Source organism: Mustela putorius, unplaced genomic scaffold (assembly GCF_011764305.1).
Source record: "Mustela putorius furo isolate JIRA1106 unplaced genomic scaffold, ASM1176430v1.1 tig00001149_pilon_pilon_pilon, whole genome shotgun sequence".
Lineage (NCBI taxonomy): Eukaryota > Metazoa > Chordata > Mammalia > Carnivora > Mustelidae > Mustela > Mustela putorius.
Window position 1 is genome coordinate 98,638 of NW_025421595.1, and position 121,896 is coordinate 220,533.

The 121,896-nt window shown below is 40.2% G+C and overlaps 1 protein-coding gene and 2 pseudogenes across 11 annotated transcripts; 1 reads left to right on the top strand and 2 right to left on the bottom strand.

The window, feature by feature from the left end:
• The first annotated feature begins 12,189 nt into the window (after positions 1–12,189).
• Positions 12,190–14,647, top strand: LOC123394013 (annotated as a pseudogene).
• Positions 14,648–61,204: 46,557 nt separating this feature from the next.
• On the bottom strand, positions 61,205–121,450 carry LOC123394019 (lysine-specific demethylase 5D). Of its 11 annotated transcripts, none has more exons than XM_045087449.1 (26): positions 120,920–121,449; positions 119,535–119,612; positions 118,426–118,548; positions 118,002–118,172; positions 116,992–117,126; positions 104,131–104,254; positions 103,840–104,003; positions 92,677–92,835; positions 92,173–92,292; positions 91,899–92,057; positions 74,397–74,578; positions 74,138–74,300; positions 70,314–70,433; positions 69,996–70,190; positions 69,541–69,722; positions 69,333–69,457; positions 69,061–69,208; positions 65,648–65,744; positions 64,815–65,173; positions 64,245–64,383; positions 63,635–63,814; positions 63,363–63,500; positions 62,585–63,184; positions 62,245–62,314; positions 61,906–62,105; positions 61,205–61,817 (listed from the first exon to the last, which is right to left on the bottom strand). In XM_045087449.1, the coding sequence occupies exons 1-26, from the start codon at positions 121,067–121,069 to the stop codon at positions 61,482–61,484; spliced, it is 4,617 nt and encodes a 1,538-aa protein (XP_044943384.1). In that variant the 5' UTR covers positions 121,070–121,449; the 3' UTR covers positions 61,205–61,481. The 11 variants fall into 11 exon arrangements, with proteins under 11 accessions (XP_044943384.1, XP_044943374.1, XP_044943373.1 ...); XM_045087439.1 differs by having other exon boundaries at positions 116,992–117,144; XM_045087438.1 differs by having other exon boundaries at positions 62,245–62,317; positions 116,992–117,144.
• On the bottom strand, positions 67,694–68,624 carry LOC123394020 (annotated as a pseudogene).
• Positions 121,451–121,896: the final 446 nt, after the last annotated feature.

Here is a 121,896-nt window from a genome sequence, read left to right on the forward strand (position 1 = left end):
AATAACAATGATTGATTGTGGATATTGAACCACACTTGAATCCCTGGAATACCCTGTTCATGGGGACTGATTTTTTTTAACGTATTGTAACGATGCAATGTGCTAATATTTTGTTGACACTTTTGCATCTATGTTCATCTGCTACATTGTTCTATAGATCTCTTTTCTTTTTTTAGTGTGTCTGCTTTTATTATCAAGATAACGGTGCCCTTGTCAAGATAACGGTGCCCTTGTGAATGAATTTGGAAGTTTTTCTTACTTTTCTTTTTTGGAATACTTCCAGAAAATTAGGCATTAAGTTTTTATGTATTTCATAGAATTTACCTGTTAAACCATCTGGTCCTAGACCTTTGCTCTTTGGGAATTTTTTGATTACCAATTCAATTTTATTAGTAGTAATCTATCTGTCCAACTTCTCTGTTTTTTCCTGATACATTTTGGGATGTTGTGTGTTTTTTGGAATTCATTTATTTCTAGGTTGTCCAAGTTATTGTCACATAATTATTCATAATATCCTCTTAGAATTCTTTCTATTCCTATGGTGTATGCTAATCTCATATTTTATTTCTGACTTCACTTACTTGAGTGCTCCTTTTTGTTCTTAATGAGTCTGGCTCAAGACTTATCATTCTGCTTATCTTTCAAGAAACCAGATCTTTGTTATGTTGATCATCTTTATTTTTTCTTTATTCTATTTCATTTGTTTCTGCTCTAATCCTTATAATTTTCTTCATTCTACTAACTTTGGTCTTTGTGGGTTTTTTTTTTCCCCAAGCTCATTTAGTGTAGGATTACATTTGTTTATTAAAGACTTCTCTTGTTTCTTGAAGTAAGTCTAAATCACTATAAACTTCCTTCTTAAAACTGGTTTAGCTATTTCTCAAAAGTTTTAGACATTTATGTTTTCCTTTTTCTTCCCCGTGTATTTTTTTTATTTTTAATTTCATTCTTCATTTCTGCATTGACCGACTGGCTGTTAAGTAGCACGTCATTTATCCTCCATGTATTTGTACATTTGTGCTTTATTCTTGTAATTGATTTCCAGTTTCATACTGTTGTATTTGGAAAAGATGTTTGGTATGATTTCAGTCTTCTTCATATTACTGAGACTTGTTTTGTGCCCTAACATGTCATCTATCCTGGAGAATGCTCCATGTGTACTGGAAAAGAATGTATACTCTGCTGTTTTGGAATAATATTTCTATTAGGTCAACATGGTCTAGTGTGTATTCAAAGCCATGGTTTTCCTGTTACTTTTCTGACCTAATGGTCTACCTATTGATGTGACTGGAGGGTTAAAGTAGACTAGTTTTATTGTTTTATTATCAATTTCTCCTTTATATCTGTCAATATTTGCTTTATGTATTTGCGTGCTCCCTTGTTGGGTGCATAGATATTTACAATTATTATATCTCATTGTTTGATTGACTCTTCTATCATTACATAATGCCATTCTTTGTTTCTTTTTGGTTTCTCTCTCATTACCTCTCTTTCTTAAAATTTTATTTATTTATTTGACAAAGAAAGAGACAGCAAGAGATGGAGCACAAGCAGGGGGAGTGGGAGAGAGAGAGAAGCAGGCTTCCTGGCTCAGTCTGAAGACCCTGGGATCATGACCCTAGCCAAGACAGATGCTTAATGCTGAGCCACCCAGGCGCCCCCCCCCCCTCTCTCTCTTTTTTTTAATGTCTATTTTATCTGATACCAGTATTGCTATCCTGGCATTTTTTGCTTCCATTTGCAGGTAAATGTTTTTCCACCCTTCACTTTTTTTTTCTTATTTTTTTTTAAAGATTTAATTTATTTATTTGACAGAGATCACAAGTAGGCAGAGAGGCAGGCAGAGAGAGAGAGAGAGAGAGAGAGAGAGGGAAGCAGGCTTCCCGCGGAGCAGAGAGCCCGACGCGGGGCTCAATCCCAGGACCCTGAGACCAAGACCCAAGCCGATGGCAGCAGCCCAAACCACTGAGCCACCCAGGTGTCCCAGCACCCTTCACTTTTAATCTGCATGTGACATTAGGTTTGAAGTAAATCTCTTGTAGGCAGCATATAGATGAGTCTTATTGCTTTTTTCTTCCCATTCAGTCACCTAGTGTCTTTTGATGGGAGTATTTATTTATTTACATTTTCTGTAATCACTGATAGATACATATTTATTGTCATTTTATTACTTGTTTTCTAGTTGTTTTGTAGCTCTTCTCAGTTCCATTCTTCTCTTCCTTTCTTCCATTGTGGTTCGGTGGTGCTCTCTAGTCTTACATTTGGATTCCTTTCTCTTTATGTTAGTGTACAAAAACCTATTATAGGTTTTTTATTTGTGGTTACCTTTAGGTTCGTATATAACATCTTAGGGGTATAGTAGTCTGTATTAAGTTGATGGCTGCTTGAATTTGAACACATTCCAAAAGCAATAAATTTTTATCCTCACTAACACATGTATGACATCTTACTTTACATCTTTATATTTTCTGTATCCCTTGACTTTTTTTGTAAATATAATTGTTTTACCTTTATATACTGGCTTTAATATGTGATTAATCTACTATCTTCACTATATGTTTTCTTCTACCTGTGAAATTTTTTTCTTTCATTATTTTCTTACTTCTGGTTATGGCCTTTTCCACTTTCTTCTGGCCTGTGAAGTTTCTGCTGAAAAATCAGCTCATGTCCTGAGAGCTTTTCTTTATACATAACTGTTTTCTTTGCTGCTCAAAAAGTTTTCCTTATTCTTGCTTTTTGCCATTTTAATTGCTGTGTTCCTTGGTGTGGACCTCTTTGGTTTCATCTTGTTAGGGGTTCTCTTCTTTCTAGACCTCGATGTCCATTTCCTTCACCAAATTAAGGAAGTATTCAGCTATTATTTCTTCAGGTAAGTTTTCTGTCCTCTTTTCTCTCTCTTACCCTCCTGGAATCCCTCTATAAAATTATTCTATACTTGGGGATATCATTAGGTTCCCTTACTGTCATTTTTTTAACATTTTTCCCCTTTCAGCTCAATTTGTTTCTTCTATTAACCTGATCCACTGTTCTTCACCATCTAATATACTGTGAATTCCTTCTACTTTCTCAATTATTGTATTTTTGAATTCATGTTCTTTTTTGTATTTTCTGTCTCTTTGTTGAAATTCATACTGACTCCATCTCCTCTTTCCTAAGGTCTGGTGAATATTTTCGTGACCATTACCTTAATTTTTAAAATCAGGCATACTGCTTATCTGCTTTTTGTATTCTTCTTTGTGAGTTTTTCTTTTTCACTTGGTACATATTCCCTTGACTTCTCATTTTATGGGTCTCTGTATATTTGTTTCTATGTATTAGGTAGGTCAGCTAACTTCCTGAAAATAATGGCCTTGGGTAGAAGTCCTTGGTACCATGTGCCCTTCTCTTTTCTGGGCCATGATTACCTTCATTCCAGTCTTCTACACATCTGCTCTGCCTGGTATGGGTACAAGTTGCCAGAGTTTTTTCCCTACACTGGTGAGAAGCCTATCTTCAGCAGCTATAGGCTCATTGTTGGGTAGGGACAGCACTCAGAGTGGCTATCTGCATTTAGTTTCTCTGACAGATTTAGGTGTACCAAAGGGCAGAGTTTCCTTCCTGCCCAGCTAGTTAAGCAGCCCATCCAGAGTGTGGAGTTATCTCTTCCCCTCCACATGACAGGAGTCACTTTGGAGCGGCACCCATTCCAGCCTAGGAGCCAGCCAGGTGGTGCAGGGTGGGTGGGCTTTGGCGTGATGCCTACCAGGGGTGGAAGTTTGGTTGGGCTGAGCATGCAGAGGATCACCTGGGTGGAGTAGCAAGGTAGATGTAGGGTTAGGGCTGAGTTTTGCAAGCATGCATCTGCCTAGTCTGTTGGAGGGAAAACAAAATGGCATCTGCCAGCACATTTGTTCTTGGAGAAATCTGCGGATTCCTGATCCTCCCAGCACACATTCAGTAAAGATTAATCAGTAAATCTTCTTTATGTGCACCTGACACACTTTTAGGCTGCTGCTTCTGTGCTGTGTCTTGGTCTGGATTATTTATTTTATGGTGGCTTTTTAAGGGCAAGGAATTGGTTTCCTACTTCCCTCAGTTCACCTGGAGTTAAGAGTGCTGATTAAGCCGTACTATTTTTCAAAATAGGGTTAAGCCGTACTATTTTTCAAAAACAGATATCACGGCGTCTTGTCTTCCCAGTGAGCTGTGCTATGGTTCTGCTCTTCTTAGTTTCCTTGCTTGTGGTGTCCCTGTTTATGGTTGTTAGTCTTTGTGTTCTCTTAGTGCCTCTACCCCTCTTACCTTTTCAATATCGCCTCCTCTGTATGATTAGCCATAAAGGGTCTGTTCCGCCAATCTTTGGATCATTTCCAGAGTTGTGCAATGTAGCTCTTATCCACATGTATCTGTGAAATGCAACAAGTTCAGGATCCTTCCACTCCATCATCTTTCCTAAACACAGAATATTTCATTTCATCTTAAGCACAAAAAAATTGAGATAAAAATATTTTTCCGGGCGCCTGGGTGGCTCAGTTGGTTAAGCAACTGCCTTCGGCTTGGGTCACGGTCCTGGAGTCACCGGATCGAGTCCCGCATCGGGCTCCCAGCTCCATGGGGAGTCTGCTTCTCCCTCTGACTTTCTCGCCTCTCATGCTCTCTCTCACTGTCTCTCTCTCAAATAAATAAATAAAATCTTTAAAAAAAAATATTTTTCCCAACCCTCTTTTTATACTAAGGAAAATTATTTCACCTGGCTAGTCAGAAGTAAGAACCAGCTTCAAACTGTGAAGTTATTTTCTTCAGCAGCTTTCAAGTCAAGTTTTTTTCAATTTCCTGTCTAGATTTCTGAGTTATTTTACTTGATACTTACGTCTTTATTGACTAACAACACTATATATACTTAAGCCAAGGTCCAACATGCAACATCTATAGACAAGGAACTTAATTCTCTGCCATCCTTCAAAACTTTACAATGACTGCAATATATCTGTTATTCCTGTGGAGCATTTTAAACCTACATTTTAAGAGGTGTTGATCCCACATGCAACTATCGCCAATAGTTACAGCAGTGTTATCAACAATAGCCAAAATATGGAAAGCCCAAGTATAAATATGTGTGTGTTTGTGTGTGTGTATGTGTATATATGTAATGTATGTATATCTGTTTTGTGTATATACACATACATATTTATATATGTGAAATATATGTGCATTATATATTATATATACTGCATACGTGTATACATTAGCATGTATACATACATTATACATTTACATCACATATGTGTCATATATGTGCGTCACACATACACACACACACAAACGTGCTGGCAGATAACATTTTCCCCCCCACCAGAATAGATAGATGCGTGCTTGCAAAACCCAGGCCTAACACTGAATACATATATAATTATATACATATATCATACATAAAACATACATGTGTAATTATATACATATATTATACATAAAACAGGCATACATATATAAACATACCTATTCTATATGTGCAATACATACAATGCCTGCATATACATGTAAATATACGTATTATATATATACGTACATATATAATGTGTACATATAGTGCATGTACACATGTGTTCATATATACATATGCATACAAGACATACACATCTTTGTGCATATACATACACATACATGTGACACATATACATATGTGTATATATTTATATATAATATAATTAATATATATATTAATTAATTATATTATATATCATAATTAATATAAGTATACATTATATATTATAAATATAATATATAATTATATTGTATTATTAATTATATTATATATTATAATAATTAATTATTAATCATATATTATATTATTAATTATAGTACATATTATAATTAATATAAATATGAATTATATATTACAAATATAATATATATCAGTTATGTTATATATTAACATAATTGATATATTATATAATAATATATTACTTATAAATATATATTAATTATATATAATTAATTATATAATATATATTAATATGTTATATTAATATATATTAATATACTAATATATATACTAATACAATATATTGTGCCTGTTTTGTGTGTGTGTGCATTAATATATATTATATTAATATGCATATTAATGATGAAAAATTAAATATTATAATATATTAGTAATGAAAAATAAAAACTTGAGGGGTGCCTAGGTGGTTCAGTGGGTTAAGCATCTGTCTTTGCCTCAAGTCATGATCTCAGGGTCCTGGGATTGAGTCCGGCATTAGGCTCTCTGCTCATCAGCCTGCTTCCTCTTCTCTCTCTGCCTGCCTCTCTGCCTACTTGTGATCTCTCTCTCTGCCAAATAAATAAATAAAAGCTTTTTAAAAAAAAATCCTATATTTTCTTAAAATAAATAAAATAAAATCTTGCCACTTGCAATGACATGGATGGGGCTAGAGGGTCTAATGCTGAGTGAAATAAGTCAGGAAAGACAAATACCATACGATTTCACTCATAGTGGAATTTTAAAAAACAAAAACAAATGAACAAAGGAAAAAAGGAGAGAGAGAGAGACAAACCAAGAAAGCAGACTGTTAACTCTACAGAACAAACGGATGGTTACCAGAGGGGAGCTGGGTTGGAGAGGAGTTAAACAGGTGATGGGGATTAAGAAGGGCACATGTGAGGAGCACATGGTGCTGTATAAATTGTTGATCACTAAAATCTACTCCTGAAACTAATATTATACTAATTGAATAACTAATTAATTGTTAACTAATTGGAATTTAAATAAAAACTTAACATAAAAATACACAAATAAATAGTTTTGATCCCTCCCTTCAATGTATTATCTCAGTATCTTTTATCTCTCTTTATTTTTTGACTTCCCACTTAACTACTTTATTGGTTAGGGCTGTATTAATTAGCCTATTACATTTGTTTTAATCATCATTATTTGTAGAAACTACATGATATACTTTTAAAGTAAAATAAGCTAGCTACATATTATTGGGATTATATTATTTAGAGCTTTTTTTAATTATGAAGAATTTTAAGAAAATAAATATTGGTCCTATTGTGTCAAGTATCACTAGTGACTCTCTGGTGCAACATGTGGCCTTAATCCATTGTTTTGGATGATTAACAATACACAAATATTTTTTTAGTTAATATTTTACTAGAATTTTGAAAATATAATAAGCTGGAGAATATAAGAATCACAGAAAAAATGTCTGCTGTGTTTAAAAGTTGATTTATCAGGGATGCCTGGGTGGCTCAGATGATTAAGCATCTGCCTTCCACTCAGGTCATGATCCCAGGGTTTTGGGATCCAGCCCCACATCTGATTCCTTGCTCAACAGGGAGCTTGCTTCTCCACTGCCTGCCATTCCCCTTGCTTGTGTTGCTCTTTCTCCCTCTGTGTGTGTTTGTGTGTGTGTGTGCATGTGTGTCAAATAAATACATAAAATATTTTTTAAAAAATAAAGTAAAAGTTGACTTACTATCTTGTAAATAGCCTATTCTTCCACTTTTCATTTCATTTTATTTTTTTAAGTTAATATTTTTGGGACTTCTTGTTCTGAGCTGCTTTCATGATTTTCTCTTCTGAAATTTGCAAGCTTCAGTGTTACATGTCATGATGTTGACCTATTTTTATTGATTGAGGGGAGGGTTCTTTGTGCCTTCTGGACTTAAATGCCTGTTTCCCTCCCCAGATTAGGAAAGTTCTCAGCTATAATTTGTTCAAATCAACTTTCTTCTCCTCTCCCTCTCTTCATCTTTTGGTACCCCAGATACCAAGTACCCTAATATTATTTCACTTTGTGGTATTGCTGAGCTCTCCAATTCTCCCCTCATGACCGTAGTTGTTTTCCTCTTTTTCTCAGCTTCCTTATTCCCCATCATTTTGTCTTCTATGTCACTAACTCTCTCTTCTGCCTCATTTATCCGAGCAGTTAGATCCCCAGTTTTTTTTATTGCATCTTTTATTGTAATGGCATTTTAAGTTTTAACCTGATTAGATTTTGGTTCTTTTATTTCTATAGGAAACTGATTCTTCAGTGTCTTCTATGTTTTTTTTCAAGCCCAAGTAGTGTCTTCATAATTGTTGCTTTGAATTCTAGTTCCAGCATCTTATATTCATAATTCCATGGCAGAGAGTACTCCTTCTGGCTCTTTCTTTTGGGTTGAATTTCTCCATCTTCTTATTATGTCCAGAAAAGAACCGAAGAAACAGAAAATACAAAAATAGCAACAACCATCAGGGTGGGGGGGGAGAGGAGGAGAAGGAGGAGACAAAATAAGGGAAAAAAAGTAAAAAAGGACAAAACACTAAACTAGATCCTGAGTGCATTTTGTCCTGTTTGTTGAAAGGAACTAAGAAAATAGTTAAGAAAGTAAAACATACACATATATAATTTTATTTTTGTATATATATATACAAAAAATAAAATTAAAATAAAACCAAAAATAAAATAAAACCAAAATTTAAAATTATGCATATATAACATAGATTTAAAAATAAAAATTAAAAAAACAAGAAAAGAATTGATAAAATAGGGGCACCTGGGTGGCTCAGTGGGTTAAAGCCTCTGCTTTCGGCTCAGGTCATGATCCCAGGGTTGTGGGATCCAGCACTGCATCGGGCTCTCCACTCGGCGGGGACCATGCTTCCCAACCACCTCTCTCTGCCTGCCTCTCTTCCTACTTGTGATCTCTCTCTCTGTCAAATAAATAAGTAAAATCTTAAAAAAAATTTTAAAAAGGAATTGATAAAAATATAGTGAGAAAAAATAAAACAAAGACTAAAGAATAATAAAAGGCCACAAATGCCATATACTGTTTTCCCCAGGAGCTGAAGTTGAGTATGATCAGTATACTTGGTGATAGCTGAATGTTCCTGGTGGTCTTCTAAGGGAGGGGCCTGTTGTGCTGTCCTTAACCTGATGAAATTGTCCTTACAGTCTGTTGTCCTTACCCTGACAAAACTGCACTTGCCTTGCATTCATACAGAATGAAAATGGCAGTGCCTCAATCTCTATCCAGAAAATGAATGTCCATGCCTCTACTCTTCAGTGAGCCCTCACAGAAAAGCGGTCAATCACTCTTGTGTCCCTGGTTTCCACCCAAATTCTGTGTTCACCCAGCCTGTGACAGCAATTTTATCTCAGATACAGAACCCATTTTTGAGTTTTCAAACTATGGACTCCTGTGGTGTGGACCAATGCACTTCCTCCTAGGGGAGGGAGAATTCCCATCAAAATCAACAAAAGCAGGTTAAGACCAAGACATACCACTTATTTCTATTTCATTTAGTCTCTTGCTATGGTTTTGTCTTTTTTTTTTCATTTGGAATATATTCCTCTGTTATTTTTTTCCCACTCTCTGTGTCTGTTTCTGTGAATAAGGAAAGTCAGCTACCTCTCCTGCTCTTGAAAATAGTGACCTTATGAGAAAACCTCCTGTAGGACCCTGCCTTATGATCTTCCCTGTCCACCAGAATCTGGTTGTACCCCCTGTGTGGGCTGCTTCCCCTCTTGTTATGAATGGGGTGAATTGGCTGTGGGTGTACTGCTGGTTGAAGCTGGCCTTGGGTATAGCCATACCCAGCTCTGTCCACAGAAACTTGTCATGTCAGAAGAGGGTGATATAAAGTATTCAGTGTGCTAAATGGGAAAAATCTGCAGCCCAGGGTATTCTGTTAGCAAGGCCATCATTCAAAGTAGGAGGAAAAGATAAAGCGGTTTCTCAGAAAAACAAAAGCTAAAAGAGTTCACTACCACTAAACCAGTCCTGCAAGAAACATTACAGGGGACCATTTGAGGGAAAAGGAGAGACCATATGTGACAGTAAAAAAGATAGGAAAATACAAAAACAGTAAAAATGAATGTTTCTGTAAAATATTACACTAATTATTACTCACTAAATAAAAGAATTTAAACTATAATAACAGATACCTTAACTGTGAAGAGGGAAAATAATGGACTCAAACTTAAACAAGTAATAACTTAATATGGGCTGGCATAGACAGAAGAGGTTATATACAAACCCAATGTATCAAAACCCACTAATGGGGCACCTAGGTGGCTCAATCAGTTAAGCATCTGCCTTCAGCTCAGGTCATGATCTCAGGGTTCTGGGACTAAGCCCCATATCAGGCTTCCTGCCCAGTGGGGAGCCTCCTTAACCCTCTCTCCCTCTATGCCTCCCCCCTCCATTCACTCTCTTTCTTTCTCTCTCAAAAGTAAAGACATAAAATCTTAAAAAAAAATTTTTTTTAATCACTAAAAATATGCAATGAATAAAGAGAAGGACATTTGAATATATCACTAAAGAAGATCACAACACATGAGTAAAAGACAAGAATAGATCAGAATATTTTCAAACAAAACAACCACAAAACAAGTAATAAAATGGCAGTAAATACATATCTATCAGTAATTTCTTTGAATGGAAATGGACTAAACACTCCAATCAAAAGACATGGGGTGTCAGAATGAATTTTTTTTAAAGACCCATCTGTATGTTGCCTGCAAGAAACTCATTATAGACCTACGGAGACCTGTAGATTGCAAGTGAGGTGTTAAACAAGCATCTGTCATGCAAATAGATGTCAAAGGAAAGTTGAGTAGCAATATTTATATCGAACATACTAGACTTTGAAAAATAATGACTGTAACAAGAGACAAAGAAGGAAGCAACATAATCATAATGGGCACAATCCAACAAGAAGATATACCAATTGTAGATGTTTATGAACCCAACATGGGAGAAGCCAAATACATGAAACACTTAATAGTAAATATAAAGAAACTAATCTATAGTAACAGAATAAGAGTTGTTCATCTAAGCAGAAAATTAACAAGGAAACAATGGTTTTGAATGACACAGTGGACCAGATGTACTTAATAGATTATTCAGAATATTTCATCCTAAAACAGCAGAAGACACATTCTCAAGTACACATGGGACAGTCTCCAGAACACACCACATAAAACAAACCTCAATAAATTCAGAAAGACCAATTCAGCAGCAGACCAATGAAACCAGGAGCTTGTTCTTTCAAAAAAATTAGTAATATTGATAAGCCTCTGACTAGATATTTTTTAAAAAGGGGGGGGAGGTAAGGACTCAAATAAATAAAATCACAAAAGAAGGTAGAAAAAAACACCACCACGAAAATACAAATACACACACACACACACACACACACATATGTATGAGAATATCATGAAAAACTCTATGACAACAAATTGGACAACCTGGAAGAAATGGCCAAATTCCTAGAAACATAAAAATTACCAAAACTGAAACAGGAAGAAATAGAAAATTTTAACAGACGTGCGGTCCGGAGACGCGGTGCCCAGAGCCGGACCCCCGCGCCCGCTCGGGCCGCCAAGTCTCCGTGGTGAAAGGGGGCCAGGGCTGGGCCGTGGGGCCGAGGGCAGAGGCAGGGGGCGCGGGGACCCCGGCTCCCTCCTCCCGAGGTCTAGGAGACGCACAGGCGCGGGGGGCGCCCGGCCGCTCCCCCGGATCGGAGGATGATGCGCTCGGTGTCCCGGAACTGGCCTCAGTTTCTCGGGACCGACAGGCTCGGCCACTGCTGGGATGCCCAACCGGAAGCGGCGGCCGAACCAACCGGAGGGGGCGGGGGATCCGCGGGACCTGTGCGCCCTGCCCTCGCCCGCGGCCCCTCGGCTCCCCTGGCACGGCCCCTCGGCACCTCGATCCCACTCCGGGACCCCGGGCTTTGGGGACCCAACCTTCTCTTGGGGAAGCTGGGTCGCGTCCCCTATTCTGAAGGCATCCTGAGTCCTCGGCGACCCCAGTCCTCTACCTCACCCGCGGGGGACTCTTCATTCTCCCGGGGAGCTAGAGCCTCCGGTCCTCCACCTCTCGGCCTCTCGCTTTCTCCTTGCTCTGCTGCGGGACTTAAGTCCTAGAAATGGACTGGGGCCGTGCAGGGGGACCGGCGTGGAGCGGAGGGATACCTTCGTCGCATCCCCTCCCCTGGGGTGACCCCCGCGGGACTTCCTCCAGCCTGGATCTCCCAAACTGGGGGCGGGGGCGGGGAAGGGGTGATTCGCTGAAACCCCTAGGAGACCCTGATCCGGGAACATTCTGTCCCTTTTGGGAGGGTCGATTCTCCGTTTCCAAAAGCCACCTCAGCACCTGGGAATGACCCAGTCTTCCCCAAACCGCATACACAGGGAAACCCTGGGACCCCATGGGAAAATGTCGCTCCAGGGTACTCCACATTCACTTGCCCTGGGTGCCTGTACCTTCAACCAGTCAATCCTGAGGGCCAGCCCCGGCTTCTCCAGAGTCCCTGTGACGTACATTGCAGTCTCTTTCTTCCGTTCGCCCTGGTCCTGCAGCTCCTCCCCTGGGGATCCCGGCCGTCTCCGTCTTGGCCTGGCTGGGTGAGGCCACACTACTATCCTGCCTCTTCCTCAGTAGCCCTCAGCCCTTGTGTCTCGGCAAGAGAGACCCCGGCGGGAGGCCTGGACACCTCCAGACTGTGCGCTGAGGAACAGAGGGTCCTCGGGAGCCCTCACTCCCCGCTGCCTGTGCCCAGGATCTGCCAGCACTCCTGCAAAAGGCTTTAATTTCTTCTTTGAAATACGTGTGGTAGGGGCTATCTGGGCAAGGAGCGTCCCTGCAAAATAAAATCCGAATGTGTCCCCTTCCCCTTCCCAAAGAGATGGGGGACCTTCTCTCTCCAAGAGGAATATTAAGACAGTGGGGCCCAGATGGAGTTGCGGTGGCAAGAGGGCGTCGGTCATGCCAGAAGCCGCCTGCCTCCTTCTCAGGCCTTCATCAGCCATGTGGGCCTTATTGCATTGGGTCAGATGAATGAGGTGGAAGGGAAAAGGACAGGCTTCTTCAGGTCCCACGTAAGAGACTCTCCCCAGTGTCCCCGCAGGTTATTGAGCTCCGCGGTTGTAGAGCAAGTCCTGTAACTGCCCCTCCCGATGGTTCTCCCCGCCCAAGGTTCACCCCAAAGTTTCACCCCAATGGTTCACCAGGTTTGGAGAGGGAAATGAAAGCAAACAGGGTGGCTTGCTGAGGTTGGGGAACAAGCAGAAATCTCCACCAGAGGTCGTCCTTAGAGACTCACAGCATTCCCCAGACTGCACACCCATTGGGAGTGAGACTCTGGAGATAGTGCCCTGACTTCTTGTCATCCTTATCGAGGAGAAAAAGAAACCACGGTTTGGAGACAGTAAGGGGAACCCATTCAGAGTCATTTCGCTTGTATGTGGCAGAGTCAAGATTTCAACCCAGACAGTCTGACTCTGCAGGGCTTGCCTGGGTCGCCTGGTCCTGGCAGAGAGGCAGTGCAGGCAGGGAGAGAAAGCAGGCCCCTCCTCTAACCACAGGGGGTGCCTGGTGACTTGAGTATGTGCCTCCCTGCAGCTCCGAACAAGTCACAGGGGACTCATCCTTTCCTCTCTCCTCCGTGCCACCTTCCATACCCACCGCGCCCTCCCCTCAGCCCTCCAGGAAGAAAACTGTCTACAAGAGCGTGTACCTGTCCCTGGCCCTCCTCGTGGCCTTAACAGTATTCCAGCGCAGTCTGACCCTCCACTGCAAGAGCGCCCGCGGCCCACCCGGGAGCCACAGAAGGCCCAGAACCTCAGCACACACCTGGTGAACCCCAACGGCTTCTGGAAGAACCCCAACCAAGGATGTGTCTGCCCCCACCCCCATGGCCCCGCGAGGGCCCCACACTTGGGATGTGAGCACCACTAACTGCTCAGCCAACGTCAACCTGACCCACCAGCCCTGGTTCCAGGGCCTGGAGCCCCATTTCCGACAATTTCTGGCCTACCTACACTGCCGCTACATCCCCATGCTGGTGAACTACCCGGAGAAGTGCCGCGGCGCCGTCTGCCTGCAGGTGGTGGTCAAGTCGGTCATCACGCAGCAGGACCGCCGCGAGGCTATCGCCAGACCTGGGGCCGGGAGCAGGAGCCGGGGAGCCGCGGCGCTGTGCGCACCCTCTTCCTGCTGGGCACCGCCTCCAAGCAGGAGGAGCGCGCCCACTACCAGCAGCTGCTGGCCTACCAGGACCGGCCGTAAGGCGAAATCCTGCAGTGGGACTTCCTAGACGGCTTCCTCAACCTGACCCTCAAGGAGTTACACTTCCTCAAGTGGTTTGACATTTACTGCCCCCATGTCCAGTTCATCTTCAAGGGCGACGACGACGTCTTCGTCAACTCTGCCAGCATGCTGGAGTTCCTGGCCGACCCGGAGCCGCAGGAGGACCTGTTCGTGTGCGACCGACGTCCTGCAGTACGCCCGGCTCATCCGCAAGAAGGACAAGTACTACATCCCGGGGCTTCTGTACAGCAAGGCCAGGTACCCACTATACGCGAGCGGCGGCGGCTTCCTCATGGCCCGAGGCCTGGCCCGGCGGCTGCACGGCGCCGGCGACACGCTGGAGCTGTACCCCATCGACGACGACGTCTTCTTCCGCATGTGTCTTGTGCTGAGCGTGCAGCCTAGGGCGCATGAGGGCTTCAAGACGTTCGGCATCTCCCGGAACTGCAACGGCCGCATGAACAAGGAGCCCTGCTTCTTCCGCTCCATGCTTGAGGTGCACAAGCTGCTGCTAGCCGAGCTGCTGGCCATGTGCGGGCGGGTGAACGGCAACCTAACCTGCGCGGGTAAACTGCAGGTGCTCTGACAGCTGCCAGACCGCCCCCCCCCCACCCCGCCCCGCAGGGGCCGGGCCAAGCGTTCTTGAGCGCCACCACCCCCCTCCTCCTGCCCCCCTCCCCTTGGCGGCCTGGGGCTGGAGCTGCAATGCCCGGGACAGAGATCGTGGTTCCCTGCCCCTCAACCCCGCAGGAAGGTGGGGGTGGGTGAGCGTGGGGCTTTGTGGCCTCCTGGGCGTGATGGGGCACATGAGCCAGAAGGGGTCCTCGGTGCGTGGACCCAGAAAGTAGTTCTTCCCTGCCTGCGCAAGGCATCTTGGGAGCAAGGCCGGTGGCCTCCGGTAGCCCACCTAACCTGGGTTCCCTCCTGGGCTCCCTGTGACCTGGAGGGAGGCCCTAGTGGCCTCTGAAGGAACCCCCGTGCTCAGGTACCCTCCTCCTGGATGGGAGGAGGGCGGCCCTCTTGTCTTCACAGAGGAGATTCTCCACCTCCCGTGAAACGCCTCAGTGTCCCCCACGGCAGTCTACCCCACGGGCCCAGGCAGCCGTTTCAGGAGAAGCTCAACACTATGCAGGCTCGCAGGCCCCTCCTCTGCCGCCCATGCCCCTGGGCCTCCAGAATATGGAAGCTCTTGAGGCCCTCGGCACCCCTCTCCCCCGCCCCCAGACCTGCCTGCAGTTGCTGCTCCTCTCTGTTTGCAGGTGGCTTCGCTCCCGGCTGTGTCCTGTGACGCTCCATCCACCTCGTCTGGAAGCGCAGCTGACCGCCCTACCTCAGCAGTGCTCAGAACCTTCAGACGGGCTGCAGCACACCCACCCCAGGGCCAGACTACTCCAACGTCTGCAGGCGCCGTGCTGCCCAGCCCGCCCGCGGAGGACGCGCGGTGCCCCCCAAGGCCTGGCTCCCCAGCCAGAAACCAGCTGGTTTGCACCTGGAGATGGGCATTCCTCTATTCCTGTGAAGTCTTATTTATGACGAATTTGGAGGGAGAGAGTGCCAGGCCTCAGGAGATGGTGTTCCTCCTCTCCCTTCCCTCTTTCCAGCAAGCCACTCACTCCCCATCCATGCCTGTTACAGCCCCCCTCCGGAACCCTGTCCTCCCTGCCTGCCTACTTCTCCAGGGCCTGAGCAGACAAACGTGGGCCCCTGTGAAGGGATGGAGTGAACCCTCAGGCGTCCTTGGGCCTGGGCGCAGAAGGACGCCCCCTCACATCAATGGGGAGGCACCTGGGAAAAGATTGAGGGATCAACTCTATTTTCCCAATAAAAGGGGGCTGGTTTTAAACAGAGAAAAGAAAGAAAGAAGGAGGGAAGGAAGGAAGCAGGAGGGAGGGAGGGAAAGAAAGGGAGCGAGAGAAAGAAAGAAAGAAAGAAGAAAGAACGAAAAGGAGAAAGGGAGAGAGAGACAGACAGAGAGAAAGAGAGAAAGAAAGAAACAAAAAGAGAAAAGAAAGAAAGAAAAGGAGAGAGACAGAGAAAGAAAGAAAGAAAAAAGAAAAAAGGGAGAGAGGAAGGAAGGAAGGAAAAGAAAGAAAAAAAGGGAGGAAGGGAAGGGGGAGGGAAGGGGAAGGGAAAAAAGAAAGAGAAAAAAAGAAAAGAGAAAGTAAGGAAGGGAGGAGAAGAAAATATTGTAAACAGCAAAGAAATTGAGTCACAAATCAATCTATCAAAATCCTAGAGGAGAACATAGGCAGTAGCCTCTTCAAAGTAGGCCACAGAAACTTCTTTCAAGACATGTCTCCAAAGGCAAAGGAAACAAAAGTGAAAATGAACTTTGGGGACTTCATCAAGATCAAAAGCTTCTGCAGAAAAGGAAACCGTCAACAAAACAACGAGGCAACGGAAGGAATGGGAGAAGATATTCACAAATGACACTACCAAGTGCTGATATCCAAGATCTATAAAGAACTCCTCAGACTCAACACACACACAAAAAGGTAATCACAACAAAACTCACAATAAATAAAATCCGGGCCACGTGGCTTCACAGGTGAATTTTACTAAACGTTTAAAGAAGAGTTAGTACTTATTCTTCTCAAAATATTCCAAAAAATAAAATAGAAACCAAAACTTCCAAATTCATTCTATGTGGCCATTAGTAGGCTGATATCCAAACCAGAGAGACACCACTAAAAAAGCAAAGTACCGGCCAACATTCCTGATGAAGAGGGACACAAAAATTCTAAACAAAATACTATCAAATAAAATCCATTAAATTAAACAATACATTAAAAAAAATTCATGACCATTTGGGATTTATGTATGTATGTATGTATTTAGATATTTATTGGGTTGCAAGAGTGGTTCAATATTCCCAAACCAATCAATGTTGATACTTCACATCGATGAGAAAGAACTGTGTGATCATTTTAGTAGACACACAAAAATCATTTGACAAAGAACATCTATTCATCATTAAAAGTCTCCAACAAAGTAGATTTAGAGGTAAGATACCACAAGAGATTGAAGCAGTGATCTAAAACCTTCCAAAAACAAGAGCCCAGGACGTCATGGATTCCCTGAGGAATTCTGCCAAACTTTCAAAGAAGAAATAACACCAATTCTTCTAAGCTGTTTCAAAAAATTGAAGAGAAGAAAAACTTCCAGACTCTTTTTATGAAGCCACATTACCCTGATCCCCAGACCAGGCAAAGAACCTACAAAAAAAGGTTAGACCAATATCCCTGACGAATATGGATTCTCAACAGGATCCTAGCTAATAGCATCCAACAGCACATTAAAATGATTATCCAGGGACGCCTGGGTGGCTCAGTGGGTTAAGCCTCTGCCTTCGGCTCAGGTCATGATCTCAGGGTCCTGGGATCGAGTCCCGCATCGGGCTCTCTGCTCAGCAGGGAGCCTGCTTCCTCCTCTCTCTCTGCCTGCCTCCCTGCCTACTTGTGATCTCTCTCTGTCAAATGAATAAATAAATCTTTAAAAAAAAAATAAAAATAAAAATAAAAAAATAAAATGATTATCCACCATGACCAGGTGTAATTCATCCTTGGGTTGCAAGGATGGTTCAACATTTGCAAATCAATCAATGTGATAGAACAAATTGATAAGAGAAGTGAGAAGAACCACATGGTCCTCTCAATTGATGCAGAAAAAGCACTGGACAAAATCCAGCATCTGTTCCTAATTAAAATGTTTTAAAGTATAAGGATTGAGGGAACATTCCTCACCTTTCATCTAATCTATCTATGAAAAACGTGCAGCATATATCATCCTCAATGGGAAAAAGCTGACAGCCTTCCCTTTGAGAATAGGAACACAACAAGGATGCCCACTCTCACCACACTTGTTCCACATAGCATTAGAAGTCCTAGCAACTGCAGTCAGACAACAAAGAGAAATAAAAGGTATTCAAATTGTCAATGAAGTCAAACTCTCTCTCTTTGCAGATGACATAATTCTTTATATGGACCCATATAAAAACCCCAAAGACTCCACTACCAAACTACTAGAATTCATACAAAAATTCAGTAATGTGGCAGGATACAAAGCCAATATACAGAAATCAATTGCTTTCCTATACAATAACAATGAAAATACGAAAAGGGAAATTAGGGAATCGATTCCATTTACTATAGCTCCAAGAACCATAACATACCTGGGAATATACCTAACCAACGAGATAAAGGATCTGTACCCGAGGAACTACAGAACACTCATGAAAGAAACTGAAGAAGACACAAAGCATGAAAAACCATTCCATGCTCATGGATTGGAAGAATAAACATTGTTAAAATGTCTATACTGCATAGAGCAATCTATACCTTCAATGCCATTCCAATCAAAATTCCACCAGCATTTTCCCAAGAGCTGGAGCAAACAATCACAAAATTTGTGTGCAATCAGAAGAAACCCAGAATTGCTAAGGAAATTTTGAAAAGAAAAAACTGGGGCCATCATGTTGCCTGATTTCAAGCTTCACTACAAAGTAGTGATCACCAAGACAGCATGGTACTGGCATAAAGACAGACATGTGGACCAGTGGAACAGAAGAGAGAGCCCAGATGTGGACCCTCAACTCTATGGACAAATAATCTTCGACAAAGCACGAAAAAATAGCCAGTTGAAAAAGACAGTCTCTTCAATAAATGGTGCTGGGAAAATTGGACAGTATATGCAGAGGAATGAAACTTGACCACTCTCTTACACCATACACAAAGATAAACTCGAAATGGATAAAATACCTCAACATGAGGCAGGAACCCATCAGAATTATAGAGGAGAACATAGGCAGTAACCTCTTCGATATCAGCTGCAGCAACTTCTTTCAAGATATGTCTCCAAAGGCAAAGGAAACAAAAGCGAAAATGAGCTTTTGGGATGTCTAGATCAAAATCTTTTGCACAGCAAAGCAAACAGCCGATGGGGCACCTGGGTGGCTCAGTGGGTTAAGCCGCTGCCTTCAGCTCAGGTCATGATCTCAGGGTCCTGGGATCGAGTCCCACATTGGGCTCTCTGCTCAGCAGGGAGCCTGCTTCCTCCTCTCTCTCTCTGCCTGCCTCTCTGCCTACTCTGGATCTCTCTCTTTCAAATAAATAAATAAAAAAAAAAAAAAAAAAAAAACAGCCGACAAAACAAAGAGGCAACCCACAGAATGGGAGAAGATATTAGCAAATCACATTACAGGCAAAAGGCTGATATCCAGGATCTATAAAGAATTCCTCAAACTCAACACACATGAAAGAGATAATCATGCCAAAAAATGGGCAAAAGATGTGAACAGACACTTCTACATTGAAGACATACAAATGGCTAACAGACTCATAAAAAAATGTTCATCATCACTAGCCATCGAAGAGATTCAAATTAAAACCACATTGAGATACCACCTGACTCCAGTTAGAATGGCCAAAATTAGCAAGACAGGAAACACCCTGTGTTGGAGAGGATGTGGGGAAAGGGAAACCCTCTTACACTGTTGGTGGAAGTGCAAGTCAGTACAGCCACTTTCGGAAAATGTGAAGATTTCTTGAGAAATTAAAAATAGAGCTTCCCTATGACCCTGCTATTGCACTCCTGGGTATTACCCCATCTATACAGATGTCCTGAAAAGAAGGACCATCTGTACCCTAATTTTTATAGCAGCAATGGCCACAGTCGCCAAACTGTGGAAAGAAACAAGATGCCCTTCAAGGGACGAATGGATAAGGAAATTGTACTCCATATACACTATGGAGTATTATTCCTCCATCAGAAAGGATGAATACCCAACTTTTGTAGCAACATGGATGGGACTGGAAGAGATTATGCTGAGTGAAATCAGTCAAGCAGAGAGAGTCAATTATCATATGGTTTCACTTATTTGTGGAGCATAACAAAAAGCATGGAGGACATGGGGAGTTGGAGAGAAGGGGGTTGGGGTAAATTGGAAGGGGAAGTGAATCATGAGAGACTATGGACTCTGAAAAACAATCTGAGGGGTTTGAAGTGGCTGGGGTGGTGGGAGGTTGGGGTGCCAGGTGGTGGGTATTATAGAGAGCACGATTGCATGGAGCACTGGGTGTGGTGAAAAAATAATAAATACTGTTTTTCTGAAAATAAATAAATTAATTTATTTTTTTAAATGTTTAAAAAAATCAATGTAACACACAAAGTTAATAGAATAAATGAAAGACCCATTCAAGTTCATTTGTATGTACATGTACATTAAAAAAAAAAAAAAGCCTTTCGCAAATCCAACAGCTTACATGGTAAAATACTCAAACTGGGAATAAAGGGGCAGTTCCTCAACCTGATAAAAGGTATTAATGGAAATGGCACATCTATCCCATAGTTAATAGTAAAAGTTCTTTTCTCCCAAGATCATGAGACGAGAATGATGCCCATTTTCATCACTGTTCTTTAACATGCTAGAAGTTCTAGCAAGGGTAATAGTGGCAGAGAAAGAATAAAAGGCTTTGAGATTGGGGGGAAGGAGATTAAAAGGTCATTGCTCTTTTTTTAAGATTTTATTTTGCAGAGAGAAGACCATAAGCAGGGGAGCAGCAGGCTGAGAGAATAAAACCAAACTCCCCATGGAAGTTTGGAAAGAACTTCCACATCAGGCAGGAAGCCTGATTTGGGGCTCCAGTCAAGTACCCTGGAATCATGACCTGAGCCGAAGTCAAATGCTTAACCAACTAAGCTACCCACAATTCCCTAAAAAACCATCTTTATTTATGAATTATCTGACCTTATATGTTGAAAGTCATAAGCACTTCACATGTAGAGAATTGAGATAATATATGAGCTAATAAACGATTTTAGCAAGGTTACAAAACGTGCAAATATCTTTTGTATTGGTATGCATTAGCAATAAATCTGAAAATAATATTAAAAATTTTATTTTTCATTTATAACAGCATCAAAAAATAAAATTGGAAAGAAATTCAAAGTTATTGAAGACTTGGGCTCCAAAAACTATAAAACAGTGAAAGAAATTTATAATGATCCAGATATGCAGGAAAAAGGAACCCTCACACTGTTGGTGGGAATGCAAACTGGTATGGCTGTTCTGGAAAACTATGGATTTCTTCAAGACATTAAAAATAGAATTATCCTGTGAGCCAGCAATTGCACTATTAGGTATTTACCCAAAGGATATAAAAATACTGATTTGAAGGGATACATGGACTGTGATGTTTATAACAGCATTATCAACAACAGCCAGACTTTGGGAACAACCAAGATGTCCAACAGCTGATCAATGGATAAAGAAGATGTGGTGTATGTGTATACATATTCTATATATCTAATATTAGCTATAAAAAATGAAATGTTGCCATTTATAATGATGTGGATGGAGCTAGAGTATGTTATACTCAGAAAAATAAGTGTCAGAGAAAGCCAAATACTGTATGAACTGACTTACATGGAATTTAAGGAACAGAGCAAATGGACATAGGGAGAAAAGAAAAAATAGGCAAACCAAGAAATAGAGTCCTAATTCGAGAGAACACACTGATGGTCATCACAAGGGAGGTGGTGGGGGATTAGTTAAACACATTATGGGCATTAAGAAGGCACTTGTGATGAGTTCTAGGTGTTACATGGAAGTGTTGAGATCACTAAATCCAATAACAAACCAATATTGCATTGGTTTGTATTGGTATGTGAAGAAGCTAGAATTTAAGTAAGAATTGGGAAAAGTAAAATGATCCAAATAAATGGAAATGTATCCTGTGTCCATAGGTTGAAAGATAAAATATTTATCAAATACTCCCCAAAGGGATCTACTGATTTGGTGCAATCGTATGAGAATGCCAGCTAGCTTTTTGAGAAAATTTCCAAGTTGATTTAAAAATTCATGTATAGGGACACCTGGGTGGCTCAGTCAGTTAAATGTCTGCCTTTAGCTCAGGTCATGATCCCAGAGTCCTGGGATCCCCTCATCCGGTTCCCTGCTTTTCTCTCTTCCTCTACCCCTCCCCTTAGCTTGCTCTCTCTCTCTCTTTGTCTCCACTTGCTCTCTATCTCAAATAAATAAACCTTAAAAAAAGAAATAAAATAATTCCTTTATTTCTTCCTCAAAAAAAGTCTTGCATATTCAGTTCATATCTAGTTCTGAAGGTCCACCACCCCAGGGACCCAGGTTTCTTTTGTAAAGTTGCTCTACCATCATATTGGTGATACTATTTATATCTTATTCCAGCAAATGGGAAGTGAAACTGGAGAAGGTAAAGAAATTTCCCCAGCTTAGGGAAATAATCATAAAGTTTCGTATACTGGCTTGGCTAACATTTAGTTGGTCCAAACTTTGTCATCTATCTGTACCCAGGTTCAGGACAGAGTGGGCTATATTTGATCTTTATTCTGAGTGAATAGTGCTTACCCAAAAACTGGGGATTCTATTTCTTAGGGAGATGAGGGCATTAAAACTAAGAGCCAACAGTTTTTTTTTTTAATAGTCTGTTCCTTTATTTAAGCAACTGTCCATGAACAGTTGTAGAATATTTTCGGAATAGAATACTCTCATTACTAAGAAATAAACCTCAAAGTCTTAGGGAATTACTGCAGCTAGCTCAAAACTCAGTATTTCTGGATATTGGTGGTTTTTCTTCTGTCCAATATGGATCAAACCCTCATTTCCAGTGAGGTATTACTGAAACATAAATTATTCTCTAAGCCAACCAATATATATCACGTGGAGTGAGGCTATAAAATTGCATTAAAACTCCAGTATTGGAAAGAGAAGAATTAGTAATACATGACATGGGCCCATAGCAATGATAAAGTGCTGGGGAGTAATTGTGAAAGTGCCCTGTCCTATCCTTTTAGCCCATCCAGCAGGCCCTGATTGTGACTTCTGGGAGGCATTCCCCACTTCTTTTATTATTTCTACCTCCTATCTCTCTCTCTGAAAAAAATTCTTTCTTGCTTATTATCTTCTGTGAGAAAAATTGAAGGGGCCATTAGAAAATATACCCTTCTTAGGACGCCTGGGTGGCTCAGTTGGTTAAGCAGCTGCCTTCGACTCAGGTCATGATTCCAGTGTCCTGGGATCGAGTCCCGCATCGGGCTCCTTTCTCGTCGAGGAACCTGCTTCTCCCTCTGCCTCTACCTGCCATTCTGTCTGCCTGTGCTTGCTCTCTCGCCCTCTCTCTCTCTCTGATAAATAAATAAAATCTTAAAAAAAAAAAAAGCTTTAAGAAAATATACCCTTCTTATGAATAGTATGGCTTTTGTAGTCTAGTACATGCAGAGTGCAGAACTGAGATCCAGGGATCCTATAAAAGGTCAGACTAGTCTAAATCTTAAAAAAATGGGCTTATGGTTTCTTTTGCATTAAAAATTTACTCACACTTGGGGTACCTGGGTGGTTCAGTGGGTTAAGCCTCTGCCTTTGGCTCAGGTCATGATCTTTGGGGTCTGGGATCGAGCCCTGCATTGGGCTCTCTGCTCAGTGAGGAGCCTGCTTCCCCATCTCTATCTGCCTGCTGCTCTGCCTACTTCTAATCTCTCTGTCAAATAAATAAATAAATAAATCTAATAAAAAAACTCACTCAGACCCTTAGTGTTCTGACTTTTAAAGGTTGAGAAAATCCTATTTTGGAAATAAACACATTATTGATTTTCAATTAAAATGCTGAGATTATTCAACAACACTCTTTAAAAAAATTCTTTATGCTGTGTTTAAGCAGATGGTGCTGGAACAGTGTGTACCTACATGAAAAAGAATGAAGCTGAGTCCTTACCATGCATCATACCCAAAAATTAGCTTAAAATTGTACACAGATATAAACCAATGAAAACATACCTGCAAATATTTATGACATTAAATTATGTAATGGTTTCTTAGGTATGACAACAAAAGTACAACCAAACAAATTACATCAACATTAAATTAAAATCTGTGTTGCTTTAAAGAAATAAAGTCTAGTTTGCTTATCAGAAATAAAAAAACACGTAAGAAAATATTTGCAAAATATTGATCTAATGAGGAATTTGTATCCAGAACATATTTTAAAAACTGTTACAACTCAACCCCCAAAAGAACCATATTTAAATACAGGTAAAAAATTTGAATAGGCATATCTCCAAAGAAGATACACAGATGGCTAGCTGACATGCAAAGCTGTTCAACATGTAGTCTTAGGAAAATGCAAATCAAAACCATACTGAGCTACAACTTCACATTTACTATATTATAGTTAAAATAATTATAAAAAATCTCACATATTTTAAAATACAGGTGTTAGGGAGGTTGTGAAGAATGTAGAATCCTGCTATATTACTTAGTGGTATGTAAAATGGTGCGGCTGCTGTAGGAACCATTTTTTCTGCAGTTTCTTTTCTTTTCTTTTTCTTTTTTTTTTTTTAAGATTTTATTTATTTATTTGAGAGAGAGGAGGTGAGAGAGAGCTTGAGCGAGGAGAAGGTCAGAGGGAGAAGCAGACTCCCCGTGGAGCGGGGAGCCCAGTGCGGGACTCGATTTCGGAACTCTGGGATCATGACTGAGCCGAAAGCAGTCGTCGAACCAACTGAACCACCCAGGCGTCCGTTTTTGCAGTTTCTTAAAAAGCTAACTGTGGAGGGACGCCTGGATGGCTCAGTGGGTTAAGACGCTGTCTTCGGCTCAGTCATGATGCCAGGATCCTGGGATTGAGTCCCCATCGGGCTCTCTGCTCAGCAGGGAGCCTGCCTCTCTCTCTGCCTCTGCCTGCCTCTCTACCTGCTTGTGTGCTTTCTCTCTCTCTCTTTCTGGGAAATAAATAAATAAATTCTTAAAAAAAAAAATCTAACTGTGGAATTATCATATGATCCAACAATCTCTTCCTTGCTCTGTACCTATACCCAAGGAAACTGAAAACATGTCCACAGAACATTTTTACACAAGTGTTCTTAACACCATTATTTATAATTACCAAAAAGTGGCAAAAACTAACAAAATGTGGTATATTGCATCCACTGGAATATTAGTCCTAAAAAATAATGAACTATTGTCATATACTATGGCAATCATGACAATCAAAACACATATACTGAGTGAAAGGAGCCAGTTACAACAAAGCACACATTATATGACTTCTTTGTGTTATATGCAGAATAGACACGTCCATAGAGATAGTGGAATAGTTGTTTCCAGGGATTCTGGGGTTGGAGAAATAGGAGGACAACTGCTAGAGGATGATAAAATGTTTTGTAATTAGATGGTGGTAAGACAAATACAAATAACATTTTCATAACCTTGTGAATATACTAAAACCACATTCATATGCTCGAAAATTTTATCTTCTTTATTATGTGAATTATATTGCAATTTAAAATATAAGTGATCTGTGGTGTGTGTGGGTGGCTCAGTCAGTTGAATGGCCAGTTCTTGATCTCAGTTCTTGATCTCATACCTTATCTCAGGATTGTGAGTTTAAGACTGCACTGGGCTCAATGCCTGGCATAGAACTTAATTTTTAATATAATATATATATATATATACGTATATATACATATATATATATATGTGCCTGGGTGGCTCAGTGGGTTAAGCCTCTGTCTTCAGCTCAGGTCATGATCTCAGGGTCCTGGAATCGAGCCCCGCATAAGGCTCTCTGCTCAGCAGGGAGCCTGCTTCCCCCTCTCTCTGCCTGCTTCTCTGCCTACTTGTGATCTCTCTCTCTCTCTGTCAAATAAATAAATAAAATCTTTTAAAAAGTTCAAAAATATAAAATAAAAAAATATAAATGTGTGTATACTTATATGCACATATATATGCACAGATACAGGTATATGTGTGCATATGTATAAATGAAGTATATGTACATGTATATATAAATGAAAATCTGAACTGACCTATGGTAAGTGAAAGAATTAAGTTAGTGATTAAAAATCTTTCCACAGAAATATCCATCAGTCCAAACTCACTGATTAATTCTATCAAATACTGAGAGAAAAAAAATGAGAAAATTTCAGAAAACAGAAAGGAAGATAGACTTAACTACTAATTCTGTGAAACCCATATTACTTTGATATACACACTTAGTTTACCTTGGTATTAGGTCTTCTTGGAGTGATGAAACATTCTAAAACTGAATTATAGTCATACCTGTTTTAAAATTTACTAGTAATTAAGTTACATAGTGTATAAATGATACTTCATACCATATATTTAACACATTTATAATTAAATTATATTTGACATACAATATTACATTAGTTTTAGGAGAACAACATGGTGACTTCACAAATATATACATTATGCTATACTCACCACACATACCATATGTCTCAACTCAGCACTTAAAAAATCCCATTTATTATATTCTTCCTGCTATACCTTTGATTGTCACTTATTCATCCATATCTGAAAGCCTGTACTTTCCACTTCACCTCACAGATTTTGCACAAACCCACTATGCCCCCCCTTCTGTCAACCATCAGTTCTATGTAGTTCTTTTTCTAAATTTTGTCTTAATTTGTTTGTTCTTCAAGGTTTCCCATATTAGTGACATTACATGGCATTTCTCTTTCTCTGTCCAATCTATTTCACTTAGCATAACACCTTGTAGGTCCATATTATCACAAATAACAAGACTTCATTCCTCTGTATAGCTGAAGTATTCCATGGTGGACCAAGGGAACTCAGTGACTCCATCAAAAGTAATAACATTGATGTCCCAGGAGCCCCAGAACAAGAGAGAAAAGGGGGCAGAAAGTTTATTTGAAGTAATAATAGCTGAAAACTTCCCTAATCTTGGGAAAGAAACAGACATCCAGAATTCAGAAGACACAGAGAAATCACATCAACAAAAGCAGGACAACAAAAATACATTTTTTTTAAAAAATTTAATTAATTATTAATTTCAGAGAGAGAGAAAGAGTGAGCATGGGCAGAGGGAGAGTGACAAGCAGGCTCCCTGCTGAGCAAGGAGGCCGATTCAGGGCTTGATCATAGGACCCTCGGATCATGACTTGAGCCGAAGGCAGACCCTAACTGACTTAATGTGTTTTAAACACATTAAAACAATGTGTTTGTTTTAATTCCTAACACATTGTATTTAAATTTGCCAAAGACAGAGATTAAAAAAATGTTAAAAGAAGCAAGATAAAAGAAGTCTTTAACGTATACGAGAAGACCCATAGGCTAGCTAGAGATTTCTTAACGGAAAGTTTGCAAGCCAGAAGACAGTTGTTTGAAAACTGAAATATTCAAAGTGCAGAATGGGAAAAATCTCAGCCAAGAATACTATATCCAGTAAAGCTATCATTTAGAATAGAAGGAGAGATAAAAAGAGTTTTTCAGACAAACAAAAACAAAAGAAGTTTGTGACCAATAAACCAGCCTTGCAAGAAATATTAAAGGGGACTCTTTGGAGAGATCAAACACAAGAAAGAATCAGAGAAAATCTACAGAAACAACCACAAATAATTGATAAAATAGGAATAAATGGATATCTATCAATAAAGAAGGGCACTGTATGATCATAAAGCAGACAATCCAAAAAGAAGATCTAACAATTGTATTTATGTCCCCAACATGCAAGCACCCAAATACAGACACACACACACACACACACACACACACACACACACACACACATTTATATGTACACACACACAAACATAAAGGAACTATTTGATAACAATACAGTAAGAGCAGATGACATTAACACCTTACCTACTTTAATGCACAGATAATTTAATTGGAAAATAAACAAGGAAACAATGACCTTGAATGACACACCAGACTAGATGGACTTAACACATATATTCAGAACATTCCATCCCAAACAGCAAATACACATTGTTTTCAAGTGCACATGGGTTATTTTCCTGAGTAGACCACATATTATTAGGTCAAAAAATAAATGATTTACAACCTAAAAAATGTAATAGATTAATGAAACCAGGAGCTGGTTCCTTGGAAAAATTAATCTAGCCAGATTTATTTAAAAAAAAAATTAATCTAGCCAGATTTATTAAAAAAAAAAGGAAGGACAAGAATAAATAAAATTACAAAGGAAAAAGGACAAATAATTCCATAGAAATATGATTATAATAGAATACTATGAAAAATTATATTCTGAAAGGTTGGATAACTTGGAAGAAATGTGTGCATACTTATAACTATATAAACTTCCAAAACTGAAAGAGGAAGAAATAGAAAATTTGAATAGACTGAAAACCAGCAAAGAAATTGAATTAGTAATCAAAAAACTCCAAACAAAAAAAGTCCAAAACCTCATGGCTTCACAAGTGAATTCTACAAAATATTTAAAGAAGAGTTAATACCTATTCTTTTCAAACTATTCCAAAAAATGGGAAAGGAAAGAAAAGTTCTGAATTCATTCTATATAGCCAAGATTACTCTGATATCAAAGACTCCACCAAAGAAGAGAGCCATAGGTCAATATCTTTGACAGACATGGTTGCAAAAACTATTAGTAAAATACTAGCAAACTGAATCCTAAATAATTTAAAAAATCATTCATTATGTTCAACAGGATTTATTATTGGATTGAAAGATGGTTCAGTATTTTCAAATCAATCCATGTGATACACCACATTAACAAGAGAGAGGGTAAGAACCACATGATTATTTCAATAGATGCAGAAAAAGCATTTGACAAAGTAAAGCATCCAGTTGTAATAAAAACCTTCAACAGAGTAGGTCTATTTAGAGGGAATATTTCTCAATATCTATGAAAAAGCTTCAGAGAATATCCTCAATGGGGAAACACAGTTTTTCCTCTCTGATCAGTAACAAGACAAAGATTTCTGCTCTCACCAGTGTTATTCAACAAATTAGTCAAAATTCCAGTTACAGCCATCAGAAAACAAAAAGAAATATAAAGCATCCAAAATGGTAAGGAAGAAGTAAAACATTCAATATTTGCAGATGACATGATACTATATGTAAAATACTCTACCATTGCTACAACTAAGTAATTCAGGAACACTGGAGGATTAAAAAATCAACTTACAGGAATCTGTTGCATTTCTCTAAAACAATAATGAATCCCCAGAAAGCGAAATTAAGTAATCAATCCCATGTACAATTGCACCAAAAACAGTATGATACCTGAGAATAAACCTAACCAAAGAGGTGAAATACCTGGACTCTGAAAACTAAAAGACACTAATGGAAGACATTGATGATGACACAGAAGAATGGAAAGACATTCCATGCTCATGGAATAGAAGAAGAAATATTGTTTAAAAATACCAAAAATTTTGTTAAATATTGTTAAAAAAAATACCCAAAGCCATCTACATATTTAATGTTATCCTTATCAAAATACCAATGGCATTTTTCAGAGAGCTAGAGCAAATAATCCAAAAATTCGTACAAAACTACAAAACACCCCCAAATAACAAAAGCAACTTAAAAAGGAAAGCAGAGGTACCTGGGTGGCTCAGTGGGTTAAGTTTCTGCCTTCAGCTCAGGTCATGATCTCAGGGTCCTGGGATCGAGCCTCATGTTGGACTCGCTGCTCAGTGGAGAGTCTGCTTCCTCCTTTTCCTCTGCCTTCCACTCTGCCTATTTGTGCACTCCCTCTCTCTCCGACAAATAAATAAATAAAATCCTAAAAAAAGAAAAGGAAAAGCAAAGCTGCAGGCAGCACAATTTCAGACTTCATTTATATTACACAAAGCTGTATTGATCAACACTGTATATTATTGGTACAAAATAGACACAGAGATCAATGGAAGAGAATAGAAAACACAGAAATGAACCCAAAGCAGCATGTTTAATTCATCCTCAACAAAGCTAGAAAGAATGTCCAATGGGAGAAAAGACAGCGTCTTCAACAAATTGTGTTGGGAAAAACTAATATGGCAACGTACACAAAAAAATTCCTCATATCAAGACTGGGAGGGAGACCATTTTCTTACAAAACAACCAGGGTTACGGGGGGACAAAAATGTGCTTTGGTGATGAATTGTAAACCTGGTGATTCACAGACCTAGATGTTTATAAAAAATAAAAAATTAAAATTATATATATCAACATAGATGAAAATAAATAAATATGATACCAGAAAGCATAAAAATTGCAGAGGACATCACATGCAGTACTTCTTTGACATTAGGTCATAGCAATTTCTTTCTAGATATGTCTCCTGAGACAAGGAATGAACTATTAGGACATCATCAAGAAGGAAGTGAAGGAAACACAGTTTATAGTGAAGGAAACAATCAGCAAGTCAAAAACCCAACCTACTGAGTATATGCAAATGACATATGTGAAAAAGGGTTAGTATGCAAAAATATATAAAGAGCTTATATAATGCGACACCTGAACATGAATAACTCAGTTAAGAAATGAGAAGACATGGGGCGCCTCGGTGGCTCAGTGGGTTAAGTCTCTGCCTTTGGCTCAGGTCATGATCCCAGGGTCCTGGGATCGAGCCTCACATCGGGCTCTCTGCTCAGCAGGGAGCCTGCTTCCTCCTCTCTCTCTCTGCCTGCCTCTCTGCCTATTTGTGATCTTTGTCAAATAAATTAATAAAATCTTTAAAAAAAATAAAAAGAAAATTTTTTTTCTTTTAAAAAAAAGAAAAAAGGAGAAGACATGAACACACATTTTCCCAAAAGACGGCATTCAGATGGCGATCAGACACATGAAAAGATGCTCAACATTGTTCATCATCAGGGAAATGAAAATTAAACTACCATGAGATATCACCTTGCCCTTGTCAAATGGCTAAAATCAACAACTCAAGGAATGACAGGTCTTGGTGAGGATGCGGAGAAAGGGCAATGCTCTTACACGGTGGGAATGCAAATTGGCCCACCCACCATGGAAAATGGTATTGGAGTTCCTGAAACAGTTAAAAATAGAATTACCATGTGATCCAGCAATCATACTGCTAGATATTTACCCTAAGAAAACAAAAATACTAATTCAAAGGGATACATGTACCCTGATGTTTATAGCAGCATTATCAATTATAGCCAAATTATGGAGGGAGCCCAAGTGTCCATCAAGTGATGAATGGATAAATAATGAGTGGTATATTAGATACAGGGGAATATGAGTCTGCTGTAAAAACAATGATGAATGAAGTCTTGCCATTTTCAAGATGGATGGATCTGAATGGTATTTTGCTAAGTGAGATAGGTTAGAGAAACACAAATGCCATATGATTTCACTCCTATATGGGATATAGAGAAACCAAGAAACACTGTTAACTCTAGAGAAAAAACTGATGATAGTTACCAGAGGGGAGCTGGATGGGTGGATAAGTGCAATATGCAGTGAGGATTAAGGGCTGCTGTAATGAGCACTGGTTGTGTATGGAAGTGTTGAAGTACAACATTTCTTGAAACTAACTGGAATTCAAATATTTAAAAAAAAAAAAACTTAACTGAATTCTTCAGTGGGATTTAGTACATTCACAATTTTGTACCAGTGCTGCTATCTAATTCCAAATATCTTCCTTACCCACAAGGAGAACAAGTATCGACTGTGTTATCACCCACTTTTTAACCCTATTTACCTTCTTTACATAATTTACATAGTTTACCTTCTAGAACAATTGATTTGACTTTTGTATCCATGCTTTATCTAGTTGGATATGTCACATAAGTGGGGTAATATAGAAGTGGGTTTTGTGTCTGACTTCTGTGTTATCTAAATTGAGATATAGTTGACACATTACACTATATTATTTTGGGTATACAACACAATGGTTCAATGTTTGTTCACATTGTGAAGTGATCACCAAGAAATCTAATTAACATCCATCACCATGGTTACAAGCTTAGTTTTTCTGATGATGGAAACTTTTAAGATCTACTCTCAGCAACTTCCAAATATGCAACACAGACTTTTGTGTATACTGCATACTGATAGGTGGCGGCATGTTACATTGCAAAGATTTGTTTATTTTATAACAGCAAATTTGTATCTTGTGACTACTTTCACCCATTTGTCTCACTGCCTACAGCACTGCCTCTGGCAACTACCAATGTTTTCAGCACCTGTGAGTTTGGTTTCTTTGTTTGTTAGATTTAACATGTAAGTGAGATCTTAGAGTCATCTGTATGCACTCTCTGGAAACACATCTAGAGATCATCTTTCCTTTTAAAAATCAGCTTCTTTTTTTCCCTTTCTTTCTTTCTTTCTTTTTGTTTTTTGTTGTTGTTGTTGTTGGTGGTGGTGGTGGTGGTTGTTTTGTTTTTGTTTTTGTTTTTGTTTTTTGCTATTGAGTGTACATGTTTTTCTTCTTTTTTTTTTAATTTTTTTATTTTTTATAAAAATATATTTTTATCCCCAGGGGTACAGGTCTATGAATCACCAGGTTTACACACGTCACAGAACTCACCAAAGCACATACCCTCCCCAAGGTCCATAATCCCACCCCCTTCTCCCAAACCCCCTCCCCCCAGTAACCCTCAGTTTGCTTTGTGAGATTAAGAGTCACTTACGGTTTTTCTCGCTCCCAATCCCATCTGGTTTCATTAATTCTTCTCCTACCCACTTAAGCCCCCATGTTGCATCACCACTTCCTCATATCAGGGAGATCATATGATAGTTGTCTTTCTCTGCTTGACTTATTTCACTAAGCATGATACGCTCTAGTTCCATCCATGTTGTCGCAAATGGCAAGATTTCATTTCTTTTGATGGCTGCATAGTATTCCATTGTGTATATATACCACACCTTCTTGATCCATTCATCTGTTGATGGACATCTAGGTTCTTTCCATAGTTTGGCTATGGTGGACATTGCTGCTATAAAACATTCGTGTGCACGTGCCCCTTTGGATCACTACGTTTGTATCTTTAGGGTAAATACCCAGTAGTGCAATTGCTGGGTCATAGGGCAGTTCTATTTTCAACATTTTGAGGAACCTCCATGCTGTTTTCCAGAGTGGCTGCACCAGCCTGCATTCCCACCAACAGTGTAGGAGGGTTCCCCTTTCTCCCCGTCCTCGCCAGCATCTGTCATTTCCTGACTTGCTGATTTTAGCCATTCTGACTGGTGTGAGGTGATATCTCATTGTGGTTTTGATTTGTATTTCCCTGATGCCGAGTGATATGGAGCACTTTTTCATGTGTCTGTTGGCCACCTGGATGTCTTCTTTGCAGAAATGTCTGTTCATGTCCTCTGCCCATTTCTTGATTGGATTATTTGTTCTTTGGGTGTTGAGTTTGCTAAGTTCTTTATAGATTCTGGACACTAGTCCTTTATCTGATAGGTCATTTGCAAATATCTTCTCCCATTCTGTCAGTTGTCTTTTGATTTTGTTAACTGTATCCTTTGCTGTGCAAAAGCTTTTGATCTTGATGAAATCCCAATAGTTCATTTTTGCCCTTGCTTCCCTTGCCTTTGGCATTGTTCCTAGGAAGATGTTGCTGCGGCTGAGGTCGAAGAGGTTGCTGCCTGTGTTCTCCTCAAGGATTTGGATGGATTCCTTTCACACATTGAGGTCCTTCATCCATTTTGAGTCTATTTTTGTGTGTGGTGTAAGGAAATGGTCCAAATTCATTTTTCTGCATGTGGCTGTCCAATTTTCCCAGCACCATTTATTGAAGAGGCTGTCTTTTTTCCATTGGACATTCTTTCCTACTTTGTTGAAGATTAGTTGACTGTAGAGTTGAGGGTCTATTTCTGGGCACTCTATTCTGTTCCATTGATCTATGTGTCTGTATTTGTGCCAGTACCATGCTGTCTTGATGATGACAGCTTTGTAATAGAGCTTGAAGTCCGGAATTGTGATGCCACCAACATTGGCTTTCTTTTTCAATATCCCTTTGGCTATTCGAGGTCTTTTCTGGTTCCATATAAATTTTAGAATTATTTGTTCCATTTCATTGAAAAAGATGGATGGTACTTTGATAGGAATTGCATTAAATGTGTAGATTGCTTTAGGTAGCATAGACATTTTCACAATATTTATTCTTCCAATCCAGGAGCATGGAACATTTTTCCATTTCTTTGTGTCTTCCTCGATTTCTTTCATGAGTACTTTATAGTTTTCTGAGTATAGATTCTGCGCCTCTTTGGTTAGGCTTATTCCTAGGTATCTTGTGGTTTTGGGTGCAATTGTAAATGGGATTGACTCCTTAATTTCTCTTTCTTCTGTCTTGCTGTTGGTGTAGAGAAATGCAACTGATTTCTGTGCATTGATTTTATATCCTGACACTTTACTGAATTCCTGTATAAGTTCTAGCAGTTTTGGAGTGGAGTCTTTTGGGTTTTCCACATATAGTATCATATCATCTGCGAAGAGTGATAATTTGACTTCTTCTTTGCCAATTTGGATGCCTTTAATTTCCTTTTGTTGTCTGATTGCTGAGGCTAGGACCTCTAGTACTATGTTTAATAGCAGTGGTGATAATGGACATCCCTGCCGTGTTCCTGACCTTAGCAGAAAAGCTTTCAGTTTTTCTCCATTGAGAATGATATTTGTGGTGGGTTTTTCATAGATGGCTTTGATGATATTGAAGTATGTGCCCTCTATCCCTGAACTTTGAAGAGTTTTGATCAGGAAGGGATGCTGTACTTTGTCAGATGCTTTTTCAGCATCTATTGAGATTATCATATGGTTCTTGTTCTTTCTTTTATTGATGTGTTGTATCACATTGACTGATTTGCGGATGTTGAACCAACCTTGCAGCCCTGGAATAAATCCCACTTGGTTGTGGTGAATAATCCTTTTAATGTACTGTTGAATCCTATTGGCTAGTATTTTGTTGAGTATTTTCGCATCTGTGTTCATCAAGGATATTGGTCTACAGCTCTCTTTTTTGATGGGATCCTTGTCTGGTTTTGGGATCAAGGTGATGCTGGCCTCATAAAATGAGTTTGGAAGTTTTCCTTCCATTTCTATTTTTTGGAACAGTTTCAGGAGAATAGGAATTAGTTCTTCTTTAAATGTTTGGTAGAATTCCCCCAGGAAGCCATCTGGCCCTGGGCTTTTGTTTGTTTGGAGATTTTTAATGACTGTTTCAATCTCCTTACTGGTTATGGGTCTGTTCAGGCTTTCTATTTCTTCCTGGTTCAGTTGTTGTAGTTTATATGTTTCTAGGAATGCATCCATTTCTTCCAGATTGTCAAATTTATTGGCGTAGAGTTGCTCATAGTATGTTCTTATAATAGTTTTTGTATTTCTTTGGTGTTAGTTGTGATCTCTCCTCTTTCATTCATGATTTTATTTATTTGGGTCCTTTCTCTTTTCTTTTTGATAAGTCAGGCCAGGGGTTTATCAATTTTATTAATTCTTTCAAAGAACCAGCTCCTAGTTTCGTTGATTTGTTCTATTGTTTTTTTTTGTTGTTGTTGTTGTTTCTATTTCATTGATTTCTGCTCTGATCTTTATGATTTCTCTTCTCCTGCTGGGCTTAGGGTTTCTTTTCTTGTTCTTTCTCCAGCTCCTTTAGGTGTAGGGTTAGGTTGTGTACCTGAGACCTTTCTTGTTTCTTGAGAAAGGCTTGTACCGCTATATATTTTCCTCTCAGGACTGCCTTTGTTGTGTCCCACAGATTTTGAACCGTTGTATTTTCATTATCATTTGTTTCCATGATTTTTTTCAATTCTTCTTTAATTTCCCGGTTGACCCATTCATTCTTTAGAAGGATGCTGTTTAGTCTCCATGTATTTGGGTTCTTTCCAAACTTCCTTTTGTGGTTGAGTTCTAGCTTTAGAGCATTGTGGTCTGAAAATATGCAGGGAATGATCCCAATCTTTTGATACCGGTTGAGTCCTGATTTAGGACCGAGGATGTGATCTATTCTGGAGAATCTTCCATGTGCACTAGAGAAGAATGTGTATTCTGTTGCTTTGGGATGAAATGTTCTGAATATATCTGTGATGTCCATCTGGTCCAGTGTGTCATTTAAGGCCTTTATTTCCTTGCTGATCTTTTGCTTGGATGATCTGTCCACTTCAGTAAGGGGAGTGTTAAAGTCCCCTACTATTATTGTATTATTGTTGATGTGTTTCTTTGATTTTGTTATTAATTGGTTTATATACTTGGCTGCTCCCATGTTGGGGGCATAGATATTTAAAATTGTTAAATCTTCTTGTTGGACAGACCCTTTGAGTATGATATAGTGTCCTTCCTCATCTCTTATTATAGTCTTGGCTTAAAATCTAATTGATCTGATATAAGGATTGTCACTCTTGCTTTCTTCTGATGTCCATTAGCATGGTAAATTCTTTTCCACCCCCTCACTTTAAATCTGGAGGTGTCTTCGGGCTTAAAATGAGTTTCTTGGAGGCAACATATAGATGGGTTTTGTTTTTTTATCCATTCTGATACCCTGTCTCTTTTGATAGGGGCATTTAGCCCATTAACATTCATGGTAACTATTGAGAGACATGAATTTAGTGCCATTGTATTGCCTGTAAGGTGACTGTTACTGTATATGGTCTCTGTTCTTTTCTGATATACCACTTGTAGGCTCTCTCTTTGCTTAGAGGACCCCTTTCAATATTTCCTGTAGAGCTGGTTTGGTGTTTGCAAATTCTTTCAGTTTTTGTTTGTCCTGGAAGCTTTTAATCTCTCCTTCTATTTTCAATGATAGCCTAGCTGGATATAGTATTCTTGGCTGCATGTTTTTCTCGTTTAGTGCTCTGAAAATATCATGCCAGCTCTTTCTGGCCTGCCAGGTCTCTGTGGATAAGTCAGCTGCCAATCTAATATTTTTAACATTGTATGTTACAGACTTCTTTTCTCAGGCTGCTTTCAGGATTTTCTCTTTGTCACTGAGACTTGTAAAATTTTACTATTAGGTGACGGGGTGTGGGCCTATTCTTATTGATTTTGAGGGGTGTTCTCTGAACCTCCTCAATTTTGATGCTTGTTCCCTTTGCCATATTGGGGAAATTCTCCCCAATAATTCTCTCCAGTATACCTTCTGCTCCCCTCTCTCTTTCTTCTTCTTCTGGAATCCCAATTATTCTAATGTTGTTTCGTCTTATGGTGTCACTTATCTCTCAAATTCTCCCCTCATGGTCCAGTAGCTGTTTGTCCCTCTTTTGCTCAGCTTCTTTAGTCTCTGTCATTTGGTCTTCTATATCACTAATTCTTTCTTCTGCCTCATTTATCCTAGCAGTGAGAGCCTCCATTTTTTATTGCACCTCATTAATAGCTTTTTTGTGTTCAACTTGGTTAGATTTTAGTTCTTTTATTTCTCCAGAAAGGGCTTTTATATCTCTCGAGAGGGTTTCTCTAATATCTTTCATGCCTTTTTCGAGCCCGGCTAGAACCTTGAGAATTGTCATTCTGAACTCTAGATCTGACATATTACCAATGTCTGTATTGATTAGGTCCCTAGCCTTCAGTACTGCCTCTTGTTCTTTTTTTTGTGTTGAATTTTTCCGTCTTGTCATTTTGTCCAGATAAGAGTATATGAAGGAGCAAGTAAAATACTAAAAGGTGGCAACAACCCCAGGAAAATATGCTTTAACCAAATTAGAAGAGATCCCAAATCTTGAGGGGGGAGAAAGGGGATAAAAAGAGGTTCAAAAAGAAAGAAAATGAAAAGAAAAGAATTTAAAAAAAGGAAAACAAATAAGAAAAATATAAAAAAGAAAAAATATATATATTAGATAAACTAGTTAAAAAAAACGTTAAAAAAAGAAAAAGGTAAAAGTTAAAAAAAACAAATTTAACCAGAAGACGAGAAAAAAAAAAAAAAAACAAAAAATGAAAAAGAAAAAATTTAAATTAAATGCAAGACAAAAAAAAAAAATCACAGGGAAAAAGCCATGAGTTCCGTGCTTTGCTTTCTCCTCCTCTGGAATTCTGCTGCTCTCCTTGGTATTGAAACCGCACTCCTTGGTAGGTGAACTTGGTCTCGGCTGGATTTCTTGTTGATCTTCTGGGGGAGGGGCCTGTTGTAGTGATTCTCAAGTGTCTTCACGGGCTGAGTAATCCGCTCGGGTTTGCTTTCAGGAGCTTTTGTTCCCTGAGCAAACTCCCGTAGAGTTCCGGAGGACGGGAATACAAATGGCGGCCTCCTGGTCTCTGCCCAGAGGATCCGAGAGCCCAGGGCCCAACTCCTCAGTGCGCCCTCAGAGAACAGCGCCCAGTAACTCCCGTCTCCCTGACCTCCAGCCGCGCTCCGAGCTCACTGAGCCTGCGACCGGTTTTAGGTAACACCGAGCTGTGAGCTTACTGTCGGCTCTGTCTCTGTAGCCGGCTTTCCCGTTCCAATACCTGCAAGCTCTGTGACACTCAGACACCCCCGATCCTTCAGTGACCCTGAGGGACCTGAGGCCACGCTGACCCCGTGTGGACTTCGCCCCGGTTTAGCCTCTGGAGCGATGTCCCTCAGCGGAACAGACTTTTAAAAGTCCTGATTTTGTGCGCCATTGCTCTGCCACTTGCTGGGAGCCGGGCCCCCTCCCCCGGGGTCTATCTTCCCGTCGCTTTGGATTCACTTCTCTGCCGGTCCTACCTTTCAGAAAGTGGTTGTTTTTCTGTTTCCAGAATTGCTGTTCTTCTTCTCTTCGATCTGCCGATGGATTTGCAGGTGTTTGCAATCTTTAGATAAGCTATCTAGCTGATCTCCGGCTAGCTGAAGTAGTCTCAGCCTGCTACTTCTCCGCCATCTTGACTCCTCCGTGTTTTTCTTTATTTTGGATATTAACCTTTTATCATATAAATAGGATTTGAAAAATATTTTCTTTCATTTCATAGATTACCTTTTTAGTTTGTTCATGGTTTCTTTTGCTATGCAGAAACTTTTTAGTTTGATTGTATTCTTTTTTGCTTATTTTTGCATTTGTTGCTTTGGGTTTGTGTCAGATACTGTAACTGGAGCTGTAGGAGCACCAGCTGCAGGCACTGCAGGAGGGCTTCTTGCTCAGGGCCCTGACCCTTGTGATGGCCACTCAGACTCCTTCCTACCCCAGGTGCTTGGGTTGAGCTGCCTTTCACCCATCCTGCTCAGGCAAGATCTCCCACCCCTGGGCCTCCTTACATGGCATCCCTAGCCTCCGGTCCCACAGTGAAGGCTTGACCCATCTATCACCAGGCATGGAGCCTGTGCAACTGTTGTGGGAGGGGTCTTCACAGGTAAAGCCTGGTCTGGGCCAGACCCAGCTGTCCCCCAGGGACCCTGCTATGGGCCGACCTGGGTGAGCTAATGCTGCATGAGGGGATCCAAGCCTCATTCTTGCAGGGGCCAACCTCGTGTCCTGAGAGCCCCCTTTGGCTGCCTAAGTACTGTGTCTTCTGTCTGTGGCTGCAGCAGCTGGAGCACATAGGCTTCCCCACAGAGCAGGCTGTAGTGGCACTGGCAGCCACAGGCTGAGTGGAGGGAGCCATGTTGCAGCTGGTTGAGGGGGAGGTGGGGCACTGAGGCCTTGGTGACTCAGGAGAAGGGTGGCCCCACTCACCCTAAGGTCCCAGTCCATGCAGATCTTTGGGTGACAAGAAGCTTGACTTTTGGTGGGTAATTGGAGCCCAGCCCTGTCTATTGAGAGTTGCAATGTGGTGCAGTGTGCTCTTCCAGCACCCCACCCTGGTACTGTTTAGAATACAAACCAGTTCATTTTTCAAAAAACAACAAACATCCAGTGCCATGACTCAGATCAAGGAGAATAAAGCCTATGTTTCTGGGGAACCTGGGTGGCCCAGTTGATTAAGAATCTGCCTTTAGCTTGGGTCATGATCCCAGGATCCTGGCATTGAGTCGCAGGATTGAACCTGCATTGCACTCCCTGCTCAGGGAAAAGCCCTGCTTCTCCCTCCGAGCCTCCCCTGTCTCGTGCTCTCTCTCTCTCTCAAGTAATACATAAATAAAAATAAAGCCTATGTTTTCTTATAGTGTATGATTTCGGGTCTTACATATCAAGTCTCTAATCCATTTTGAGTTAATTTTTGTGTGTGATGTAAGATAATGGTTTCCCTAACACTATTTATTGAGAGACTGTCTTTGTACCATAGCATTTGCTTACCTCCTTTGTCATAAATTATTTGTTCATACATGTATAGATTATTCTGGGCTCTCTGTTCAAAAAATATCATATCATATCTCTCATATCAAAAAATGGGCAGAAGATATGAACAGACACTTCTCCAATGAAGACATACAAATGGCTATCGGACACATGAAAAAATGTTCATCATCACTAGCCCTCAGGGATATTCAAATTAAAACCACATTGAGGGGTGCCTGGGTGGCTCAGTGGGTTAAAGCCTCTGCTTTCAGCTCAGGCCATGATCCCAGGGTCCTGGGATCGAGCCCCACATCGGTCTCTCTGCTGAGTGGGGAGCCTGCTTCCTCCTCTCTCTGTCTACCTCTCTGCCTACTTGTGATCTCTGTCTGTCAAATAAATAAATAAATCTTTAAAAAAAAACAAATAAAACCACATTGAGATACCACCTTACTCCAGTTAGAATGACCAAAATTAGCAAGACAGGAAACACCGTGTGTTGGAGAGGATGTGGAGAAAGGGGAACCCTCTTACACTGTAGGTGGAAGTGCAAGTCAGTACAGCCACTTTCGGAAAATGTGAAGATTTCTTAAGAAATTAAAAATAGAGCTTCCCTATGACCCTGCATTTGCTCAAATGGGTACAGATGCAGTAAAAGAAGGGCCATCTGCACTCCAATGTTCATCACAGCAATGGCTACGGTCTCCAAACTGTGGAGAGAACCAAGATGCCCTTCAACGGACGAATGGATAAGGAAGATGTGGTCCAGATACATGATGGAGTATTATGCCTGCATCAGAAAGGATGAATACCCAACTTTTGTATCAACATGGATGGGACTGGAAGAGATTATGCTGAGTGAAATCAGTCAAGCAGAGAGAGTCAATTATCATAGGGTTTCACTTATTTGTGGAGCATAACAAATAGCATGGAGGACAAGGGGAGATGGAGAGGAGAAGGGAGTTGAGGGAAATTGGAACGGGAGGTGAACCATGAGAGACTATGGACTCAGAGAAACAAACTGAGGGTTTTGAAGGGGCGGGGTGGGAGATTGGGGGAGCCAGGTCCTGGGTATTATGGAGGGCACGTATTGCATGGAGCACTGGGTGTGGTGCAAAAACAATGAATACTGTTATGCTGAAAAGAAAATAAAAAGTTAAAAAAAAAAAAAAAAGGTCTCCAAAGGCAAAGGAAACAAAAGTGAAAATGAACTTTTGGACTTCATCAAGATCAAAAGCTTTTGCACAGCAAAGGAAACAGTCAACAAAAGAAAGAGGCAACCCACGGAATGGGAGAAGATATTTGCAAATGACAGTACAGACAAAAGGTTGATATCCAAGATCTACAAAGAACTTCTCAAACTCAACACTCAAACAAGTCAAAACTTGAACAGACACTTCTCCAAAGAAGACATCCAGGTGGCCAAGAGACACAAGAAAAAGTGTTCACATCACTCGGCATCAGGGAAATACAAATCAAAACCACAATGAGATACCACCTCACATCAGGTAGAATGGCTAAAATTAACAAGTCAGGAAATGGGGAAGGTGTTTCCAAGGATGTGAAGAGAGGGGAACCTTCCTACACTGTTGGTGGCAATGCAAGCTGGTACAGCCACTGTAAAAACAAAATTTTTTAAGAATTTTATATCCAGTAAAATTATAGTTTAAAAATGGAGCAATAATTAAGACATTTACTAATAAAAGACATTTAGTATACTTCCCCATAACAAATGTAAAGGGAGGGCTGCATACTGAAATAAAACCAAGAGAGAAATTTGAATCCATGTGATGAAATAACACAGTGAAAGGTAAGTACATAGGTAAATATGTAAATCTTTATTACAGTATTTTCATATCCTTAGTGATGTAAAAGCTATGGCACCAATAACAATGGTGCTACACAAACAATCACAGATATTTTGGAATAACTTACTCTTTAGGGCTCTCACCATCAGGTTGGGAGCCAGTACTTACTTATAAACAAACTGTTATACTCCAGCAGGGCACCTGCAGAGACCATACAGAGAGATAGCTAGGTAGCAGAGAGAGAAAAGCCCTAAGCTTCTAGAACTCCTAGGTGAGTTTCCATGCAAGTACTCACAAGGAACAACATGACTTCACTGATATCAGAAGCATTCAGATAAGGCCATAGGTATCAGGAACCCCACTAGGAAGCCTTTAAAAATTGTACTGTGCAGCTACTGCTAGTGTAGCTCCCAGCAATCCCACTGCTACAGCCAGTGTATAACCCTGTATATGACTCTTGCCTGCCACCTCCAGTCTCTTCATGCCAGTGAGGGGTTCCCCCAGTTTTATCTTCTTTCAGATCTGGTCTGTCTGCCTTGCTATAGTACCACTACTAGCCTATTCCTACCATACTTCAGTACTCCTCAGTCTGCTTCCCTCTAGCTGCTTTGGTTGTAAATATGGCAGGAAGGTAGCCAAAGAAACACATGGGCAATGATGCACATGTCAGACAATAGACTTCCACCACCCACTTCCCTAGAATCCTGGAGGTCTCTTAACCCAGTACTCGAAACTGACTTGCAAAGTTCAACTCCCCAACTTTAAGCAGATTCTGTGAGATCTGGCCAAGAATCCAAATGCTTGAACTCAGGACACTTGTACCCCTCTCCAGTCATGTTGTACAACTCAGGCCAAGCCCTGAAACCCTCTCTTGTTCTTCCCTACTTTCCTTACAAATTTGAGTTGTCATCATCCAAATAGCATCTGCAGGCTTTGCTGTCAACCACTTCCATGGAGGCACCATACCTAAACCCTACTTGATGGGGTTTTCTATTCATAGATAGAAAAAGGAGAGCTTCTGATAAATAGCTTCTGCTGAAATCCAAACCTTGCTACCCCATTCAAAGATGGTTGAACTTGTGCTGTACTAGAACATGAGATCATGTCTCTGTGCTGGCAGTTACCCAAGGAATCACAGGAATACAAAAGGTGGTATTGTTCAGCTGCTTTCTCTTTCAGTCACATACAAATCTCATAAGGACAGAACTGTGGGCTGGAATGTATTCATTTCTTTCATTTTTCCTTTTTTGGTGTGAAGTGCATAACTTAATGATCATCTATTTTCGTCTCAGGAAGAACAGTGGCAAATATGCCAATGAGGTCTCTTTGCCTCTTTCCCTTGTAACTTGACTATGCATTCAGATGCAGATGGGAAACAGGTGAAAAGTTGCACTTGTTACGAAAGCAGTTTTCTGTGGCTTGAAAGGAATGTCATTCTTTCAGGAAATGAAATCATGCAGGAGAGAAAGACTACATTGTGGAAGTTGGGATGAACTGCCCCTTAATTGGATAGTTGAGGTCTCTGTTTCATTGCTAAATCTGGTATCCAAGAATATCCCTGGGACTAGGAAATTTTTTATTCTAACCTACTTGAAATTGTACAGTATGGTCAGGTTCCAAAGATGAAAGTCTAGAATCATGCTGTATATGTGTATTGCACTGGGCAGAGACAAGCAACCATGGTACCAAGGGGAGGGGGAACAAATGTTTGGGTTTGTCTGCATATTGTTGGGCTAAGGTAGCTATAAAAAAAAAAGATGGTTGGCTGGTGGTTGGTGATTGTCAACATTAGCATATAATACACATCTTAACAGACAAATTCCCTTCCATGTAATAAAGAGACATAACTTAAGATTTGAAAATCAGGAAAAATAGTAGTAGGGTGATTGTCTGGTCAGGTGCCTGAAGTAAATGTGCATATAGGACTTGGGCTGCATGCCTTCCAACTCAAATTCCAATTGTGCAGGTGCTCAGACCACAAAACTAACCAACCATTCAGCCAGCCATATCTCTGGTGGCAGGCCTAAGCACCATTCCTTCTATATTGGTTCTACTGCCTTCTGTTGTCAGTGGGGCAAGACCACAAGCAGACTAAGACGTAGTCTTTACCCTGGGGAAAGAACAGAGAATCCATTCCTTCATCCATCCCAAGCCTATCCAAGACCACTCCAACTTTACTTCCAAGAGTTCATAATATCTTCCAAACTCAGTACATTTTATCCCATTCTTTTTCTTTCTTTCCTGTCCAGCTGCAATCTAGGCTCTCACTGGGTGATATCTACCATCAGCCTAGTTAACCTGCTGCCCTTCCTCAAAATCTTCCTCAAAACCCTCCTTCAAAAGCTTTCCTTTACCATCAACACCCATCCATCCCTACCACCACCTTGGTAGGGTGCATTCAGATGCATTTCTCTGCTGGAGAAAGAAAATAGCTTCTGAGGGAAATGCTCTGGTAAACACTCCAACTAACTCCCAAGACAGGGATAGTCATGATTTGACCTTACAGAGAATATGAAGGCAACAAATATTTCCTGATGCCTTTTCAAATTCAGTTCTTGCTGACCTATTATGGGAAGAATAAATATCTTCTGGGATATGTACTTTTTTGGTTTTGTTTTGTCTTTCTCTGCAGGGGAAGCTTATACTTACTGAAAGTACCTTGCTCCTTCCCAAAATTCCCAGTTTCTAGCATGCCTGGGGACTGGGTTCATCTAATTTCCTGGGAACTTGAGTGCACCCAAAGTTTATATGATAGGAATCTAGAGCAAGGGGTAATTATTGTTGGGGATCAGCCCTGTAATGGAGTTCAAAGTCAGTTACTCAGAAAGAACCCCAACTTTGTGGAGATAAAAACTACACTGAGCTGAGTTGGGGGTAGCAGCTGCTTAATGTGGCATTAATAGCATAATCACTCTTTTGAATGGCCAGCTACTCGTGTGCAGGAATATGCAAACGACTAAAGAGGCTCAGACACCTCAGGAGGCACTGGAAATGAGAAATGAAGTGAGAAAGTTTTAGGAGACAAAATCTTAAACACATATAACTTCTATGTCTTCCAATCCTATTTAATTTTTGAGATGAGAAGATACAGGTGACACTACACGTTCAAAGTTGTAAGTCCACAAGTATGCCTTTGGCAGCCTGAAGAACCAATAAGGCCCAACCATGTTACACACAGCTCAAGGCAACTTTGTTCTTAAGGTCTCTAGGTCACTGGATTCTGCAAGAGTCTACTTCATAGCAACACAAATTGTGAAGTCTTTGACAACCTCCCTAGCCTGACCCTTCAGCCAACATCCAACGCTAGGCTAGCTCCTTTCAAAATGACCAGGCCAGAACACCACACTGACCCAAAGGAACTCCCTTCCCCAATATTCCAGAGTGACAGCCTGTCTTCTTCCTACCTTTCTCCCCTCTCACCAGGGGCATGCAGATGGCATGCAATAAGCCAGAACTGTGGAACCCTGTTACCTGTTCCAGTAAGGACAGTCACCTGCCATTCTTGATTTCACGTGCTCTCCTGTCCCATACTCAAAAGCCCTGTTGGACATGCTTCAGAAATGCTCAAAGCCTATAGCTAGAGGCCTCAGGGCTTCAGGCACAAACCCATTAGAACCCTCTCCAATCTAGGCCCCAGTCCTAACCTTGCCTATATCTCTTTCCAGACCTCTACTTAACACATTCCACTAGACATCATTGTGCCTAAAGGAGAGCTGACCAGTGCTGATGCTGTTCCTAGCATCCTTCAGGCTACCTACCTTACCAAACCCTGCTGTTAGACTTCTCTAGACAGGGGGAAAAGAAGTGAACTGATAGAGGTTATGATGAAGATAACTCCCTGTTGAAGGATGTTTGTGCTTGGAATGCATTGAGACATACACTTAAATGTGGCTTTCTGCATGTGTTTTAGGGAGTTGACAATTTTGACTTGTTGGGGACCTTGGTGGGGAACTTGGTGAGTGGGGTTGGAGAGGAGGAGATAAAGCATGATGCTCCCTGTGAAACAAACTGTTGACCTGCTCCTTTTATCTCATTACCACTGCTTCTAAATCTCCTTGGCTTTGGGAAGGCAAGCACAAGGCACTGCTAAAGTTGACAGCTAAAGGTCAAACTCATACCTGAGCCTTCTTTTTCTACCCCAATTTGACCACCCACACGGAGCAGCTAGTGCACCCACAGGGCGTCAACCTTTGTCTGATGCTCCTCTTCAGAATTCCTAGTGATTAAAAAAATGCTATCACAACTTTGAAAGTCTGCTGGTGCAAAAATGATTGCTCCTGATAGCCCCTGATGAGGAGTGCAGCTCCCAAGGCAGGAGACTGCTACTCAGTCATAAAACTCTTTTAATCTGCTTCAGGGGCACAGGTCTGTGAATCACCAGGCTTACACACTTCACAGCACTCACCATAGCACATACCCTCCCCAATGTCCATAACTCACCCACCCCATCCCTCCCCAATCCCCCAGCAACCCTCAGTTTGTTTTCTGAGATTAAGAGTCTCTTATGGTTTGTCTCCCTCCTAGTCCCACCTTGTTCCATTTTTCCCTTCCCCACTCCCAAACCCCCTGCCCTGCCTCTCAAATTCCTCATATCAGAGAGACCATATGATAATTGCTTTCTCTGACTGACTTATTTCAGTCAGCATAATACTCTCTAGTTCCATCCATGGCATTGCAAATGGCAAGATTTCATTTCTTTCGAAGGCTGCATAGTATTCCATTGTATACATTATATGTTAATAAAAATAATTAATTTTTTAAAAAAGAAACTGAAACCCAAGGACAACCAAGGACAGCCACTACCTCTCCCAGGTAATCCAACCCCCCTACTATAGCTAAATAATTATCTTGCTTTGCTTCTGCCTCTTCTCTATTAAGTATTTTCCATAGCTCATGTTGGTGCAGCCCTCCTAACTGTTTCCAGTTTGGCATTGCCCAGTTTGGATTGATTTTTGCTCCAATATGATTTATAAATTGTTGTGGCTTTTTTTTTTTAACTCATTTAATCTTCTCATTGCTGTCTAGTCATTGCAGTAAAAGAGCCACCATCCAGAAGGGGAAGATGGCAAAAGAACTCCCAGGAGATATGGGGGTGAAGAGATAGGTATCTAGGTGATGTCAAAATCATTAGAGGGAATGGTGGTATGAGGTCTTAGGCAAAGCCTCTCCCTTATCAACATCCAAGAGATAGTGGGTGAAGTCCAACATGTATGTTAGAGGATGCACAAGCATAGGTGACTTTATGTAAAGAAGCAAACATTTAAATGTTAAAAGCCAGCAACTTTGGCTTTAAAAAAATTAAAATAAAATAAAATCCAAACAAACAAAAAACCCAAATGCCTAGCAACTTGAGTTTGGCAAGTAGTCAAATTTGAACTAAGTGATTTCAGTGTGCAGTGAAAAATAAACAACGCAAGGACAAAGAGAGTTAATATTGACTCATCAATTTTAAAGTGATCTGGGCAGTGGAGGAAACAGAGCTTGACTTGTGATGGTGCAATCAGAAAAACATGGCAATGGTCAAAGCCATTATGGAGTTAACACTGTCAGATGGTTGTACTGGACAGGGATTTAGGGGCTAGTAAAGTAAAAAGTTAAGAGCATTAAGGAAGCAGTTAACACACAACATCATTTATTGAGTGATGGGGGATCTTATGAGAAAGACACTCCCAGCATGAAAATTAAGGCAGAAAACACCATCAATATTCTGAGTTATGTGAGAGAACGCTATACAAACCACACTTAGAAACATTGTTCAGCAACTTTATAGATATTCTCTGGGTCAGAAGGCATTAAAGGGTAGTAGCTTCTATTTCATCACCCAGAACATGAAGAGTGAGAAGCTTCTAAGTATTTGCAAATCAGGAAAATCTAAATGACTAAATTCTGCTTATTTGGAATATTTAAAATATAATTGTATGTCGCAGCCGGCAGGACAAATCGACTAGGAAAACATAAGGGTAAGAGGCTGGTGAAAAGAAATTAAGAGACAAAGAGATGGGGGCAGGAGGGACACTGAGAAGAATGTCCAACAGTGCTTATTTTATTCTACATCTCACAATCATTTATAAAGCAGACCACAGTAGAAGGAGTAATAGATCAGTACCTCATCAGATGACTGCAAGTTTCTTTTAACAAGTTTACTTTAACTACAAGCAAACCTTGTGATGCCAGGTAGTCTCGGCTAATGCCATTAGCAAGACAATCAACCAGGGAGTGGGTTATGGGAGATACAGGAACAAGGACCAACTGAGAATTCATGACCCTAACCACATCGTTCCCTTCTGTAGGGAGAGGATGTGGGAAGTCATGTAGGCGAGTGCACGACACATAGCACAGACCCTTTCTCAGTGCTCTCAACTTTCCCGTCCTTAACCTTGTCAAGGTGTCCAGACTTTGAAGGAGACACAAGTCAGAGCTTGGTTTGATCCTTGACTTCAACCATGCCATAGCCTCCAACAATTGTATGTATAAAAATTGTACTCAGTGCCAGCAGCTCTTGAGCTATACAATGGAGAAATAAACTAGAGGTCAAAACACAAAAGCCATCTTTGCCTCATTTATGTCAGTGTGATCTTGGAAGTGATGGAGGAAACATAGAATGGTTAAGGTTTAGATGGAAACCATGAATAGAGTGTTCAGTTTATGAGAACAAACAAAGCACAGTCTCCAGGGTTATGATAGATTAAAAACAAAAACAAACAACAACAACAAAAAAAAAAAAAAAGAAAAACAGGGTAACATGAAAGGGCTGGTAATGGCCAGAGGATGGAGAATTGAAGTTGTGATTTTACTATGTGTATAAGTAGAAGGAGAAAGAGGCAGAGAGTTTAATCCATAATAAAAAGGAATTTTTAGGGGAAGGAAAAAACTGTTCAAGAACCAACTGTCAAGGACAAGAAAAACATGTATTGAAACTAGTTAACCATTTAAAAAGCCTTAGGAGAAGCAGTACCCAATTAATAATTAAGGGGAAACGGTGATGAGAAAGTTTAAAGGAAAAAACAAAAAAGCCCCAAGGGGAAGGCTTGAGATGATGGAGTAGGGCAAATCTAAGCTTGTCTGCTCCCTCAGCACAGATAAATTAATATCAAATAATTCTGAATATCAAGAAATTGATCAAAGGTCTTTGAGAAAAAAGCTGCACACCTAAATTCAGAAAAAATGACACATGGAAGGAAGGAGCTGCAGAGAGTTGATTTGGGGCCATTAAGTTCTATAAGTGCTGTGGAGGGGAGGGAGCCCTGATCATGAAGAAAAGATCAAAAGACAGAGGGGGAGAGAGAGAGAATGTATAGGTGATTGCACAAGAAAACTACTCCCCAAAACCACTAACTGGGGGGAAAAAAAGTAAAGGGTTTAAATAACACCAGGTTTTTATAAACAGTGCAGCACAGAGTCTGAGCATTTGGAGTTCAGGGCAGTCACCAGTGTGGTGCCAGGCAGTAGTCTGTTGGGGAAGGAGGGCAGTGCTCCAGGAGAGGGCAGTCTGAGGAACCCATGGGGTGCATGGAGAGAAGTGCTTCCCCTGCCTGGAATGTATTCAATAGAGGTGACATGGCCTCTCCAGGATAAAAGACCTGCAGATGTCATTGAGCAGCCTTGTTTACCAGCATAGGAATAAAGATACGGGCTGAAGGCAGCAACCCCTGGTGCCAACTATGTGTTGCAATTTATTATAAACTCTGAACTTCTGTGAGGTAGCAAGATTCTTTTCTGGGACATGCACTAGCCAGAGCGCAATGAGATAGTCCCGCAGGGAATCAAATGGATCTGTGTTGTGGGAGTCTGTGAAGAAATAAAGGCTTTCAAACCCAGCTGTGCCTGAGATAAAATACAGGAGTACTACACAGACTGGATAGGTAGTTAGCTCAGACAAAACCAGGGTAAAGGTGGGGAAGTTAAGAGAAGCCAGGCACACAGGAATGGCACCTGTATGCTCATCTGTGAAGGCTTCCTGAAGAGTGATGTGCACAAGATACCCATTCTGGAATTGAGAAATATGAATAAACCCATTTTCACCCCTTCCACTCCCACCAGCACTGATCCACCTCAGTGAGTTCAATAGCACCATTAAGTTGATATCTGATTTGACTATACCAACCCCCACCCCCTGTGCTGTGCAGGCACATCACCACTAGCACAAGTCAACCTGAGCAGCAGTACAACAGTCCCCTTCCCAAGAACAGCACAGACCCCTCAAATGCACCTAGTCTACTGATCATAAAATGCTACAGAGCTTCAGCTCTAGGGGAAACAAGATCAGGTTATTTTACTTTTGTTTGTTCATTTTTCTCTTTTCCTTTGGATACAGAAAGAGCCACTATTTTATTTATTTAAATTTTAAAATTATTTTTAAGTTTGTATCTTTTTTTTTCTTTTCTATAATGCTTCTTTTAACAGGCAGAAAACACATACCTGGGATCCAGCTTCATTTTTAGACTGACTGACTGATTGATTATTTGATTTGAACTTTTTTTTTCTAGGATCATTCAAGTCAAAATTTTTCTTTTGTTTTGTTTTTTATTATGTTATATTAGTCATCATATAGCACATCATTCGTTTTTGATGCAGTGTTCAAGATTGTTTGCATATAACACCCAGTGCTCACGCAATATGTGCCCCTCATTAATACCCACCACCAGGCTAATCCATCCTCCCACCCACCTCCCCTCTGAAACCCTCAGTTTGTTTCTCAGAGTCCATAGTCTCTCATCATCCAGTTTCCCCCAATTCACTTTTCCTTTCTTTCTCCTAATGTCTTCCACACTATTCCTTATGTGCCACAAGTAAGTGAAACCATATGATAATTTCCTTTCTCTACTATTATCCTGAAGATACAGATGTAGTGAAAAGAAGGGCTAAATGCATCCTAATGTTCATAGCAGCAATGTCCACAATCATTAAAGTGTAGAAAGAGCCCAGATGCTCTTCAACAAATGAATGGTTTTGGAAGATTTGGTCTATATATACAAAGAAATATTATGCCTCCATCAGAAAGGACAAATACCCAACTTTTTTATCGACATGGAAGAGACTGGAGGAGATTATGCAGAGTGAAATAAGTCAAGCAGAGAGTCAATTATCATACGGTTTCACTTACTGCAACAAGAGATGAAGGGCATTATATCATAATGAAGGGGTCTACCCATCAAGATCTAACCATTGTAAATATTTATGCCCCCAACTTGGAAGCACCCAGATATCCAAATCAATGAATAGCAAACACTGTAAAAATTCATTGATAATAATACAATCATAGCAGGGGACCCTAACACCCCACTAATAGCAATGGATAGGTCATCTAAATGGAAAATCAACAAGCAGACAATGGTTTTGTATGACACACTGGACCAGATAAACTGAATAGATATAGTCAGAACATTTCATCCTAAAAAATCAGAATAAACAATCTTTTCAACTGCACATGGAATAACCTCCAGAAAAGATCACATACCAGGTCACAAATTACCCTTCGACAAGAACAAGACAACTGAAGTCATACCATGTAATTTTCAGACAAAAAACTATAAAATTTAAGTCAATCACGAGAAGAAATCTGGAAAGAATACAAATACATGGAGGTTAAAGAATATTTTACTTAAGAAGGAACAAGTGAACAAGGAAATTTAAAAAGAAATAAGAAACATATAGTAATTTTCAGACAAAAAACTATAAAATTTAAGTCAATCACGAGAAGAAATCTGGAAAGAATACAAATACATGGAGGTTAAAGAATATTTTACTTAAGGAACAAGTGAACAAGGAAATTTAAAAAGAAATAAGAAACATATAGAAATAAATGAAAATGAAAACATAACAGGCGTGTCTGGGTGCATCAGTAGATTAAGCATCCAACTCTTGATTTTTGGCTCAGTTCATAATACCAGAGTCAAGAGATCAAGTCCTGCATCAGGTGCTGTGCTCAAAGGGAAGTCTGCTTGAGATTCTCACCTCTACCCCTGCTTCTATCTCGATCCACCACCAAATAAATATGTAAATCATTTTTTAAAAAAGGAAAAGGGCTGCCTGGGTGGCTCAGTGGATTAAAGTCTCTTTGGCTCAGGTCATAATCCCAGGTTCCTGGGACTGAGTCCCATATTGGCTTCTCTGCTCGGCAGGGAGCCTGCTTCCTCCTCTCTCTCTGTCTGCCTGCCTCTCTGTCTACTTGTGATCTCTGTCTGTCAAATGAATAAATTTTAAAAATCTTAGGGGGAAAAAAAGGAAAGGAGGGAAGGGAGAGAGGGAAAAAAAGAAGAAAGGGAGTAGGAAGGAAGGAAAAGAGAGAGAGAAAGAAAGAAAATGAAAACAAGACAGTCCAAAACCTTGGAGTTGCAGCAAGAACAGTACTAAGAAGGAAATATATTGCCATACAGGCCTATCTCAAGAAGCAAAAAAAGGTATCATATATGCAACCTAACTTTATACGTAAAGGAACTAGGAAAGGACCAGCAAATAAAGCCTAAAGAGAGCAGAAGAGGGAAATAATAAAGATTAAAACAGAAATAAATGATAGAGAAACAAAAAGAGTAGAGCAGATCAACAAAATAAATACAAGAACTAGATCTTCTGAAGAATTAATAAAATTGATAAACCCCTAGCCAGACTTATTAAGCAGAAAATAGAAATGACACAAATAAATAAAATCACAAATGAAGAAGGAGAAATCATAACCAACACCACAAAAATTTAAGTAATCATAAGAGAATAATATGAAAAAGTATATACCCCAAACTGGACAACCTGGAAGAAATGAATAAATGCCTAGAAACACAGAAACTTCCAAAACTGAAACAGGAAGAAATAGAAAATTTGAACAGATCCATGACAGCAAAGAAATTGCATCAGTAATCAAAAGCCTTCCAACCAACCAAAGTCCAGGGCCAGATAGTTTCCCAGGGCCAGATGACTTTTTTAAATGCAGATATTTAAAAAAGAGTTATTCTTCTCAAACTGTTCCAAGAAATAGAAATGGAAGTAAAATTTCCAAACTCCTTCTATAGGCCAGTATGACCCTGGTTCCAAAACCAAAGACCCCATTAAAAAGAACTATTACAGTCTACTACCTCTAATGAAGATAGATGTAAAAAAAATTTTTTTTAAGATTTTATTTGACAGAGAAAGAATGCGCACACAAGCAGGGGAGCGGCAAAGGGAGAGAGAGAAGCAGGCTCCCAAGCAGGGAGCCTGATGTGGGGCTGGATCCCAGGACCCTGAGATCCTGACCTGAGCCGAAGCATCTGCTTAACCAACTGGGCCACCCAGGTGCACTGGATGCAAAAGTTCTTTATAAGATACTAGATCCTCAGATCCAAGAGTATATTAATAGTATTTATTCACCACATCCAAGTGAGATGTATTCCTGGCCTGAAGGGATGGCTCAACAACCACAAATCTATCCACAGAATCCAAACCATTCCTGAAATGAAGGAGAAACACCATATCGTCCTCTCAATAGATGCAGGGGAGGAAAAAAAAAAAAAAGTTTAACAAAATACAGCATCCTTCCTTAATAAAAACTCTCAATAACATAGGGGGTTTTACTCAAAATGGATAAAAGACCTTAACGTGAGACAAGAACCCATCAGGATCCTAAGGAACATAGGTAGTAACCTATTCAATATCAGCCACAGCAACTTCTTTCAAGATAGGTCTCCAAAGGCAAAGGAAACAAAAGCGAAAATGAATTTTTGGGACTTCATCAAGATAAAAAGCTTCTGCACAGCAAAGGAAACAGTCAACAAAACAAAGAGGCAACCCATGGAATGGGAGAAGATATTTGCAAATAACAGTACAGACAAAAGGTTGATATCCAGGATCTATAAAGAACTTCTCAAACTCAACACACACAAAACAGATAATCATACCAAAAAATGGGCAGAAGACATGAACAGACACTTCTCCAATCAAGACATTCAAATGGCTATCAGACACATGAAAAAATGTTCATCATCACTAGCCACCAGGAAGGTTCAAATGAAAACCTTCAAATGAAGGTTCAAATGAAAACATTGAGGTATCACCTTACACCAGTTAAAATGGCCAAAATTAAGAAAACAGGAAAGAACATGTGTTGGAGAGGATGTGGAGAAAGGGGAACCCTCTTACACTGTTGGTGGGAATGCAAGTTGGTGCAGCCTCTTTGGAGAACAGTGTGGAGATTCCTCAAGCAATTAAAAATGGAGCTTCCCTATGACCCTGCCATTGAACTCCTGGGTATTTACCCCAAAGATACAGATGTAGTGAAAAGAAGGGCCATCTGTATCCCAATGTTTATAACAGCAATGGCCACAGTCGCCAAACTGTGGAAAGAACCAAGATGCCCTTCAAAGAACGAATGGATAAGGAAAATGTGTCCATATACATTATGGAGTATTATGCCTCCATCAGAAAGGACGAATACCCAACTTCTGTAGCAACATGGACGGGACTGGAGGAGATGATGCTGAGTGAAATAAATCAAACAGAGAGAGTCAATGATCATATGGTTTCACTTATTTGTGGAGCATAACAAATAGCATGGAGGACATGGGGAGATGGAGAGGAGAAGGGAGTTTAGGGAAATTGGAAGGCGAGATGAACCATGAGAGACTAGGACTCTGAAAAACCACCTGAGGGTTTTGAAGGAACGGGGTGGGGGGGAGGTTGGGGAAGCCAGGTGGTGGGTATTATGGAGGGCATGGATTGCATACAGCACTGGGTGCGGTGCATAAACCATGAATTCTGTTACACTGAAAAGAAATTTTTTTTAAAAAGTAGGAGTTTTAGGGGGCACTTATCAACATCATAAATGCCACATACAAAACACTCACAGCTGCTATCATCCTCAAAGAGAGTTTCCCCTATAGTCAGGAAAAAGCCAAGGATGTCCACTCTCATCAGTACTACTGGACACAGTACTGGAAGTCTCAGATGCATCGATCACGCAACGAAAAAAAAAAATAACATGCATACAGACTAGCAGGGAATAAGTCAAACTTTAGCTATTTGCAGATGATATGATACTCTATATGAAAACCTGAAAGATTCCATGAAAAAAGAAAATTGCTGGAACTGATTCAGGAATTCAGAAAAGCTGCAGGATACAAAACTAATGCACAGATGTCTGTTGCATTTCTATACACTAACAATGAAGCACAAGAAAGAGAAATCAAGGAATTGATTTCATGGATAATAGCAAGAAAAACTGTAAAATATCTAGGAATAAATCTAAACAAACAGGGAAAAGATCTGTACTCTGAAAACTATGGAACACTTATGAAAGAAAGTGAGGAATATGCAAAGAACTGAAAAAAAAGTTTCCATGCTCTTAGACTGGATGGACAAATACTGTTAAAATGTCTATACTGCCCAGAGCAATCTACACAATTCAATGCAATCTCTATCCCAAAACAAAACAAAACAACAAAACAAAAAAGAGCATTTTTCACAGAGGTAAAACAGACAATCCTAAAATTTGTATGGCATCACAAAAGGCCCAAATAGCCAATGTAATTCTGAAAAAGAAAACTAAAGCTGGAGACATCACAATTCCAGACTTCAAGCTTTATCACAAAGCTGTGATCACCAAGACAGCACAATTCTGACACAAAAACAGACACATAGATCAGTGGAACAGAAGAGAGAGCTCAGATATGGAGCCTCAACTCTATGGTCAACTAACCTTCAACAAACCAGGAAAGAATGTTCAATGGAAAAAAGAAAAAAAGAAAAAAGAAGACCGTCTCTTCAACAAATGATACTAGGAAAACCGGACAGCCACATGTAGAAAAATGAAACTGGGCCACTTTTTACACCATACACAGAAATTGACTCAAAACAGATGAAAAGAACTAAATATGAGACTAGAATCCATCAAAATCCTAAACGAGTAACCTTTTGAACCCTACTTACAGCATTTTCTTGCTAGGCAAGAAGGCAGGGAAAACAAAGCCAAAATGAACTAAAACCAAAATAAAAAGCTTCTGTGCAGCAAAGGAAACATTCAACAAAATTAAAAAGCAACCTAGGTCATGGGAGAAGGTATTTGCAAATGACATTACAGATAAAAGGCTGGTATCCAAAGATCTATAAAAAATTTCTCAAACTCAATACTCAAAAAAGAAATAATCAAGTCAATGGGGCGCCTGGGTGGCTCAGTGGGTTAAGCAGCTGCCTTCGGCTCAGGTCATGATATCAGGGTGCTGGGATCGAGTCCCGCATCGGGCTCTCTGCTCAGTGGGGAGCCTGCTTCCTCCTCTCTCTGCCTGCCTCTCTGCCTACTTGTGATTTCTCTCTGTCAAATAAATAAATAAAATCTTAAAAAAAAAAGAAAGAAAGAAAGAATCAAGTCAAAAAATGGGCAGAAATGAACAGACATTTCTCCAATGAAGACATACAAGTGGCTAAGAGATACATGAAAAAATGTTCATCAACATTAGCCATCAGGGAGATTGAAATCAAAACCACATTGGCAGTAAACAACATATGTTGGAGGGGATGTGGAGAAAGGGGAACCCTCTTACAGTGTTGGTGGGAATGCAAGTTGGTGCAGCCACTTGGAAAAGAGTGTGTCAATTCCTCAAAAAGTTAAAAACAGAGCTGTCTAGGGTGCCTGGGTGGCTCAGTAATGAATCACTGAATTCCACTCGTGAAACCAATATTGTGCTGTGTGTTAAATAAAATTCAAATTGAAAAAAGAACAAAGCTCCTATTACTTTTAAGAGGCTACTAACAGAAACAGAAATAGGCCTCTAGGCCTCTATTCCTACTAAGGAAGGACTGTATCAACCAGAACATTAAGTTGGAAAATTTAAGAAATCTGTATTCTTGACAAAAGTTTGGCCAGTTTAATTAAATCCCTGATTTTGACCACAAGTCAAAATCTTTTGCCTATAGACAGGATGCCTGTTTCTGTATTTTAACTAGTGCCAAAAAAGAAGTTTGTTATGTGACAATTTTAAAAAATTCAAATTTGTGATAATAAATAAAATTATATTAAATACAGCCATATCTATTTCTTTATAGATTTGGAGTTATTCCTTGGTATACTTGCTTGGCACACTATAAATCACAGCTAAGTCAGTTATTAGCTAAAATAATGTTTCAAAGGCATATATAGTGCTACAGGACTTCATTTTATTTTCTGCTTATTACTAGGGCAAACTCGTCAGAAAAAGAATGAGTAATGAATGTAAGACATGGTTTAGACATCTGCATGTGTTACTGAATTATACGGTAAATTATGTTTACTATTCAATGACATGGCAGCTGTTAAAGAACACAATGTATAGTGGTATTACTAGATTAAGCACTCATTTTATATTAAGCACCCCATCTGAAAACAAGTCAGAAAAAGTAGAAAATGAGATGAGAATCTCATTTTAGCGCGGTTTTTTCTTAAAAATAAATACGAGAGGGGCACCTGGGTGGCTCAGTGGGTTAAAGCCTCTGCCTTCGGCTCAGGTCATGATCCCAGGGTCCTGGGATTGAGCCCCCAATCAGGCTGGCTGCTCAGCGGGGAGCCTGCTTCCCCATCTCTCTCTCTGTCTGCCTCTCTGCCTACTTGTGATCTCTGTCAAATAAATAAAATCTTTAAAAATAATAATAAAATAAATAAATACGAGAGTGCAACCAAAGTATATTTCCAATGACTCAATGACATCCTTTAAGGGAAACCACTTATACATATTAAATCGTTTTTCCTAATAGCACTTGAAGAACTGTGTGAAAAGAAAATAAACTAAACCTATTGGAGTCCACGTTGTGGACACACGTGATTAAAGTGGATTTCATTGGGGCATTCAGTTGGCTAAGCATTCTGACTCGGTTTTGGCTCAGGTCATGATCTCAGAATTGTGAGACTGAGCTCCATGCCTCCTCTCCGTCCAGTCACATGAGCTCTCTCAAAAAAAATAAAAATAAAAAAATTAAGTGCCTTTTCTTGAGGCTTTCATTTTCACTAAAGTGACATAATGGCTACTGCTTTTTGTTATTTTTGAAGTCAGTGTGAAGTAGGAAGTAAATAATGAGCCTTTATGAATAGCTATCCAATAGCTAATACTATCAGTAATAGTATTTTTCTACAGTTTATTACTTTTTCTGTGTTCCAAGATTTATTGTTTATGCATCATACCCAGTGCTCCACTAAGAATAGTTGAGAAAATACAAATTCATTGAATCCTAAAGTGGAATGTGCAAAGATACATTACAAGTGGTGGTGGTTTAAAATGTATAAAGCAGATTAAGAAAAATGTACAACCTTTTGAAAATATAGGGTGTTATATTTGGATCTGTCATGTACTGCTATACCAAGTGTCAATGAACTTTATTCTCATGAACAGAAACATTATTAATTCCGTAATTTTTGTCAGAAACAGAAGCTGAATAGCGTTTAAGGCATATCATACTGAACTTTGAAAATTGAGTAATCATGAAGTTGTATTACAATTTTTTTCATAAAAATAAAGATGAAAATTTTCCTGCAAGAGAAGAATTACCCTGAATCACTATTACAAAACACTAAATGGTTTTGGAAATTAACTTCCTGCTAAAGATTATTTTTTTAAGATTTTATTTATTTGACAGAGATTACAAGTAGGCAAAGAGGCAGGCTAAAGATTTGATGTTTCTTAATTCAACCTATAATCACAAAGTAATCAGCACTTATATGCAAAACTTAATGATACATCTTTGTGTTTGATTTCATATTACAACTTGCTCCTGAGGGGGTGCCTGGGTGGCTCAGTAGGTTAGGCTGCTGCCTTTGGCTCAGGTCATCTCAGGGTCCTGGAATTGAGCCCGGAATCGGGCTGTCTGCGCAGGGAGCCTGCTTCCTCCTCTCTGCGCCTGCTTCTCTCCCTGCTTGTGATCTCTGTCTGTCAAATAAATAAATAAAATCTTAAAAAAAAAAAAAAAAAAAACTTGCTCCTAAATAAAAACAAAAGTGGCCCATAAAAAGATGTACAATTGTCCCTGTGTTTCACATGACCCAGATTCTTATACGTAGTTTTTTACATTTTAAAGAATTAATTTATTTGACAGAGAAAGAGAGACAGCAAGACAGGTAATGCTGGCAGGGGGAGTGGGGGAAGTAAAGAAGTGGGAGAAGTGGAAGAAGCAGGTGTCCCAATACAGCATGAGCTGAGTCAAAGGCAGACAACTTAATAATGGAGCCACCCAGGAACCCCACATGGTCTCAATTCTTTCACTAAATGAAGAGTAGTTTCTAATTACAGTAATTGTCAAATGGTGATGTGCAAATATAAACTCTAGAAACGGGGCGCCTGGGTGGCTCAGTGGTTTGGGCCACTGCCTTCGGCTTGGGTCGTGATCTCGGGGTCCTGGGATCGAGTCCCGCATCGGGCTCTCTGCTCAGCGGGGAGCCTGCTTCCCCCTCTCTCTCTGCCTGCTTGTGATCTCTATCAAATAAATAAAAATCTTTTTAAAAAAATAAATAAATAAATAGACTCTAGAAACTAGAAACTGTAAATACAGAAAGCAAATGCTGGATTTAAGACACTCCCTGGGGCATCTGGATGGCTCAGTCGTTAAGCATCTGCCTTCGGCTCTGGTCATGATCCCAAGGTCTTGGGATCAAGTCCCACACTGGTCTCCCTGCTCAGCAAGAAGTCTACTTCTCCCCTATTTGCTAATTGCTATGTTACAATAAGCATCTGACAGGTAAGAAACTAAAACTCGGGCAGGGGGCTATGATTATGTTTGTAAGCAACAAAGTCATGCCTGAGGATAACCTGATAGAATGGAAAAGATAGGAAATAACACAGAGAAGACAACTAGGTCGGTGGGAACAACTTTAGGTATCAGGTTTTATACACACTGGATGCCTGTGTGGCTCAGTCATTAAGCATCTGCCTTTGGCTAAGTCATTAAGCATCAGGTCCTGGGATCGAACCCCATGTACAGCTCTCAGCTTAGAAGGGAGTCTGGTTTTTCTTTTTTTTTTTTTTTTAAGATTTTATTTATTTATTTGATAGAGATCACAAGTAGGCAGAGAGGCAGGCAGAGAGAGAGAGAGAGAGAGGGAAGCAGGCTTCCTGCGGAGCAGGGAGCCCGATGCGGGGCTCGATCCCAGGACCCTGAGATCATGACCCGAGCCGAAGGCAGCAGCCCAAACCACTGAGCCACCCAGGCGCCCCAAGGGAGTCTGGTTTTTCATCTACCTCTGCTGCTCCCCTAGCTAATGCCCTCTGCTGCTCCCCTAGCTTATTTATCAAGCAAATAAATAAAATGTTAAAAAAAAATTTTTTTTACACAGAAATAGGTCTACACCAGCCGGATAAGCAGGAATAAAAAGCAAAGCATTCATTTAAGGGATTCAAACCAGGTCCACAGAATGTTATTACAGAAAAGGATTGAGAAAAGTAGTCTGTTGGACTCAATCACTAAGACACATGCAAACTAAAGTGTATCAGTCTTCCTTGAGATATTTACCTATTCATCTACATGAACTTTTAGAACAAATGTATTAGATACTGTATTTTATCACCTAAAAGACCAGTGAAAAGTAAGAGGTATAATAAATTGTTCAAGTTCAGTTCTATCAAATGCAGGAGGCAAAGTGAACTGCATGTAGGAAAAAAAGGTTGGTACCAGGCTAGCTAAAACCGTCTAAAACAGAATAAAAGGGGGCGCATACGTGGCTCAGTGGATTAAGCCGCTGCCTTCGGCTCAGGTCGTGATCTCAGGGTCCTGGGATCAAGTCCCGCATTGGGCTCTCTGCTCAGCAGGGAGCCTGCTTCCTCCTCTCTCTCTCTCTGTCTGCCTCTCTGCCTGCTTGTTATCTCTCTCTGTCAAATAAATAAAATCTTAAAAAAAAAATTAAAAAAAAGAAAAACCAGAATAAAAGGGAGGATCATTTCACCGTACTGAAAGACTTACTCTATGTTACTTACTGAAAGTTATCAAGACAATGGGGTCCTGCTATAAAAATATACAGATCAATAATGAAGAGAACATTATAGACATACAAGTATGGCCAAGAGATTTTCAACAAAGTGATTCAATGGAGAATGAGTAACTCCCCAATGGCAGTGAACAATTGGACTCCATGAAGGAGTAAATGACCTTGATCTAATAAGTTTTAGGTGTTATATTAGTTGACTTTTCACACATTGCTCAAAAAAGTATAATGGTTCAAACCAGGTTTTTAAGTTTCCCAACTTGTTACTGTTATAGTGAAAAAAGCTCAAATCAAATCCAGTTTTAAAACACACAAATTGCTGTTTTATTTTTAACAAAACAAATTAAAATTTCTAACAGTCTAAACCAAGAACTTATTTATTTGTTCTATTCTTTTTAGCTTTAACAAAAAATTACACAATACAATGTCTTTTCTTATGTGAAACAAGAAGAGAAAAGAAACGGAGGTAGAATACAGAAGACTTAAAGCACCAAAATATTCTTAAAATATAAAAAGAAAGGGAGGGGGAAAAAATAATAAAGAGACACATTTGACTTCATCAAGTTTTATTTGCCAAAGTCCAAAATGAAACTGGCGTGGGAAATCATTCACTGCATACTAGTCCCAGTAATGCTGGCGAGAAATTCTGGGAAGAGGCACACAGAGCACTGACCCTAGGAAATAAGCTCAAAATATTACTGTTAACACTTAAGATATCAAAATTCTAAAGTGACAAATTCTAGACAAAAAAAATTCAGGACCTAGGAAGGTCCAAAAGGCAGTGGGATTAAAAAAAACCCTTTTCTGCTTGCTGTCATAACTCTTCCTATTGAGGATAGGGGTGGTGTAGCAAGGGGGTTAAGGAAGAAAGAGAGGCTGCAGAACCTGAACCATTTTGTTGGAAACTATTTTTGTTCCCTTTCAAGTTAGGGCTATGTTCTATAGAAGTCAGGAAAATATTTTCACTATCTGTTTCCTCCTCAAACTCTTCTTCTTGGCTCCCCTGAGGCTTAATCTCTGAGTTTCGGGTCTTTTTTGACTGCAGCTCTTCTTGAACAAGATCTTTGCTTTTCCTACTCAGATCTATTTTCAGCTGTCGCCGCTTTCGCTTCTCCAGGTCTCGACCTCTTGTTCGATTTCCTTTATGCTCAGGCTTCTCCAGCTACAATGATATATAGGCAAGCAAAAAGCACTTGTGGACCAGTGGTCAGGTTTAATCTCCTTGCCCTGCCCATGACCCTTTTCCTCACCTCTAGAAGAGTACGGATCCGCTCTATGTCTGGAGGCTGTGCAGCTTGCAGTAGCTGCCAGATGCTATGGTTCTCATCCAGAGTTACCTCAAGCAGATCTCCCTCCAACATGAGTTCCTCCAGCGGGGCACGGGTTGCCTCAGGCAGATTCAATACAGGACCAGTCAATTGTGGCAATAATGAGGACAATACCTCTAGATCTGCAAATTTTAGGGACAGACGTAGTTAGAGGCTATGCCTAGATTTATCCCCAACACCTTGACAGAAACAACAATAAAACAGGTCACCTTTGTGGTATCTACTCAACAGTCTACCAAAACCTAAACCTACATGTCTTACCTGAGCCCTGAACAGAAGCAACCTTCTCATGGTTTGTCATACTGCCCACATTCAGCAGCAACCCTGGAACCTGCTATGAAAAGTAAGAATGGGTAGGGTAACAGGTTATAGAAAAACCAGGTCCTAATAATTTTTGCACCAACCCCAAACATAGGACATTTACCTCTTGGAGGAGGAAGGTACATAGAGGCTAATAAGAGGGAGCAGTCACAGAATGCAAAAGGGGTAATGCAGGTTACACCAAGAGAGACTAAAAATTACAGGGCATAAAGTACAGCCTAAATATAGTATGGCAAGGAGGTAAGATATTTAAGGGCAAGAGCTGGACTGGGCAGCTAACCTTAGGCATATCCTTGCCACAGCCTTCTTTGTGTGGCTCACAAGCAGGGGCTGAAGGGTAGGTAGGGGACTTCTCCAGCCTGGGTTTATCCTGCAGTTGGTGACGAAGGTCAGCCAGCTGTCCCAACAGAGCAGTCACGTCTTCAGATGCTAAAACCTGCCTGGCACGGCCTTGCCAAACAATAGCTCTCTCAGTGAGGCACTGTAGGGCTTCACCCTCAGGGAGCCGTACTGGCAGTCTCTGCAGGGCTACTAACAGTGCCAGGATGGTCTCCAGACGTGGGCGCCTTGAGCGCATGCACAGTGGACACAAAAATTTGGTGTCCCACTCCCACCAGGCCAACAGTGGTGATGAGGTGGAAGTGGGTCTTAAAGAGCTGAGGAGGCGGGGTACTGAAACACACTGCCCATGGAACCAATCCTGACATAGGTCACACTGCAGAGCTCCCACCCCGACTGGCACCTGCCCACACACACAGATGGAGGCTGCAGAAGCAGCTGTGGTCGATGATGCCAGTGGACTAGGCTTGGTGGAGTTCATGCGACGCAGCTGCAGGATACCTTCCTTCTCCTTCTGCTCCCCCTCCTTGAAGGCCACGATCTGACATGCCCAAGACAGAGGGAGAGGAAGTCAGCAGAGTGAAGCATTTCACTCCCTTCTCTAGTGCTTTGAACATCTCACTCACAAACCACAGACAGCAAGTGGTCTGCCTATCATTACCCAGCTCAGATACTCTTATTGTCACCAGGCTCTTGTCCCCACATATGCCAAAACTCACCACAGAGCCTGGATCCCTGAGGTCCTGTGCAGACAGTCCCAGCAACTCTGTGTCAGATCTGTACAAGCCCAACTCCTTCTCTATCCATCGGCTACGCTTGCTGGTATCTGAGCCAGCGTCTGCACATGGGCAAAGCACCTGAAGCAGGCAGACAGTGGGAGCATGGCTAGGGTTTCCCTTTCCTTCCCCTCACCAGATCTTCCCATTCCTGATGTTCTCACAATAACCAGGCTTGACACAAGGGAGATGTGAGTTGCAGCCTCAGGTCTTACCTCCAGCAGCGTATAGCATGAATTCTTCTTGAGGAAGGTCTTAGAGGCCTTCTCCCTCCATGAATGTGCTGTTAATACTTGAAGCTCTAACTGTCTCAGCTCTTCCAAACCCACAGGTAGGTCTCGGCCTACAGCCACCAGGCCTTCCAAGTCATCCAAGCATGGATAGTGGTCACCATTCTGCAATAGGGACAAGAAAAATTAAAATATATCAATCATTATTGTGTTCAGATTTGTGCTGGCCAATGCTGAGCATCATGCTGTACAGCTATACAGAAAATACAGAGTCTATTATAAAGAAAACAATGGGACAGCAAATACTTTCACCAAGAACTCCTACTTCCCTGGCCAAAAAAAACAACCCCTTCTATGTCAACTATTTTATTCTGGTTTCTCCTCTCTGGTCCCCTTCCTTTGAAATAGTCTATGATCAGGTGTAGACCCATACTTGTTTTTCTCCTTCAGCTATTTTTACCCTGATATCCTCACAGATCTAACCTGCCATCTCTACACACTAGCACAAGAGAACTCTGTTATTAAAAAGTCAAAGGCAAAATTATGTTTCTTCTGCCTTTACATCTGCACCATGAAAGAGGAGACAAGTCCTTACTTGGATCTCATCCACATCAGCAATCCAAGCATGTGCTTTAGCCAGAGCATCTTTGAGTGCTTGGATGTTAGGAAGGTAAACTGGGATATTTTCTGCCTCACGGATTATGGCTTCCAATGTAGCTGGTGGATGCTTCTGCCTAAAAATGTTTGGAAAAACAGGAATCCATCCTTCAATGTTATATGCATAAGTTTCTGTTTTGTTTTGTTTTTTGTCCTAGGTTTACCATCAAAAGCGCCGCAACAAAAACTTAAAAATAGTAATGAGCAATAATCTCTCAGGTCTCAAAAACTATAAACACTGAAGCAGCCATTTCAGTCTCTTCTTAAGTCAGGCCTGCTATGTATGATTTGAGAACTAGGCCCACAAATATTTCCTCAACTATTATCTTCTATACAGTAGTAAACAGAGGACTGGATATCATGTCATACCAATCCCTTACAGTTTAGCCAACACCTAACTACAGGTCTGGTGTCTGGATTACCTACTAATGCCATCCCCCGGATCAACCCCAGACTCTGAGGACCAGAGTTACCCAGTATATATGGGGAAAGGATGGGCCCGTCCTACCTGGCCTCCAGACAAAAATGTGCCTTTTCTTCCCAGCGCTCTGCAATGGTCAGTAGTTCCTGAAGCTCAGCCCGGGCCTTGTCCACAGAAGGGCTGGAGGCTATCTTGGCACCTGTAACCAAGAGCCCTTGCATGATGACCAGAGAGCCCCTTTGAGCTGAAGGAGCCAGTGCTTGCTTCACCTCATCTAGCCATCGTGCCTGCTCCACCTGCTGCTGGAGTTGATGGGCTTCAGGCACCTCTACACCCAGCTGCTGACCCTTCTCCAGCAAGGACCGCAAAAGTGCTACACTGAGGGGCAGTGAGGCCAGGGCCTCCCGAGCCTCAATTTGGTAGGCCTCCACTTGTTCCAAAACATCCTGCAAACATATAGGATAAAGAAGAGACTCTGTACTCATCTAGATGTGCAACCACCTGCCCTCAATCTGTTCCCTTTATATTCTCTCTTAGGCATTTACACTTATCTTCAGCCATAAGCCAATAACATATACTTACTATCAACAAAAACACTTTATTTGCCACGATAACCCTGCTTTCCCTTCAGTTATCTCAATTTTAATTTTTTCAAGCTCACTTTAATGTGATGTTACCCTTCCAAAAGCTTCGTTAAGTCTGAATTATTAAAAAAAAAAAAAAATCTGCCTATCTCCTTCACATTCTCCAATGTCAAAAGCCAGATAGATATGTAGCCCTGTGTTCAGTATTCTTACTATTTTTGCGTGGAAGGATATCTGCTTGAACTATATAGTTATGAAGCTATTAAATATAGATATTGGACCACCCAACTCTGTAGTATCTGTTCTAAGCCAAAAAGCCAAGAATTCCCTCTTTACCTTGACATCCCCAATTTGATGCATGGCACATGGAAGGTTGCCCATTTGCTCAAGAAGTACTCGCAACTCAGGCAGGGTCAGTTGCGGGGTTTCAATCCTACAGGAGTAAGGGGAAAAAGATTCATTCTCTGACCCTGCTAAGGCCACAGTGCCTTTTCAGTAAACCAACATCTTTATTTTATTTCTATGTTATGGTACCTCTGAGTCAGCATTAATGCTTGGGAACTATAAACCATTAAATTGAAAAAAACTTGGGGCGCCTGGGTGGCTCAGTGGGTTAAGCCGCTGCCTTCGGCTCAGGTCATGATCTCAGAGTCCTGGGATCGAGTCCCGCATAGGGCTCTCTGCTCGGCAGAGAGCCTGCTTCCCTCTCTCTCTCTCTCTGGCTGCCTCTCTGTCTACTTGTGATTTCTCTCTGTCAAATTAATAAATAAAATCTTTAAAAAAAAAAAAAATTGAAAAAAACTTGGGGGGGCGCAGTGGGTTAAGCCACTGCCTTCGGCTCAGGTCATGATCTCAGGGTCCTGGGATCGAGTCCCATATCGGGCTCTCTGCTCAGCGGGGAGCCTGCTTCCCTCTCTCTCTCTCTCTCTCTCTCTCTGCCTGCCTCTCTGCCTACTTGTGATCTCTCTCTGTCAAATAAATAAATAAAATCTTTAAAAAAAAAAAAACTTGGAACATTTTGTATTGAAACTGTTAGAGAATACTGAAGATATCAAAGTGAAACAATACAAGTTTCAGAAGAATGTATGCTTTTCTGGAATACCATTAGAAAAATTAAAATTAAAACAAACATTTCTTTTTTGGAGAGTAACAATGTAAGATGACTTCTACAAGGCCTCACTTGTAGAAGGCCTCACTTGTAGGCCTCATTGATTAAGGATGATAAAGAAATCAAAATGAAATTTAAGAAGGAAACATAAAAGATTCAATAGAATCTAAGAGTAGTACCTTTCAGGGTGACAGTAAGAAAAAAAAAGTTAATTACATTTAAAATAAATACCAGAATTTTTAAGAAAACCAGACAAAAGAATTAAGAAACAAGGAAGGACTATTATGGGATGATACAGAAGAGTGAAAGTAATGGACACATTACAGTACACAGAAGAGCAATAAATTAGAGTTCATTATGTGAGAAATGCAGTATCTCTAAGTATTAAGTTCTTAGATACCCTCTTTGGTATATCTAAGATATAAATATATATATACATGTATATCTACATATATACCTATAAAAATAAAAATTGAGTAGTCATTTTGTGCCTCATCTCTGACTCATATATTTGAAGTGGAAAGACATGTGATTATACACATACGGTGAGAAAAATTAAGAGAGGCCAGAAGTTAGATGATTAGAACTTAAGGTGGATTAAGATTACAAATACTAAAAACTACAGCCACCTAATGAGTATCTCATCAGGTCAAAATAGGAGAAACTGTCTTTCTTTGGAAGGAGAAAAGGAAAACACATTGCCTAAGAAAAGTGAATTGATTACACTTTAACCTTTAATTTAAAAAAAAAAAACTCTGAATTTGAAAATATCTGACTTTGAGATACTGTGATTAATTCCTTCAGCTATTTTTTACATGAATTTACAAAGCATGTGTATATAATCACCCAATTTTTAGAAAGAAAAACTTATCTAGTATTCTACACACTTGGCAAATAATAAATAAAATTTAACATCTTAACCTGTGTATACCTACAGAATCAATCATTAATATTCTGGAAATCTGATGCTCGAATATTTTTTTTTTTAAAGAACCAAAAGAAATTTATTTGTAAAATTTCTTACTTGACCAGTGGTGAGAACCAAGAAACACTATACCAAAAAATGCTCAACTAACACCCTAATAGTCTCTAAACTGGTTCAGACAAGAGAACAACAAAAGTAGCTCTTGATTATTAGGCTGGAAAGATGTACTTCTTTATGTCTTTCAATTGCACAAAGAGATACATTTAACCACATGGTCTGCGCAAGTAGCATAGTAGTATCTGTAGACATAATTGGGTCATAGCTTCCAGGGTGCTATTCCTTGTCTACCTTACATAGCTGTTTCACCACTCTTGCTAATTTGTCGGCTCCTTTCTCTTTTTCTTCTCCTTTGTTGGTTTTTGTTTTTTCTCTTTCTCTGATGTCTCCTTTCTCTTCTGCCCGTCCACTGTCAATTCTTCTCTCTTCCATGGTTGCCTTCTTTCTCTTCTTCTTTGTCATGAACACTGGTATAAACTGCTTTGTTATAGCCTTCTCGGCTCCAAGCAATTTCAATTGCCAAAAATTGTATCCTGGGGGCAAAGATGGTGTTTTCCTCAGTGTAGCCCTGGGAACAATCCAGTCGCAACAAAGTACCATAACTGAAGTCTTCTACAATCCTCTCAAACTTCTAGCAGAATGGCCTCCACTTCTCTTTAGCCGATTCTGATTTGAGCTCTTCTGGATCCAACACATCTATCCTGAGTTTCTCAAAATTTTCCCGAAACTCAGAATAGATTTGGTCACTCACTTTGGTGAGTTTCAGGAACTGTGGGTCAACTGATAAAATCAGCTTGTAGTAGACTTCAGCATGCTGCATTGCTTTCATGGCCCAAGCCATCTCAGTATCAGGATCGTTGCCATAAGACTCGGCTGGGAGAGAAAGAGCATGTGCCACAGACGCCAGTTCCCCAGAAACCGGCTCAGCAGTTCCACTGGTCGTCTCCATGTTGCACCCCACAAAGCAAGCACCTTTTTCTCGGAAATGACTATTTGCAAACCTGATGCTCGAATATTTTTATGAAATCTACTAACTAACAGTTAGACTGCAATAGTTCACCTGCATCTTCATTCTCACTGCCACTGATGGTGTAAGTAAGCTTCTTCAACCAGATTACATACATAAGTTTTAGATATTAATGTGCTCACACACATAAATTAACTTTTATACTACATGGATTCTTTATTTATGCCTTTTTTTTTTCTTTTTGTTTTTCTAAAGATTTTATTTATTTATTTGACAGAGAGAGATCACAAGTAGGCAGAGTGCTAGGCAGAGAGAGAAGGGGAAGCAGGCTCCCCGCCGAGCAGAGAGCCCGATGCGGGGCTCGATCCCAGGACACTGAGATCATGACCTAAGCCGAAGGCAGAGGCTTAATCCACTGAGCCACCCAGGTGCCCCTATAACCTTTTTTTTTTTCTTAAGATTTTATTTATTTATTTGACCGAGTGAGTGAACAAACAGGAGAAGCAGCAGGCAGAGGGAGCAGCAGACTTCCCACAAGCCCCAATGTGGGGCTCAATCCCAGGACCCTGAAATTATGACCAGAGCCAAAACCAGATGCTTAACCCCCTTAACCAGATGCTTAACCCCGGACCCACCAGGCATCCCATCAATTTCATATACTAAACCCATTTTTGCCCTCTTCTCTAACTTACCTGGCCTCCTGACCACTGACCAACCCCAGGACTTGGGAGGCACAAGCCTCTGCTTCATTTAGGCAGTTCCTCAATCGCTGAAGTAGGTCACTGTTAGGAAACCTCCTCTCACGAGCCTCAGACTCCAGTGCCCTTAGCTCTTCAAAGCCTGAACACAGAGTAGAAGTTGCAGAAAAGTAAGCAGTATTAGGGAAAAGAGGAGAATTGGGAGTGCTGAAGAAAACCCACAGTAACCTCTGTTGCTGGGGGTTCTTCCATTCGTGGTCACTTACTACGCTTCCGGCCATCCTCCACTTCCAAGGCTACTCGTACTTTGTTGGCCCAGGTATCAAAGGATTCAGCCCGAATCTTTAGCTTATGCAGCATGGCAGGAAGTTCATCCAAGGTGTATCGGTACCTGGAGAAAGGGAGCAAGGAAATGTACATGTGGCTCAGCTCTAAAACCTCCTCTGTGTCTTTCAAGTAGACCCCATGGCTCACCGCAGATACTGCCGACTACTCGAGCACTTGCAGAGATCATTGATGTGGGAAAGGCACACAAGGCCATCTGGGCAGTCATAGCAGGCCAGAGCTGATAGGAAGCACGTTGTCTTGCATTTCATGCACTGGCGCTCATCATCTGGGAGCAGCTCAAAAGCCTCTCGTTCAGCCTCCGTGACGCCCTGGGGGTGTTCAACCCACATATACTGTAAAGACTAGGAGCAGGGCTGTGGACACCCCACCTCAGCCAACACTGAGCCCTGCTGTGGGCTCAACCTTGTAAGGATAGCTGTAGAGAAATCGGAAGAAAAAAATATAAACACATACAGGTTCTGTCTTTCCAATTCAAATGTATGAGTCAGAGATGAGGCACAGAAGGACTACTCAATTTTTATCTGTCTCCCTTTCAGAAGTCTACTCTCCTGAATCCCTAAGCCATGTTTCCCACCACCCACCTTCTCCAATAGAGCTTTTCGTAAACGTCGCTCCTCTTGCACCATAATGAACATCTCCTTGTGCACAGCCACAGCCAAATTCAGATCCAACTTCTCTGGAAAAGCAGCCATCTTGCAGATAAGCTCCTCATGGGAGAAAACACAGTAGCGCCGAAGTCGCCGGTAGTGTTCAATGCACTGGCGTCCAGCAGGTAGCTGTAAGTAGTTTAAGACTGTGTGTGGCCATATTCAGCCCACAGTACTTATGTTCTCCACAATGATCTCTGTCCACATTCTTTATCCCTTTCTATCTACAAGCCTACCACAATCCAGACTCACCCAGTCAGCAGTGCAAAAGTTGACAGCCTCAGCAAAATTATAGCCTTGATTAAAGCCACTGTGGTAAGCACGAGGAAATGTGATGACAAACTCTCCTGCACACTGGTTTGTGCGGACCACCTAAAGAAACAGACAGGAATGTACGTCGGATGAATGAGAGAATGTGCACTTAAGGTCTGTAAATTTTGTTACAGATCTGGGAAGTGACCGGAGAAACACATAAAAGGTCAGGACAATTGATAGAAAGTGCATTTTATGTCTTTATAATTTTTTTATTTTAAGATTCTTATTTATTTATTTGACAGAGAGAGACATCACAAGTAGGCAGAGAGGCAGGCAGAGAGAGAGAGAGGGAAGGAAGGAAGCAGGCTCCCCGCCGAGCATAGAGCCTGATGTGGGACTCGATCCCAGGACCCTGAGATCATGACCTGAGCCAAAGGCAGCGGCTTAACCCACTGAGCCACCCAGGCGCCCTGTCTTTATAATTTTATTATATATCTGAAAAGTGAGAGGAGAAACACATAGGCTCTCTCTTCATATATGTAGGCCTTAGAAGAGAAAATGAGAATGGAAGTTTAAAAGTGATATTTGGGACACCTAAGTGGCTTAGTTGATTGAGCATCTAACTCTTTTTTTTTTTTTTTTAAAGATTTTATTTATTTATTGGACAGACAGAGATCAAAAGTAGGCAGAGAGGCAGGCAGAGCGAGAAGGGGGAAGCACGCTCGCCACCGAGCAGAGAGTCCGATGTGGGGCTCGATCCAAGGACCCCGGGATCATGACCCGAGCTGAAGGCAGAGGCTTTAATCCACTGAGCCACTCAGGCGCCCTGACCATCTAATTCTTGATCTCAGATGAGGTCTAGATCTTAGTGCTAAAGAGGAGGTTCTAGCCCTGCATCTGACTCAACACCCACATGGAGACCTCTTTTAAAAAAACAGGATATGCAAAGAAAGGGGAAAAGAAAAACAATGTGCAATTCAAGAAGGTAATACAGGGGCGCCTGGGTGGCTCAGTGGGTTAAAGTCTCTGCCTTCGGCTCGGGTCCTAATTCCAGGGTCCTGAGATCGAGCCCCGCATCGGGCTTGCTGCTTAGCAGGGAGCCTGTTTCTTCCTCTCTCTTTCTGCCTGCCTCTCTGCCTACTGGTGATCTCCGTCTGTCAAATAAATAAATAAAATCTTAAAAAAAAAAAAAAAGAAGGAAATACAAGTGGTCCATAAATATATGACAAACATTCTTAACTTATTCAACAAATAAAGAAATGTAAGTTAAAAAAATCAGGACGTGATGTCAACACACATGATGGAAGAGGAACTCCAAAATCTCATCTCTCTACTAAAACAATGATTAAACTACTAAAATGTAGCACAGTATTTTTACAACTCTGTAGAAAAATTACAACTACAAAGAGTAGGACATTTAATGAAAAACAAAAAAAGCTTCTAAATTTTGGCAAAAGATTCTGAGGCAATATATTTTTCCTGGCTACAATCCCTTCATCCAGTATCAAGAACTAGCTTGGAAGTAATAATATTAAGATCCTGGTGCAATACACTGATACCAAAGAACTCAACGTAGATCTTGTTTTCAAAGAACTGAGGTGATATGGTTTGACCTGACTTATCTCCTGGGAAAAACCTGGCTCAAGACCTGCCTTTATTTATACTGCCTCTGAGTTTAACTAAATAGAAATGGATTCCCAGGCTCTGCTAGCTGAAATATATAAAAAGAACTGGATTAGCCACAACCACCTGTGATAAAAGAAGAGACTAGACAAAAAAGATAAATTCTAGAATGCCTAGGAAGGAAAAGGCAGGAGAAGGAGGTATTTGGAAAAACACAGGTTCAGGAAAACCCTGAATTTTTGGGAATTGAGAAAGCCACATACATGCTATGAAAAAACTGAAAAGACCCTTAGCTCCATCTCTGGTTAATTTTAAGGCTCCACACAAGGAGAAGGTGAAGGCTAATGCAGTTTTAAACAGCTTCACAAAGCAATTAAAAAACAGATCACAACAGAGACAATCTGTTAAGAGTAAAAGGCTATTTTCTTTTCCATTTTTTTGGTTTAAGGAAACTCCATGGTGACAACAAGAACAACTATAAACTTGACAAGATAGTTAAAATTATGAAAAGCTGCATAGTATCATAAGTCACTAGGGAAATGCACATTATAGCCACAAGATACCTCTTCTCACCACTGTAACATCCATAATTTTTCTTAAAAAACATAGAAAAAGGGGCGCCTGGGTGGCTCAGTGGGTTAAGCCGCTGCCTTCGGCTCAGGTCATGATCTCAGAGTCCTGGGTTCGAGCCCCGCATAGGGCTCTTTGCTCAGCGGGGAGCCTCCCCTCTCTCTACCTGCTCTCTGCCTGCTTGTGATCTCTCTCTGTCAAATAAATAAATAAAATCTTAAAAAAAAAAAAACACAGAAAAATAATAAGGCTGGCAACACAATGAAAAGAAAGCAAAACCAAGGATAATGTAAATTAATGCAGGCACTGTGCAAAAGAGTAGAGAGGTTTCTCAAAAAAATTAAACACAGAAATACGTATGATCCAGTTATTCCAGTTCTGGTTATATAACCTAAAGGTTATATTTATACCACAAGCATATATACATATACGTATGTGTGTGTGTGTGTATCACAGTCATATAACCTTTAGGTTATATAACGAAAACTGGAATTACATATATATAAAACCTATGGTTATATAACCTAAAGACTGGAAAGCAAAGACTGAATAAAAAATTGAGATAAAAAAGATTCTACACTGATAAAAGGGTCAATTCACCAAGAAGCTAAGCGAATATGTAAGAGAAAAAGAGCAAAGAATGGATAAAATGAGAAGCTACTTCCTTGAAATGATAAACAGAGTCTTTGTCACAAGACAAAGACTCAAATTATATCAGAAATGAAAATGGGAAATATTAACTACCAAGTTTACAGAAATAGAAGAAAGGTAAGACAATAGTATACATAACTGTCCACTGGCAAATCAGGTAATGTAAGTAAAATGTACAAATCTCAGTCCTAAATATGTGTGGTAGTACATGCTGAGTGCATAAGAGGCAAAGAAACAGTAAGCAAGCCAAGAGGCAGAACAAATTGTTTAACTAGACAACCTCATGATTTCATCAATATTCAAATTTACCTGCTTTTTAATGAGATAACAGTAATGTTGAAAAGAAAAAGTTCAAACAAGAATTTATAAAATGTCAGTAATATCTGAAGGAAGCCCTGTAATGCCAAAATCACTTTATGAAGACAGAAAAACTGAAATTGACATAAGTTATAAAAAAATTGTGTACAGGCTGACCTATACCTTTAAAAGTAGGTATGACACAATTACAGTATGTTGCAAAGATAGTTAATAGAGTAACTCCAGTTACTTCCTTTACCCTTCTATAAATTGCTGGGTACTTACCATTTTCTGCAAAACTGGCTAAAATAAATTAATCCTAGAAATTCCCAAATCTGAAACCAATCTTGAACCCCAATTTAAATTTCATAAAATTAAAATTTATACCCACTGATGTTAAAAGACAAACAATCCTAGACTAGGAGATACATTAAAAAGGTCAAAAATCCACCTTTTATGTTATTTAAATAACTATCTGATCTCTCCTCTCCTTTCATCTTAAGGATACCCTAGTGTTCTTTACAGGAATGCAGCTTGACAGCAGTACAGAAAGACAGAAAGCTAGTATCCTCACCAAAATGCATGTAACTTTATTTCTGTGAAACTAAGTTCTTCCTCATTTCCCTTCCACCCTAGCACAAACATTAAATCTGCTTTGCCCCTTATTTCCAGGTACTTACTGGTACACCATGGGACATGAGGGTGTTGGGATTCATGAGGGTGACAAGTTGGTGGAGCAGGTCAGGCTGGCTATCAAATAGCTCAGGTGTCAGCTTCTTCATCACCTCCTCCAACTGCTCTGCTGCCAATGAGGGTACCCCATACCAGGTTTTTGGCTCACCCCTGCTCAGGTCAAGAGGAGGTAATATAAAGTCTGGGCATATCCTTGTACGTGAAAGAAGTCTTAACATCCATCCCAGCCATTTGCATCCCACTCACCAGTGCAGATAGTTAATAGAGTAACTCCAGTGATCCTCAATATGCCAACAAAATGCTGAGAATACCATGCCTACATACAGCCAGGGAACCTTCATGCCTGAGATGTCTGCATTGATGTGGCAGAGAACAGACTGATCCAGCACTGGCATTACATTCAGATTCCATCCACTGGTTGCATATTCCTGTTAAGTCCAAGATTTGCCAGCATAAGTAAGAAGCAGGAAAAGACAAATTAAACCAGGCATATGTAGAAGACAGTTCTCAGGCATGCTCTTTGCTTTTATTTAAGAATACAGACACAGTACTCATGGTATTTTCATAATCATGATACCTCATGATAACCCAGTCATGACAATTTCCATTATTTCTGAAAGCACATCTTTCTTTTGGAGAGAAAGAGAAAACACTATCGCTCAAAATATTTATCCACAATCCACAATTCATCTGTCCTACAACTAACAAGCACTGTTCATAGGTTTTCTCTAAAGTCAATTTTCCCATTATCAGCTAAATTCTATGCACTAGGTACAACAATTAGTCTATAAATAACCTTTAAGTAATTTACATTTTCTAAACATCATAATCCTATTTTTCTCTTATGTGCCTCTGTATTACTGATCCAAACAAAACAAAAAAATATGTTATGCTCTATATCTTGCCCTAACCTTAACTATACTGTGTATTTTCTATAGGATATTTCAGACTCTCTCTCTCCCAAACTCTAAATTTACTAAACTATTTATACAATCTCGTCCATTTCTTTCTTTGTTCTGTATTGAAACGTAAGTTATTGATTCTTTTGTTGGGGAGTATCAAAAACTGTCAGTGAAAAACAACATCCATGAAATGTCAAAGTACGAAACTCTAAAGGCTGATCTCTAAACAACAATAAAGAAACTAACAAAAATTATTAAATTCTTTTTTTTTTAAAGATTACTTATTTATTTGACAGAGAGATCACAAGTAGGCAGAGAGGCAGGCAAAGCAAGGGGGAAGCAGTATCCCTGCTAAGCAGACAGCCCAATCAATGTAGGGCTTGATCCCCAGACACTGAGATCATGACCTGAGCCAAAGCCAGAGGCTTAACCCACTGAGCCACAAGCTCAGAAAAGGTATCTAGATTTCCATCTCTACCTGATCATCAAGCGCCCCCTAAATTCACCTTTATGAGAACTCTGAATAATAGTCAAAGGTTACTGCTAACTAAAAGACAATAATGAAAAAATAATTAAAAATAGTAAAGCTCCGGGGCACCTGGGTAGCTCAGTGGGTTAAAGCCTCTGCCTTCAGCTCAGGTCATGATCCCAGGGTCCTGGGATCAAGCCCCACATCAGGCTCTCTGCTCTGCAGGGAGCCTGCTTCCTCCTCTCTCTCTGCCTGCCTCTCTGCCTACTTGTGATCTCTGTCAAATAAATAAATTAAATCTTAAAAAAAAAAATAGTAAAGCTCCATGATATTTTAACCTACTGTTGCCCATCCCCCACCTCATGGCTGTGATAATCTTGAAGACAGCAACCTACATTGGTCCTGTGGTTTCCTTATTCCAGAAAAAACAAAATGTATGTTCTCAAAAGATTTTGTCTGCCCTGTCATAAGCACAGCTAATGCAAAAGGCTTATCTATACTCAGAATTTAACCAGCCTAACTCAGAATTACCTAAGAGTTCAGAAGTAGCTATAAAGAAAATTTTTTGAAAATACCAATAGGCGGAGCAGCTGGGTGGCTCAGTGAGTTAAAGCCTCTGCCTTCCGCTCAGGTCATAATCCCAAGGTCCTGGGAGGGAGCCCCACATTGGCCTCTCTGCTCAGCAGGGAGCCTGCTTCCCTCCTCTCTCTCTGCCTATTTGTGACTTGTCAGATAAATCAATAAAATCTTAAAAAAAAAATACCAATAGGCAAACAAATTAATCAATCCTTCAGAGCAAAGGAGAGCAGCTGCATCAACAACAGACATGACAAAAATCCTATGTGGAAAAGCTAAGAGTGAGATGCTTCAGGGATTAAGGATTTTGAAAAGTTTCTATATACTCCAAGAACCCAGAAGGCTAAGGTACCCAGGTAAGGAACTAAGCTCAGAAAAGGTATCTAGATTTCCATCTCTTCCTGATCATCAAGCTCTATGCAAACAGGAAATAAAGTGTTAGAGAAAGAATTATATATGGCCTATATAAGCACTGAAGAGTCACAAACAGAGCCAATCTGGAAAGAATGAAAAAATATTCAGGGACAATGCTACAAAAATACTGTCTGCAAAAAAAGTTCTGAAAACTCACTTTAAACAAATAAACACAACTCTAAGGAGCCCAACAATAAGAAAATGAGGGACAAGAAAACTTAATTTCCAGGGGCGCCTCTGGGTAGCTCAGTGGGTTAAAGCCTCTGCCTTCGGCTCAGGTTATGATCCCAGGGTTCTGAGATGGAGCCCTGCATCGGGCTCCCTGCTCAGTGGGGAGCCTGCTTCCCCCTCTCTCTCTACCTGCCTGTGATCTCTGTCAAATAAATAAATAAAATATATATTTAAAAAAAAGAGAGAGAGAAAGAAAACTTAATTTCCAGATGCACTATATTACAACATTCAAAATGCTAACAAAACTATGAGACATGCAATATCTAGACATAATTACAGACATAATCTCAGTTTAAAATACTTGCTTTTGGGGCCTCTGGGTGGCTCAGTACTTAAGCATCTATCTTCGGCTCAGGTCATGATCTCAGGGTCCTGGGAACAAGTCCTACCTGAGGCGCTCTGCTCAGGGAGAAGGCTGCTTCTCCCTCTCCCTCTGCTTCTCTCCCCAGCCCCCCATCCCACTCGTGTTCCTCTCTCGCTCACTTCACTCTCTCTCAAATAAATAAACAAATAATCTTTAATAAAAATTAGCTACTATGGGGGTGCCTGGTTGGCTCAGTGGGTTAAAGCCTCTGCGTTCAGTTCAGGTCATGATCTCTGGGTCCTGGGATCAGGCCCGCATCCAGCTCTGCTAACCAGGGAGACTACTTCCCCTCTCCCTCTGCCTACTTGTGATCTCTATCGGTCAAATAAATAAATAAGATCTTTAAAAAAAAAATTAGCTGCTGTGAAAACTAATTCAGTTTTAAATTTAAAGCAAATTACGAGAAGGCCAACAAGAAGATAAAGAAAAAAGTATGAAAGGGAGGTAAATAATGGTCAAATTAAAATAAGAAGATTCAAAATATGGGATTTTATGATAGAAACAGAGAAGTGATCATAGAACAAGAAGAAGATCTAACAATTATAAATATTTATGCCCCCAATATGGGACCAGCCAAGTACATAACACAACTATTAATCAAGATAAAGAATCATACTGATATGAATACATTAACAGTAGGAGATCTTAACACACCACTCTCAGCAACGGAGAGATCAACCAAGCAGAAAATTAATAAAGAAACAAAGAGCAGTGAATGACGCTGAAACAGATGGAACTCCTATTAAATATATATACAGAACATTCCAGCCTAAAACCACAGAATACTCATTCTTCTTGAGTGCACATGGAACCTTCTCCAGAACAGACCACATACTGTGACACAAATCAGGTCTCCACCAATATCAAAAGACTGAGATTATTCCCTGCATATTCTCAGACCACAATGCTTTGAAACTGGAACTCAACCATAAGGAAGAGTTTGGAAGAAATTCAAACCCTTGGAAGCTAAAGACCATCTTGCTCAAGAATGTTTGGATCAAGCAGGAAATTAAAGAAGAACTTAAAACAATTCATGGAAACCAATGAGAATGAAGACACATTAATCCAAAACCAAGGGGATACAGCAAAGGTGGTCATTACAGGGAAACACAGAGCCTTCCAAGACTCACTCAAAAAGAAAAAAAAAAGAAAAAGAAAAAGAAAAATCCCAAATACACAAACTCTCTTTACACTTTAAAAAAGTGGAGAATCAACAAATTAAGCAAACCCCATGCACAAGAAGAGAACTAATTAAGACTGGAGCAGAGATCAATCAGAGAGAAATTAGAGATACTATAGAGCACATCAACAAAACAAGAAGCTGGTTTTCAGAAAAAATTTATGATACTGAAAAAAAAAAAAAACAAAAGGAGAGAGAGAGAAAGGACCCAAATTAATAAAATTATGAATAGGGGAGAGATCATGACTAACACCGAAAAAATAGAAACAATTATTAGAAATTATTATCAACAACAGCTATATGACAATAGTTTAACACCATAGAAGAAATGGATGCATTCCTGGAAACCTATAAACTTCCAAGACTGAAACAGGAAGAAACTGACAACCTGAATAGACCAATACCTAGTAACGAGATTGAAGCAGTGATCAAAAATATCCCCAAAAATCAAGAGCTCAGGGGCACCTGGGTGGCTCAATGGGTTAAGTCTCTGCCTTCAGCTCAGGTCATGGTCTCAAGGTCCTGGGATGAAGCCGCGCATCGGGCTCTCTGCTTCCCTCTCAAGCCTGCTTCCCTCTCTCTCTCTGCCTGCCTCTCTGCCTAATAAATAAATAAAATCTTTACAAAAAAACAACAACAACAAAACAAGAGCTCAGACCTGAAGGGATTCCCTGGAAAATTCTACCAGATATTTAAAGAAGAAATAATAGGGGCGCCTGGATGGTTCAGTGGGTTAAAGCCTCTGCCTTCAGCTCAGGTCATGATCCCGGGGTCCTGGGAGCCGAGAGCCTGCTTCCTCCTCTCTCTCTCTGCCTGCCTCTCTGCCTACTTGTGTGTGCTGTCAAATAAATAAAATCAAGAAAGAAAGAAAGAAAGGGAGGGAGGGAGGGAGGGAGGGAGGGAGGGAGGGAGGAGAAAGAAAAAGAAAGAAAGAAAGAATAGCTATTCTACTGAAGCTGTTGCAAAAAATACAAACAGAAGGAAAAAAAAGAAAGAAAGAAAGAAGGAAGGAATAAATAATAGCTATTCTACTGAAGCTGTTGCAAAAAATACAAACAGAAGGAAAACTGCCAGACTCTTTTTATGAAGCCAGCATTACCCTGGCCCAAGCAAAGACGGATCAAAAAGGAGAACTTCAGACCAATATCCCTGATGAACAGAAATGCCAAAATTCTCAACAAGATCCTAGCTAATAACATCCAACAGTATGTTAAAAAAAATTATCCAACATGACCAGGTGGGATTCATCCCTGGGCTGCCAGAGTGGTTCAACATTCACAATCAATCAATGTGATAGAACTAACTAATCAGTAACAGAAGAGAGAAGAACCACATGATCCTCTCAACCGATGGAGAAAAAGCATTTAACAAAATAGATGGGGCGCCTGGATGGCTCAGTGGGTTAAGCTGCTGCCTTCAGCTCAGGTCATGATCTCAGGGTCCTGGGATCGAGTCCCGCATCGGGCTCTCTGCTCGGCAGGGAGCCTGCTTCCCTCGCTCTCTCTCTCTGCCTGCCTCTCCATCAACTTGTGATTTCTCTCTGTCAAATAAATAAATAAAATCTTAAAAAAAAAAATTATTAAAAAAAAAAAAACAAACAAAAAAAAAATAGGGCATACTTTCCTGAATAAAATTCTTCAGAGTATATGGACAGAGGGAACATTCCTCAACTTCATAAAATCCATCTATGAAGAACCCACAGTGAATATCATTCTCATTGGGGAAAACTGACAGCCTTCCCGTTGAAATCAGGAACACAACAAGGGTGCCCACTCTTGCCACCATTGTTCAATATAGTACTAGAAGTCCTAGCAACAGCAATCAGACAACAAAAAGCAATAAAAGGTATTCAAATTGGCCAAGAAGTCAAACTCTCAGGGGCACCTGGATGGCTCAGTGGGTTAAGCCTCTGCCTTCGGCTCAGGTCATGATCCCAGGGTCCTGGGATCGAGCCCCACATCAGGCTCTCTGCTCTGCAGGGAGCCTGCTTCCTCCGCTCTCTCTGCGGGCCTCTCTGCCTACCTGTGATCTCTGTCAGATAAATAAAGAAAAAATCTTTAAAAAAAAAAAAAGAAGAAGTCAAACTCTCTCTGCAGATGACATGATACTTTAAATGGAAAACCCAAAAGACTCCACCCCCAAACTATTACAACTCATAAAGCATTTCAGTAATGTGGCAGGATATAAAATCAATGTACAGAAATCAGTTGCTTTCTTACACACTAACAATGAAAATACCGAAAGGGAAATTAGAGAATCGATTCCATTTACTACAGCACCAAGAACCATAAGACACCTGGAAATAAAACTAAATGAAGATGTAAAGGCTCTGTACTTGAAGAACTACAGAACACTCAGAAAAGAAATAGAAGAAGACAGAAAGAGATGGAAAAACATTCTATGCTCACGGATCAAAGAAAAAAAAAATGTTAAAATGTGTATGCTGGGGACGCCTGGGTGGCTCAGTTGGTTAAGCAGCTGCCTTTGGCTCAGGTCATGATCCCAGCGTCCTGAGATCGAGTCCCACATCGGGCTCCTTGCTCAGCGGGGAGCCTGCTTCTCCCTCTGCCTCTGCCTGCCATTCTGTCTGCCTGTGCTCTCTCTCTCTCTGATAAATAAATAAAATCTTTAAAAAAAAAAATGTCTATGTTGCCCAGAGCAATCTATACTTTCAACATCATCACTATCAAAATAAAAGCAGAATTTTTTAAAGTCTGGAACAAACAATCCTAAAATTTGTAGGGAACTAGAAGATCCCAAATCGCCAAGGAAATGTTGAAAAAGAAAAACAAAGCCGAGGGCATCATATTGACTGATTTCCAGCTGTACTACAAAGCTGTGACCACCAAGACAGCATGGTACAGACATAAAAAGAGACACATAGACCAATGGAACAGAGTAGAGAGCCCAGATATGGACCCTCAAATTCTATGGTCAATTAATCTCCCACAAACCAGGAAATAATATCCTTTGGAAAAAAGACAGTCTCTTCAATAAATGGTGCTGGGAAACCTGGACAGCTATGTATAGAAGAAAAAAACTTGACCATTCTCTTACACCATACACAAAAATAAACCCAAATAAGATGAAAGACCTCAGTGTGAGACAGGAATCCATCAAAATTCTAGAGGAGGACATAGGCAATAACCTCTTTGACATCCGCCACAGCAACTTCTTTCAAGATACGTCTCCAAAGGCAAAAGAAAAAAAAGCAAAAATGAACTTTTGAGACTACATCAAGATCAAAATCTTCTGCACAGCAAAAGAAATAGTCAACAAAACAAACAGGCAACACAGAGAATAGAAGATATTTGCAAATGACACTGCAGATAAAGGGTTGATATCCAAGATCTATAAAGAACTTCTCAAACTCAACACTGAAAAAACAAGATAATCATTCAAAAAATGGGCAGAGGACATGAACAGACACTTCTCCAATGAAAACATAAAAACTGATGGAAACCTTCCATCATTAGCCATCAGGGAAATTCAAATCAAAACGACATTGAGATACCACCTTGCACCAGTTAGAATGGCCAAAATTAACAAGGCAACGAGTGTTAGAGAGATTGTGGAGAAAGGGGAACCCTCTTACTTACACTGTTGGTGGGAATGCAAATTGGTGCATTGGGAAAAGATTCCTCAAAAACTTAGTAATAGAGCTACCCTATGACTTGGCAATTGTATTTACCCCAAAGATACAGATGTAGTGAAAAGAAGGGTCATATGCACCCCAATGTTCATGGCAGCAATGTCCACAATAGCCAAACTGTGGAAAGAGCTACGATGTGCTTCATAGATGAATATGTGGTATATGTATACTCCATATACAATGGAATATTATCCAGCCATCAGAAAGGATGAATACCCAACTTTTGCACCAACATGAATGGGACTGAAGGAGATTATGCTGAGTGAAGTAAGTCAAGTACAGAAAGTCAATTATAATATGGTTTTATTTACTTGTGGAACGTAAGAAATAACACAGAAGTCATTAGGAGAAGGAAAGGAAAAGTGAATTGGGGGAAATCAGAGGAGACAAACCATGAGACTATAGACTCCGAGAAATAAACTGAAGGTTTCAGAAGGAAGGAGGATGGGGGGACGGGTAGCTTGGTGGTGGTGATTAAGGAGGGCATATATTGCATGGAGCACTGGGTTTTATACATAAACAACACATCATGGAACACTGCATCAAAAACTAATGATGTATTAACATAACACAATTTAAAAAAAAAAAGAGCACCACCTTCTGCTCAGGTCATGATCCCAAGGTCCTGGATTTGAGTTCCACCTCAGTCTCCCTGCTTAGTGAGGAGTCTGCTTCTACCTCCCCTTCATCCCCACCCACTGTGTTTCTCCTTCGCTCACTCTCTCAAATAAATAACCTTTTAAAAAATTAGTTATTGTGAAAACTGATTCATTTTATAATTATTTAAAACAAATTACGAGAAAAGAAGAAAATAAAGAAGTATGAAAGGGAGGTAAAGAATGGTGAAGTTAAAATAAGAAAATTCAGGATATGGGACTTTACGATAGAGACAGTGAAGTAGTAGTTATGGTAGAAGCATTCATAGCTAGAATTGATGAAAGGTGAATTCTCATAGAGAAACAAAATAAACCCCTGGTATTTTATTTTTATTTTTTTTTAAGACTTTATTTGTTAGGGAGAGAGAGAGAGAGAGAGAAAGAGAGCACAAGCAGGCAGAGTGGCAGGCAGAAGCAAAGAGAGAAACAGGCTCCCCGCTGAGCAAGGAGCCCAATGTGGGACTCGATCCCAGAACCCTAGGATCATGACCTGAGCCAAAGGCAGTGGCTTAACCAGCTGAGTCACCCAGTCGACCCAACCCCTGGTATTTTAAATTAAAAAGTCACATCTCCTACCAAGAAAAACCGCCATAATCCAAAACAAAGAGATCTTATGGCAGAGAAGAAAAATAAATTAGATTACTTATAAATGTTAAGATTCAGAGTTGATGTCTCATAAATCAATAATCCAAGAATATTTTTAATGTATGGTGAATAACTCCTACGCCAGATTTACACATATTCAGAGCAATAACTTTTTAAGAATAAGGATAAAGAAACATTTCTTTTTGACAAAACAAATTAATGATTAAATACTTCTGCTTGAAAATTTCTAAAGATTTCATGTCAAACAAAAAGGAACAGTCTTTGAACATCAGAGTTTCAAGAGAAATGGTAAACCAAAAAGAGAAAGTATACACATGAATAGGTATATATTAAGCTTGAAAATATAAAAGAATAGGGGCGCCTGGGTAGCTCAGTGGGTTAAGCCGCTGCCTTCGGCTCAGGTCATGATCTCAGGTCCTGGGATCGAGTTCTGCATCGGGCTCTCTGCTCAGCAGGGAGCCTGCTTCCTCCTCTCTGCCTGCCTCTCTGCCTACTTGTGATCTCTGTCAAATAAATAAATAAAATCTTTTAAAAAAATAAGGGGGCTCCTGGGTGGCTCCGTGGGTTAAGCCACTGCCTTCGGCTCAGGTCATGATCTCAGGGTCCTGGGATCGAGTTCCGCATCGGGCTCTCTGCTCTGCGGGGAGCCTGCTTCCTCCTCTCTCTCTCTGCCTGCCTCTCTGCCTACTTGTGATCTCTCTCTGTCAAATAAATAAATAAAATCTTTAAAAAAAATAAAATAAATAAAATATAAAAGAATAAACAGATCTATTTTATAGAGCAAAAAAAAAGTTTAAGCCTAAATTTAAAAAAAAATTTTTTTAAGATTTTATTTATTTATTTGACAGAGCAAGATTACAAGTAGGCAGAGAGGCAGGCAGAGAGAGAGGAGGAAGCAGGCTCCCCGCTGAGCGGAGAGCCCGATACGGGACGCGATTCCAGGACTCTGGGATCATGACCTGAGCCAAAAGCAGAGGCCCAACCCACTGAGCCACCCAGGTGCCCCAGCCTAAATAAAAATTTTACAAATGTTAGAAGAGAGGTGAACAGAACAGTAGAAATCTTACCTCACTTTGGATGGGGCAAAATTCCAATAAATTTAAACAGTAAGTTGCATTTATTATCTTTTTTAAAATTTTATTTATTTATTTGAGAGGGACAGAGAGCGAACACGAGCCACTCAGGTCCCCTAAGCTGTAATTTAAGTATTAAGAATAAACATATATAGGGGCGCCCGGGTGGCTCAGTGGGTTCAAGCCTCTGCCTTCAGCTCAGGTCATGATCCCAGGGGCTGAGATTGAGCACCTCGTCGGGCTCTCTGCTCAGCAAGGAGCCTGCTTCCTCCTCTATCTGCCTGCCTGCCTCTCTGCCTACTTGTGAGCTCTGTCTGTCAAATAAATAAAATCTTAAAAAAAAAAGGGGGGGGGGATGCCTGGGTGGCTCAGTGGGTTAAGCCGCTTCCTTTGGCTCAGGTCATGATCTCAGGGATCGAGCCCTGCATCGGGCTCTCAGCTCAGCAGGGAGCCTGCTTCCTCCTCTCTCTCTCTGCCTGCCTTCTCTGCCTACTTGTGATCTCTGTCAAATAAAAAACTTGAAAAAAAAAAAGTATTAAAGGGGCGCCTGGGTGGCTCAGTGGGTTAAAGCCTCTGCCTTCGGCTCAGGTCATGATCCCAGGGTCCTGGGATTGAGCCCCGCATTGGGCTCTCTGCTCAGCGGAGAGCCTGCTTCCCTTCCTCTCTACCTACTTGTGATCCCTGTCAAATAAATAAAGTCTTATAAAAAAAATAAAAAGATGTCTCTTAAAAAAAAAAAAGTATTAAGAAGAAACACATATAGGGGTGCCTGGGTGGCTCAGTGGGTTAAAGCCTCTGCCGAGCAGGGGTTAAAGCCTCTGCCAGCATGCGGGGCTCAATCCCAGGACCCGGGGATTGTTAGGGCCAATTTAATGTTAAAACCTGTTTAGGTAGCCATATTGTTGTTTACATCCACGGACTTTATTCTGGGAATAAATGCCCCAGAAGTTCCTGGTATCAGTTTCATGTATCGATTCTGGGAGCAAATGCCGTAACAATAGAATCCACGTACCTTGGGTCTGAGGTTATACCCTGTAAGACCAGCATGTGAGATTGGGAGGGGGTCGCTCTCTTCGGAGGCGGCCCTGGCCCATCAGTCTGACTTCTAATACTTGGCACAGGATAAAGCTTTACATAACTTTCACTTTGTCTCAGGCTCGTTCCTTTGATAATGGACCCCAACACTCTGGGGGCTCATCTGCAATCAAATGACGAGAACTAAGCCATCATCAGAATTTCTGGGAAAAGCCTCCAGAGGTAAGATCTCGAGATTTTATTCTGCGGGATCTGGTCTATCTGGTTGCGGAGCTCCAGAGGTATAGCCCACCGGGGAGAAGCTGGATGCAGCATTGCTCCCCAGGGCTGGAGTGGATGCAGGGATGCCCCATTCCTCCACTGTAGATCGCCAGGGTTTCGAGACCCCCTAGGCGCTCAGGGGACCTGCCAGGGGGTTCGAGTCCCCCTAGTGGTCACCGGGGGTTCAAGTCTCCCTAGGCAGTCAGGGGCCCGAGAAAATCCCCACCATTAGCAGGTTGTGTTTTTGAGTTCGGATTGTTTCTTACACAGCCTTAGACTTGGTATCTAGTTGAGGAGGACTGCTGGGTCTGGTCTGCAGTTGCCTTTGTCTTGTCTTTTTGTTGTCTGTTGTTTGTTGTGTTTGAAGAAATGGGACAAGCGGAGAGTAAGGGACCTATGACACCCCTAAGCCTTGTTCTTCAGCATTTCAAGGATTTTCAAAGTTAAAGCCACCCAGTTGGGTGACAAGGTTTACCCAGGAAAACTCTCTAAAACTGGGAATCCTTTCTCTGCCTTCTGGAAGCACTACCCCTTCTGTTTCTGTACCGACTTGGGTGCAGCCTGCATAACTGGCCTCTAGACTGTCCTCAGTGCTTCCTGCACCATGGCTCCTTCCCTCTTCACTGTCAAGGAGCAAGAAGAGCAGCCCCCCACTCCAGATCTTCCCACCCGTGTCTCAGGTAAACATTAAAAATGGAGTGGGTCCAGGTGTAACATAAGCAGTATTTGAACTAAGTTAAGTTTGTTGGTTTAATTAAGATAGACATGTCTTTTGGGACGCCTGGGTGGCCCAGTTGGTTGGACGACTGCCTGCGGCTCAGGTCATGATCCCAGAGTCCCGAGATCGAGTACCGCATAAGGCCTCCAGCTCCATGGGGAGTCTGCTTCGCTCTCTGACCTTCTCCTCGCTCATGCTCTCTCTCACTGTCTCTCTCTCAAATAAATAAATAAAATCTTTAAAAAAAAAAAAATGACATGTCTTTAAAGTTATAGCAGTAAATGTGAAACTTCCAAGTTCACCAAAAGTCAAATAAGCTCATTCTATTTGTTAAAATCTGTAAGCAAAGAAATAACTGAACTGATGGTTAATTGTCTCAAAGTTTTAATGGGTAATTATTAAAGTAGCTTTCAAAGTCTTTGGTAACCTAAAAGCTTAAAGTTTTGATTGGATGACAAATGGAATTAAATTATAAACATCTAGGTCTTAACCAAATCTAGGATAAAATGCTGAAGCACTGAGTACCTGATGTAGGTTTGTGCTTTTGACTTCTTACTGCAAAGAAACTAAGAATATTTAAATCTGCTGGTTAACATGTTTTGTGCTTAAATGATTCTGCCATCTACAGAATTCTGTTGTAACTATTCACTGGTTAATACTTAGCCATCACTAGAGACTGAAGTGTTTCTAAGAATAGAAAATTCTGCTACCTTCAACTAAGACTGATGGAAGTAAGGGTAACAACCCTATATGTAAAAAAGCAGGAGATACATAAGAAAGATAAGAAATGGAAATACATTTTGCTAAAGATAAAAGGTAATTTTATACTAAATCAGATGCTGTTTGGAAGAAATGGCTTGGGACAAAACCTGGATGCAAAAGAAAGTTGTAAAAGGTTTGTGAAGGCAAACACATACACAAAAAACAGGGCCTAAGAGAGTAAGTAGTTTTGTCTTAAAGTAAAATGTCTGGTTGCACCAGAACATGAAATGAGGTAATAAAAACTAAACTTGAAGGTATACAGTAAGTCGTAGGCGGCTTGGGAAAGTGACTTTTGGTTTATAGGTTTGAAAGGAAACAATGAAGTAAGTTGAAAATTTGACCATTTTAGATCAGTTTTGATGGATTTATTCACAAGAAGGATAAAAAGACTAATAAATCTCTTCCTGTAAAATGTTTCTGTTCAAATGAGGCATAGTATTTAAGGAAGGAAGACTAAAGCCCTGTATCATGGCAAATCTATATTGGTGATCCACTCAAGTAAATGTTGACTATTATTAAAACTAAAAGGACAGTAGCATAAAAAATCTGCTTTCTCTCTGTTCAAAAAGACAAAGTTTTCTTAAATTAATTGATCTACTGTTAAGAGAATGTAAATAATTTTCTCTTTGCCTGCCCAGAGAAACCCATTTCTATGTTTTATTTTATCAGATCTTAAACATCAGTACTCCTATTTAAGCATGTGCTTTAAAACTTAGATTTTAACAATTGTCAACAAGATTTAAATTGTAAATGATATCTCTTTGACTCATAAGGTTTTTCCCTGGTATACTGTTACTCAGGAAGTGTTCCTAAACCAATGATAAACGTTGGGTTACATTTGGGTAAATGCTGGAACTACCCTAGAGTTTCTATACATTTCCTAAAGTTTTAATGTTTTGATAAAGGTCACCACTTAATATTTAACCATATAATGAGTTTTTTTCATTTGTAATTGTTTTAATTCTCTTGTAAAATGAATTCCGCCTTAAAGGAAATTCATAGAGACTTTCAGGACAAAACCAGGTCTCTGAGATGCTGAAATTCTGGAACTGAAATGGGTTAAAAATTTCCAGAAGTAAGAGCTACATTCAAACTAAACCAGAATTAGTAACATGGACTAGATGAACTGAAAGATTATAATGTTAAGTCTCTTAATGTTTTGTCTTATTTTAAACAATTACTGGTTCTGTAATATTTACTCTTCCAAACAAGGGAAACTTTTTCTTAAGTTATCTGTATCTTACAGAAATGTAAAAGTATTCATTTGTAAACGAATCAAGGCATTCAACTTTTCTCTCTATCTGAACCTTCTGAAATTCAAAAGGTCTCAGTAAGGGATGCCTAGGTGGCTCAGTTGGTTGGACGACTGCCTTCGGCTCGGGTCATGATCCCGGAGTCCCAGAATCGAATCCCACATTGGGCTCCCAGCTCCATGGAGAGTCTGCTTCTCCCTCTGACCTTCTCCTCGCTCATGCTCTCTCTCACTGTCTCTCTCTCTCAAATAAATAAATAAAATCTTTAAAAAAAAAAAAAAAAGGTCTCAGTAAGTATTCTTTCATCCATGGCAATCAGTCATTTGCATAAGTTTGGTAAGAATCTGTTCTCTTTATAACAGAACACCACTGAAAACACTGGTTATTTTACCAAGGCACTGATTGGAATGTCATATTTTAGAAAGACTCAGATGTGACCAGACAGGTTAAAGGAACTAAGTTTGACTTTATAAAACCTGGAACCATAAAGCCCCCTGAAACTGTTGGCCTGATACCTTGCTTACAGAATTCCCAGCAGCCTCACCAGATGAGTAAAGGATATCACTTCCTGGCAGGTGTAGGAACCTCAGGATATACTTGGGACCTCCGGAAGAGGAATTCACCCAAATAGACAGGTATTGCATGCATGTCTGATGGCAATTACTTGGCTTGGCTTCTGGCCTGGGGACGCTATTACAAGTTCAACCTACAGATTCCTATAAGAAGCTCCAGCAAAGCAGATTCTAAAAGATCTATATAATCACTCAATGTTCTTGCTGAGCTTATGTAAATAATTCGGCCAAGTTTGTTAAAACTAGACTTGTTTTTCAAATAATTAGTCCTGATTTAGCGATCTCTGAAATGAAGGTTATTTTAGAGAGAAAAATTACCATACCTTTATGGATATTAAATTCTAGATTTGGTTATTTTTACATGTTTAATTATCTAAGCTAGACAACTTAAGGTAAACTTCAGAGAAGTTGCACAATAGCTTGTTTAGATGACATTGCCTAATATTCTGTAGGGATAATAACAAAACCCATATATGGGGTTATATAATAACAGAACCCATAACACAAATATATGTTAGTTTTTATGAAAACCTTTTCAGGCTGGGTAGAGGCTTTTTCTGCCAAACAAGAGATAGCAGGAATAGCAGCCAAAGTGCTCTAGAAAAAATAATTCCTAGTTGGGTTGCCTCTCACAATCAGGTCAGACAACAGCCCTGCATTTATGAGTTCAGTCTCACAGGCATTGGCCAAGGCCATGGGCACTAATTAAAAACTATACTGTGCCTACCGGCCCCAGAGCTCCGGAGAAGTAGAAAAAATGAATCGGACTTTTAGAGAAACCTTAACAAAGTTAATTCTGGAAACTGGAAGTGGATGGGTGGATCTCCTTCCCTTCGCCCTCCTTAGGGCACGATGTACACCCTACTTAAGGTTAAACTAACGTTTAAACTAACGTTTGGGAGACCCCCTCTACTCTGCCCACGGCTACAAGAGCTTGCCCTAGCAGAAATGACTGATAACTCTGTACACCAGTCACTGCAGGCACTACAGTCTGTCTTGGAAGAGCCCACGCAGGGATCCAAGCTACCTACACTGAAACAGAGACGGAAGTGGAACCACATCCTTCACAACCCAGAGACTTGGTTTGGATACGCTGCAAGGTTCCAAGTGGGACTCGGAACCTTGTTAGAAGGGACCATTCACTGTCATCCTGACCACCCCCATGGCAGCACACATGTCATATCAAACGAGCCGAGAATAAGAACGCCTTCCAAAAATGGGAGCCACTTCCAGCGGACCCCACCAATTGTGGACTAAAACAAAGACTCAAAAGGGTTTCATAACTTGGTCACTTTTAACCCTGGACCTACTGAGCAGCAGCCAGGGGACACCTCATCAGCCTAAAACAGCCCAATGAAAAATTAAAAAGACAGCAGATAAAACAACACTCAAGGTTAACTGCAAAATAAAAGAGGGCTCGACATACTATTCCTAGAAAAGGGAGGCTCTGCATAGCCCTTGGAGAAAAATATTGCTTCTGGGTAAATTATACTGAAGTCACCAAAAACAGTCTGGCAGCCATTAAAAAGAGAGTAGATGAATGCAAGCAACAATGCAGGAACTCCCAGGGATGATAAAAGTGTGTTCAACTGGTCTCCATGGATAACTTCCCTAATATCAGCAATTATAGGCCCCCTGGTTTTACTATTATTAATGCTTCTTTTTGGCCCCTGCATTATTAATGCCCTAATGTCATTTATACAAAAAACTGGGGCAATAAAAATGTTAGTCCTGCAAACTCAATATAACCCATTAAAACAGAAGAGATAAAACTGGCTGAAAAGTCAAAGAACTGACTAATCTCCAAAGAAAAGGGGGGAATGTTAGCGCCAATTTAATGTTAAACCTGTTTACCTATTAGGGCCTGCTTAGCCAGAGTGACTCCATATTGCCTAGGTAGTCATACTGTTGTTTACATCCATGGACTTTATTCCAGGAATAAATGCCCCAGAAGTTCCTGGTATCGGTTCCAGGTATCGATTCTGGGAGTAAACGCCTTAACAACAGAAGCCACATACCTTGGGTTTGCGGTTATGCCCTGTAAAACCAGCCTGTGAGATCGGGAGGAAGTCACTCTCTTCGGAGGTGGCCCTGGCCAGTCAGTCTGACTTCTAATGCTTGGCATAGAATAAAGCTTTGCATAACTTTCACCTTTGTCTCAATCTCTTTCCTTTGATAACAGACCCCAACAGGGATCATGACCTAAGCTGAAGGCAGACGCTTAACAACTGTGCGGGATGCCCCTAAAATATCCCCTCTTAAACTGCTATTATTCTGTCTGGAACAACTGTCTCATAAGGCTTTACATGAACTCAGTGTATATACAAAGCTAAACAATATTTGTCTAAGCTCTGGCCATCATGGTAAAACAGAAATCAGAAAATGAATAACTGTTCAATACTAGGTAAGATGCACTATCTTTTAGCTTCTTCCCAAGTAAGTTTTGCTCTACCCATATTGTTTGGCTGTTCCAAAGAAATTTGTCATGTAATTAGTTAAATTTTTAGACATCTTAATGGGTCTGACTCATGATATGAGATCACGTTGGATAAAACTAGTAGTTTCTGCATTACTCTATTTATGCTACATGATGAAAACAAATTAAAAAGTCAATGAGGGCATTTCCCAAAGCTTTCTTTCAAATTTATATATTAATATGAGTAAACGTGATAGCAGTTGTTGGTCTATCATGCAAATAACCAAAGATGGTAGCTTTAAGTATTTACTTTCAGGGAAATCAGAAGGACCCCTGTACTGTACCTCCTAGTTGAAAAATCCAACGTTTCATTCTATTCCTGTTGGTTTTTTTTTTTTGCCATCACAAATGCAGAATGGAAACAGTGATGGTTATGGCAGTTATGCACACTCTGGGTTACTGAAAGATCAACCAATACCAGTAACCCTAATCTGTATTCCCACTACATGAAAAAAGCACTATATGGAAGGACTTATGAGAACAGATGGTTTCAAAGGCTAATGACTTTCCCTATCTGTGCTGTTAATATGAGTTACAAATCACATTACCTCTTCCTCAGGGGACAGGCTGCCTTTGCTACTGCTGACAGGAAACCCACTGCCAAATTCTTTGGAATGAATGTCTGCTCCATACTCAACCGTCACATCCTCCTCAATGCTGCTCACCAGTCTCCAGAATTCCTTCTCCACAAGTTCTGTAGGTACCATCTGCAACAAGAGATGTAAAAGATGATCACAGTATACTACATTCTGGCCCCATACCTGTATGAGCATAAGACTTATCAGACAGTAATCCCTATATCCCCACTCCACAATCACATACATGCACAGGCATGCTGAAGTAGTCAGCCTTGAAGGAATCAGCCATTTCACCAAAGCTCTGCAAAGTGTACTCCTGGGTGGCCTGCTCGAAGCCAAAGGCTTCAGGGGGCCTCTTACACTCCTAAAATAGAAAGTATTTCAGCAAGAAAGAGAAAACAGGCAAAGAACCCAAAAAGAACAACAGGAGATATACCTTATGTTCTACCCTCCCCCTTTTCTTATGTTTAAAGGTAGGATGGTTTCTTCACTATCTACTAAACCTATTTTTTTCCTTTGGTCATATGGTTCACACCCTTTGTATTATGGTCCATCCTGTCCATGTTTTAAATGTATACATCTGTACAACCATTCTTGCTTAATAACCTATAGGTGATCAAAACCTGACACAAACACTAAGAAAAGGGCAGCCAGTAACATCTACTCTAGTTTCCCTTAAAACCAGGAGGCTAGATTTTTAAAAACTACCAAGAACTAAATTTAAAATATTTATATTCAACAATCATACCGCCATGATACACTTCGGGCATCTCCAGACCCCTCTAGGGATTTCAGGAAGGGGTGGCATTAAGCAGAAGATGTGGTAACTGTCATCGCAGCCCTCGCACAGAAGTAACTTATCATCCTCATCCCCTCGGGAGCATAATCGACAGAGGTATGAGTCCATCTACCAGGAAAAATAAAAATATAAGCTGCCTGCTCCATGATACCTTACCCTAGATTTCCAAACCACTTATCTGAACAACTAACACCAAGCAATGACTAGTGATGTTATATTCATGAGTTCACTATATGGGGGAAAAATATGACAGGATATAAACTATAATGAAATAATTTAATACATCAAGAAATAAACCATGCTTAAGGTGCTTAGAGAACAACAAAGTAAATTTTTTTTAATATAAGATTTAATGGAACAAACCTAAATGATGAAGGTATAAACCGCCATGGATCACTCAAAAAGTTACATATGGTTAATAATAAAATATGCTCAATGCAAATTGAACATAATAAACCCTACTGAACAAACATCCAGTAATACCTGTTACTGTGTAAAGTTTAATACTCTAAAATGTGTCTTCAATTTTCATAATGAATAGGTCACCAAAGTAGCATGCCATTAGAACAAAACACTAGGGGGCAAGGCCGAACAACTTAGATACTTAGATACCACAGAAATAATCTAGTATTAAGATCAAAAACAAAACACATCAAAACATTTTTAGCAGAATGAATATTAGAAAAACCACTTGGGCACCTGGGAGGCTCAGTGGGTTAAGCCTCTGCCTTTAGCTCAGGTCGTAATCTTAAGGTCCTGAGATAGAGGCCTGCGTTGGGCTCTCTATTCAGCAGGAAGCAGCCTGCTTCCCTATCTTTCTCTGCCTGCCTCTCTGCCTACTTGTGATCTCTCTGTCAAATAAATAAACAAATAAATCTTTAAAGAAAGAAAGAAAAAAACACTTGAAGTGAAGAATACATAGGGTACACTGGAAGAATCAAAACTAAAATGATCATGAAAAAGAGGAAAGAGGTGACTCAGAGAGTAGGACAACATATATGTCTGTATGAAGACATAATATATCTGTATGAAGCTGGAGAGATACATATATATAAATTTTCATATTAATATAGGAGACACACATATGTCAATGTACAAATATATACACATATATTATTGTATTTACACACACACCCATACAATTAGCTTTCTTACATATACATGTGTAGCAGTGACCTTTAGTCCCAGCAATTTCAATCCTTTCACAATAAAAATGCTTACGTATCTTTCCTAATGGCATGTATTTTTACAGTAGTATTATTCAATTTCTCTCCAAACTGCAAACTACCAAAAATTCCATGAATAATAAAGAAACTAAGAAATCACAGAGGTATTTTTAAGAAATGTACTTAATAAAACACAATACAGTGAGAACTTACACAATATAAAGCGTATCAATGAACAAGGAAAGCAATACAACATTATACACTGATATTATTTAAAAGTACAAAAATAAGGAAAGCTGTTTTTACATATTAAAAATTTTTTGAAAAAAAATTTTGTGTATGCATGCTATACTGTAACAAAAAAAGGCAACAGGTGCACCTAGGTGGCTCAGTGAGTTAAGGCCTCTGCATTTGGCTCAAGTCATGATCCCAGGGTCCTGAGATCAAGCTCAGCAGAAAGTCTGCTTTGCCCCCTCTCTCTGCCTGCCTCTCTGCCTACTTATGACCTCTGCCTGTCAAATAAATAAATAAAATCTTAAAAAAAGCGGGGCAATAGAACTAGGTGACCAACTAGATGTAAAGGTAACAGAAAAGTCCTAAAAGACTCCAGACTTCACATTTGGATGACAAAATCTTGCTACAGCCCGTAACATAACAAACTCAAGGTCAAATGGGAAAGTGACCATAATATATATAATCCCTAAGTGATGAGGAAGAGATAAGAGAAATACAGGAGCTGGAGTTTAAAATACAAGTCTTTCCAAAGACAAAACTTTTAGGGACAACTGGATGGCTCAGTCAGTTACATGTGTGCCTTCAGCTCAGGACATGATCCCAGGACCCTGGTATCTAGTCCCACATTTGAGCTCCCTACTCAGTGGGGAGTTTGCTTCTCCCTCTCCCTGCCACTCCCCACGCTTCCGCTTTCTCATTGTTTCTCTCTGACAAATAAATAAATAAAATGTTTTTAAAAAGAGGTAAAATTTTTAGGAACATCAGTAATTACAGAGTAGGCATAGTCAAATAAAAATTGGGAAAAAATAAAAGTACAATTTGCTAGAAAAGAAAAAAGATAAACAAGAAAGGAAACTGACCATTCCATAAACCATAGACTCCAAAATATTCAAGTGATTCTAAAAATCCTTCTAAGTAAGCAGCACAAAATGGGAAAAGAGAAGTCACAGACATTAAAGGAACAAGGCAAGATCTGCTATATGAGATGTGCTATTTTTGAAGCATTTGCCAAAAACAACCTGCTTTCACTTTATGTCCTACAATATACAGATGTAAGTCAAGCTGAGAAAATACTTGTTACGGGTATTGGAAAAGATTCAGCAGCATGGGAGAAATTTCAGATTTTAAAAATAGGAGATGCAAATTTCCCTCCTAAGTGTAATACCCTGAGTATGTTTCTACTCCTTCCTAGCCATCTGTTTCTTCATATAAAAAAACCCAGAAGTAAATGGAAGGGAGGAGAATGTAAGGTGGATTAACTCCAGGTTCCACCGAGTTCTGAAAGTTCAAACACAGAGGGGAAAAGAAAGATGGTGAACGAGTCAGGGACCCCGTTTCAACTAGTCCCTTGAATTTAGCTGGCTATCTACCAAGCTATTCTGAACACCCATGAAATCAGCCTGAGATTTAAAACTGTACATCTGGATCAATATGGGGGCAGATGATCATCAGTCAAGAGGTACAAAGGAGGGGCGTCTGGGTAGCTCAGGGGGTTAAAGCCTCTGCCTTTGGACCAGGTCATGATCCCAGGTTCCTGGGATCGAGCCCCGCATGGGTCTGTCCGCTCAGCAGGGAGCCTGCTTCCCCCCCAATCTGCCTGCCTCTCTGCCTACTTGTAAACTCTATTTGTCATATAAATAAATAAAATCTTAAAAAAAAAAAAAACATAAAAAGAGGTACAAAGAACAGAGTTGTGATTGCTTGGGCAGATTTGGGAGGATAAACAGAAGAGAAAGGGAGCCTACCAGAAGCTAGTCATTGGAAAGTAACATAATACCGCAGGGCAAAAGTGTCCTGCACCTGAGGACCAGCGATAGCTTGGAGACCGGGGTGGCAGGTCAGAAAAAGACTGATAACAGCACTCAAACACAACACAGGGGCTTAAGGGGCAAATTCAGGGACCAGGAAGCTGCAAGCCCCGACCTCAGCCTGCAGGCCTTGGGGACTGGCCACTGGCACCTCAGGTGCCACCCGAGCCCACCCAGATCCAGACTGTTCGCAGTTTGGGAGACACAGAGGGTAGAGGCAAGTGGGGGTCTGGGCTGACTGCTAAAAGGATCACTGTGGGTGTGCACCACCTGTGGAAGGCTGCGATTTTCAGCGGTGCTTACAGAGGGGAAGACTGTGTGTTCCAAAGGGTTCAGAGAGGAATGGCTTCTCTTCTCTGAGATGGAGGTCTGGGTGCGGACATTTTCCTTTGCTCTGATCCTCCAAAAAGATGTGAAAAGGTGCTGGAAAACGAAACCCAAAACTCAGCTTCAACAGAGCCCACCCCCTTGATATGGGGCAGAGCAACTCCGCCCAAGTAGGACTGACTGAAAAACAATATGGCATGACCCTCTCCCAGAAGACAAGCTGGAAGAACAAGAGGATGACAACCCAAGGGTACCTAAACTGTAAAACCCTAACACTAGGGGAAAATGGTATATTTAACTTATGTTGTTTGCCTCACCGCCTGTGTATTTCTCAGATGCAACTACTCACTACTTTTAAAATTCTTGCTCATGTGTTTTCTGTTTTCTTTTTTTCATTTTTTCTTTTTTTATCATGTTTTCATGTTTTCTTTTTTATCATTTCAATTAGGTGGTTAATACAACATATCCTATAGTGACTATTTTTAATTTTATTTTTTCAGTGTTCAAAGATTCATTGTCCATAATAACTTTTTAACTAAAACTTTTTCACACATACACTTTATGTGTATATACATACATACATTAAACATATATATGTTGAATATATGTATACATTGAATATATATACACATTGAAGCTTACACATATACATACATATATATGTATATACACATACATGTGTGTACATATACGTGCACACATGCATATATATACATATACATGTGTGTATATATGTATGTATAAGTTTTAATGTAGTCCTTTTCTCCCTATTCAATACTGCCTTTATATATATATATATATATATATACACACACACACCAGTTTTAATTTCCTGTATTTCTGGGAAGTAAGGTTTTCAAACAAACAAAAGAACAAAGTAGGGCTTTCAAACAAACAAAAGAACAAAATATTATTTCACATAAACAGAAAAAAATGCACCCAGGAAGAACTGAAATCACCCCACAACACCCACATCAAGAGATTATAGCCATCTTAATTTAGACCCCTTTATTGTTTTTTATTTTTGTTAGTCTTTTGTTTGTTTTTGGTTTTATATTTTATAATCTTATTCTTGGGATTCATAATGGCTGGGGGCATTTTTTTGGTGGTGGCTTCCAATTCTTCTGAACTTTCTGAGAGTGCACTTTGCCTGGACTGTGGTTGATATTTTCAACTGTACATTCTCTCAACCACAACTCGAGAATAACTAGGAGGAGAACTCCCAACAAAGAAAACACCCAGAGACAACAGCCTCTCCCACAGACTTAGTGGATATGGATATAAGCAAGATGTCAGAAACAGACTTCAGGGCAAGAATTATGAGACAATAGCTAGGCTTGAGAAAACCACTAACAGCAGCATAGAATCTCTAAGGGCAGAAATGAGAGTTAAGCCAAACTTAAAAATGAAATGCAGTATAAACCAGATACTCTAACAACTAGGAAGAAGGACGAATTAGTGATCTAGAAGATAAATTGATAGGAAGGAAGAGGAGGAGGCCTGGAGTAAACAGTTTAAAATCTATGAGAACAAACTTAGAGAAATCAATGACACTATGAAACATTCCAATGTCAGAATTTTGGGGATCAATGAGGGGATGAGGAGAAAGAGAAGACTAGGAGATATATTTTTAACAAAACCATGAAATGTTACAATGTCAGAATTACGGGGATCCCTGAGCGGGCAGACAGAGAGACTAAAAGATATATTTGAGCAAATTGTAGCTGAGAACCTCCCTAACCTAGAAAAGGAAACCAGCATTTGCGTCCTAGAGGCAGAGAAGACCCCTCCCAAGGTCAAGGAGAACAGAAAACTCACAAATCTTAGAACCAAGGACGCCATCCAAGGGCAGTTAAGGGGAAGAGAGTCCTTACATACAGCATAGAGACATCAGAGTAACGTCAGACCTATCCACAGAGACCTGGCAAGACAAAAAGGGCGGGCAAGACATATTCAGGTTATTAAATGAGAAGACCACAGAGCCAAGAATTCTTTATACGGAAAGGCTGTCATTCAGAATGGATGGAGAGAAAACAAGCTTACGAGACTGGCAAAAGATGAAAGAATACATGACCACTAATCTAGCTCTGCAAGAAACATTAAGGGAGGGGTTCTATAAAAAGACAAAGATGCTGAGAGGAATATGGACCGGAAATTTACAGAGACAATCCACAGAAACATGAACTGTACAGACAAGAGGATGACAATAAATCTGTACCTTTCATTAGTAACCCTCAACGTGAACAGCCTAAATGCTGCCATAAAACAGTAGAGGGCTGAAGACTGCATACAAAGACAGGACATATGTTATCTAAGAGACTCATTCTGAGCCTAAAGAAACATCCAGACTAAAACGGGATGGAGAATCATTTTTCATGCCAATGGGACTCAAAAGAAAGCAGGGTAGCAATTCTTTTATCGGCAAACTAGAATTTAAAACAAACACTGTAATAACAGATCCGGCAGATACATTCGTAAAGGGTCTAACCAACAAGAATATCTAACAACTGTAAATACCTATGCCCCCAACATAGGAAGAGCCAACTATGTAACCCAACTGTTAACCAAAATAAAGAATCAGATTGACAAGAATACATTAATAGTAGGAGAGTTTAACACTGCATTCTCAGCACTGGACAGATCACCTAAACAGAAGATCAACAAAAACTTAACTTTGAATGACACACTGGCTCAGAAGAACTAAGAAATATGTACAGAATAATCCACTCTAAAACAACAGAATAATCATTCCTCTTGACTCCATAAGGAACTTCCTATGAAATAGACCACATACTGGGTTACAAATCAGGACTCAACCAATACAAAAAGACTGATATTATTCCCTGCATATTAGATGACAATGGCTTAAAACTGTAACTCAATCACAAGAAAAGTTTTGAAAAATTCAAGCACTTGGAAGCTAAAGACCGTCCTGCTTAAGAACATTTGGGTCAACCAGGAAATCAAAGAACAACTTAAACAATTCATGAAAACCAATGAGAACAAAAGCATATCGGTCCAAAACCTACGGGCTATGGCAAAGGCGGTCCTAAAGGGGAAAGAGAGAGTCATCCAAGCCTCATTCAAAAATACATAAAAATCCCAAATACACAAACTATCGTTATACTTTCAAAAAACTGGAGAATAAAAAAATTAAGCCCAACCAATGCACGAAAAGGGTAATAATTAAGATCAGAGCGGAGATAAATGAATTACAAACCAGAGATACAGCAGAACACATCGACAAAACTAGAAATTGGTCCTCTGAAAGAATTGATGATATTAATAAACCACTGGCCAGACTAAACCAAAAAAGAGAAAGGACTCAAATTAGTAAAATCAGGAATGAAAGGAGAAAGATCATCACTAACACCAACAAAATAGAAACAATTAACAGAAATTATTATCAACAGCTAAATGCCAGTAAGTTAAGCAACCTAGAAGAAATGGCTGCATTCCTAGAAACCTATAAACTTCTAAGACTGAAACGGGACAACTGACAACCTGAATAGACCGATGACCAGTAACAAAATTAAAACATTAATTAAAAACCTCCCAAAAGGGGGGCGCCTGGGTGGCTCAGTGGTTAAGCCGCTGCCTTCGGCTCAGGTCATGATCTCAGGGTCCTGGGATCGAGTCCCGCATCGGGCTCTCTGCTCAGCAGGGAGCCTGCTTCCTCCTCTCTCTCTCTCTCTGCCTGCCTCTCTGCCTACTTGTGATTTCTCTCTGTCAAATAAATAAATAAAATCTTTAAAAAAAAAAAAAAAAAACCCTCCCAAAAGGGACGCCTGGGTGGCTCAGTTGGTTAAGCAGCTGCCTTCGGCTCAGGTCATGATCCCAGCGTCCTGGGATCGAGTCCCATGTCGGGCTCCTTGCTCAGCAGGGAGCCTGCTTCTCCCTCTGCCTCTGCCTGCCATTCTGTCTGCCTGTGCTCGCTCTCTCCCCATCTCTCTCTCTGATAAATAAATAAAATCTTTAAAAAAAAAAATAAAAAAATAAAAACTTCCCAAAAAACAAGAGTTTAGGGCCAGATGGCTTCCCACGGAAATTCTACCAAACATTCAAAGAAGAAATCATACCTACTCTACTGAAGCTGTTCCAAAAAACAGAAACAGAAGGAAAACTTCCAGACTCTTTCTATGAAGCCACCACTACCTTGATCCCAAAACCAGGCAAAGACCCATCAAAAAGGAGAATTTCAGACCAATATCCCTGATGAATACAGAAGCCAAGATTCTCAACAAGATCCTAGCTAATAGGATCCAACAGTACGTTAAAAAAAGATTATTTACCGGGGCGCCGGTTAAGGGTTAAGCCGCTGCCTTCGGCTCAGGTCATGATCTCAGGGTCCTGGGATCGAGTCCCGCATCGGGCTCTCTGCTCAGCAGGGAGCCTGCTTCCCTCTCTCTCTTTCTCTACCTGCCTCTCCATCTACTTGTGATCTGTCTCTGTCAAATAAATAAATAAAATCTTTAAAAAAAGAAAAAAAGATTATTTACCATGATCAGGTGGGATTTATCCCTGGGATGCAAGCGTGGTTCAACATTCGCAAATCAATCAACGTGATGAACAAATCAATACGAGAAGACAGAAGAGCCACATGGTCCTCTCAATCGAAGCAGAAAAAGCATCTGACAAAATACAGCATCCTTTCCTGATTAAAACTCTTCAGAGTACAGGGATAGAGGGAACATTCCTCAACTTCATAAAATCCATCTATGAAAAACCCACAGTGTATATCATTCTCAACAGGGAAAAGCTGAGAGCCTTTCCCTTAAGATCAGGAACACGACAGAGATGTTCAACACAGTACTAGAAGTCCTAGCAACAGCGACTGGACAGCAAAAGGAAATAAAAGGTATTCAAACCGGCAAAGAAGTCGTCAATCTCTCTCTTCTCAGATTACATAATACTCTTAGGTGGAAAATCAAAATTCTCCACCCCCAGATTACTAGAACTCATACAGCAATTCAGCAACACGGCAGAACACAAAATCAATGCACAGAAATCCGCTGCTTTCTTATACCCTAACAATGTGACTGTAGAAAGAGAAACCAGAGAAGCAATTCCCTTTACAACAGCACCAAGAACCATAAGATACCTTGGAAATAAACCTAACCGAAGAGGTGAAGGATATATACTCTGGGAACGAAAGAATACTTAAGAAAGAAACTGAAGAAGACAAAAACATGGAAACACATTCCATGCTCACAGATCAGAAAAATAAACACTGTCAAAACATCTATCCTCCCCAGAGCTATCCGTACTTTCAACGCCATCCGCATCAGAACACCAGGGCATTTTTCAAAAAACAATCCTAAAACTTGTAGCGAACCAGAAAAGACCCCAAACTGCCAACGAAATGTTGAAAAGTAAACAAAGCTGGGGCATCACACTGCCTGGCTTCAAGCTTTATTACAAAGCTGCAATCACCAAGACAGCATGGTACTGGTATAGAAACAGACACATAGACCAGTGGAACAGAGTAGAGAGCCCAGATATGGATCCTCAACTCTATGGTCAACTAATCTCCCACACACCAGGAAAAAAATATCCTTTGGAAAAAAGACAGTCTCTTCAATAAACGGTGCTGGGAAAACTGGACAGCTATGTACAGAAGAATGAAAGTCAACCATCCACTTACAACATACACAAAGATAAACTCAAAATGAATGAAAGAACTCAACGTGAGGCAGGAATCCATCAAAATCCTATAAGACAACACAGGCAGTATTCTCTTCGACACCAGCCACAGCAACTTCTTTCGAGACGTGTCTCCAAAGGCCAGGGAAACAAAAGCAAAAATGAGCTTTTGGGACTTCATCAAGACAAAAAGCTTCTGCACAGCAAAGGAAATGGTCAACAAAACACAGAGGCAATCCATGGAATGGGAGAAAATATTTGCAAATGACATATAGACAAAGGTCTGATATACAAGATCTATAAAGAACTTCTCAAGTAAAATCTTAAAGAAAGAAAGGTTAGGGCACCTGGATGGCTCAGTTGGTTAAGCAACTGCCTTTGGCTCAGGTCAAAGGGGACTGAGTGCCACATTAGGCTCCCTGCTCATCAGGGAGTCTGCTCTTCCCTCTAACCCTCTCCCTCTATGCGGTTTCTCTCTCTCAAGGAAATAAGTAAACTCTTTTAAAGAACTTCTCAAACTCAATAGCCAGAAAACTAATAACCCAGTCAAAAAATGGGCATAAGACAAGAAACAACACTTCTCCAAAAAAGACATACAAATGGGTAACAGATACATGAAAAAATGCTCAACATCATTAGCCATCAGGGAAAGACAAATCAAAATGACAATGGGATATCACCACAACCAGTTACAATGGCAAAAATTAACAAGAAAGGAATAAACAAGTGTTGGAGAGGATGTGAAGAAAGGGGAACTCTCTTACACGTTGGTGAGACTATAGTTTAAGTTGGTGTAGCTACCGTGGGAAACAGTATGGAGGTTATTCAAGATGTTAAGAATAGAGCTATGCTCTGACTCGGCAATTGCACTACTGGGTATTTATCCCAAAGATACAGAGGTAGTGAAAAGAAAGGGCACGGGCTACCCCAAAGTTTATAGCTGCAATGGCCACAGTTGCCAAACTGTGGAAAGAACCAAGATACTCTTCAAAAGATGAAAAGATATAGATGATATGGTGCATATAAACAATGGAATGTTACTCAGCCATCAAAAAGTATGAATAGCTATCATTTGCATCAACATAGATGTAACCGGTGGGTATTACGCTAAGCGAAATAAGTCAAGCAGAGAAAGACAATTATCATTTGTTTTCACTCATATATGGGACATAAGCAATAATACGAAGGACCACAAGGGAAGGGAGGGAAATCCAAAGGGGGAGAAATCAGAGAGGAAGATGAACCATTCTCTGTTTCTCACAGACTCCGACAAACAATCTGGCAGTTTCAGAAGGGAGGAAAGTGGGAGAAGGGGATAACAGGGTGATGGTATTAAGAAGGGCATGTGTTGGGGCGCCTGGGTGGCGTCAGTGGGTTAATGCCTCTGCCTTCGGCTCCGGTCATGATCCCAGGGTCCTGGGATCGAGCCTCGCACTGGGCTCCGTGCTCTGCGAGGAACCTGCTTCCTCCCCTCTCTCTCTCTCTGCCTGCCTCTCTGTCTACTTGTGATTTCTCTCTGTCAAATAAATAAAATCTTTAACAAAACATAACAAAACAAAACAAAAAAAAAAAAAAAGAAGGGCACGTGTTGTGATGAGTACTGCATGTCACACCTATATAATGGCTAACTAAGCATAATAAAAAATACATATATACATATATACATACATACTTACATAGTTTCACTTGGGAGAGAAAAAGTGTTAGAAAATCATAGGTGGGGAACCTGGGTGACTAGGTGTCAGTGGGTTAGAGCCTCTGCCTTGGGCACAGGTCATGATCCTCAGGGTCCTGGGATGGAGCCCTGAATCAGGTTCTCTGCTCAGCAGGAAATTCTCTCTCTGCCTGCCTCTCTGACTAGTTGTGATCTTGGTCTGTCAAATAAATAAATAAAATCTTTAAAAAAAATAATAAATCATAGGTTAAGTCCTTACAAACTGGGCACTACTGTGATTCCTCCTTAATTGCATGGTCATCTTGGTACAGGGCTCTCCACTGTGATTCAGGTCCTCTCTTGGCAATGGTGACATCCTTTTCCCATCCTCTCTTCGTTCCTCCTTCATCAGAACCGTGCGAGGGCATATGACACCTTCTTTATCTAAGGCAATCAGAAACAAATCTGAAAACAAATCTATTCTCCCATCAAAGTCAACAAACCAACTCTCCCACTTCTGTACTTTAACCCACACATTGTCACATTGTCTCTTGGCCTTATTAAGCTTCACCTTTCTTCCGTAAAGTCTTATCCCTGGCCATTAGCCCCAAGCCCATCATCTTGGGACCAGCCCCATAGATCTGCAGTTTCTTCAGCTCTGGATTCTTCTCAATATCTTCCTCTGTAGGTTCTGGCTATAAAAACAAGGTTCAAAGAAGGAAACAAGTTACATATATGTATGTATACACACATACAAATACATATTTCAGGCAAGATCTAAACTTCCATTATTTGCAAATTATCTTGGGAAGTATCCCAAAAGAAGTCACAGAGAGTTAAGTCAATCAACAGTTTACACTTATCTTTAACTATTTTAAGATTTATTTATTTATTTAAGGAGAAAGCGAGAGAGTCAACACAAGCAGGGTGAATGGGAAAGGGAGAGATAGGCTCCCGCTGCGCAAGGACCCTGATGTGGAGCTCAATCCCAGGACCTCAGATTATGACCCAAGTCAAAGGCAGATAACTGACTTAGCCATCCAGGTGCCCCTAATTTTTAACTATTTATTCATGACGTATTCTTACCCTGTAGGTAAGATGTGGCCAGACAGGAGTTAATGAGAAATTTCAGTGGTAACTACCTTTCTCAAATGTTTTCCTGCTATGAACAAAATAGTAAAATAGTTCTGTGTTCGCAAGGCTAGATCAGCTTAAGAAGCATAAAATATATAAATAATACTACAGAATTCACTAAATACAAAGGAGTTTTTCTACAGCTCAGTAAGATACAAATGGGAAGTTAGGAGGATTCCATTTTGAACTCAGAGCAATAGAACTAACTTTCTTCTCACAATATAATCGAGGATCCTAGAAAACTGTAAACCCATTATGTGTCATAAATACACATACTGAATACCATTTTCAGTATATCTTTTTACTGCACATCATGAGGTATCTTTTATCTGTGCTTGAGTCTACTTTCATTGTACTTTTAAAGCCCTACTGTAGTTCTCCCTTTTATTTAAAATTTGAGGTTTTTGTAGATTTTATTCTATACTTATATACAAATGCACATAATAACATATTTTCTGATTCTGATCTAGGCCCAAAGTAACTTATGTAGAAAATGACATATAATGTACAACCATGATAAACCATGATACCATGATAAACACAGGATCAACTGGGACAGAATGGGGGTAGTAAAAATAATCTCCCAATGATCAGACACAAATCAAAGAGAAACACAGGAGTCTGGAGCTCAAAACAGAGGTTTGTTCAATCAAAACCACAGTGAGATACCAACTCATACCAGTAAGAACAGCTAAAATTAACAAGTCAGAAAACAACAGATGTTGGCAAGAATGCAAAGAAAGACGAACCTTCTCACACTGCTGGTGGGAATGCAACCTGGTGCAGCCACTCTGGAAAACAGCATGGAGGCTCCTCGAAAAGTTGAAAATAAGCTGTAATCCAGCAATCACACTACTGGGTACTTACCCCAAAGATACAAAAGTATTATCTTTGGGGTAAATGAAATGAAGGGCCGGGGTGCCTGGGTGGCTCAGTGGATTAAGCCGCTGCCTTCGGCTCAGGTCATGATCTCAGGGTCCTGGGATCATCCTGCATCAGGCTCTCTGCTCGGCAGGGAGCCTGCTTCTCTCTCTCTCTCTGCCTGCCTCTCTGCCTACTTGTGATCTCTGTCTGTCAAATAAATAAATAAAATCTTTAAAAAAAAAAAAAAAAAAGAAATGAAGGGCCATGTGCACCTGAATGTTTACAGCAGCAATGTCTAAAATAGCTAGACTATGAAAAGAACCTAGATAAACACACACACACACACAAATAGCTATGCAGCCATCAAAGGAAACGACATCTTGCCATTTGCAACAACGTGGATGAACTAGAGGGTATTATGCTGAGTGAAATAAGTCAATCACAGACAATTATCGTATGATCTCTCTAACATGAGGAATCTGAGAGGCAATGCAGGGAGTCATGGTAGGAAGGAAGGGGAAAACAATGAAACAAGATGCGACCACGTAAGAGGACAAACCTTAAAGACTCTTAGTATCAGGAAACAAACTGGGGAGTGGGGGAGGGAGGGATAGGACAGATACTGGGGAGGGTATGTGCTATGCTGAGTACTGTTAACATGATTCAACAGACCTGTACCACTGAAACAAATAATACACTGTATGTTAATACAGTAAAAAAGAAAAACAAAAAAAAGAGGTTCATTCAAGGATAAAATTTGTGGATCCATCAAACCATAAGTCTGTCCCACAGTTCATCATTGTATAATAATAATATTCCACAGGTAACTTACACTTTTCTTATTATATATCATTAGTACTATTTCTATTATTTGGTATTATAAACAATGATGTAATTAACTGTATTAACCACATTCCAATTTTCTGTTATTTTATATTCTGACATCTTGTAGGAGATCTTGCTAGCCTAAGAAACTTGCACCTGTAAGGGTTTGCTAATTCTTTTTTTTTTTTAAGATTTTATTTATTTATTTATTTGACAGACAGAGATCACAAGTAGGCAGAGAGGCAGGTAGAAAGAGAGAGAGGAGGAAGCAGGCTATCCACAGAGCGGACAGCCCGATGCAGGGGGATCCCAGGACCCTGGGATCATGACCTGAGCCGAAGGCAGAGCCACCCAGGCGCCCCAGGGGTTTGCTAATTCTTAAAGGCAGTGAATTTGTAGTTCAGTCCACCTTTCATATACACACCAAGCAGTATCATATATCAACTTCCAACCATCTCCTTATCTAACCTTCACACTCCCAAAATTAAATTGGCCAGGTCCAAAACAATTTCAGATAGTCCCTATGCTCCAGAGCCTAGCGGAATAATTCAAACTATTCAAACCTAGAATGTTTATCCCACCCTGTCTCACCTGCCTTAAGGAAACTCAGATAAAGGCTACAGCCTATGCCCTCCTCTTGCTTCCTGATCCTTACTAAGATTAATGCTTTCTCCTGTGGCCCTGCATGATGTGCTTTGACTCTTGTTTCTAGAAAAACTGTAACTTTAAAACTTTTTAGTGGCACTGAACTCTCCAGGTTGTCATCCAGTCACTTTTCTACATTAAGACCTAGACATAAATTACAAATACCCATATATTTGTTGTACACTATTGTCTAAGATTTATTAATAGAAGACATGCACCTTTGAAATTTTAATAACTTAAAATTTTAACTTTAGTTCAATCTTATACTACCAGCAGTGCACAAAGATGCCTGATTCCTCATTCTTCACACATTTTGATTTTACCAATCAGTTATATAAAAACAAATACATCGGGCGCCTGGGTAGCTCAGTGGGGGAGCCGCTGCCTTCGGCTCGGGTCATGATCTCGGGGTCCTGGGATCGAGTCCCGCATCGGGCTCTCTGCTCAGCAGGGAGCCTGCTTCCTTCTCTCTCTCTCTCTGCCTGCCTCTCTGCCTACTTGTGATTTCTCTCTGTCAAATAAATAGGTGGAATCTTAAAAAAAAATAAATAGATAAAAAATAAAAACAAATACATCACTATTTTATGACATCAATTTATAAGTGAGATTAAACTCTTCTGAGTTACCATTCTGTAGGGTTTAATAGAAGACTTGAAAACAGGTTGTGAAAGATGATTCTATCAGCATAGTAGGCATAGGACTCTTAAGTGCCACATTTATTACTTTACAATTTTACATTATATATTCATTATACTACACACATTATACGTAACACTGTATCTTGAAATATAATTCAAAGTACCTTTTAAAAGAGCTAACTAATGCTTTTATTTTTTTTTTAAGATTTTATTTATTTATTTGACAGAGAGAGATCACAAGTAGGCAGAGAGGCTGGCAGAGAGAGAGAGAGAGAGGAAGCAGGCTCCCTGCTGAGTGGCCCAATGCAGGACTCCATCCCAGGGCCCTGAGATCATGACCTGAGCTGAAGGCAGCGGCTTAACTCACTGAGCCACCCAGGCGCCCCTAACTAATGCTTTTAAATATAAAATAAATATTAAATATGAGTGGAGGAAAGCAATATGGCAGAGGAGTAGGGGACCCTATTTCAACTAGTCTCCAACAGAGCATCTCCAGCAGCCAGTTTCGAGGTATGAACTAGGGAGCTATGACTCTGTGGGTAGATACCGAAAGATATAACAGAAGCGCTGGCACTGGGAAGGAGAAATAACACGAGAGCACAAAAATGTCCCAACCTGGGGCCTGGGCACAGACTCACAATAAAAGCTATGTGAGGGCGCCTGGGTGGCTCAGTGGGCTAAAGCCTCTGCCTCTGGCTCAGGTAATGATCTCGGGGTCCTGGGATCGAGTCCCACATCGGGCTCTCTGCTCAGCAGGGAGTCTGCTTCCTCCTCTCTCTCTCTGTCTGCCTCTCTGCCTACTTGTGATCTCTCTCTGTCAAATAAATAAATAAAATCGTAAAAAAAAAAAAAAAGCTATGTGAAAAGAACTATAGAGCAGAGCCCCAGACTAAAGCTGGAGCCGTGGAACAGACGTGTGAACCAGGGGTGGCTTGTGGTTTTAGAAGCAGAGATGTGCCTGGACCTGGAAGCAAGGGCTGGGAGTGCTGCCTGCGTTGTAGAGCACACAACCCCAGGTGGCTGTGGTTTTTAGCAGACAGAAGTGGGGACAGTATGGCCTGGAGAGCCAACCGAGGGGCAGGCTGCGATCTCTCTGTTCTGACACAGAGGTTTCAATAAGGTCACTTCTGCTCTTACTTACTCTGAGGGGGGACGTGGAAAGCCACCAGAGAAAGCCGCAAAAGCCCTTCAAAACCAGTTTTCACTGAATCCATTCTACCTCCCCATAGGCAGCAGGGCAACTCTGCCCAAACGGGGTTGCATGAGTAACAGCATGGCAGACCCCTCTCCTCAGATGACAGGCTGGAAAAACAAGAGGCTGACAATCCTAAGGTCCCTATAAAACAGGTGCATGCATCTTGCTTCAGTTGTGGTCAATAATTTGGACCCTACACACTCCCTCAATCACCCCTCAACAGAATAAGTAAGAGGTGGAACCACCAACATAGGAAAAACTAACGAGTCTGTGACCTCGTGACCTAATGGATATGGATAAAAGCAAGATGTCAGAAACAGACTTCAGGGTAACAGGTGTGCAGACAATAGCCAGGATGGAGAAAACCACTAATGGCAAAATAGAGACTCGAAGGGTTAGAAGTGAGAGCTGAGGGATGCCTTGGTGCCTAAGTGGGTTAAAGCCTCTGTCTTCAGCTCAGGTCATGATCCCAGGGTCCTGGGATCGAGCCCCACATCAGGCTCTCTGCTCAGCAGGGAGCCTGCTTCCCCCTCTCTCTCTCTCTCTGCCTGCCTCTCTGCCTACTTGTGATCTCTGTCTGTCAAATAAATAAATAAAATCTTAAAAAAAAAAAAAAAAGAAGAAGAAGTGAGAGCTGATCTGGCAGAACTTAAAAATGCTATCAATGAGATCCAGTCTAATCTAACAGCCAAGCTAAATGAAGCAGAAGATCAATTAGTGACAGAAAAGAAGTATCAGGAGGGGGCCTGGCATAAAGAACTTAAAATCCAGGAGCACCTGGGAGGCTCAGTCGGTTAAAGCCTCTGCCTTTGGCTCTGGTCATGATCCCGGCATCCTGGGATCGAGTCCCACATCGGGACTTGCTCAGCAGGGAGCCTGCTTCTCCCTCTGCCTCTGCCTGCCATTCTGTCTGCCTGTGCTCGCTCTCTCCCCATCTCTCTCTGATAAATAAAATCTTTACAAAAAAAAAAAAAAAAAAAAAAAGAACTTAAAATCCATAAAAGCAGAATTAGAGCAATAAATGATGCCATGAAACATTCCAATGCCAGAATTACTGGGATCCTTGAGAGGGTGGGGAAAGAGAGAGAACTAGAAAATATAGCTGAACAAATCACAGATGAGAATTTCCCTGATCTGGGGAAGGAAACAAGCACTGCTGTACTAGAAGCAGAGAGGACCGCTCCCAAGATCAAGAACAGACCAATGCCCCAGCATGTTATAGTGAAACTACTCAATCTTAGAACCAAGAAACCATCTTAAGGCAGCTAGGGGAAAGAGACTCCTTAGGTACAAAGGGAAGAACATCAGAATAATGTCAGGCCTGTCCACAAGACCAGGCAAGCCAGAAAGGGCTAGCAAGACATAGGATACTAAATGAGAAGAACATGCACCTAAGAGTTCTTTATCTGGCAAAGCTGTCATTCAGAACAGATGGAGAGATAAAGAGCTTCCAAGCCTGGCACAAACTGAGAATATGTGAAGACCAAGCCAGTCCTGCAAGAAATATTAAGGGGGTCCTATAAAAGGAGAAAGACCCCAAGAGTGACATAGAACTCAGATATATAGAGACAATCTATAGAAACAAGGACTTCACGGGCAAAATGATGACAATAAAATCATATCTTTCAACTATCACTCTAACGTGAATGGCCTAGATACTCCCATAAAAGGGCACAAGGTTGCAGATTGGATAAAAGGATAGGACCCATCAATATGCTGGCTAAAAGAGACTCATTCTGAACCTAGATACATCCAGACTGAAAATGATGGGATAGAGAACCATCTTTCAAGCCAATGGACCTCAAAAGAAAGCTGAGGTAGTAATTCTCAGATCAGACAAATTAGATTTTAAGCTAAAGACAGTAGTTAGAGATACAGAACACTACATCAATTTTAGAGGGTCTATCCAACAAGAATATCTAATATTGTAAATATTTATTGAATGACAACATTATTTGACAATATTGAATGACAATATTATTTGAATGACAAACTAGATGAACCTCATTAATATATACAGAACAATGCCCCCTAGAACAACAGTATACTCATTCTTCTTGAGTGTACATGGAACTTTCTTCAGAATATACCACATACTGGATCACAAATCAGGATACAACCATACCAAAAGACTGAGATTATTCCCTGTATATTCTCAGATCACGATGCTTTAAATTGGAACTCAATCACATGAAAAAGTTTTCGGGGCGCCTGGGTGGCTCAGTGGGTTAAACCCTCTGCCTTTGGCTCATGTCATCATCCCAGGGTCCTGGGATCGAGCCCCCCGTCAGGCTCTATGCTCAGCAGGGAGCCTGCTTCCCCCTCTCTCTCTGGCTCACTCTCTGCCTACTTGTGATCCCTGTCTATCAAATAAATAAATCTTTAAAAAAAAAGGAAAAAGAAAAAGTTTTGAAAAGTTCAAACACTTGGAAGCTAAAGACCGTCCTGCTTAAGAACATTTGGGTCAACCAGGAAATCAAAGAACAACTTAAACAATTCATGAAAACCAATGAGAACAAAAGCATATCGGTCCAAAACCTACGGGCTATGGCAAAGGCGGTCCTAAAGGGGAAAGAGAGAGTCATCCAAGCCTCATTCAAAAATACATAAAAATCCCAAATACACAAACTATCGTTATACTTTCAAAAAACTGGAGAATAAAAAAATTAAGCCCAACCAATGCACGAAAAGGGTAATAATTAAGATCAGAGCGGAGATAAATGAATTACAAACCAGAGATACAGCAGAACACATCGACAAAACTAGAAATTGGTCCTCTGAAAGAATTAATGATATTAATAAACCACTGGCCAGACTAAACCAAAAAAGAGAAAGGACTCAAATTAGTAAAATCAGGAATGAAAGGAGAAAGATCATCACTAACACCAACAAAATAGAAACAATTAACAGAAATTATTATCAACAGCTAAATGCCAGTAAGTTAAGCAACCTAGAAGAAATGGCTGCATTCCTAGAAACCTATAAACTTCTAAGACTGAAACGGGACAACTGACAACCTGAATAGACCGATGACCAGTAACAAAATTAAAACATTAATTAAAAACCTCCCAAAAGGGACGCCTGGGTGGCTCAGTTGGTTAAGCAGCTGCCTTCGGCTCAGGTCATGATCCCAGCGTCCTGGGATCGAGTCCCATGTCGGGCTCCTTGCTCAGCAGGGAGCCTGCTTCTCCCTCTGCCTCTGCCTGCCATTCTGTCTGCCTGTGCTCGCTCTCTCCCCATCTCTCTCTCTGATAAATAAATAAAATCTTTAAAAAAAAAATAAAAAAATAAAAACTTCCCAAAAAACAAGAGTTTAGGGCCAGATGGCTTCCCACGGAAATTCTACCAAACATTCAAAGAAGAAATCATACCTACTCTACTGAAGCTGTTCCAAAAAACAGAAACAGAAGGAAAACTTCCAGACTCTTTCTATGAAGCCACCACTACCTTGATCCCAAAACCAGGCAAAGACCCATCAAAAAGGAGAATTTCAGACCAATATCCCTGATGAATACAGAAGCCAAGATTCTCAACAAGATCCTAGCTAATAGGATCCAACAGTACGTTAAAAAAAGATTATTTACCGGGGCGCCGGTTAAGGGTTAAGCCGCTGCCTTCGGCTCAGGTCATGATCTCAGGGTCCTGGGATCGAGTCCCGCATCGGGCTCTCTGCTCAGCAGGGAGCCTGCTTCCCTCTCTCTCTTTCTCTACCTGCCTCTCCATCTACTTGTGATCTGTCTCTGTCAAATAAATAAATAAAATCTTTAAAAAAAGAAAAAAAGATTATTTACCATGATCAGGTGGGATTTATCCCTGGGATGCAAGCGTGGTTCAACATTCGCAAATCAATCAACGTGATGAACAAATCAATACGAGAAGACAGAAGAGCCACATGGTCCTCTCAATCGAAGCAGAAAAAGCATCTGACAAAATACAGCATCCTTTCCTGATTAAAACTCTTCAGAGTACAGGGATAGAGGGAACATTCCTCAACTTCATAAAATCCATCTATGAAAAACCCACAGTGTATATCATTCTCAACAGGGAAAAGCTGAGAGCCTTTCCCTTAAGATCAGGAACACGACAGAGATGTTCAACACAGTACTAGAAGTCCTAGCAACAGCGACTGGACAGCAAAAGGAAATAAAAGGTATTCAAACCGGCAAAGAAGTCGTCAATCTCTCTCTTCTCAGATTACATAATACTCTTAGGTGGAAAATCAAAATTCTCCACCCCCAGATTACTAGAACTCATACAGCAATTCAGCAACACGGCAGAACACAAAATCAATGCACAGAAATCCGCTGCTTTCTTATACCCTAACAATGTGACTGTAGAAAGAGAAACCAGAGAAGCAATTCCCTTTACAACAGCACCAAGAACCATAAGATACCTTGGAAATAAACCTAACCGAAGAGGTGAAGGATATATACTCTGGGAACGAAAGAATACTTAAGAAAGAAACTGAAGAAGACAAAAACATGGAAACACATTCCATGCTCACAGATCAGAAAAATAAACACTGTCAAAACATCTATCCTCCCCAGAGCTATCCGTACTTTCAACGCCATCCGCATCAGAACACCAGGGCATTTTTCAAAAAACAATCCTAAAACTTGTAGCGAACCAGAAAAGACCCCAAACTGCCAACGAAATGTTGAAAAGTAAACAAAGCTGGGGCATCACACTGCCTGGCTTCAAGCTTTATTACAAAGCTGCAATCACCAAGACAGCATGGTACTGGTATAGAAACAGACACATAGACCAGTGGAACAGAGTAGAGAGCCCAGATATGGATCCTCAACTCTATGGTCAACTAATCTCCCACACACCAGGAAAAAAATATCCTTTGGAAAAAAGACAGTCTCTTCAATAAACGGTGCTGGGAAAACTGGACAGCTATGTACAGAAGAATGAAAGTCAACCATCCACTTACAACATACACAAAGATAAACTCAAAATGAATGAAAGAACTCAACGTGAGGCAGGAATCCATCAAAATCCTATAAGACAACACAGGCAGTATTCTCTTCGACACCAGCCACAGCAACTTCTTTCGAGACGTGTCTCCAAAGGCCAGGGAAACAAAAGCAAAAATGAGCTTTTGGGACTTCATCAAGACAAAAAGCTTCTGCACAGCAAAGGAAATGGTCAATAAAACACAGAGGCAATCCATGGAATGGGAGAAAATATTTGCAAATGACATATAGACAAAGGTCTGATATACAAGATCTATAATAAACTCCTCAAACTCAACACCCAAAAAAGCAGATAATCATGTTAAAAAATGGGCATAAGACATGAACAGACACTTCTCCAAAGACATACAAATGGCCAAAAGACACATGAAAAAATGTTCATCATCATTAGCCATCAGGGAGATCAAATCAAATCCACAGCGATACTACCTTGTACCACTTAGAATGGCAAAAATTAACAAGACAAAACAACTGTTGGAGAGAATGTGGAGAAGGGGGAACTCTCTTACACTGTTGGTGGGACTGCAAGTTGGAAAACAGTGTGGAGGTTCCTCAAAAAATTAAAAACAGAGTTACTCTATCACCCTGCAATTGCAAGACTGGGTACTTACCCCAAAGATACAAATGTAGATAAAAGAAGGGCACAGGGTACCCCAATGTTTACAGCAGCAATGTCCACAACAGCCAAACTCTGGAAAGAGCCAAGATGCCCTTTAACAGATGAATGGATAAAGAAGATGTGGTCCACACATACAATGGAATATTACTCAGCCATCAGAAAGGATGAATACCCAACTTCTGCCATCAACATGGATGGGACTGGAAGAGAATCTGCTAAGTGAAATAAGTCAATTATCTGATGGTTTCACTTACTTCTGGAACATAAGGAATAGCACGGAGGACATGAGAAGGAAGGGAAAAATGAAGGGGGAGGGAAATGAGAGGAACAGATGAACCACGATAAACTACGGATACCTGGAAACTGAGGGTTTCAAAGGGGAGGCACTGGGGGGATCGGTAAGCCCAGTGATGGGTATTAAGGAGGGCACATATTGCATGGAGCACTAGGTGTTATACAATGAATCATGGAACACTGCATCAAAAACTATGACATACTATATGACTAACTATATGGTGACTAACAACATAATAAATTTTTTTTTAATGACATAACAGGTATTATTCTTATCCTTTCAAAAATCTTACTATGCATTCTTGTATTACATATACCTAGCTCAAATTGGGAAAAAAAGGTATCATTCCCAATTTGTCACTGCATTTACTTCTTTTGTGCTTCAGGCAGAACTTATTTATAATTATTTTCCTCTTAATGTTCTGGAAGTACAATTTGTTTTGGTAACTACACGGTTTTAAGAATTTTTAAGACCTTTCCCATAAACTGGACAATTTCATTCTTAAGAAAAAGTATCTAAAGATTCCTTGATTTTGAAAATATTTTGTGTCCTTAGCTGATAATTACTACTTTTAAAGAAATTTTTGATTCCCAAATTATTAGCTCACTTTTCTTAGTCAGATAATTATGTGATGCTACCTTGTTTGAAGAACTAAATCACTCATGCAGAATCTATCCAAACTGCACTAATCTGAGCTAAATCACCATCTTTCTTCCTTCTACATCCAAATATTAAAATATTTAAAATTTTAGTATAAGTTTTACTCAGAAAGTATGTAAGAACAAATAGCATTACCCTTTTTTAGTTAACATAAAACGTATTACTTGCTTCAGGGGCACAGGTCTGTGAATCGTCAGGCTTAAAGAATTCACAGCACTCACCACAGTACATAGCCTCCCCAGTGTCCATCACCCAGCCACCCCATCTTTCTCCCCCAAACTGCATTATCCTAATGAAATATATTTTAGAAGCACAAACATCCAAAATTTAATGAGAACATATGTGGACACATGAAACAGGGTTTTTTTGGTCATTGTTGTTGTTGTTGTTGTTTAAAGATTTTATTTATTTGAGAAAGTAGGCGCAAGAAGGGGATCAGCAGAGGGAAAAACAGACACCCCAGGGAGGAGGAAGCCCGATGCAGGACTCAATCCCAGGACCGGAAGATCATCACCTGAGCCAAAGGCTCAGGTCCTTTGGTAACTGACTGAGATACACAGGGATCCTCACAAATCAGGTTTAGCAAGAAATGAAACTAAGTCTCTCTTGTCTGTGTTTTTAATTTTCTGATACTACATCGTTTGACACATGAAAACCCCTGCCTGGATAGGGAAAGACTGCTCCTCTGAGGTTAGCCAATTCTTTGAAATACCAAAGAACCCAGCAAAGAGTTTGCATTTCATACTCAAATCAACCAATCGGGGGCCATACCTTCAGTTAGGCTTCGGCACAAGAGGACGTAATATTCCTCTGCCTTAATCATCTCAGGGCCAGGTACCAGGCAAGAAGGAAACAGGAGTGTTCCAACAGATTAGATAGAGTCCATCCAAACTGTTCAAGCCAGCCAATCCTAAACCATTTTCCTACTGCGCCTCGCCCTTCCCTGAGAAACCCCATTAAGGTCATGACCTACACTTTCCCCTTATCCTGTTCCTACAACCTGACTCATGCTTTTGCTTTGTACTGTGGCCCTGTGAGGCAAGTCTCCTGAGTATAACTTTTTCCCAAGCTTCCCTTGTGGCTGACTATCCATCTCATAAAAGAACACAGAACAAAACTAACAAAAAAAGAGACAACAATACAGAGTCTATGTGAATCAACCCAAGATTCAAGAAAACCCCTAAAACTATATTAGAAAGAGGGGTGTCCACATGGCTCAGTCAGTTAGGCTCTTGGTTTCAGTTCAAGTACATGATCTCCTAGATCGTGAGAGTGAGACCCATGTCAGGCCCTTTATCTCTGTCCCTCCCCCTGCTAATGTGGTTTCTCTCAAAGAAATAAATAAAATCTTTTTTAAAAAACTATATTAAAAGAGTATGTTTTTAAAATGTGTAAAAACAAAACTACCAGAACAAAAATATTACAAACAATACCCATAAAAATAACTCATTCATTTTCAAATAAATCCATCTTGAACCAACTATACATGAAAAAAAAAAAAAAAAGAATGTCTTATAGATATGAACTGAATAAGTCCTAGATAAACTTTGAAGTTTTCGGGGAAAAAAAGGCACTCACATCAGGTTGTAGTCTTTTTGCCCGCCGACTATAGCTACTAAACTTGGAAGGCTGCACAGACTGTCTAAAGGGAATGCTGTGGGGTTTGTATTCCTTGTCTTTTTCCTCATTGTCAAATGGGTGAGTGTTACACTGCTGCGAACATGAGAAAACCTAAGGTCAGGAATTAGTCACATTCATAATCAGCAAATAATGAAATGATTCCTTTATCTTAAATCTCTAACAATGAAAGCTATACTTCCTTCTTAATTACACAAATTTACTGTTTATATTTTCTGTGATAAAAGCACACATACAATGAGAATTCTTCTACATATCTGCTTATGTATAAGCAGTAAAGCATAGTGGAGAACAGTCTTTGCAACCGACTATCAGGTTTGAACCTAGGCTCCCATTCCTACTTTGTATGCCTTGTGCTGTTCCAATACCTTTGTCAGAAAAGTGGACAATATAAATATCAAATCCAACAGAATTACACAGATTAAGTAAAATAGCCATTTACAAATATTCACGTATACACAGTTTCACAAAATGCCCTGAAAATAATAAAACTTAAAAACGTTATTTTAGATACCCAGCCAAATTAGTTTCCACTCCTTGAGTTAAACCCAGTATCAAAATATTATCCTTAAACTAACTTTTATTTGCACTACCCTTAAAAAGCTTAGTAATTCCGTAAGATAATTATCTTTATCACAGAGGATGCTTTTGTCTTATACTTTGATAGCCACTCCATAAAAATATCCAGTAACCTTCAAGAGAGGAAGACAGAAAAAACAATCCTCCAATTCTAACATAGCTGCTCTAAAGTATCTAAAACGTCTTCAAAATATACTTCATACTTCTTCTCAAACTGAACAATATTTTCCAGAGCCAATTCCCAAAATTTCTATCAATGTACATAAAGATTCTAAGCCCTGACTGCTCAGGAAGAAGCTCAATCCAGAAAAAGGAAGACAAGACTAGAAAGCAAAATCATATTAGGCACCAAATCAGCTAAGAGCCCTCACCACAAGGTTGGCTCCGGACTGAAACATTTCATAGGGGTAAATGATGCGCTCATAATGAGATCGTAGCAGGGAGCCAATATTTTTGCCTGGCGGATAGTTGAGTCGTTGGGCAACTCGGGCCCAACGACGATCTTTGCAAATGGCTTCATAGCCACCTTCCTCCATCACAATCTGCAAGGATAAGAAAGGTGTAAATTAACTGTGTGCAAACTAAGAGACCTAAACAGTAGCAGAGAGGATTAAAAATGAGGACTGTGCACTCCCACCTATGTCAATTGTTCCAAGATGAAAAGATTTTGTAAAGAAATATTGGCAAGTTCTGTATTGTGTGCTTTCCTACTTAAAGACACAAAATTCAACCACAGGGTCTCCTACCCAGGGGTTTTTACTTTTTTTTTTCTCTTTAAAGCAGAAGTACTCTCACCTTACTAAGGCTGTAGAGATCCAAGATCCGCCGTTCCACATTGGGAATTTTTAATGAAGAACCTTGGATTTCCCAGAATTTTGCAATCTGATCCAAATAGTTCAGTTTTACTCTGGTCTGAGCCTGAGGAAGAGAGAGTCTTATGAGACTGGTTTACTCCTTAACCTGACTGTGGTCCAATGTAACTTGAATGAACAAGTATTGTTTCATATATCTACAGTGCTCTACTAGGCTAGAATCTACATTTCACTATCTTACCACTACTGTCTAACAAAGGCTCAACTAAGCTGATTCTTCAATCTAAAAAGAGAGCTCAAAGAGTGATGCCTCAAAGTCAAAATCTTTCATCCCTAAATCTAAAGCACCGTCCTTAGATTTAGTAAAGGAAAGGCTAAGCAAGACCATTTAGGCTTAATCTAATATCTTCCTTACAGCATGCTGTAGTCTATACACACTGAAAAAAATGAAGTATTTTTCTATGTTATGTCAAAAATTTCCATAATTTCTGAATTAACCTTCTCTTATGCTAAGTCGTTTTGGAATTTCTCACCAGGCTAAAACTCATAATAGCAAAGGAAAATGCCACATCATTCATTAGCTTTCCATATTTAATACTACAAAGCTGAATATGCAGGCTGTTGACTGCTTTAAAAAATAAAATTTGTCTTTCCTAAATACTGTGATCCATATCAAATACAGTCCATCTTATTCAAAAACTTATGTACTACCACCACTCAAGTGGAAAATTTAGTTGACCATGTATCTGTCCTGAACTTTGCTCTTATGAAGAAATCAGGGAAACTCCACAATGATAAAATATGTTGGCATGGGCAGGAAAAAAATCTGTCTTCTTGCTATCCCTAATTTTAGCCAATTCTATGGCAGAAAAATATGTCATTCAATTCTGAAAAAAATAAAACTCTTGTTCATGTGCTGTCATTTTCCAGAAGACTTTATAAGAGATGAATATTCTCGAAAAAATGGAACTGGGGTTAGAATCAAATATTATCGCCTTTAAAAACATGTATGGTTAACTACAGTTATATAAGTATTAGTAAAGTATGATCAGAACTCAAATTCCAGCATAACTGGATGACTTTCCATTTTACCTCCAGTTCATTTAGCCTCTGAATGCGAGGTGTGAATCTGAAGTTGTCAACTTCTACTGCAAAGGGAGGTTGCCAGTCCTAGAAGAAAATAAAAGATCTTATTATGGCATAGCAAAGGATAAAGATGGGAAGAACTAGAACCATTTGTTTTCAGTATAATATTCCTCCCTTTTAAGACTTCTGGCTATTTTTTGCTCCTAAATGTTCAAATGGTTGCCTCTTTAATACCAAGTAAATGAAAAAGAAAAACAGCAACAACAACAACAAAAAAAAACACCTTCAAAACATCTTGGTACGTGTCTTCCAACAAAACAAGGAGAAAAAAAATAAAACAAAATAAAACAAATCTTGAGAAAGGGCCTAAAAGATTAATTTGAAAATAATGAAGCACACCTCAATGTGGACTCACTTGTTGGGTTCTTACTAAAGTTAAGAAAAATGTAACATGGATCAGAAGTGATTTTTTTTTTAAGATTTTATTTATTTATTTGACTGACAGAGATCACAAGTAGGCAGAGAGGCAGGCACAGAGAGCGGGGGAGGCAGGCTCCCTACCGAGCAGAAAGCCTGATGCGGGGCTCAATTCCAGGATTCTGGGATCATGACCCCAGCTGAAGGCAGAGGCTTTAACCCACTAAGCCACCCAGGTGCCCCTAGAAGTGATTTTGAAAGCTGGATCACTATTTATTCGCACTCACTACAGTGTTTTAAGTAGAGAATTATAATTAGTAGTAGTAAGAAAAATATGTACAAATAGAAGAAAGAAATGTAGTCAGATTAAGCATCTAACAAATGAGTAATAACGTGTGCATTAAGAGGACACGCTGAATTTTCATTTCCGTCATTTAAAGTGATAGTCTAGACGCAGTTAAGTTTGCCTTCTTAATTCAGAGAAAGGTAACAGTTTCAGTTAGCAGTTTTGAGTAAAACAAATCCAAAAGAGAGACCTGTCCGTGAAAACCAAATTAAATAAATGGAAGAGTTCACATCCGCCCGCATTCTTACCTGAGTTTTTACAGCAGGAGGTTAAGCCCAGGGGTTAATAAGAAAATCTATATAATTTTTGTGGGTGTGTGTGCTTTCAGTTATGTCTCAAGAGTTGGAAGTACATCTGAACGTTTTCAATGTAAATATTATTGTTTTAGAAATGCGTGTGTTGTAGCACAGCATAAAACCAATTTCAAATTCTTTCTTATTTTCTTTGTAAAATAACCCTACGAGGTCCGACGGTTGGAAGCCACCTCTCTGATGCTAACGTATCATGGTTATTTACAAAACAAGAAATTATACATGCATACAGTATTTAACAACAAGAACTAACGAGTTAAGGCTTTGCAGTACTCTAGTTCCCAAGCCGATTTCCAAATTTTGTTTCAGAGCCTTACCGTTGGTGGACGGATCTTGCAAATACCCGACTTTTCTGCAATGGGCCTGATTTTCGCGATGTAGCCCAGCGGGTCTCGGAATTCGGCCCAGGTAGGTTCAAACACTGGGCACTCTGGCGGCGGCAGGAACTCGTCGGACCCTGGATCCATCCCGTGCTCAGATGTTAATTTGAAAAATGGTTTCCTCTTTCTTCGGTGGCATATGAATTCTTTGTCGTCGAAACCTGGGCCCTGGAGGGCCTTTATTTTCCTTTAACTTCTACCGTTCTTTTAATTCATGCGATTGCTCACGACTCTCAGTTCTACAACCACCATCTTGACCCTGCAGCTTTTCCGGTTGCTTTACACTTCGTGTCACTCCGCGGATGGATTCTTCCGGCGCTAAAGCATTTCGAAAACAGAGCTGTTCTATGTGGACTAATAAAACCTAGAAACACAAAACGGAGTTCACTAAAACAAAACAAGTGCCATAAACCAGGAACTCCAGTAACATTGAACAGTTCTTCAACGGAAGAGGAGAGCACAATCACAAATAAAACCGCCGGATCTTTTTTTTTTAAACAAACACAACTGCGCATGTTACTCCTGCGCAGTAGACGGAAGATCGTAAAAATCCCTGTCGTCGATCGTTCACCTGTTTTTCACACAGAAAATTCCACATTTAGTAAAATTGCAAGCCCACTGTGTTCCGTTCCTATACCCTTGCAATCCACGACGTCGTGACCACTCATCCCAAAGTCCTTGAAACAATCTCCAGAAATTTACTGGCTTTTCAGTTACTCACCTGGCTTAATCCTAATAGAGTTACGACTCTTACAATCTTAAAACTATTTGTAAAACACGAATTGTTTTTATTCGTGTACACTATTTCACTTAAATACGCAGTTGGCATGCATACATTTTCTTACTGCATTTCTACAAACTAAAGATTTCATTCATTTATATCTAAACAGTGGTAGGGCACTAAAAACTTTTAT

Excerpts from the sequence above, each read along its gene's own strand:
- LOC123394019 (XM_045087438.1), bottom strand. The coding sequence starts at position 121,069 with ATGGATCCAGGGTCCGACGAGTTCCTGCCGCCGCCAGAGTGCCCAGTG. Across the intron at positions 70,191-70,313 it reads ACTTTTGCACTGCTGACTGG|CTACCTGCTGGACGCCAGTG; the intron begins GTGAGTCTGGAT and ends AACTACTTACAG. Across the intron at positions 61,818-61,905 it reads GGATCCGTACTCTTCTAGAG|CTGGAGAAGCCTGAGCATAA; the intron begins GTGAGGAAAAGG and ends ATATCATTGTAG.